General features: G+C 37.8%; 4 protein-coding genes, 1 long non-coding RNA gene and 1 other non-coding gene across 6 annotated transcripts in view; 2 read left to right on the top strand and 4 right to left on the bottom strand.

The window, feature by feature from the left end:
- LOC143624110 (E2F transcription factor-like E2FF) overlaps positions 1-1042 on the top strand; it is a gene marked incomplete at its 5' end in the record, with an annotated part of 2204 nt that extends 1162 nt beyond the window's left edge. Inside the window, 2 exons of the mRNA XM_077094848.1 lie at positions 1-105; positions 713-1042. The exon at positions 1-105 is cut by the window's left edge and continues 202 nt beyond it. Coding sequence (XP_076950963.1) covers positions 1-105; positions 713-810 — 203 coding nt within the window. The remainder of the gene's footprint in view (positions 106-712) is intronic.
- A 32417-nt stretch (positions 1043-33459) lies between these two features.
- LOC143624111 (uncharacterized) lies at positions 33460-36651 on the bottom strand. The gene is made up of 3 exons (XM_077094849.1): positions 36513-36651; positions 34352-34766; positions 33460-34261 (listed from the first exon to the last, which is right to left on the bottom strand). The coding sequence occupies exons 1-3, from the start codon at positions 36649-36651 to the stop codon at positions 33460-33462; spliced, it is 1356 nt and encodes a 451-aa protein (XP_076950964.1).
- A 15982-nt stretch (positions 36652-52633) lies between these two features.
- LOC143624132 (small nucleolar RNA R71) lies at positions 52634-52740 on the top strand. The gene has a single exon (XR_013152042.1). It is a non-coding gene; the product is annotated as a small nucleolar RNA R71 (small nucleolar RNA).
- Positions 52741-58602: 5862 nt separating this feature from the next.
- On the bottom strand, positions 58603-58926 carry LOC143624112 (uncharacterized). Its single transcript, XM_077094850.1, has one exon. The coding sequence runs from the start codon at positions 58924-58926 to the stop codon at positions 58603-58605; it is 324 nt and encodes a 107-aa protein (XP_076950965.1).
- Positions 58927-81273: 22347 nt separating this feature from the next.
- On the bottom strand, positions 81274-82145 carry LOC143624124 (uncharacterized). Its single transcript, XR_013152041.1, has 3 exons — positions 82116-82145; positions 81845-81985; positions 81274-81504 (listed from the first exon to the last, which is right to left on the bottom strand). It is a non-coding gene; the product is annotated as an uncharacterized LOC143624124 (long non-coding RNA).
- Positions 82146-85187: 3042 nt separating this feature from the next.
- Positions 85188-99717, bottom strand: LOC143624113 (paired amphipathic helix protein Sin3-like 2). The gene is made up of 12 exons (XM_077094851.1): positions 99653-99717; positions 99128-99161; positions 98976-99091; positions 98723-98906; positions 98532-98630; positions 93869-94042; positions 93365-93565; positions 92917-92992; positions 92819-92848; positions 92508-92744; positions 85415-85467; positions 85188-85337 (listed from the first exon to the last, which is right to left on the bottom strand). The coding sequence occupies exons 1-12, from the start codon at positions 99715-99717 to the stop codon at positions 85206-85208; spliced, it is 1401 nt and encodes a 466-aa protein (XP_076950966.1). The 3' UTR covers positions 85188-85205.
- Between the last annotated feature and the right edge of the window lie 44462 nt (positions 99718-144179).

The following is a 144179-nucleotide window of genomic DNA, read 5'->3' on the forward strand; positions in this document are numbered from 1 at the left end:
CTGCCATCGTGCCAAAGGTAGGTACTTCGGGAAACAAAAAGTTAAAGCGGGCTCAGGACTGGGAGAATTTGGCTGATACTTATCGTCCTCAGTATTGTAATAAAGGTACATTGTTGAATTTTGCAAGGGTCAAAATGGGTCAGACGGGTTGTGCAACGGGTCAGTATTGGGCTCAAGCCAAACCAAAATTGAAAAATCGTTTTAGGGTTTTTGAAAACCTTTTGTTTTTTGGTTTTCACAATGGCTACGGTTCGGTTTCGGTTACTATTTGGGCGTGAAAACTTTGAGCTGAAAACGTGGCCAAAAATAAAGAATTGGGTTTGAAACTTTAGGACTACATTTTTTTTTGTTAGTTAATGATTGATTGATTTTACATGTTTGGACTTTACATCAGTTTTTTTCTTTTTCGCTTCAATTGGTTTGGTTCGGTTCGGTTTTTTCAGTTTTTGGTTTGCGTAATGGGTTCATTTCGGTTTCGGTTTACCATTTGGGCTTGAAAACTTTGGGCCAAAAAAGAAATGGCCCAAAATAATGAACTTGGGGTTTAAAACTTTGGTTTTCTAAATTTTTTTGTTAATTACTTATTGATTGATTATTACACATATGTATCTATAATTTTTGGGTTACACATCTAGCAAATCTTGCAAGCTTCATTGCTTTAATGGACATAGTGACATAAATTATAATGTATGTTTTTATGATAACATGACAGCTCTAACTGACCTTTTTGGGCACTATGAGGATGCATATAAATCATGGTATGTTGAAGCAGACGAGAAGAAAGTGGCGCATCGGTCTCCTGAATCTTGATCCGACTTCTAACAATAGCCTTTTTGGGCGTTGAAGAAGACGGAGACTTGTGGTTAGTGACTTCTTCGGGTGCATATACTCTTAATGCACCGGTTTATGTGTACTTTAGCTTGTTCCAATTACTATAATCTCTGGTATTGGGCGTTTTGGTTGGGGTTGTAAACGTATGATATTGAGACATTAAATGTTTGTTAAAATTTGGGCAAATGGTATTTTGGTCCAACCCAGCCTGAGTTGTACAAGTTATCACTTATCAGTTTTGACTCGTTACCAAGGCCGTTATTAATATCATATTCTCATGTGATCTTTCGGGCTGTTCTTTGTTTTGTGGGTCGGATCATAAAAGAGCTTCTTCTTCGGGCTTTTTTGGGTTAGAATAAAAAGTCAACCACAGACTGAATCAAAACTAGTGAAATCAACAGATGTGAATATATGGACTATGGTTTGGTTCTAAACAATTAAGTTTGCCCATGATTACCAACTGGCCTAACAATGATCATAAGCACCATGACCACCATAGGACCATACTATATAAGTTAAGGTGTTAACGGTGCTTAGGCCTGTACATGAACTGAACGTCTGAAACACCACGGCGGGGCTTGTTCTTGTTCGTTTGTTAAACTTCAATCGAGCAAGCAACAAACTCGAACACCTAAACTAATGCATTTTCTTGTCCATGCTCGTACTTTAAGAAATCGAACATGTTCGTGTTAGTTTATATTTATTCATTAATATTCTAAATAGACGTAAATGAACAAACAAAACAAGCAAATGAACGTGTTCATTTGTTTCTTAGTCGATTACTCTAGTCTTGGTTCTTAAATTTGATTGGGTTTATGGGTTGATTCATGATGTGGGCCTTTAGTATTACTAGTAACTATTTAGCCTTTAGTATTAATAGTAACTCAATCATATTATATTATAGAGTAAACTGCGGTTTCGTCTATATGGTTTGTTCAAATATACGGTTTAGTCAAATAGTTTCAAATATGTGATTTTCGTCATTGTGGTTTTATTTCACTTGCAATTAAACCCGACCTCACTAACCCCGTTAAGTCTGGTCGTTAAACCCATCAGTGTGCCCCTCACGTGAGGGCCAGTTTTGTCCTTTTTCTACCCAAATAAACCCCAAACCTAATTCACAAGCCCCCTCACGTGAGGGGCTGAGATTTATTAGAAAAAAAGACAAAATTGTCCCTCACGTGAGTGGCATGCTGATGAGTTTAACGATCAAAGTTAACGGGGTTAGTGTGGTCGGGTTTAATTGCAAGCAAAATGATATCACATGGACGAAAATCATAGATTTGAAACTATTATACTAAAACCGTAAATTTTGACAAACCACATGGACGAAAACTACAATTTACTTTATATTATACTTGGTATTAAAAGCTATGATTCTTGTCGTAATATTTTGATTATGCCATGTGGCGTAATGTGGTATTGCCATACCAGTATATTTTTTTTCTTGTTAATATTTTTAGTGCTTACAATATTATGTTTATGATAGCGACTAAATCCGTATTGGTTCGTCAAACGCACGTGTTTTTAACTTTGTTTGTTGTACGTTGTAACACACAACTTTTGCTTTTCTTTTTGTTGCTGTTGATGCCGAGCGAATTAGCTTTGGTTCGCCCCCGCAATGTGCGAGTCGTCTTTTTAAGTAGAGTTTGTTGTATTTAAAGATTGACGAGTTTATTTTTTTTGATTTAGCTCGGTGTTGTAACCTGAGACAGACCCAATTTGCGTCAGCCCTAACGCAACGTGTAGTTTTTGTTATTATATATATATATATATATATATATGTTAATTTGTTGTATTTGCCCGTTGACGAATTTTTTTTTGATATAGTTCCAGTGCTGTAAACCAATACCGACCTAATTCGCGTCAACTCACAACTGCAATGTTGCGAGCAATTATGTAATTACTCTATGATGTAATTACATAATTATTATACTTGTATATATAAGAACTCTACTTGATTCTTACAATTAACACATTAATTTCATTTGTAAGTTAATTTCCCATGTTATAAAAATGTTTCGTTTGAAGTCGAAATAGTTGATTTTTTAGATTGCGATTAAGTTACAAGCTTTACTCATAATCTCAAATGAACAATAAACAAGTCGAGATGAAACATAACTTGAACACAACACAAATTTAAATGTGTTCAACATGACATGACACGACACGAATAGCTATATGTGTTGTTTCGGGTTTAACAATTCAATCTGCTAACTCAACATGATTGACAACCCTAATCAAACTCCAATATAAGTAACTTTTGGCTCTTGGAGTAATTGGTCTTTAGAAGTCGTACTCAAACGTTGTCCGAATACTAACAAAGTTACATGACGAGCATTCTAGCAAAGATAGGCATGTGCTACCATCATTGCATCTAGTGTATCTATTGAAGTTTGGCATGTCAACCGCTATATGTCACTCTTGTCTATCGACAACGCAAGGCCAAACTCATCATACATTTATGAGTTGCCATTTTGTTTTAAGGGGCGGACCAAAGTCTAGACGTTGTGTTTACTAGATCCACATACGTTTGATAGTTGTATAATAGAGAATTATGTATTTATGACTTTGTCTTACTTAAGATTTATTATGATACAATTATTCGGTTTTCCAAAATTTTCATAAAATTTAGCTAAAACTCTTAGGGGGTGTTTGGTACAGAGAATGAAATTGTAGAGAAATAGAATAGAGAAATGGAATTGCAGAGAAAGGGAATTAGTCTGGAGAATGAGAATTGACTGTTCTGTTTGGTAGTACAGAGATTTCAGTAGAGAAATATAGCTGAGAATCATTTCTCTTGTTTGGTACATTGGAAATAAACAGAGAATTATATCAACTTTATCATTAGCACAAGTATTTTTTTCATAACAAATATTTATTAAAAAATAAAAAACATATAAAAAGATGCATAAATTCCAACCAAAATATGCATTTATCAAACCAATTCACATACAAAACATAGTTTTTAAGCAAAAAACATCAACTATAGTTAAAACCAATTCACATACAAAACATACTTCAACCATACACAACTATCCCATTGAACCATCGGTATACAACTCGACCATCTCAATTTTCTCTTCTATTGTCAACGCAAGAAAAGAACGTCCTAGATCCACATCTTTACCAATCAAATGAGCTGCTTTGAACCGTTTTTTCGTAGTGATACCTTATGACAAACTGAAATTTTTCTTCTTACTCGTTCAGACTCTCATCACGACTTGACTCAAATTTTCGGGACGAAAATTCTTTAACAAGGGAATGATGTGACAATCGTCAATTCCAGGTTAACTCCGTTAACTCAACTCCGTCAATTCAAACTTTAAGATCGTTGAATCTATAACGCACACTTCATTACATTTAAACTAGGGTTTAAATGACGCTTAACACTCACTACATGGGTAGTCTTTCGGGATTTGCACCGAAACGCAAACGAGTTGACGCAAACGATTGATAAATAAACGACAAACGTAAAAACAATAATTATATGATTATTATGTGTTAGGATTATGTGCTATGTGATAAAACTATGGTCATGTTAACTTATTGGGCAAGTATGATGGAATGTTCTAGAAAAACAACACTTGGAAAGAAGAGGGACTAGAGTGTAACTTGTATTATTATAAATACATCACTAATAAACAAACCCTAACTTATTATTAACCTACAACCCTAAATCGGCTCTCTCTCCCTCTCTTGATCCACGGCTGCCGTCCACCTTCATCACACACACACACATCAATCAAGAGATTAATCCAAGAACTAGGTGCTAGGAAGGTATACTTGATCATCTCTTACCTCCTTGTTGTGTAATTTTGATGTTTAATGGGTTGTATGTAAACCCTAACTCAGCCGATTATATGTATGTATGTGATCAATATGATAGTTGTTAGTTGGATAATAGATTGATAACTAGATTGATGTTGTTGCATGATTGATTGTTGTTCTTGATTTGAATTAAAACACAAACCCTAATCTTGTATGTATGGTGTGATTTATATGCATGGATAGTAGTTATGGTGTCTAGAGGGTTATATGGATGCATGATAGTTCATAGGTTGTGATTATGTTGAGTTTTGATGTGAACAGATTCTGGACAGAATGTATATACGATGTTTAACTGACTGTAACGAAGTGTAAACGTGAAAATTGATTGAGATTGTGGGTACTGCAGTAAACTAGGTTGAGTCTAGTTTCTATGAAGTATAAATTCTTAATTTTTGGATAAGTGGAAGTATACTTTTATGATTTTACAAAAACGTGATGCAAAGCTGAGCTGTTAGACCTGCTGTTAGGTTATATTGTAAATTCTATATCTCATGAACTACGAGGCCAATTGGGTTGGTTCCACTTCTGGAAGTTGACTCACTGAGTTAGGAACCAAACCCAAGTGGTCTTGCATTTATTGGATTTTTCGTTTACCGGGAATTGCAAATAACATTCTGTTGTGCATGAATCTGACTGATATGAGTTTACTGTAGTGTTTTGATCATTATGAGAAATCTATATGGAATAAAAATAATATAAAATATGTTCTGGAAACCTAAGACATGTATGTTTCAGTGGTGATTTTTGGTGAATTAATTGAGATGATATGATCGGTGAAATAGTACAATCTTTCAAGTAGAAATTCTGTCACAATGAAACTAGCTGCTGAGTTGTATAGGAATGCATGAAATATGATAGTTTTTATATAATTGTGGTATTTTGACCAAAATACCCTTGCGGGGAATAATTGCTAGTTGATTGCCATGAATTGACCAAATTGCCCTTATGGGGAATAATAGTTAGTTAGTCTTTGTTTGTTGACCAAAATGCCCTTACGGGAATAATTGCTTGTAAGTATGTTATTAATACATGACACGAAAGTAATTGCTCACTCGTGTATCGTATCACAATTGTACTTGTTTAAATCACACACGGTTCACAAACGAAACACGAAACATGATACGTGCATAGGTATTATGTGCCGAGTCTAGAGACTCGTTAAACGTTCCGATACTTAGAAAATCTCTTTGTTATTTTAGAACGCTAGAGAGTTTTCTACGACGCGCATCACTCGGTGATCTAATTTGGAATATTCTTCGCAAACAGTGAGTTCACTTACCCCGCTCTTTGAACTGTTTTCAAACGTTTTTCACTTGGGGGAGATAACATACTCCGATAAACACATTTTTGAGATAAACACATATTTAAGATTTTGTTATAAATTATATATATCACTTGTAGAGGCTAAGCGGCACGTAACCCTTGAAGTCCCACGCATCGAACCGGTTAATATTTGGAATAGCGAGTCACTGTTGAGTAGTACTACTGGGTTTGACAAACCCCACCCGACGCTAAGCTCAACTGGAGGTTGAGTGGGTGTAATTTTGGCTAACACTTACCATGGTCTGGGTTGACCTGGTGACGGGCACTTGATAAACAGTCAGCTTCGGTCTCGAACCACTTAGTAATACTTGTTGTATAGATTAGCTACCTATCGATATATAATTTGACATAACATTATCTGGTAACACTTAAACGCTGTAACGTGGTTACACACTTAAACGCTGTAACGTGGTTACACACTTAAACGCCGTAACGTGGTTACGCAAAACATTTAAACGCCGTAACGTGGTTACGCAAAACTTTTAAACGCCGTAACGTGGTTACGCAAAACACTTAACGAAAACGCTGAACTCAAACGCTAAACGATTTATCTTATATAACTTGTGAACTCACCAACCTCGTGTTGACCCCTTTTAGTATGTTATTCTCAGGTAGCCGAGGCGGGCGCGCGGTTTAGGAGCATGCATTAATGAAAACACTTTTATTCTGCAAACTTAATTTTAACAGTTACATTTGGTTTTAAGTCGTCCTGCGTGACGCAACTTTTGAATTAAGGTTTTACGCTTCCGCATTTACTTTCATTTAAACGTTTTTCTTTGGTTTGGTTATAACTAATGAATCCGATCCTGCCAGTTCACACCCTCTGACGGTAAAACTCCGTTAGTGGATTTTGAGGGTGTGACAGATTGGTATCAGAGCCATTGGTTATAGCGAACTAGAAACTGCATGCATACTAGACTATAACCGCGACGACCCATTAGTTATAATAATACGCACTGCATAGGTTTGTGTAGTCTTGTAATCTTATCTCTTACCTCTTTCGCTCATACGCGCGCATATACACGGCTTACCTGTAGAAATGTCGACGCCACCCTCATCATCATCCGATTCGATGACGCATGCTCACGGGAAGGAACCGCAGTTACCTACTGCCTCGCCACCCCGCGTAGTCCCGGAACTCGAAGCTCCTGCACCGAAGAGGTACCGCCTATCCGGAGGCTTGTATGACAACGACGTTAGCTGGGAATGGTACCCCAACATGATCAGACGTATGGTCTACCGTGAACAAGTTCCCCCATTGCCACACCCGAACCACCCTGCTTATCCCAACACCCTACCACCCATAACCGAACCTGTAGAGAGAGTTCTCGCAGCCGTTGTTTCATGTTTGGAGCGTGATGTGGGTTACATGCGCTACACGAGAGAGAACGTTTCCAGATTGTTAAAAGACGAAACCGAGACTAAGGAGGAGATTGCCCGCATGGCGGCGGCAATGAAGGATATGCAAGGGGCTAGTGATCAACAAACGAAGGTTATGATGAAGATGCAAGCCGAAATGATAGACTTGAAAGAGCAACTCCAAGAAGCAAGGACCCGAACCGAAATAGCGTTAGAGCGTTGCGATATCCTACAAATGCAGATTGCTCAGAACGCAGCCGACCCTGAGGCAGAGCCTGAGGCCGAGCCTGGGGCAGAGCCTGAAATAGAACCTGAAGAAGATCCCGAAGAGGAGCCTGAGGAGGATCCCGAGGAAGATCCCGAAGAGGAGCCGGAGGAGGAACCAGCTGAGGAGGAGGCACATTCAGAGGTGTCCTCAGATGACGACATCTAGTGAGGATGACACTTAGATGGAGGGGTTGTCTCCATCCGAACTATTATTTTTCTATAATTTTAAGGATTGATTGGAAATACTTTGTAGCGAATACAATGGTTTTAATCATGAATTTTTAATTAGACTAATAAGTGGCAGTGATGTGTCCGCGGATGGTGGATCCGCCGAGCAAGAGAATAGAGATGTACATTGATGGGTTAGCACCACAGATTCAGGGTATGGTGACGTCTTCCAGACCAGCCACGATCCAACAAGCGATCCGTTTGGCTCACAAACTGACGGATCAGGCTGTGACCCAGGGTGCGTTACCACCGAGGGGTTCGACTGTTAAAGCCCGTGACAACCCGAGTAATGACCACGCCAGCAACAGTAACGACAACAGCAACCCGAACAGCGGGAAGAGAAAGTTCGACAACACCAGATCTTCATCCTCGAACCTCCCACCGCAACAACACTACCGTAAACCCGAGTTCACTCGGAGTTTCAACACTCAGAATCACAACAACTCCAACAACAACGGTAGCGGGCAGGTTTCGAGCGGATATGCTGGGAAGTATCCAAAGTGCAACAGGTGCAACTATCATCATGTTGGCCAGTGTGACCGTGTCAAGTGTCAAAGATGCGGAAAGATAGGTCACCAAGCGAAAGAATGTAGAGGAGACCTTGCGGCAAAGGGTGCACCTAAGCAACCGATGACGACTAAGGGATGTTTTGAATGTGGACAGGAAGGTCATTTCCGGAAGGATTGCCCCAAGCTGAAACATAATGACAACAATGGGGGCAATGGAAGTGGCACTAACGGTGGAGGAAATGGCAAAGGAAGAGCGTTTGTGATTGGATCGGGTCAAGCCCGCAATGATCCGCATGTGGTGTCCGGTAAGTTCCCTGTAAACGATTATTTTGCTTCTATTTTGTTTGACACTGGAGCTGATAGGAGTTTTGTGTCGAAAGCCTTTAGCCAACTTTTAGACCTTACTCCAACCCCGTTAGACGCTAAGTTTCCTGTTGAATTAGCTAATGGTAAAACTGTAGTAACAACTCATATACTTGCGGGATGTAAGTTGAAACTGTCAGGTCATGTTTTTGACATCGACCTTATTCCTTTTACGCTTAGTAGTTTCGATGTCGTTGTCGGCATGGACTGGTTATCCGAGAACCGAGCGGAGATTATATGCCATGATAAAATAGTCCATATTACCACCCCTTCCGGCGAGATCATTTCGGTCCGAGGCGAGAGAAGCGGCATGACCAACAGCATCATCACCCTTATGAAAGCACAGAAGTATCTACGAAAGGGTCATCCGGCAATTTTGGCGCAGATTGTTGAGAAACCCGCGGAGGAGAAAACGAATTGAAGACATACCGGTTGTGCGAGACTTTCCGGAAGTTTTCCCGGAGGATTTGCCCGGACTCCCTCCTATTCGTCAAGTCGAATTCCAAATCGAGTTGACACCCGGTGCAGCACCCATAGCACGAGCCCCGTATCGGCTCGCACCGGCGGAACTTCAGGAGTTGTCCACCCAGTTGCAAGATTTGTTGGATAAAGGTTTTATCCGACCTAGCTCATCGCCATGGGGAGCCCCTGTCTTGTTTGTTCGAAAGAAAGACGGGACTTTTCGGATGTGCATCGACTACCGGGAGTTGAACAAGGTGACGGTCAAGAACCGTTATCCTTTACCCCGAATTGATGATTTATTTGACCAGCTTCAGGGATCGAGTTACTACTCGAAGATCGATCTACGATCCGGTTACCACCAGTTGAGAGTGCGCGAAGAAGATATTTCAAAGACGGCTTTCAGAACACGGTATGGTCACTACGAGTTCTCGGTTATGCCTTTTGGCCTAACCAACGCGCCAGCCGTATTTATGGATCTCATGAATCGAGTATGCAAGGCGTACCTCGACAAGTTCGTGATTGTTTTCATCGATGATATTCTTGTCTACTCCAAGAACGAGACTGACCACGAAGAGCACTTAAGGATAATTCTGGAACTACTGAAGAAGGAACAACTGTATGCTAAAGTCTCGAAATGTGAATTTTGGCTTCGCGAGGTTCACTTTTTAGGACATGTGATCAACGAGAATGGTATCCATGTCGATCCCGGTAAGGTAGAGGCCATCAAAAACTGGGAAGCACCTAAGACTCCGACTGAAGTGCGACAATTCCTAGGACTGGCCGGCTACTATCGGCGTTTCATCGAGGGATTTTCAAAGATTGCTCAACCCCTCACCGCTTTGACTCACAAGGGCACTAAGTACAACTGGGGTGACGCGCAAGAATCCGCTTTCCAACTATTGAAAACCAAGCTTTGTAGCGCCCCTATTTTAGCCCCCCCCGAGGGAACGGAAAACTTTGAGGTACACTGTGACGCATCTATACAAGGTCTCGGTTGTGTGCTGATGCAACTCGAGAAGGTTATAGCCTACGCCTCTAGACAACTACGGGTTCACGAGAAGAACTACACGACCCATGATTTGGAACTCGGAGCTGTGGTGTTTGCTCTTAAGATATGGAGGCATTACTTGTACGGTACCAAGTTTACCATTTACACCGACCACAAGAGTCTCCAACATATCTACGATCAGAAAGAGCTGAACATGCGACAGCGTCGTTGGGTCGAGCTGCTTAAAGATTATGATTGTGCCATCAAGTACCACCCTGGCAAGGCCAATGTGGTGGCCGACGCCCTCAGCAGAAAAGAAACAGAAAAACCCAGACGAGTAAGAGCATTGCAACTTACGATTCATGCCAGCTTACCCGATCAGATTCGCGATGCGCAACTGGAAGCTTTGAAAGATGAAAATCTTCCATCGGAACTCATGCGGGGCATGAACAAGCAACTTGAAACCAGATCGGACGGGGTCCGATATTTTGAGAACCGGATTTGGGTTCCACGATACGGCGAGTTGAGAACTCTAGTGATGGACGAAGCTCACAAGTCCCGATATTCTATCCACCCTGGCTCAGATAAAATGTATCATGATTTAAAGGCACTTTACTGGTGGCCGAACATGAAAGCCGACATTGCCACCTACGTGAGCAAATGCTTGACTTGTGCCAGAGTCAAGATTGAATACCAGAAACCATCTGGTCTACTGCAACAACCGGAACTCCCAATGTGGAAATGGGAGCACATCTCAATGGATTTTATTACGGGTTTGCCTAAGACACCGACGGGATGCGATACCATCTGGGTGATCGTTGACCGGTTGACTAAATCGGCACATTTCCTAGCGATTAAGGAAACGGACAAAATGGAAAGACTGACTCGAGTATACATGAAAGAAGTGGTGTCTAGACACGGAGTGCCTGTCTCGATCATTTCCGATCGAGATTCTCGTTTTACCTCACACTTTTGGAAGTCGCTGCAAAGCGCACTGGGCACACGTCTCGATATGAGTACAGCATACCATCCTCAGACGGATGGGCAAAGTGAACGGACTATTCAGACCCTGGAGGATATGTTGCGTGCATGCGTTTTAGATTTCGGAAAAAGTTGGGAACCCCACTTACCCTTGGTAGAGTTTTCGTATAATAACAGCTACCACGCAAGTATTAAGGCAGCGCCGTTTGAAGCGCTGTACGGACGGAAGTGTCGATCACCACTCTGCTGGGCAGAGGTGGGTGACAGCCAAATCACTGGTCCAGAACTGGTACTCGAAACCTCGGAAAAGATTGTTCAAATCCGAAATCGCATGGCAGCAGCACGGGATCGCCAAAAGAGTTACGCCGACAAGCGCCGAAAACCTCTCGAATTTAAAGTGAACGATCGGGTGTTACTCAAAGTCTCACCTTGGAAAGGTGTAGTTCGCTTTGGTAAGCGAAACAAACTCAACCCACGGTATGTTGGTCCGTACCGGATAACTGAGCGCATTGGTCCGGTGGCGTACCGACTGGACCTACCAACAGAACTCAGTGGCGTACACGATGTATTCCACGTATCAAATTTGAAGAAATGCCTATCTGATGAAACCCAAGTAGTCCCTTTGGAGGAACTGCAAGTTGATGAACAGTTACGGTTCATTGAGGAACCAGTCGAAGTTTTGGATTGGGAAACCAAAACACTCAAACACAGCAAAAATTCCAATCGTTAAGGTTCGTTGGAACTCGAGACGTGGACCGGAGTTCACGTGGGAACGCGAGGATCAAATGATGAAAAAGTATCCCCACCTTTTTGAAGGGCTAACCAAACACCGAAAACCGCGAAACCCGGCAAACCGTCAAACATCACCGGAGGTATGAATTAAATTTCGGGACGAAATTTCTTTTTACTAGGGGATGATATGACAAACTGAAATTTTTCTTCTTACTCGTTCAGACTCTCATCACGACTTGACTCAAATTTTCGGGACGAAAATTCTTTAACAAAGGAATGATGTGACAATCGTCAATTCCAGGTTAACTCCGTTAACTCAACTCCGTCAATTCAAACTTTAAGATCGTTGAATCTATAACGCACACTTCATTACATTTAAACTAGGGTTTAAATGACGCTTAACACTCACTACATGGGTAGTCTTTCGGGATTTGCACCGAAACGCAAACGAGTTGACGCAAACGATTGATAAATAAACGACAAACGTAAAAACAATAATTATATGATTATTATGTGTTAGGATTATGTGCTATGTGATAAAACTATGGTCATGTTAACTTATTGGGCAAGTATGATGGAATGTTCTAGAAAAACAACACTTGGAAAGAAGAGGGACTAGAGTGTAACTTGTATTATTATAAATACATCACTAATAAACAAACCCTAACTTATTATTAACCTACAACCCTAAATCGGCTCTCTCTCCCTCTCTTGATCCACGGCTGCCGTCCACCTTCATCACACACACACACATCAATCAAGAGATTAATCCAAGAACTAGGTGCTAGGAAGGTATACTTGATCATCTCTTACCTCCTTGTTGTGTAATTTTGATGTTTAATGGGTTGTATGTAAACCCTAACTCAGCCGATTATATGTATGTATGTGATCAATATGATAGTTGTTAGTTGGATAATAGATTGATAACTAGATTGATGTTGTTGCATGATTGATTGTTGTTCTTGATTTGAATTAAAACACAAACCCTAATCTTGTATGTATGGTGTGATTTATATGCATGGATAGTAGTTATGGTGTCTAGAGGGTTATATGGATGCATGATAGTTCATAGGTTGTGATTATGTTGAGTTTTGATGTGAACAGATTCTGGACAGAATGTATATACGATGTTTAACTGACTGTAACGAAGTGTAAACGTGAAAATTGATTGAGATTGTGGGTACTGCAGTAAACTAGGTTGAGTCTAGTTTCTATGAAGTATAAATTCGTAATTTTTGGATAAGTGGAAGTATACTTTTATGATTTTACAAAAACGTGATGCAAAGCTGAGCTGTTAGACCTGCTGTTAGGTTATATTGTAAATTCTATATCTCATGAACTACGAGGCCAATTGGGTTGGTTCCACTTCTGGAAGTTGACTCACTGAGTTAGGAACCAAACCCAAGTGGTCTTGCATTTATTGGATTTTTCGTTTACCGGGAATTGCAAATAACATTCTGTTGTGCATGAATCTGACTGATATGAGTTTACTGTAGTGTTTTGATCATTATGAGAAATCTATATGGAATAAAAATAATATAAAATATGTTCTGGAAACCTAAGACATGTATGTTTCAGTGGTGATTTTTGGTGAATTAATTGAGATGATATGATCGGTGAAATAGTACAATCTTTCAAGTAGAAATTCTGTCACAATGAAACTAGCTGCTGAGTTGTATAGGAATGCATGAAATATGATAGTTTTTATATAATTGTGGTATTTTGACCAAAATACCCTTGCGGGGAATAATTGCTAGTTGATTGCCATGAATTGACCAAATTGCCCTTATGGGGAATAATAGTTAGTTAGTCTTTGTTTGTTGACCAAAATGCCCTTACGGGAATAATTGCTTGTAAGTATGTTATTAATACATGACACGAAAGTAATTGCTCACTCGTGTATCGTATCACAATTGTACTTGTTTAAATCACACACGGTTCACAAACGAAACACGAAACATGATACGTGCATAGGTATTATGTGCCGAGTCTAGAGACTCGTTAAACGTTCCGATACTTAGAAAATCTCTTTGTTATTTTAGAACGCTAGAGAGTTTTCTACGACGCGCATCACTCGGTGATCTAATTTGGAATATTCTTCGCAAACAGTGAGTTCACTTACCCCGCTCTTTGAACTGTTTTCAAACGTTTTTCACTTGGGGGAGATAACATACTCCGATAAACGCATTTTTGAGATAAACACATATTTAAGATTTTGTTATAAATTATATATATCACTTGTAGAGGCTAAGCGGCACGTAACCCTTGAAGTCCCACGCATCGAACCGGTTAATATTTGGAATAGCGAGTCACTGTTGAGTAGTACTACTGGGTTTGACAAACCCCACCCGACGCTAAGCTCAACTGGAGGTTGAGTGGGTGTAATTTTGGCTAACACTTACCATGGTCTGGGTTGACCTGGTGACGGGCACTTGATAAACAGTCAGCTTCGGTCTCGAACCACTTAGTAATACTTGTTGTATAGATTAGCTACCTATCGATATATAATTTGACATAACATTATCTGGTAACACTTAAACGCTGTAACGTGGTTACACACTTAAACGCTGTAACGTGGTTACACACTTAAACGCCGTAACGTGGTTACGCAAAACATTTAAACGCCGTAACGTGGTTACGCAAAACTTTTAAACGCCGTAACGTGGTTACGCAAAACACTTAACGAAAACGCTGAACTCAAACGCTAAACGATTTATCTTATATAACTTGTGAACTCACCAACCTCGTGTTGACCCCTTTTAGTATGTTATTCTCAGGTAGCCGAGGCGGGCGCGCGGTTTAGGAGCATGCATTAATGAAAACACTTTTATTCTGCAAACTTAATTTTAACAGTTACATTTGGTTTTAAGTCGTCCTGCGTGACGCAACTTTTGAATTAAGGTTTTACGCTTCCGCATTTACTTTCATTTAAACGTTTTTCTTTGGTTTGGTTATAACTAATGAATCCGATCCTGCCAGTTCACACCCTCTGACGGTAAAACTCCGTTAGTGGATTTTGAGGGTGTGACATACCTGGTAAAGCTTTCAACTCATCACTAACCTTTTCATAGATTTCACGAGCCTCCATACCGTCTTTGCTAAGTTGTTCACCCACCATCTCCCCAAATCGAAGCAAAACTTCCTTGATATCTTTGCAAGACTCTCGATATATCATATCTGCATCCGTGCTTCTACCTCTTTTGCGCTTGCTTGTTACACTTCTTGTTTGTCCTTCAGATCTATCAACATTTGGAACGGCTTCATCAACAAAATCAAAGTTTTCAATATCAACAGGTGAGCTTTTTTGCGTCTCTTGAACAATATCTTCTTCTCCAAGGTCAACTGCTTTACTACCAGTAGCTCTATCCTTACCGAATATGGTACACAATTTGTCATAGAAAGGAAATGACTTGTCACGAAAATTCACAGCACCTTTGTGAGACTACAAGACAATTACAAATAAATTAGACTAAAATTTTAAAATCTAAAAAATATATTTTTTAGAATATACCTTCACGTATTCATTTCAAACACTATCATCGGCAATAATACAACATTTTTGTTCATCCCAACCAAACCCACTTGTATGCACCATATCATATACAATGCTAAAGTGTGTCTTCCATGTCTTCATCCTAGACTTTATATGTGGTTCTGCTTTGAAGCCAGAGTTAGGAAGACTTACATCTAGCAATTGTTGAACACCATTTAAATAACCTGGTTTGAATCCATTGTCAGCACCAACATACTTTCCGGATGCATGTATCTCCATTAATGCATCAATTAGCTTTGCATCTTCATCATTTGTCCAGGTATGCTTGCTCCGAGTAACTCCTGTAACGATTCCGGCAAATTCAGGTATACCCTAGCCGGAATATACTATTTACGTGTTATTCAATACTGAATATATGAATTATAATGTGTTTATACGAGTATATAAGATTCACAGTACGAATTATACTCGAATGAACAGTTAGTCGTATTAGAATTACGATTAACCGATGAACGGTTATTGAAACCCGAACGAATCGGGGATTACGTCATAGATGAAATATATGATTTTAGTAAGGTTTACGAAGTATTAAGGCTTCGGGATAAGTGAATTATAGCACAGAAAAAGGATTTCGATTTATTAGTACGTCGGTACGTTAAACGAAACCTTTAACATCAAACCAAGCAAGAGACGATCGATCAAGCCGAAAAAGATGCACAATGACCGACAATATGATGTGTTGAGTCAATAAATGTCATGGTTTAAGTTTTTAAAGTTTTTAAATCAGTTTTATATAAATTTTATTTTTAAGCCGAAAAACGACCGTTTTGGTCTCGTTTTGAGCGGAATTAAACGGTTAACCGAGAAACGAACTGAACCAGATTATCCACAACATTATCCGGATTACGCAATCCAAATGTGAGGCCATGGTTTGAGATGTGGGCCCCACCCCACACCACAACTAGGACCGATCGGTCCTTGTACACACACACACACATTACATTTTCTTTTTTCTAAATATCCAACTCCAAAATCCTCTCAACACTCATCTATCTTCATCCAAAATCTTTGATTTCTAACAAGATTCTCAAGGTATAAACATGATTTTAATGGTTGATTCTTAGTTTTGATTCCATAATCTTTAGAAAATGAGGTTTCAAATGAAAAATGGGTGAAAACCCGAGATGAAACCGATTCTTGGAGGATCAAGTGATGTATACAAGTTATACAAAGGATATTGGTCCAAGAAAGTAGTTAAAAGAGTCAAAAACGAATTTTTACGGTCAAAATCTTTGTTTTGATGATTTAATCGAAACCATGAAAGAAATGGCTTGATTGTGGGTATAAATTGCTTGGTGTGGTGTTGTTGTGCTTGTAAGTGTTGTATCTAGTGGCTAGCAAAGGCTAGAAACCAAGATCTTTGCGATCTAACGCTAGAAAACACAAAGTAGTTCGGTTTTCGTATGATTTAGTTATTTTGGACAGATTGTGATAGACCTAGAGTTGGGTCACGAAATTTCACAGAGATGATCTACACATGAAAATATGAGAACTGTGAATTTTTGGTAATTTTTGGATAAAGGATGAATATTTGGTGAATTTAATGCTCGGTTTTGGCCAAAAATGGTGAAAAATAGCTAAACATCATGAAAAATTCTGGAAAATTTAAGATAAGCTTTTTATAACATACAAAAGTCACACACAAAATTTCAGATTCATTGGAGAAGTCTAAGTAGGCTTTTCGGTAAAACGAGTTCTAGGGATTTCTAGCTCGGTTTTGGTAAAAATGGCAGGAAAAATGAGTTTTTGGTTCTGGAAAAATTACAGGAAACTATGTGGGTGACAGGGGTCATACCAGAAAAATTTGGGATTTTTCGAAGGTCGTTTGGTATTTTCGACATATTTGGTGTTTAAATGACGTTTAAAAATGGTTAAATAAATTTTAGATATAAAAATTAATTCTGGAAAAATTTTATAAAATTCCTTACTGTCAAAATATGGTTTGTACAAAATTTCAAGGTCCGAGACTAAACGGATATTTATTTGTGCTAAATGGAACTTAAAAACAAGCTTTTAAAGCTTAAAACGAGTAAACCGGCGAAGCTCGCCTAAGCGAGCTGACTGGTGTTTGAAAACCTTAAAAATGGATGATTTTTATGAAACTAAGTTAATCAAGTAAAAATAAATCATCCGAAAATAATTCGGATGATTTGGGTAATTTTACCCGACTTAACCGTTTCCGGTGTATTAAAGGCGGAAACGGGCCCCGCGGCCAAACGGGGTGTCTAACCGAGCTCTAATTTCACTACTTTAATGAAAATATCAATAACAACTATTTTCAGGTCGTGTGTGGTCAAACTCATTTTTTTTGAAAACATAAAGACGGATAACCGTGCTAGGCACGCAAAACGGGAAAACAAACTAACGGTAGTTTTGACTAAAGAACTCTAAGTGATATCACAATCTAAGTCCTGAGAAGTGTATCGGGGTTAACATGGTCCCCGGATCGTGTACGGTACTGGGTTAACAGTGTCCCCGGACGTACCGGTTAACACGAATTTAAGTTATATTGATAGAAATTGTGTAGTAACGATTTGGGGATCGTATTACAGATCTGTACCAGTAGCCGTGCACCGTAGTACATCTTGCTCACTAGAAGGTGAGTTTTCACGAGCCCCTTTTTACTGAACTGTTTTAAATATTTTCCCGGGGCGGAAAGCATGTTTCTATCAAAGTGTTTAAGTACATGCTAATCGCATGGAAACGAATGTATTTATATAATGTTTATTGTACGGAAATCGTACGGTAATGTATTAAGATGGTAATTAACTGAGTTGCTAATATTGTTATGCCCGAAACAGTGTTCTGGGGTAACCGAGTTCCCAGAGGTTATTAAATGTGTTTATGGGGTAACAGAGTTCCCAGAGGTTATTAAATATGTTTCTGGGGTAACAGAGTTCCCAGAGGTTATTGGAAGTATTCTGGGGTAACAGAGTTCTCGGAGGTTAATCGATATGTTTTTGGGGTTAATAGAGTTTTCACTTGTGAACTCAGTATAATTACATCACTTATTCTTGATTTTTATAATGAATTGTCATGGTTTATTTAAATTAGTGAAACTCACCAACTATTCGTAGTTGACCCGTTTTCTTTACATGCTTTCTAGGTACACTCAAATTGGAATGAGTGATATGTGTTCGATGCTGTGTGCTATTGTGTGGAAGTCTAGAGATCTATAATTTGCATTTAATATGTTAATGTATTATCGGTAACACTTATGTGATAACGCTTAGATGGTTATGAAACTCAGAACAATGTGATACGTTTAAATTAATGTAGTGGTGTTTTCTTTATAAACAATGCTGTTGATATCAGATGTGTCTGTTGCATCCCGTGTACGTTTCCGCTGCGGTTACGGGGTTTTACAGAACTTGGTATCAGAGCCATTGGTTATAAAGAATTAGGATGTCTTTAAAAGATACCTAAAATATAACCAGTAGCTCAAGTATTATAGGATCTGAATATCAACTAATAATTTATTGTGACGAGATCGGGATGAACTTGGATGGACAAGTGGGTTATTATGGTCCGGAACATAATAACAGACTTGTCTGCACGAGGGAATTCAGGGAAAGTCACGGGGGACTTTAATAGGTAAAATTGGCAACATACGTGCAAATATGTGATAATATTGTTATGTGGTCAAGTTGTATAAGTAAGTGTATATTAATTTGATTATGATTTACACTATGGAAAGAACTATATGTTTGTTAACTTGTGTGCAGGTAAAATGTCAAGAACTCCTAGTTTGTCGATTGAGGAGGACCCGGAGGAGGTCAGCTCCGGGGACTCTGGGAGCCCACTCGTAGCATCTAGCACCGAGCCTTCTGAGACTAGCCTTAGGAGTGCTAGCTTGTCCTCCCCTGCTAGGGTTACCAGGTCTCCCACCCCACCTGCACCTCAGGTCACCCTCACCCCTCCCAGACCCGGTCCCCGCCTCACGGCGCGGATCAGTGTCCCGTATGTTTCACCTACCTCTACCCCACCCAGATCCACTTACCACAGAGGCGAGTCCTCCCGCCCCCAGCCCGGGCCTGTGCCGCCACCTGTGTGGGGTACCCCCAGGCCAGTGAGGGATGAGCATCCCTCCACCGAGGCGGCGTGGCTCCGGGTGCTCACCGAGCGGATGAATGAGCACACCACCGCCTTGACGGTGGGTATTCAGAGGAGGAACCTCTTGGTGGATTGCATACTGGACAGCCAGCATGCGATCGCGCAGCTGAGGAGGGAGGACGCCTACTCCCTGGGGTTGATTGACCGGATGGAAACACGGATCCGGGGTTTAATGGCAGTGATTGTGGGGATGGCGGCGGTGTTGGTGTGGTTGGTATACCACCGTGTTTAGATCAGGTTAGGGTGGTGATAGTCAGGGACCGCTTTTTGATACTCTGTGTAAGCAGTTAGTGGTGATGCTAACATAGAGTGAATCTTGGGTAGTTATAATACAACCACTGGCCCTTAGGGTGGGTCTCTTTTGGGCATAACAGTATAGATACTTTTGGGTATCATTCAAGCACTGACCCGTTGCGGGTTATGTCGAGATGATGCCGACATAGGCCCTACGTATGAAAACTTAACTAATGTAATAGTGACAGGAAAGTAATATGAACGGATGTTTGTGTAATATGTACTAAAGTTTATTAATGAATGGAATGTTTGTTGTGTTTTATGATTGGAACTTGTATTGATTATATATATTTTCTTGATGTTGTGTAGAATGGCACCAAAACGTTCAGCCCAATTGTCGGAAGTGGACGTGAGCCGTTTGATTGCTCGACAGTTGGAGGCGGCGATACCGGATATGGTATCGCGCATCGCCGCCAGTATTAACAATTCGACCAATCCAACCCCTCCGAGCAATCAAACGACCACCAATAATGACGGGGAACGAAATACTGCTCCTCCGCAGAATGATAACACGATTCCGAGTAATGACGCACTGCCTAGGGTGGTCGTTACTGACAGTAATGGCCTTATACCTACGGTAGAGACGAACCGTACTGAACCGATTCGTGCATCCAGGGGATGTTCGATCAAGGACTTTATGTTGTGCAAACCTCTAGAGTTTAGCGGGTCTGAGGGACCAAATGGATTAGTTAAATGGATCGAGAAAATAGAATCCGTGGTGAATATCAGCAACTGCCCCGAGGATTGTGTTGTTAAGTATGCTGCCTGCACATTCACGGACCATGCCTTGACATGGTGGAACACGATAGTGCAGACCCGGGGCCAGGCGGCGACAAACCGCATGACCTGGTCAGAGCTCAAGGCTCTTGTACTGGAACATTTCTGCCCGAAAAACGAATTGCAAAAATTAGAAAATGAATTGTGGAACCTGGAAATGCAGGGGGCAGACCATTTGGGTTATACGAACCGGTTTAATGAGTTGTCGCGATTGGTACCATGGTTGGTCACCCCAGAGTCGAAGAGGGTGGAGCGTTATATTTGGGGGCTAACTCCAGTGGTAAGGAGTATAGTCAATTCTGGGGGACACCAGACGTATGAGGGTGCGGGTGACGCAAGCTGGTATCGTCACGTATGATTTCGTAAGAAGCTGGTCACTGAAGGTGGCAGGAGAGTCCGCTGGGGGGAAGCGGAGTTCACATGACCATAGGACCCAGGAAAAGCAGCAAAGTAAACGTGCTAGGCCCACTGCCCAGAACTACGCCATGACTAGTTCGGGCGGAAGGCAGGAACCGCAGACAAGGATGTTTTCCAGGTGTGGGAAATGCGGTTACCAACATGGTGGCGAGTGCAGGGTGGTAGTGTGCCATCGGTGTGGCAGGGAAGGGCACTACGCACCGAGATGTAGGACAAACCTGAACAACCTGAACCGTCAACCACAACCTATCCGTGCGCAGCCATTTAAGACCCAACCAGCCCGACAGCAGAACCCGCAAGGAAACCAAATGGTGACCACCAGCCGTGCTTGCTATGAATGCGGCAGCACGGATCACTTCAAAAGACACTGTCCGAAACTGAACCAGGGAGGAAACGGGAGGCAACCCTCGGGTCAGGCATCGTCGTCCAATCCGGCGCGAGGCCGAGCATTCGTGATGGGGGCGAACGAGGCACGCCAGGACCCCAGCGTAGTGACAGGTACATTCCTCGTCTCTGATCATTACGCTTCTGTATTATTTGATACAGGTGCCGATAGAAGTTTTGTCTCCGTTAGATTCCTTTCGATAGCAAACCTTCCTATTGGTGAAACCATAGAACCTTACACCGTAGAAGTCGTTAACGGTAAAACCATGATAGTTAATCAGATAGTTCGGAATTGCCCTTTTATTCTGAACGAACAATTCTTTCTGATTGACTTGTTACCGGTAGAATTGGGTAGTTTTGACGTGATAGTGGGAATGGATTGGTTAGCACGTAAAAGGGTAGAAATAAACTGTGAAAAGAAAATCGTCAAGATCCAGGTGTCGGATGACGAGGAGGTATTAGTGCAAGGAGAAAAATCCGGCACCATGATACCATTTATATCCCACCTCAAGGTGTTAAAATATATACGTCAGGGATGTGTGGCGTATCTAGCGAGCCTGACGGCCACTGATTCTGAGGAAAAACGGGTGGACGATATTCCCGTGGTACGCGAATTTCCACAAGTTTTCCCAGAGGAACTTCCTGGATTACCGCCAACCCGACAGGTCGAATTCAGAATCGATCTGTTACCTCAAGCTGGCCTTGTTGCTAAGGCACCTTACCGACTTGCACCATCTGAGATGCAAGAATTATCCAACCAGTTGCAAGAATTGTTGGATAAAGGATTTATTCGTCCTAGTTATTCCCCGTGGGGTGCACCGGTACTATTCGTGAAAAAGAAGGACGGGAGCCTTAGAATGTGCATTGATTACAGGGAGTTGAACAAGTTGACAATCAAAAATAGGTATCCTCTCCCCCGAATCGATGATCTGTTCGACCAACTACAGGTGCGAGCTACTTCTCAAAAATAGATCTTAGATCGGGATACCATCAGGTTAGAATCCAGGAGGAGGATATCCCAAAAACCGCATTCCGGACTCGCTACGGCCATTACGAGTTCTTAGTTATGCCTTTCGGGCTAACAAATGCGCCAGCAGTATTCATGGATCTCAAGAATCGAGTCTGTAAACCCTACCTCGATAAATTCGTCATCGTGTTTATTGACGATATTTTGATTTACTCGAAGAGTAAAGAAGAGCACGAGCAACACTTGAGATTAATTTTAGAACTTCTAAATCAGGAGAAGTTGTATGCAAAATTCTCCAAGTGTAACTTCTGGTTACAAGAAGTGCAATTCCTTGGTCACGTCATAAACCATCAAGGAATACACGTTGATCCAAGTAAGGTTGAAGCAGTTAAGAGTTGGCAAGCGCCTAAATCGCCAAAGGAAATCCGCCAATTCTTGGGCTTAGCTGGATACTATCGTCGATTTATAGAGAACTTTTCCAGCATCGCCCAACCTTTAACCCTTTTGACTCAAAAGGATCGAAAGTATGATTGGGGAGAAGAACAGGAAACGGCGTTTCAAACGCTAAAACAAAGATTGTGCCAAGCGCCAATCTTAAGTCTCCCCGACGGAGACGATGGTTTTGTCGTGTATTGTGACGCATCCCGTAGAGGATTGGGATATGTGTTGATGCAGAATAATAAAGTCATAGCCTAATTGCTTCTCGACAGTTAAAAATACACGAGAAAAATTACACTACTCATGACTTAGAACTGGGAGCAGTTATCTTCGCACTTAAAATCTGGAGACATTATCTCTACGGTACAAAGTGCACCATCTTCACCGATCATAAAAGTTTGCAACACATATTCGATCAGAAAGAACTGAATATGAGACAACGAAGATGGGTCGAATTATTAAGCGACTATGACTGTGACATCCGTTATCACCCCGGCAAGGCTAACGTCGTAGCCGATGCCTTGAGTAGGAAGGATCGGGTTAAGCCATTGCGAGTGCGAGCGCTGGGGATGATAGTCCAGTCGAACCTTTCGGATTTGATTCGAGTCGCTCAACGCGAGGCGTTGGAAGAGGAACACTTGGAAAAAGAGGGACTTTTCGGTAACGAGAAGAATTTCGAACAGCGCAAGGACGAAATTCTCTACTTCAAAAATCGGATTTGGATCCCGACCCTCCATGACCTTCGTGAATTGATCATGAACGAAGCGCATAAATCGAAATATTCCATACATCCGGGTTCGGATAAGATGTACAAGGATGTGAAGGAGTTCTACTGGTGGCCGGGTATGAAAAAGGATATAGCCACATACGTCGGCAAGTGTACGACGTGTGCGAGGGTTAAGGCGGAGCACCAGAAACCTTCGGGAATGTTACAACAACCGGAAATTCCTGAATGGAAGTGGGAGCAGATCACGATGGATTTTGTGACACATCTCCCCAAGACGTCCCGAGGACATGATGCAATTTGGGTAGTCGTGGATCGATTAACCAAATCGGCACATTTTATTCCGATTAGAAATAATTATAACACTGAGAGACTTGAGCAGATTTATATAAATGAAATTGTGTCTCGTCATGGGATACCCATCTCGATCATCTCCGATCGGAATAGCCATTTCACCTCCAAACTTTGGCAAGCTGTCCAAGAAGCGCTGGGAACGCGTATTGATCTAAGCACAGCTTACCACCCTCAGACCGACGGTTAGTCTGAGAGGACCATCCAAACCCTGGAGGATTTGCTTCGTGCATGCGTACTGGATTTTAAAGGAAATTGGGATCAACATCTCCCGCTCGTTGAATTTTCCTATAATAACAGTTATCATAGCAGTATAAAGGCAGCGCCTTACGAAGCATTGTATGGTCAGAAATGCCGATCACCACTCTACTGGACTGAAGTGGGCGACACACAGGTTATTAGATCAGATCTGGTCCAGGAAATGACCAGCAAAATCCTTGAAATTAAAAACAATCTGAAGGCCGCGCGGGATCGGCAGAAGAGTTATGCCGATAACCGTAGAAAACCGTTATCATTCGAGAAAGGTGATAAAGTGTATTTGAAAGTATCACCGTGGAAGGGTGTGGTTAGATTTGGCAAGGCGGGGAAGTTAGCCCCTAGATACATTGGACCATTCGACATTATTGCAAAAATCGGTCCTATAGCATACCGATTAGAACTGCCTGATGAACTGAGTGCAGTTCACAACGTGTTCCACGTGTCGAACTTGAAAAGGTGTCTGTCGGATGAGACATCGGTGTTACCTTTAGAGGGTGTTCAAATAAATGATAAGCTCAACACTGTAGAGGAGCCCATAGAAATAGTAGACGGAAAAACCAAGCAACTTAGACACAATAAGATCTCGTTGGTCAAAGTTAGATGGAATTCGCAACGAGGCCCAGAATATACATGGGAACGAAAGGACGAATTTCGGAAGAAATACCCCCACCTATTTCCTCAAAAGGAAGTAGTTGACGCGTAAAATTTCGAGGACGAAATTTTTATAACGGGGGGAGAATGTAACGATTCCGGCAAATTCAGGTATACCCTAGCCGGAATATACTATTTACGTGTTATTCAATACTGAATATATGAATTATAATGTGTTTATACGAGTATATAAGATTCACAGTACGAATTATACTCGAATGAACAGTTAGTCGTATTAGAATTACGATTAACCGATGAACGGTTATTGAAACCCGAACGAATCGGGGATTACTTCATAGATGAAATATATGATGTTTAGTAAGGTTTACGAAGTATTAAGGCATCGGGATAAGTGAATTATAGCACAGAAAAAGGATTTCGATTTATTAGTACGTCGGTACGTTAAACGAAACCTTTAACATCAAACCAAGCAAGAGACGATCGATCAAGCCGAAAAAGATGCACAATGACCGACAATATGATGTGTTGAGTCAATAAATGTCATGGTTTAAGTTTTTAAAGTTTTTAAATCAGTTTTATATAAATTTTATTTTTAAGCCGAAAAACGACCGTTTTGGTCTCGTTTTGAGCGGAATTAAACGGTTAACCGAGAAACGAACTGAACCAGATTATCCACAACATTATCCGGATTACGCAATCCAAATGTGAGGCCATGGTTTGAGATGTGGGCCCCACCCCACACCACAACTAGGACCGATCGGTCCTTGTACACACACACACACATTACATTTTCTTTTTTCTAAATATCCAACTCCAAAATCCTCTCAACACTCATCTATCTTCATCCAAAATCTTTGATTTATAACAAGATTCTCAAGGTATAAACATGATTTTAATGGTTGATTCTTAGTTTTGATTCCATAATCTTTAGAAAATGAGGTTTCAAATGAAAAATGGGTGAAAACCCGAGATGAAACCGATTCTTGGAGGATCAAGTGATGTATACAAGTTATACAAAGGATCTTGGTCCAAGAAAGTAGTTAAAAGAGTCAAAAACGAATTTTTACGGTCAAAATCTTTGTTTTGATGTTTTAATCGAAACCATGAAAGAAATGGCTTGATTGTGGGTATAACTTGCTTGGTGTGGTGTTGTTGTGCTTGTAAGTGTTGTATCTAGTGGCTAGCAAAGGCTAGAAACCAAGATCTTTGCGATCTAACGCTAGAAAACACAAAGTAGTTCGGTTTTCGTATGATTTAGTTATTTTGGACAGATTGTGATAGACCTAGAGTTGGGTCACGAAATTTCACAGAGATGATCTACACATGAAAATATGAGATCTGTGAATTTTTGGTAATTTTTGGATAAAGGATGAATATTTGGTGAATTTAATGCTCGGTTTTGGCCAAAAATGGTGAAAAATAGCTAAACATCATGAAAAACTCTGGAAAATTTAAGATAAGCTTTTTATAACATATAAAAGTCACACACAAAATTTCAGGTTCATTGGAGAAGTCTAAGTAGGCTTTTCGGTAAAACGAGTTCTAGGGATTTCTAGCTCGGTTTTGGTAAAAATGTCAGGAAAAATGGTTTTTGGTTCTGGAAAAATTACAGGAAACTATGTGGGTGACAGGGGTCATACCAGAAAAATTTGGGATTTTTCGAAGGTCGTTTGGTATTTTCGACATATTTGGTGTTTAAATGACGTTTAAAAATGGTTAAATAAATTTTAGATATAAAAATTAATTCTGGAAAAATTTTATAAAATTCCTTACTGTCAAAATATGGTTTGTACAAAATTTCAAGGTCCGAGACTAAACGGATATTTATTTGTGCTAAATGGAACTTAAAAACAAGCTTTTAAAGCTTAAAACGAGTAAACCGGCGAAGCTCGCCTAAGCGAGCTGACTGGTGTTTGAAAACCTTAAAAATGGATGATTTTTATGAAACTAAGTTAATCAAGTAAAAATAAATCATCCGAAAATAATTCGGATGATTTGGGTAATTTTACCCGACTTAACCGTTTCCGGTGTATTAAAGGCGGAAACGGGCCCCGCGGCCAAACGGGGTGTCTAACCGAGCTCTAATTTCACTACTTTAATGAAAATATCAATAACAACTATTTTCAGGTCGTGTGTGGTCAAACTCATTTTTTTTGAAAACATAAAGACGGATAACCGTGCTAGGCACGCAAAACGGGAAAAACAAACTAACGGTAGTTTTGACTAAAGAACTCTAAGTGATATCACAATCTAAGTCCTGAGAAGTGTATCGGGGTTAACATGGTCCCCGGATCGTGTACGGTACTGGGTTAACAGTGTCCCCGGACGTACCGGTTAACACGAATTTAAGTTATATTGATAGAAATTGTGTAGTAACGATTTGGGGATCGTATTACAGATCTGTACCAGTAGCCGTGCACCGTAGTACATCTTGCTCACTAGAAGGTGAGTTTTCACGAGCCCCTTTTTACTGAACTGTTTTAAATATTTTCCCGGGGCGGAAAGCATGTTTCTATCAAAGTGTTTAAGTACATGCTAATCGCATGGAAACGAATGTATTTATATAATGTTTATTGTACGGAAATCGTACGGTAATGTATTAAGATGGTAATTAACTGAGTTGCTAATATTGTAATGTCCGAAACAGTGTTCTGGGTAACCGAGTTCCCAGAGGTTATTAAATGTGTTCTGGGGTAACCGAGTTCCCAGAGGTTATTAAATGTGTTTCTGTGGTAACAGAGTTCCTAGAGGTTATTAAATGTGTTTCTGGGGTAACAGAGTTCCCAGAGGTTATTGGAAGTATTCTGGGGTAACAGAGTTCCCGGAGGTTAATCGATATGTTTTTGGGGTTAATAGAGTTTTCACTTGTGAACTCAGTATAATTACATCACTTATTCTTGATTTTTATAATGAATTGTCATGGTTTATTTAAATTAGTGAAACTCACCAACTATTCGTAGTTGACCCGTTTTCTTTACATGCTTTCTAGGTACACTCAAATTGGAATGAGTGATATGTGTTCGATGCTGTGTGCTATTGTGTGGAAGTCTAGAGATCTATAATTTGCATTAAATATGTTAATGTATTATCGGTAACACTTATGTGATAACGCTTAGATGGTTATGAAACTCAGAACAATGTAATACGTTTAAATTAATGTAGTGGTGTTTTCTTTATAAACAATGCTGTTGATATCAGATGTGTCTGTTGCATCCCGTGTACGTTTCCGCTGCGGTTACGGGGTGTTACAACTCCTCTCACTATATTTGAATCTGCCATGTCTACGTACAAATGCATAATTATACAATTAAAAATCATAATTCATGTAACTACAAATACAAATATAACAAGAAACATTAATAAGAAACAAATAAAGCGCATAAATAAACATTAATAAGAAACATCCTTGGTTCTACAAATAAAAAATACATAATTGTCAAACATAATTAAGAAACATTGTTGGCACGCTGCGCACGCATCGCAGTCCAACTATTAAACATTTCATTAGCAAGAAGGTCTCTACGATCGGTCCGTTCTTGTGAGGGCTCGATCATAGAAATAACATTGTCATGGTCATTTGCAGGTTGTGTGTGATTTACTGGGATTTCATTATCAAGAGGGTCTTCACTCATTGTTGTTCGTATGAAATTGTGCAATAAACAACAAGCAATGATGATACGTGGCATGGACTCTATGGGATGATATGAGTTATCACGCAAAATAGCCCATCTATCTTTAATCATTCCGAAACATCTTTCTATAACATTCCTGGCCGATGAATGTCTCATATTAAAGAACTCCTTAGCATTCGTAGGAGGACGAGACCAATCGTTAAGATGATAACGTTGACCTCGATATGGAGTTAAAAATCCTTCACCATTTGTATAACCGGCATCACAAAGGTAGTATGTTCCTACAATTAACCATAAACTCTATGTTAATTATCATACTTAAATCTATGTATATTCTTTGAAAATTGTCTATCACATACCCGGAGTTATTTTAAGACCATTGGGTCTACTGATTGCATCACGCAAAACTCTACTATCAGCTGCAGAACCCTCCCATCCAGCTAAGACATACGTAAATAAAAGGTCTCTCGTACATACTCCGAGTACGTTAATACAAATCTGCCATTTTCTTGTCCTATAAGGTTTTCTATCAATAGCAGGGACTTTAACTTTAATGTATGTTCCATCTAATGCTCCTAAGCAACCCTGAGTTAAAAGAAAACATTACTTACTAATTTATGTTAGCAAAAAATATCTTTAATAAAAAATGTGTTTGACTAACCTTAAACCATTTCCATCTTTCATCAGTTTCATTATCTGGCACTGGCACAGGTGACTTGTAGAGTTCTTTGTGTAATCGACATATAGCATTTAAGACTAACTTGAAATACCGACTTAAAGTTTCCCCGGACCGATGAAATCTGTTGACTAGTATCCTATTCTTTGCATTATGAGCAAGGGTATGTAAAAACATAGCAACTTGCTCATCGACTAGCATGTTTTTACTATTCTTTAGTCCCCCTCTAGTTTCTAGCATATCACAAAGTGTTGTAAATGCATGTATATTCATTCTTATGTTAACAACACTCGTAACATCACTTTCATAAACCATCCTCACCATGTTTTCACGTCTATTATGGTAACTCATTAAATATTTTGTACGTAAAGTCATTGACTCAATCGACCGACGCAAATGATAAGTACACAACATCCACCAACGAATCGTAACATAAATGACATAAAATGCACCTATGGCAACTATTCTTTGTCTGGAAGGTGATCTTGCCATCTACACATAAAAATATAAGAAAATTCAAGAAAAGCAAATAACTCCAAAATATAATCCAAATATTAGCAACAAAGTGATCATAAAAGCAAGAAAAATGATTACAGGCTACTTTATTCACTGACTTGCTGAATGTTGTTTAATTGCCAATGTTTACATCAATATATATGTTATTTTGGATGAAATTGAACATCCAAGTTTCCATGTGAGTTACAAGTCAATGTTATACAAGATCCCTAAGGTTTCCATGTGAGTTACAAGTCAATTTCTAGATAAAAATGGTGTAAAAAGTGATGATTTGTTGATATGTAGAAATCTGAGTTTTTTGGTCAGATTTGAGTTTGTAAATATAGATTTATTTATCAACAAAATAATTGAAATAAATTATGAAAATATTTTCACAGAAACTTCAACATCTCTAGGTGTTTATATATTTTTCTCAAATTTTTAAAGTATGCATAAGGTTTTCAACTAAAATGCTAATTATCAAAGGTATCTAAAACTTACTGTTCAGAGTTTGTAAATGTCAAAATTTCTCAAAAATTGACTACTCAGGATCTGCATACAAGGCCAATTGGGAAATATTCTAGAAACTTAAAATGTTCATTAGAAAGAGGAATGAAGTCTAAAACTTCAAAAACAAGAGAGTTATGCTCTTTAGAATTGGACCTAAAATCTGTCAGTCAAAAACAGATTTGACCTTCGGTTTTATTTTTCACGTTTGGGTAATCAAAACTTCTCTAAAAATTACGAAACCAGTGGGGTTTGAAACTAGACTCTTTGAACTTAATGTTAGACTCAAGAAACGATCAATTTGCATCTGTTATGATCAAAATATTGTTTGAACAAAACAGCATTACAGATTTCATCATCAACAGCATTCAAGCAACTCATGTAAACATTCAATTTATCGGTTCCAACATTCAACCTAGCATCTAAATATCATTCTAACATAAAATTACTGATTCAAACTCATCAATTTCATACCATATAATGTTCAATTCCCAACCTAGACAACAAAGATTTCATCAAGAGTCGAATTAAACATAAACCATTGAAATCTAACATATCTAAATCGATTACCAACAACATACAAACATCCCACGATAACAATCGACATCAGCAGCTGAGTTTGGATCGAGGTTTAGGTCTGGTCGAGCATAAGAAAGTCGAAAAAATGAAAGTTTCATACCTAGGATCGTTGGAATCGAAGCAAGGATCGCGAATACGAACTCGGTTCTTGGATTGGAGATGATTTGTGGGTGATTAGAGGCTGCAAGTCGATCGAACAGCAGGGAGAGGCGTGAGTTTGCTGCTGTAGATCGAACAGCAGGGAAAGGCGTGAGATAGTGAGGCTGAGAAATGAAACCCTAGAAATCCAATTCTCCGCTTTTTTTAGAGAAACAAAATCAGAGAAATGGAAATGGTTTATTTCCATTTCTCACCTCTTTCTTTCATAAACAAACAAGAGAATTCTTTCCAATTCCATTTCTCACCCCTCAATTCCCTCTACCAAACACCCCCTTATTCCTAAAATTTGTTATCATTCTAAAAAACCTTTTATACCTCAATCCCCGTATTTATCTGTATTCATTTAAATACAACTATTTTCTATTCTTTTTTCTATTACATTTTCTCTTTCTTTAACTCAAAATCACTCAAAAAAATAGTTTTTTCCACCCAATTCTTCATTTTCATCCATATAAGTTTTAGTTGAAATTCACAATTCACTCAAATTTGTTCTTTTTTCAAAAACGTTACACATCTTGTTCTCATATCTACCCATATACACCCATATAAAGTAACTAAATTCATTTTATTACTTTTTTCTTTCACTTACATCAATTCACAAAACAATATCAAGAAAAAATATATGAACGAATACTATGTATGGGATCAAGAAGTGAGCCCATAAAGTATATCCGTCAGTGGCAGATCTAGACTCGAAACCGAGCCGTAGCGCTAAAAAAAAAAATTTCCATATTTAATACAAATTTAACGAAACAAATAAAAACAACACGACAACAAATAAATTTAAACTAACCGGGTTAACGAACCAACAGTGGCGGATCTAGGTTGGGCTGTAAATATCTCCTCTTCGGGTATTGATAGCTTGAAACCGAGCCATTACATCTTCTCCATTTACTTTATCAAACGTTTCTCTTTCGACCGCACAAACTAAAGCATTTTTCAAATACTCATTACCCATTCGATTGCGCAAATCCGTCTTGATAAGCTTCATTTTAGAGAAATATCTTTCAACGGTTGCAGTTGCAACCGGTAAAACCAATGCTAGCTTCAATATTCGATAAACCAATGGAAAAGTTGTCTCTTTTCCGATTTCCGCTATTACACGAGCAAGATCACCAATTCCACCCAGTTTTGCAAATTTATCATCTTCCTTTAAAGTGTAATAAAAGGTCGTAAGATCACCCGGAATACACCCTCTTTCTTCGTTAGTAAAATCATTCAGATACATCTATGAAAAAACCACTATCTTAGATGTGTCAAACTTGGAAAACGAATCACAAGGATTTAAACCCGACATATTTTCTAACAAACTAGTTGAGTTCTTCGTTAGTAAAATCATTCAGATACATCTATGAAAAAACCACTATCTTAGATGTGTCAAACTTGGAAAACGAATCACAAGGATTTAAACCCGACATATTTTCTAACAAACTAGTTGAGACCTCACTAAATCTATCTCGAAGTTCTTGAATTTGCTTATCCAAGACCGTGTTAAAAACTTCAATATTAAATTGTTGTCGATTAGTAATGAGGTGTGGAGCTGGCGGGCGACGGTGGTGTGGACTGGAGTCGGCGGTGGTGTGGATTGGAGGTGTGGAGCTAGAGCCGTGGAGGTTGGCGTAGGGCTGTGCGCTGCTATCTCTGCTACTGTATCATTATTAATTTTTGTTTGGGTTAATGGTTGGGTTGGGTTAAGTGGTGAAAGGTGGTTTGGTTGGGTTAGGTTAATGGGTTTTTTTGTTTGGACTTTGACTTTTGATTGGGTTTAAAACATATATTTGGTTGGACTTAAAATTTTAGCGTAACGTTTTTTTTCCAGTCGTAACGAAACATGAAAATTGGCCAAATTATATTTTTTTTACACTACCTGTAAAAAGTTGAGCCGTAGCGGGGGCTACCCCTAGCATGTATGTATGTTCGCCCCTTATATCCATATTTTGGGAATGAGATGTCTTGCCAAATTTGATTAAAAGCTTGAGATAAGTTTGTGAATGCTCTATGAAATTATTTGTGAATGCAGGGAATAATTTTTGAATGCTCTATGAAATTAATGGTAGTCCGTAAATATGAGGAATGGGTATCGACTATTGAGTGTTGGTCCAGGCGGATCAAACAATCATATCAAACTAACTTATCAAACAAACAAACAATCGATATTGGGGTGACAACCCTCGACTCTTTTCATATAATCAAACGAACATACCAAACGAACTTTATGAACTTATCAAACGAACATGGAGATGAGACACCTAGACTCTCTCTCTTAACTCTCTCTCAACTCTCACCTTATAAAACTAATAATCTAGACCCTATATATAGACCTACCAAACTTCTTATCCAAGACAAACCTAACTTCCCCTCCAAGGCAAACCTTTCCTAAACCTATTATAATTCAAATACCTAAATTAAAACATAATTAAATAAACCCTCAACTTTATTACTAATTCAAGATTAATCCTTCATTCACCCCCTTAATCTTGAATTATTCATCTTCTTACTTTTATTTCTTCTTTTCAACTGACTATAGCATACTTGCTTCACCGATTCTTCAAACTTAGCGTTCGTTCCTTCAGTGCTTAACTTTGAAGCCATGTTGCTATTTCCTTTCTCAACTCGCTTCTTCTCATCAACTCGTTCTTGACCAATACTTTAACGAACTCCAAACAAATCATTTGGGATCATTCCAAACCGAATTTCCTTCACTTTCATAATCGGTTTCACATCATAACTTTCTTTCTTTTCAACTTCAAAGTTTGAATTACAACATACCTGAAGCTTGATGTTGTACGTCTTATTCAGATTTCTCTGAACCTTCATCAACAATCTCTTTTTCTGATCATATAGCCTCAATATCCCATTGGCTATTTCAATCTTACATCCTTCTTCATCCAACTTTCCCAAACTAAGAAGATTGGTCTTCAACTTAGGTATATAGAAAACATCACAAAACGTTTTCTTTTCACCAGTCTTACCTACCACAGTCACATTACCTTTACCTTTGATTTCGATCTCAGATCCATCACCAAACTTCACTTGACCCGAAATTCCTTCATCCAAAGTAGTAAAAAACTCTTTCTTTCCTAACATATGATGACTTGCACCATTGTCTAAGTACCACGTACCTTCATTCTTTTCATCCTTTTCAAACACACCAGGGATAACCCTTTCTTCATTCAAACTTACTTTCTTTATTGAACCAACTGCCATGAACAAAGAAGGATCAACATCATCTTCTTTCTTTGTCAAATTCACTTCATCATTCCCTTTGCTTGGTTCTTTACATTCATTCGAGTAGTGCCCAATGTTATCACAGTTGTAGCACGTTACATACTTCCTTCTATCTTCCCATTCTTCATGGTTCCTTTTCTGGTATTCAGCCCATTCATCATTCTTACGTTCACTATTCCATCTTGGATTCCCTCTTCCCCCTCCGTTGTATCTTCCACGGCCTCTACCATGTCCTCAGTAGTTTTCAACTTTCTTTTCGGTTTGGGTGAACATGAGCTGACTTTGGGATGAACTTCCATTCATATTCTTGAACTTGTTTCTTTCTTCATATGCCTTCAAACGTCCAACGACATCTTCAAATGCCATTGTTTCGATGTCTGCGAGTAGCTCCATCGAAGAAACAACGGGTAAATATTTATCCGACATAGAGTTCAAGAATTTTCTTACTAAAACCTCTTCTTCAAGTACCGCTCTCAAGCTCTTGTACTTTGATTTTACTCCACCCAACTTTGCTGCATAATCATCAATACTTTCTGTTTCCCCATCTTCAATGCATCTAACTCGGTTCTTAGCATTTAAACACGAGCTTTCTGAGTTTTTTCTGCACCAAGATAACGAATACTTGGCCATCTGAAGCATCACATCTTTAGGTAGGGTTTGGAAGATAATTCCTAAAGCCATGAACTTCTTTCTTTCTTCAATATCAGTCCCCTTTTCCTTATCAATCTCTGATGTGTTGAATAACACACTTATATTTCCTTACAATTTTATAATGTTTTAATGATTTAATATCAAATTTATGTAAGTTTAGGGGGTTAAGTGCAATGTTTTACAAAGTTGAAATGTTTTGTGTAGGTTATGGAAAGATGTGGAAAAAAAGGCAAGAAAAAGAGAACTTGGAGGGTTTAAGTGTCAAAGTTTCAAAGTTTAATCAAGGCCCGACCCAAGCCCACATCTTAAAAGCCTTATATTGTATTATATTATGATAATAACAAGTATAACCAGCCATTAATATCATCATAATCCCGAAATACACAGCCAAGAACCCTAAACCCTAATTCTGCGATCGGAAGTCAGCCGCCGGCCGAAAAAAGAAAGAAAAAAGGGAAGCTGTTGGCGGCTGGTGGTCTTGGATGGCTGGAGAAGGAAGAGGAGTCTTGGGGCAGCAGCTAGGGGCTTCAAACAATCACAAATCTCAGCCATAAACCTTGAGTATACATCTTTAAACTTTAATTATTGTTCAAGAACCCTAACTCTATTGATTTGGTCTTTTGATTTGAATTGTTTTGCAATTGTTTGATAGTTTGTCTTGTTATTGATTGAGTTTGGATCTTGAATGAGTTTTATAATGTTTATGATGATGTTTATGGTGTTTTTCTTGAGTATGCATGGCTGTCCAAAATCAATGAGTGGCTAAACTTGTTTGTTCTACCTAGGATAGATGATTGTTGAATGGTTTTGACTTGTTTAATGGATTGTTAATGTTCAAGACTTAAATTATTGATGTAAAGTTTAACTAAACCATAAATTAGATTGTGTGTGATGGCTGTGTTTTATTTGTTATTACTTATAATCCTCTTGCATTAGTTAATTGAATCGGTTTTGATTAATTGATTGCTTGTTAAGCTCTTTACTTGGTGTTTTGGGTTTATTTGCGGGAAGTACAACCGTAGGGATAAGTGGGTAATATATCATCTAAAATCAGTTAAAATACACCTTCTTTGAGACCGAGAGGTGATAAGAAGTAATATTTTCTCGTTGCTTTTACTTGTTAGAATTAAGACCGCGCGAGAGCGGTTTTTTGTCTTGTCAAGTTTGAGTGTTTATGTGCAATTAGTTGGTTTAATTTGGGTTGAGTTAAATTGTTCCTCTATCCTTGGTTGCGTAGTATTCATTTCTATTAGGCTAGTGTGTCGGTGAGACCGAGAGGTGAGTCGTCATTTGAACACGTTAATAATTGTTTTTCCGGTTTGTTCTTTAAAATCAACTAAAATAAGTTAGAGATTGTTAGAGAGACTAAGAGGTAATTTGACTTTCTTAAAACAAGTTTTGGTTGTGTCATCTTTTATAACCGGTGTCTTAAATATTTTCAATCCATTGTCTTGTTATTTCTGTCAACATGATTCATTCCTAGGTAGATGTTTTTACATATTGAATTTAAATCAAAGTTTTCTAAAAGTGTTTTGTCAAACGTTTTCGTTTAGTTAAAATTTAAGTAGTTAAATAAAATCTTAAAAATTAAATAAATATTATTTTGGTAAGTCTTGGTTAGAGTTTTCTTAATCATAAACGTTTTCACGTGTCTTTGAGTTCGACATCCGGACTTCCTTGATGCTATACTATTTATGATCGGTATACTTGCCGGTTTTGTGTGGTTTCTATAGGATTTTCGTTTTTTATAAATTTAAAGCTTAATTGTGATTCGTTCTTTATTTATATTATACATTTTCACACATCAATCTCATCATGCAAACCATTCGCACCCAAAATAATTTTCAACATAACCGACCATGATGCGTATTTGGTCGACGTTAACTTCGGTGCTTGCAAAACAAAACCACCTATCGATTCTTTCATTGTTCTCAAACTTCCCGCTTCTTTATCATTGGCCATGTCACAAATTTAATGTGATCGACGACGATTCAAACGGTTCTGGTTATTTTTCTTGTTCCAACTTTGAACAACAAGAATAATATACATGCTGACCTAAGATTTTTTAGAAAAAAAACCTCAGTTGATAAAACTTACGAACACAAAAAAATATCTCCAAGTCTTGATTTGTTTCCTTTAGTTGCAAGTCACGACAAGCATTACAAAACAATAATTCTTTTTAGCCACAAATTAATAGCCAGGCGCACTAATATTGAATCCGAAATAATACGAAACTTTCCGTGAATATGAGCCGTAGCTCAGATACCAACTGTTGGCCCAGGCGGATCAAACAATTATATCAAACTAACTTATCAAACATACAAACACGCGATATTGGGATGACAACCCTCGACTCTTTTCATATAATCAAACGAACATACCAAACGAACTTTACGAACTTATCAAACGTACATGGAGATGAGACACCTTGACTCTCTCTCAACTCTCACCTTATAAAACTAAAAATCTAGACCCTATATATAAAACTTCTTATCCAAGACAAACCTAACTTCCTCTCTAAGGAAAACCTTTCCTAAACCTATTAATTCAAATAACTAAATTAAAAAATAATTAAATAAACCCTCAACTTTATTACTAATTCAAGATTAATCCTTCATTGAGTTCATAAACTTGATCCCTATCCTAGAGAAATGAGCTATAGTGTTAAATTTGACTACAACCTTGAAGCTTTTCTTATTAAGCTTCCCCTTGGCTGTAGCCTCGATCGCACCTCCCTCCCCTATTCTGGGAGGTGCTCATTCCCTCCGGGAGTATTCCACCCAGGCCTAAAAAGAGAAAGCAAGAAAAATAATAGGAAACTCACAATTGCATAAGAGATCATAGAAACTTTATCTGCATGCATCGAGAGAAAACTTGACCCTATTTTAGAGAAATAGATTGTAGTGTTAAAACTTGATCTCTATTCCATTAATAGGTTAATTTTGAATCAATCAACATTAATTGTGTTTGGTTCACCAGAATAACACATCTAAATCGGTCAACAAATCTCTTACATATTAAGCTTCAAAATGATGTTGAACGATATTCGTTCATTCATGTATGTTCATAACCCTCAGTCTTCTACTTACGCACCACCTCCTCCACCACTAATCACCACCACAATGTTGTACTCAGCACCTACTCGCTAAATTCCACTTAACCATTAACACCTCTTATTGATTCAACACTTACTTACTGGTATAGAGGTTGTCAAACAAAAAATCTTAAAGAAAGTTATATTATGAAAGAATAGTCGGTATAAAGAATGTGACATGAATGCTCTTCAATATATCTCATAGCTAAGATTAAATGAAATAAATGTTGTATCTTAATTGTTTATAACCTAATAATTGTATTTATTTTAGTACTAGTTTAAAAATGATATAAAGATGTAACGTAGCAATGTTTTTACCATCATCACATTCACACCATCCCTTTCCACCTTACCCGGTAGAGCCAAGCAGGATATGGGTCGGACATAGTAGGTTGAATCTTTACCATGACTAACCTAAGACCAAACTAGCTAAGTGTATCCTGGTATTAACTTTGGATATGAATTCGGCTTTGGTCCTTAGATAATTGTGATACAATTTGTGTTCAAATTAATAATAATACCCCCTTTATATTAATATATATTGTATTCGAAGAGACCGGGAGGTGGTTGGGTTTTGGGGAGCCATAATATTATTAGGTAAGATGAGACCAGGAGGTGATCCAAACCTTTAACAATTGAGCTTCATATGTCATTAGAGTTCCAGGGTGTCATTGGTGAAGCTGGGAGGCGATCTAGCGTACTTTAGTAGTCTTTAGTGTCATATTTTTAAGATATTGTTTTTCAACAAAGTCAAGTTCGTTAACTTTTAATTTAACTATTAGGATTCCATTACCTAGGTAGTCGTTTCTCGCATATTAGTAAAACCCGATTTTTTTATAAAGCTTTATTTCTAGTTAATTTTTAATTAGTTAAGTATTATTAGTTTAAGTAATATAAAAAATATAGAAATCAAAAGAAAAGTCTAGGTTAGTAATCTTTTAGGTTTAATAATTAGAGTTTACCCATAGTGTCATAGGTTCGATATCCGTTCTTACTTGCTAGCTACATTGCGACTGGTACACTTGCCGATTGTGTGTGGTGTTTTTAGGTGAATTCGGTAAAACTTGGTTTTTAATATTATATACGTTTTTCACACATCAATGGAGGTTTCTCATGCACTTGACCCGAATTCACGGGTGTGGGTCTCACCAAACCCAAATAATTCTTAAACGTGTTATAACATCTCGTTAAATTAAAAATTAATCTCACATAATATTTGATATGAAAATCATATAAAATAGGGATATACTAAAAGTAAATATATTTATTTTAAAATATACTATTTATAATTAAGAAATAAGTTTATAATAAAAACAATAAGTGGGCCATAAGTATCATCAAACTTATATAGCTTTTAAACGAAGTTATAACATCTCATTCATTTGTGAAACCCCTTCATTATCAATATCTAAGTATATTATTAAATTCCTTACAATAAATAAAATTAAAATCCAAAAAATATATAATAATATTAGAAACGAATAATCTAAAACAAAGGTAGTTTGTAAATATAGGGCATGAACAATGGCATGGTGTTATTAAAGGTTGGCATTAATATGACAAGCAAACAATAAAGAAGCAAAGAGATATTCATCCGCCTGAGACTTGTTTGATGACGGCATGTTGTAGGGCTTTCTCGTTATCTAGATTATCCAACCTCTCACTCTTACACCACCACCAACCATTACCATACTCTCACTCTCACCCGCCAGTCCGTCCTCTTCCACCGTCGTTCTCCACCATCACCAGAAGACGTGATGCTGTCGTCGTCAGCTGCATCATCTCCTCCGGCGATGAGTTCGTGTCCACTCGGAGGTCATCGGTGATGGCGAATATGTTGAAGAAGATTGAGGCGTTGGGTTATCTCGAAAGGAATCCATGAAGAAGACTATTTCCACGATGTTAGGTCTGCTTCCCTCCGATCACTTCTCCGTTATCAAAACGTCCCTTGGATCGCTTACTCTCATCCTCCTTAATCACAGGGTGGGTAATTCATTCATATTAATTCATTCAATGCTTCTTATTCAGGTATACTTTGTGGAACGCAGAGTATAGATTCATGTTGATGAGGAACTTCGATATTTCTCCTTCCAGGAGGCTAAATTATTTTTCTGCTGAGGATAACCAAACAATTACTAGAGGACAAAAGTGAATGTTTGTGTGATAGTCTCATCATGGAGAGATTAACGTTTCAAATTTGTTTCACTGATTTGGATCCTGAACCTCTCAGTTACATCCAACAATTGGAATTAGAGTTATCTTCTGCCAACAAGGTGAGACACTCATGAATGATTAATAGTTACCCATGGCTGTTGTTATCTTCAAATTGTATGTTCATGAGTCTGCATCTTTTTAACCTTACACCTAAAAACATATATAGTTCAGACAAATTTTCTCAGGAACTAATGCTAGGAAGCAGGAAAATATGAAAATACAAAACACAAAAGAAACTGAACACGATCTTTTGAAATACTTGCGATCATTGGATCCTGACATGGTAATTAACCACCCAAATATCATGATTTTCATCACAATTATGCTTTTTTAGTTAATCATTTCTTAAACTATAGGTGAATGAACTATCTAGACCATCTTCTTCAGAGGTTGAGGAAGTTATACGGGAACTTGTACAGTGCACATCTAGAAGATTCTTCAAAGAAGATCCTACCTCTGATTCAACCGTAGATTCAGACATTAGAACCTGAAGAAACACTAAGTCTAACCTGGTAAGGTTAAACCTAATATCTTACCCAGGGGTAAGTTTATAGATAAGACTGGACTTATAAGCTCAGCTCACTATTTTACCTAGTGTACGATTACGAATGATGATGAGTTCTGGCAAATAATACACCTGCAAACCGAACATCGTGAGCTCGTTACGAGAAGGAGAATAGGGGGGCCTTCTCATTAGGGCTGTTCAAAACCGGATATCTGAACTTTTCGGAGAGTGAAATTCACTATCCGAATCCGAATACGATACTTCAGATATCCGAAGTTCGGATATCCGAAAAAGAATTTAAAAAAAAATTCAAGTTTCCATACATCATCCCAAGAATTCAAGTCTTCAGATCAAACATACAACAGCCAAATAACAAATTTCTAAATCCAACAAACCAAACATTAAACAACCAAATAACACATAATTCATTGTTCAAAATAAAGTAAAACATAACACCGGGGCGGTGGCTGACTGAGACGATGGTTGGGACGGCGACAGTGGCTGATTGGAAGATGGCGGATGGCGACGGCTTGTGTTATATGATGGCTGCGACGGTGGACCTGTGGTGTTGGACCTGCTGGTGCCGCCGTGACTGTGTGAGAGAAAGAGGCGGTGTGACTCTGCTGGCGACGATGGACGGTGGTGACTCTTCTTGTGTTATGACCAGCGAGGGTGACCGGTGGCGGTGTGACTGCATAAGAGAAAAAGGCGTTGCTGCAGCGCTACTTATGTTATGACTTGTGTAATTTAGGGTTTTGTTATAATATATAATATAAAATAAAATTAAAAAATATTAAGATTAAAATACCGGATAATTCGGATATCCGAAAAATCTGAAAACTGCTATCCGAATCCGAATTTTTGGATATCTGGGATTCGGATATTCGAATTTTCGGATATCTGAAAATTCGGATGGTTCGGATACGGATAGTTGGATAATTCGGATACGGATTCGGATTCGGATAGTTTTGAACACCCCTACTTCTCGTAACCACCCTCCGGCGTGAGAATCAGTATGGTAAGTGATTGGAGTATATTTAGAGAGTTAGAGAATATGGAATCAGATCCTTTTACCGTTAGACATCATCTTGTATTTATAGCCGAAGAGGGGAGAAGGGTTGGGCCACCTAACCCGCTCAATATAAGCTTTTATTCTCATGGTTGAGCATGGCGACTTATCCTGATTGGCTGGACAGTCTGGCCAATGATTTTCTTTCTTTTTGTGCAAGTACTGCATTGGCCCATTCCTATTGGTCCATCGTGCAGCCATATAATTACCAAGTACTATGCAGTGGTAAATCACCACGTGCCCTACCAATGGTGGTACTTCCGCTGTGCTTTGTTACTTCTCATTGTTATGAGATAGTTTTCCAAGATGGCATGTGGCACCTCGTGAAAGATATTCTTTCCGCGGGTTATTCCTTTTGACTTGTTACCTGTATGGTGTGTTTGGTACCTTACCCCCACAAGTCCTCCAGTCCATTGTTGCTTCCGCGATTCCTTCCGCGGGTGGAATATTGGACTTATTCTTCTTTTGCTTTAGGCGGTTAACCAAGTGGGTACTTATGGGAGTAATAACTGGCTGTCTTGTCTATGTCTAACTATGATGATGTCACTGTGCGTATTAGACTGCTGCTCATTTACTCTAGGTGAGTATAAATGTCTTTGCATGCCGGGGCATTGAATTCTCCGTGTTCTGCGATTCATGGCTGCTTTATATCGGTCGCCTCCGAATCGGATCTCCAGCTGTCCAACTACCTCATTTACTTCTTTGGGTATAAATGGGCGATGGGCGTCATTCTTTTGCATTCTATTTTTGGTTGCTTCCTTTCTTTTTTCATTTTCCTTCTTTATGCAATTTGACTATCTTGACTGGTGTGTTGCCTGGTCCAAAATTATTGAGTGTACTCCTCGGGTCTCCCTTGGTGAGTTGTCGTGGTGTTTTCGGACCAGGCTTCATCCTCGTCAAGTGTCTTTGCTTAAGTTTTCTATATGAAAGTTTGGTATTTTCAATACTTCTACCAGCTTATTGTTCCGCGGTGTATTGAGAAGTTTTGGGTTAAAAATCTGTTTTACCCATGTAATTTTTTAGTTATATCTTTCCGCGATGGTTCCTTCGCTGGTCTATTGTTGTGTAGCATTAAATTTGTTCTGAAAAGTAACTAAGTGATAACCGGATCTTTTGATGCAGATAAGATTTTACAGCAAATAGGCCTGACTAGGCAGACGTCAGATGACGCTTATGTCAGTCACGTCTTTTCAACTGTGCGCGCGTGTTGTACACGCGCCCACTTGTTCGGGATTCATTAATTTCCCGCGTGACGTGTCGCATCCTTATTGGTCCTCCTGCTTTCTGGAAATTTTCACTTTAACTTAATCGCCACCGGCAATTAGTAGGCTGATTGCTCTTTTTTCCTATCATTCTTCTCATATTTCTTATCTCTTTCCACATTTCTCTCATATTTCCTTCTACTTTCTATACTTTAATGGCCTCTTCATCGGCTGGTAAGACATCCGGCAAAGGAAAGGCTAAGAAGAAAACTGGTGGATCTTCTATTCGTGATGTCGTCATTAAGTGGCGTCGATCTAATTATGAGAATATTATCTCGTCGTACCACATTTATCCGGCCTGGGAACCGGAATTCCCGCCTAGGGGTAGCACTGCCTTGGATGCTCCTCCGGGCAAGCTTACTCTGTATTCTGAGTTCTTTGGCCATTGGAATTTCCGTCTTCCCATTACCAAGTTTGTTCGTGATATTTTGTTACATTATGATTTTCACATTACCCAGGTTCATCCACTAGGTATGATGCGTTTGTCACTTTGAGTTTTGTTGCTGTAGTAATCTTATTACACCTTTTGTTGACAAGGTTTTGCTGTTTTACAAGATGTATACCAAAGGTGGTTGGTATGATTTCCTTCTTCGGGACAAGGAGGTGACTTTCATCGGAGATGCTCCGCGGAGCCTCCACGAGTGGATGTAGAGGTTCTTTTTTATTAGCACCAGTGCCATCCTATCCCGATGAACTATCGTGATCCGTCTGTTCCCATTGAAGATGAGCCTCCACACAATTTTCAAGACCAGGATTGGTACAAGACTCTTACCATGCAGGAGACTCCTCTTTGTTACATTCAAGAGTATGCTTTGGTTGCTGCTGGGATGAGTAGGATCTGGTCTCGGCCCCATAAGACTCCTATCTATGGTCGAGATGGCCTATGTAAGTGTTCTTTTACCTTCTGCTTGTTATTCTTTTCCGCTGACTTTCTTTCTGTTTGTTGTATGCAACTATGTGTCATATCTTCAAATCTCTCTTTGATGATGGACCTGGAATCATGACCCGTCGTGATTTGTTGAAGGGGGAACCCCCCATTCTTGATGAAACCCGCAAGAATTTTATGTTTCTGCTAGTTGGTGATGAGGGTGCTGGTGAGCCAATTCTTAATCCTCGACTATAATTTCTATGGCCGCGGATGGTGTGCAAATGATCCTATCGACTAGTGAGGAGTCTAAGGATTCATTGCGCCCTTCTCCTGACCCTCATACTTTTCTTTTGGCAAGTCCCGTGGCGCAGGATATTGTTGATCTCAGCAGTTCTCCTGGCAAAAAGACCCGTAAAAAGAAGAAGCGTCGAGAGAGTCCTATTGTTAATCCTGTTCATGTTGAATCTGCTCATGTCGAGTCTGTGAATGTTGACTCCGTGAATGTTGAGTCCGTGATGCCTGTTGATGTGCGAAAATATATATAAATTAAACACAAATCGCAACTAAGCTTTAAAAAACCAAACAACCTATCATAGTTCACACAAATGGCAAGTGTACCGGTCGCGTATAGCAAAGATCAGGAAAGTCCGGATATCGAACTCGAAGACACGTGAGAACGGCGCAGATTATAAACCATGATCCAAGTCCTACCTAATAATAATTAAATAATTTTAGTATTTTTTTATTTTATTTTAATTAATTTAACTAACTTACTTAACTTAACGAAACTAACGAGAAAACTTAACGGGACTAATGGAACTCTCAAATATGATGAAGGGGAACCACCTAGGTAAGGTATCTTAATGACTATCAACGACGCTCGGGTGACAACGAACACATAAAACGGGGTTCTAAAGATTATATAACTAGACAATTATAAGGGAAAATAGGTCCCTACGGCCAGTTTTACTAAAGACCCCTAAAAACGTCTAGAAAGAAGTATAAAGCACGGTTGATTTTCTAAGTACCCTAATGATTTATTACTTGGTCCGTATCAAAATCATAAATTCCGTTAAGGCTCGTAATCCTAACAAACCTAGGGAATGAGGGGTAATTCAATATTAAAGATTAAATAACTTGGCTTACAAATTAGCCTAATCAACGGCTAGAAAACCAAACGAGGTCTCGCAACGACTAACTAAATCGACTAGACCAAAGAGATAAACCAACTCCTAATTTCTTAGTCCAACTAAAAGGAGATGAACTATTGAGATAAACAAATCTAACCAATCAAAGCCTATGGTGACGTCTACCACAAACAACCAAAAACACAAAGTAATTAGTCTAATATGCAATCCTAAACCAAACACGAAACTAATTCATGTAAAGATAAAATCACATGGGGCTTAAGTAATATAATATTGAACAACTCAATAGCAATTATAGAATAAAATCATAATAATATGAACTTGACAATAGAAAATCAATTATATGTTCGTTAGTCAACCCAAAATAATCGTCAACACATCGTCAATCAACCAAACCTAGGTAGTTCTAAAAGTTTAGCTACTCATATTCAATGACGAACAATAAAATAATAATATGCAAATCATGTTTTCAATCTCTGGAAATAATAAAAATATAAACCTGAAACAATAATAATACTCCAAACCGGATCTTGTTTCGTTTCTTGCGTCTCAATCGAAAACAACCGCCACTCAAAAATAAATAATAATAATAATAATGCCTTGAAATTTTATGATCCCTACTTAGAATCAAATAAATATTCTGCCACTAAAACCTTTTTGTGGCTAGTCTTCCAATTAGAAAAAACCAACGTCAACCCCAATAATGAAAGAGTATATATGCTCTTCAAAAAAAATCCGCTGCTAAGAAAATAATAATAACCTTGGCCTAAAAAATCTTATTCTTACTCCAATCCCTGTCGCCTTCTAGGGTTTTTTTTTTATTTTTTTTAATATATAACAAGACAGGAAAGGTTTTCCACTTTTGGGCTTGGGTCGGGCTTTAACCTGGTTCTTCAAAAATTAATCATAAAGCCCCTTTAAGTCTTGAGAAGCACGGTTATTTTTCTCTTTAAAACCCGCAACCTACGAAAGATATATAACTTTGTAAGATCATGTGAAAACAAGTTAAACTCATAAAATATCAGATATAAAAACGACGAAAACAATGATAAATGGTGCGAAAAATAAATGTGTTTTACAACACATCAAACATCCCCAAACTTAAGACTTTTTGTTCCTGAAAAAGGAATCTACACAAGATCATAACCAAGTGAAAACAACAAACTCCCAGATTATTTAATTATATTAAAACCATAGAAACATCTCGACAGATTGACCATGATTGCCGGTATATTTGTCCACTTTAAACCCATCCACTAACAAATCAAGCCCCCCTATTGTATTAAGCGTTTTAAGTACAAAAGATACGGCTACACCTACCCCATCTCAGACAAAGAGAGTTAGAAGAACTAGAGTCGAAGCAAACTGGTTCGACAAATCACCATAAGACAAGGACTCGTTGATGGTACTAATTAGATGCACTCGGTGAAATTTTATGGATGAATGGTCCTGTGGAGGTCGTACGAGCTATTCTTAAATATTATCGGACTTTGTCCTATAAATTCCTAATTTGATATTTATTTATTAAGAACCTTCGAGCCCCGACAGTGTATCCTCAGAGTCACTATCCCCTTGGTAAAACGTAAACTCTAAGTCCCGTCTAGTATGTGCATCTTTGGTCTCTTTTACTAACTTTGAGAATGCTTCTTTGGCATTTTACAATACATAACTTTCTCACAATCATTTGCTTTCTGGAACAACTTTTCATAATACACTTTCAAAACATACTTATTTTTTTTTCTTTTGTTTTTTTCTTTTTTTATATCACCCAAAAGTATATAACTATTTCTAAGCTTGTAAAAAGATGGACATGTGGTGGTGTGATGGTTTGAACGCATCTAAGTCTTACCATCTCAAAGTTTTTAGATTATGGTAATCCTCCCTAAGCATCGAAATTCGGTTTCACCGTTTTTCAAATTATTAGATATATAAAATTTTCAAAAGAGGACTATCAAAGCTAATTGGGCCTACCGACACATCCCAAATTAGATATGCAAACCATCTCTTCTTTTATTATTATTATTATTATTATTATTATTATTATTATTATTATTATTATTATATATTTCAAGATTTCCGAGAGCTTGCTAACACAACGGTAATAATATCATTTCCTGCTTAACGTAGAAGAAAAACAAATTTCAAGGAACATTTTTTTTAAACATTTTCCTTTTAAAAACTTTTTTTATTATTTTATTATTTTTTTCAAATTCAGTCGCCCCAGTCGCTTTCAGTTTTCGAGTCAATGGCTATCCCGTATGTCTACAGGTAGATAACGGGACCAAACATATACTAGTATATGTCCCTCGAACTTAAGTAGCCGACATAATTTTCAGCGAAAAAGTGCAAAAAAGTTATTATTAAAATTTAATTTTATTTTTTTATATATTTTTTTCTACAACTAAGTAAAATAAACCCCCATCCCCACACTTAGAACGAAATCGTACTCGATGAGAACAAGGAAAAGAAATAAAATAAAATAAATTTAAAATTAAAATTTTAAAGAATAAAACAGAGGACGGGTTACTTCCCTGGTTTATATGCAGAATCTTCACTAGTTGTGTATCAATCGAACGATCGTATAGCATTTTATTCGCGGCCACAACCTCGGGAGAACCAGTTCCAAAACTTTATCAGAGCTATCATGCGCATAATAATACCTGCAATAACTCAAACTCGCTCGCATGTAGTGGCACACACAACTAAAACAAAGATAAGTAATAAACATATTTTTGTATTTTTATGATTTTTTTTTTAAATTTTTTTTTGGTTTTGTTGGTTTTATTTATTTATTTATTTTTGTTAATAAATGAAAAGACAAACAGAATACCCTCAAAATCAGCTGCTCGTATGGAGATTGGGTATAAGCGGCTTCAATTGGGAGGATCCTTAGAAACAAAAATAAAAATAGATAAACAAAAAACTCGGGCTGCCTCCCGAGAGCGCCTGGTTTAACGGGTCCTCAGCCTGACCCCTATCTCACGTCTAACCCAAATATGCTGTAAGGCGCAAAACCTCACCTTCTTCCATGCTCGCATTCTCACCAATGTTGTGCTTCAGAAGGTGACCGTTAACTTTGAAACTCCCATTCTTTTCTTCAACTTCTATCGCTCCATACGGGAAGACTTCCTTAAATGTGTATGGTCCATACCATCGGGACTTAAGCTTTCCTAGAAATAATTTGAGTCGGGAATTAAACAAGAGTACGGTGTCCCCACACTTGAATTGTTTATCACCTCTCAACTTCCTATCATGCAGCTCTTTAGTCTTCAGCTTATAATTGAACGAGTGTGCATAGGCATGATCGCGGAGTTCCTCTAACTCATGTATCTGACGGAAACGGTGAACTCCAGCAGTCGAAAGATCAAGGTTAACTGTTTGCAGCGCCCAAGAAGCACGGTGTTCCAACTCAAAAGGCAAATGGCAGGCTTTCCCATAAATTATCCGAAACGGTGTGGAACCGGTCGGAGTTTTGTAAATTGTACGGAAAGCCCACAAAGCATCATCTAATTTGTCGGACCAATCCTTTCGGTTTAGCCCAACCGTCTTCTCAAGAATGCGTTTGATACCCCGGTTACTCACTTCCACCAGTCCACTAGTTTGTGGGTGGTTGGCAGTCGCAAGCCGATGGGTGACCCCTAGAGTTGCAACGCCATCTCCATCTGCGCATTGCAGAAGTGAGTACCTTGATCGCTGATCAAGGCTTTTGGTACACCAAAACGAGAGAAAAGATTTTTCAGAAATCTCACTACAATTCGGGCGTCATTAGTGGGCAAGGCTCTGGCCTCGACCCACTTAGAGACGTAATGAACTGCCACAAGTATGTACTTGTTCCTTCTAGACGACGAGAACATGCCCATAAAATCAATACCCCAAATGTTAAAAACCTCGTAAACCTGAATAGCATTCTGGGGCATCTCATTTTGGAATGAGATGTTACCAACACGCTGGCATCAGTCACAGCTTTTAACAAACACATGAGCATATTTGAAAATTGAAGGCCAATAGAATCCTAAATCGAAGACCTTCTTAGCAGTAAGAACAGCACCATGGTGACCTCTTGTCGGTCCCTCATGAGAGTGGCTCAAAATCCGCCACCCCTCTTAAACATCCACACATCTCCTCACCAGCTGATCAACACCTATACGAAAAAGATACGGGTCGTACCAGATGTAGAACTTTATGTCAGCAAAGAATTTCTTCTTTTGCTGGTGAGACATCCTCTTAGGGAGGGAACCATCGACGAGGAAGTTTGCGATATCGGCAACCACATGTAGCCGTCATCCTAGGCTTTGACAAACATGAGATTCTCTATCGGGAAATGGTCATTGATGTTGACCCCAGAATCTCCAATCTTGGTTCTCTCAAGACGTGATAAGTGGTCGGCAGCTACATTCTCGGCCCCCTTTTTATCACGGATTTCGATATCAAACTCTTGAAGCAGTAGGAACCATCGGATAAGACGAGGCTTAGCTTCCTGCTTGCTGAAAAGATAACGAATGGTAGCATGATCCGTGTAGATGACAGTTTTGGACAGAACAAGATATGACCTAAACTTATTAAATGCAAAGACCACAGCTAAAAGCTCTTTCTCGGTGGTGGTGTAATTCTCTTGAGCACTGTTTAGGGTCCGGCTAGCATAGTAGATCGGGTGGAAGTGCTTTTCCTTCCGCTGTCCAAGCACTGCTCCTACAGCATAGTCGCCCGCGTCGCACATCAATTCGAATGGCAAAGACCAGTCGGGAGCAATCGTGATCGGGGCATTAACGAGTTTGTCTTTTAGAAGATCAAACGCCTCAAAGCACTGTTCAGAAAAGACAAAGGGAGCGTCTTTCTCTAGTAGCTTGGTCACCGGTCTCGCAATTTTCGAGAAATCTTTAATGAAACGACGATACAAACCTGCATGACCTAGTAAGCTACGGATGTATCTCACAGAAGTGGGCGGGGGAAGACTAGAAACAGTTTCAATTTTAGCTCGATCGACCTTGATCCCCGCACTCGAGATCCTATGTCCTAGAACAATACCCTCGTGTACCATGAAGTGACACTTCTCCCAGTTGAGGACTAGGTTGGTGTCGACACAACGAGCCATCATCCTCTCAAGGTTGGAGAGACAATGATCGAAAGAATTCCCGTAGACAGAAAAATCATCCATGAAGACCTCCATGGAATCCTCAATCATGTCGTGAAAGATCTCCACCATACATCGCTGGAAAGTGGCTGGAGCGTTACAGAGTCCAAAGGGCTTGCGTTTATAGGCAAACGTGCCGTAGGGGCAGGTGAATGTGGTTTTCTCCTAATCATCAGGAGAGATTGGGATTTGGAAATACCCGGAGAAACCATCCAGAATACAGTAGTACTGCTGACCGGCCAAACACTCAAGCATCTGCTCAATGAAGGGTAGAGGAAAGTGATCTTTCCTAGTGGCGTCGTTCAGTCTGTGGTAGTCGATGTAGACTCTCCAACCAGTCACAGTCCTAGTGGGAATCAGCTCGGTCCGTTCATTGGTGACGACAGTCATGCCACCCTTATTCGGAACCACTTGGACCGGACTCACCCAGGCGCTATCAGAGATGGGAAAAATGATTCCCGCATCAAGAAGTTTAATGATTTCTTTCTTAATGACCTCTTGCATTTTCGGATTAAGCCTCCGTTGAGGCTGAATGACGGATTTGAAATTATCCTCCATGAGGATCTTTTGAGTGCAGAACGAGGGATTAATCCCTTTGATGTTGATAATCTTCCATGCTATCGCCTCCTTATGCGCTTTCAGCACCTTCAACAACTTCAACTTCTCGACCTCCGTCAAGGCAGACGCGATGATGAAGGGTAGCTTCCTCTCCTCATCCAGAAATGCATACTCTAGATGATCGGGTAGATCCTTAAGTTCTAAGGAAGGAGGAGGGCTCTCAATAGAGGGTCGGTCCCTCGGATCGTCTCGCACGATCTCAACAGCTGACTCTGAATCTAGGGGTGGTGACACGGTGTCATCGATCAATGGTTGAGTGGTCATGGCAACCATCTTGACCTCTGAAATCTCCCTATCGAGGATCTGTGGGTCCAAGGTAGGTACTCCACAGATGTCAGTGAAAAATTCCTGCGCATGTGATACGATGGTGTCAATTAAATACAAGGAGTCGTCCGCCGACTTGGGGTGCTTGAGTGACTATATTACATCAAAGGTGGCGCTATCATCCCCAACTTTCAGAATCAATTTGCCCTCACGGACGTCGATCAACGCCTGTGCGGTGGCAAGGAATGGTCGGCCTAAAATGAGCGGGACACTATCATCCTCATTCATATCCAGAATGAAAAAGTCCACCGGGAAGATGAATTTGTCTATACGAACAAGCATGTTCTCAACCACCCCTCGCGGGTATTTCACAGAACGATCAGCAAGTTTGATACTCATTTGGGTTGGCATAGGTTCGCCAAGAACCAACTTACTGAACACAGAATACGGCAAGAGATTGATGTTGGCCCCATGGTCGGTAAAAGCATGTCAAACCGTTTCGTCACCTAAGATGCAGGGAATGGTAAAACTCCCAGGATCGGCCATCTTTTCAAGCAACTTGCTCTGTAACACTGCAGAGCACCCAACGCTCAACGGAATAGAAGAGACCTCAGCTAGCTTCTCCTTATTGGAAAGAATATCCTTAAGGTATTTGGCATATTTGGGCATCTGAGTGAGTGCCTCAAGGAAAGGAATGTTCAGGTGAAGCTGCTTGAGATTTTGAGGAACTTGGAGTTTTGCTCATCGTCTCTGTCAGATCGGAGTCTCCCACGATAAGGCAATTTAGGTTTGTAGACTCAGAGAGGTGGGTTAGATGATGATGAAGGTTTATCGGTCGGCTTCGTACTCGCCGGAATAGTCTGCTGGTGTGCCTCGGTCGGAGTAGGCTCCATCTGGATCTCCTCGTCCACCTGCTCCCCATCATCGACCGCAGTTGTGACAACTCTCGAAGGACCAGCTTCTCTTTCTCTTCTAGCACCGCTCCTAGTAGTCACTAATTTGGCGAACCCTCTCGGATTTTTCTCGGTATTACTCGGTAGTAAACCTGGTGCTCTCTCGGATAACTGGCTGGAAATCTCTCCGACGTGACGCTCAAGATTAGCTAGAGAAGTGGCTTGTTTCTTCAACATAGCATCGTGTTTCGCAAATTTCGCCTCATTTGTCACTCGGTTCCTCTCATCTCGCTTCAGTAGCTCAACCATCATCTCCTCCAGTGAGGCTTTCTTCTCCTCTATCTCCACTTGTTCCGAACTTTCCTGACTTGAACTCCCTTGACCGAATAGATTCTCTCGACGCTGGTTTTGGTATTGGGCTTGGTAGCCACTGGCTTGTCCCCCTCGATAGTTATTCTGATTTTTCCAGCCAGTGTTCTCGCCGAAGGCGGGGTTTTGATATCTCAAGGGGTTGTTCACGAAGTCAACCTCCTCCTGATTGCTATCCGGCATAACAGGACAGTCAATGGTGTCGTGACCACCTCGGCAAACCACACTTTGCGACGCTCTTAACGGTAAGATCTCTAACGAGTTTGTTTAAAACATCAATTTGCGCCTGCATGCTAGTGCTCGAATCGACCTGAAGTACTCATCTCGATGACGTGGAATAATTTCTACCCCTGTGCCCCTCGTAGCTCGCTGCTAGATCATCAAAAAGGACGACACACTCATTGGGATCTTTGTTCTTGAGGAGGTTCCTGTTAGCTGTCTGGTTCAACATCTCTCTCACGTGTTGTGTGGCTCCATTATAGAATTTCTCGTTGAGCATCCATTTATCTAAACCATGATGAGGACAACTAAGAAGGAGGTCCTTGAATCATTCCCAAACTTCCCCGAAAGACTCGTCGGACCTCATGCGGAAAGAACAAATCTCCTCACGGAGTCAAGCGGATTTAGATGGCGGAAAGAATTTGGTCATGAATTTTTCTTGAAGGCTCTCCCAAGTGGTGATGGATCCAGCTGGTAGTGACTTCAGCCATTTGTAGGCTTTTCCGGCAAGTAAGAAGGGAAAGAGACGGAGATAGATGGCTTCATCGTTCATGTTGCTGATATTGAAAGTTTCACAAATTTGAACAAACATGTCGATTTGGTTTGAAGGATCTTCGCTCTCTAGCCCTTGGAATTGGAGTGCGGTTTTGATGAGTTTCATGACGTGGGCAGGAATGGACAAGTTGCCAGCGGCGGTAGCGTTCGGTAAAGTGATGCTTGAATGAGGATTCGTTGTCGACCTACCATAGTCAGCTACTACTCTCCTAGGCGGTTGGTCACCCATGTTCCTATCCCTAGAAGTTGCGGTAGAAACAGAAGAAGAAGAAAAATCAGAACATGTCGGTGAAACAGAATGCTCTCTCGTGGGCACGACTTTCTCGGTATTGTCAAACGTTTCAAGCTTCGGCGGTCCTTGTGAGCGGGTATGACGCATACGACTAAAAAGAAAAACTAAATTTATCTAGGCTAAAATTAAACTAAAAAGAAATCAAAACAAATAAGCAAGTAAAAAGAAAACAGGTAAGTCCCCAAACTCGGGTCGTTCTCTAATCGACTCAAACCATGTCCCCGGCAACGACGCCAAAATCTTGATGTGCGAAAATATATATATAAATTTAACACAAATCGCAACTATGCTTTAAAAATCAAACAACCTATCCTAGTTCACACAAACGGCAAGTGTACCGGTCACGTATAGCAAAGATTAGAAAAGTCCATATATCGAACTCGAAGACACGCGAGAACGGATCAGATTATAAACCCTAATCCAAGTCCTACCTAATAATATTTAAATGATTTTATTATTTTTTTTATTTTAATTAATTTAACTAACTTACATAACTTAACGAAACTAATGAGAAAACTTAACGGGACTAATGGAACTCTCAAATATGATGAAGGGGAACCACCTAGGTAAGGTATCTTAACGAGTATCAACGACGCTCGGGTGATAACGAACACATAAAACCAGGTTCTAAATATTATCTAACTAAACAATTATAAGGGAAAATAGGTCCCTACGGTCAGTTTTACTAAAGACCCCTAAAAACGTCTAGAAAGAAGAATAAAGCACGATTGATTTTCTAAGTACCGTAGTGATTTATTACTTGGTCCGTATCAAAACCACAAATTCCGCTATGGCTCGTAATCCTAACAAACCTAGGGAATTAGGGGTAATTAAAAATTAAAGATTAAATAACTTGGCTTACAAACTAACCTAATCAACGGCTAGAAACCGAACGAGGTCTCGCAACGACTAACTAAATCGACTAGACCAAAGAGATAAATCAACTCCTAATGTCTTGGTCCAACTAAAAGGAGATGAACTATTGAGATAAACAACTCTAACCAATCAAACCCTATGGTGACGTCTACCACAAACAACCAAAAACACCAAGTAATTAGTCTAACATGCAATCCTAAACCAAACACGAAACTAATTCATGTAAAGATAAAATCACATGGGTTTTAAGTAATATAATATTGAACAACTCAATAGAAATCATAGAATAAATCATAATAATATGAACTTGACAATAGAAAATCAATTATATGTTCGTGAGTCAACCCAAAATAATCGTCAACACATCATCAATCAACCAAACCTAGGTAGTTCTAAAAAGTTTAGCTACTCATATTCAATGACGAACAATAAAATAATAATAATATGCAAATCATGTTTTCAATCTCTGAAAATAATAAAAATATAAACCTGGAACAATAATAATACTCCAAACCGGATCTTGTTTCGTTTCTTGCGTCTCAATCGAAAACAACTGCCACTCGAAAATAAATAATAATAACAATAATGCCTTTAACTTTTATGATCCCTCCTTAGAATCAAATAAATATACAGCCACAAAAAAACCTTTTTGTGGCTAGTCTTCCAATTAGAAAAAACCAACGCCAAACTCAATAATGAAAGAATATATATGCTTTTAAAAAAAATCCCACCTAAGAAAATAATAATCACCTTGGCCTAAAAAAATCTTATTCCTCCTACAATCCCTGTCGCCTTCTAGGGTTTTTTTTTTTATTTTTATTTTGTTTAATATATAATAAGACATGTAAGGTTTTCCACTTTTGGGCTTGGGTCGGGCTTTAACCTGATTCTTCAAAAATTAATCATAAAGCCCAGTTTTGAGAAACCCGGTTCTTTTTCTCTTTAAAACCCGCAACCTACGAAATATATATAATTTTGTAAGATCATGTCAAAACAAGTTAAACTCATTAAATATTAGATATAAAAACGACTAAAACAATGATAAATAGTGCGAAAAATAAGTGTGTTTTACAACACACACCTGTCACGGAACTGATGCTTCTCAGAGCTCGCTTAACATGGATCTTCTTTCTCCTGTCAGGAAGAAGGCAAAGCTTAGTGAGAAGCTCGCGTATCAATCCGCTTCCTTTGCAGGTTAGACTCTTCATCTCTTCTGCTCGTCTAGAATTCTGTTTCTGACTTTGTTTTTTTGTAGGTTCCGTGTAAATTACTGTTGGTGGGTCATCTGGTGGACCCGTAAACATCATCAGTCAACCTTCTCCGCCTCCTGCTGTTGAGGAGGGTCCTCTCCAAATGCCTTCTCGGTCTCCTTCGCCTCTGAGGGAGGCGGAAACTGAAGAAGGAGAGAGAGAGACATTGTACAAGGACTTGAGGTAGTGGAAGTCCGCCTACTCCTCCGCACTCGACTTTTCAAGATATTTCCGCTACTTGGGTTGATCATGTTGTTAGTTATGTCGGTGCCGGTGGGAGTAGGCTTGGTCCTTGTGGTGGTGGAGGTGGAGGACATAGTGGCGATAGTGGTGACGGAGGCGAGGGCCCTTTCTTTGGTCCTCCTCCTCGTGATGATGTTGGTCTTTATGTAACTTTTTGGGGGCTTATCCCACGCTCTCGATTTCAGGATCTTGGAGTCTGCTAAGATTTTCTCAATCATTGCTTCCCTTCTACGGAGGTCGAATATCAACATGGTCGTGCTCGAGGTAATTTGTATGATGACTATATCCGCGGGACCGCCTGTTCTCTATCTGCGACTCATGAAATCATGCATGAGTAGGAAGGATGGTTGGGAAGCACTGAATGTTGACCGCGAGAGGTTGTTGCAAGAAGCTGAAGATGATCGCCATGAAGCGCGAACTACTGAGTGGAACTTGGCCATAGCTCGTCAAGAATTGGCCGCTGTTCAGGCCGCGCATGGTGAAGCTATGAAACGCTGGGAGGAGTCTTGTCAGTGTGAGAACGTTCGACTGCAAGGTGTCCGGGATAAGCTCCAGAAGGTGGAGTTTGGGCTTGAGGTGTCTAATAATGCTCTTGCCATGCTAAGGGAGCAGGCGGAAACTCATGTAGCCATTGTTAAAAACAAAGACACCCTTATTGCTAATCTTACCCACTCTTTGGCTGTTCGTGACGGTGTTATTCAAGACAAGGATGAGGAGTTGGCTCGTATGCGAGCAGAATTGGACGAATTGAAGGTGGTGGTGGCCTCTAAGGATGCACAGTTGGAGACTTGGCCAAGGGGAATGCAGTTCTCCAAGCAGTTAGGGACGACCAAGCGGATCAGATCCGCATGAGTAACTGACTTTGTCCGTGAGGTATGTTGTTTGTTTATTCCAACACTTTTTTTTATTAAACTCTTATGTTCATCACTTTGTTGTTGTCTTTCAGATCGTTGACCTGATTAAGTCCGGTTTCCAGGAGGCTCGTGATCTTGCTGCTGCTGATCGCCCGTTGACCGACTTCCCGCTATATGAGATCGATTGTGACCAGCGATATAACGATCTGCAGGTGAGGTATGAAAATTTATCCTTTGGTGTGGTCGGGGCTGTCGCCAAGTTAGCTGAATAACCTGATGGGTTTATTCGGCTTAAAGCTGCATTTACTGGACTTGGCGGTCCTTCTGGTAGTGTCCACGTTGATGGCGATGACAGTGGTTATGACGACGATGGTGATGGTGAAGAGCATGAAGAAGAAGAGGAGGCGGTAGACTATGACTGAGTTCGTAGTGTTAGTTTGTTTTATTTTGATGTAATCTTTTGGTGGTTGGGTGCGGACTCTGATGTTCCGCTGACCTTTTTTTGTTTGTGTATTGTATAACTGTTTAGGACCTGTTGGATGCGGACTAAGATTTTCCGATTATCCCCCTTTTTTTGTTTATCTTTAGTATGCGGATCATCTGTTCCGCTTTTGTTAATAATATGATCCGTTTGGTTTATTCTGTCAGAAATTTTCATGTTTGCTTTTGTGTTACGCTATTGCTGTCAGACGTCATAAGAATATGCTTGAAAAGTTAAATAATGAAAATTTATTTTATTAACTTGAAACAGAAGTGACCCTTGGCCCGTTTAGTACATGATCTTTGTTTTCAAAGGTAACATTTCCGCAGCTGTGGTGCGTTCCATGTCCTTCGGATTGGTGACCGTCTATCTTTTCTAGGGAGTATGCCCCTTTGCCCAATATCTGAGAAATCACGTAAGGGCCTTCCCTCTTTGGTGCCAACTTCCCTCGTGGTTATGCGTTGGATGCTTCCCTGTCGCGGAACATGCATTCACCGACTTTGAACATGCTTGTCTTTACCTTGCTGTTGTAATATTTTTCTAGTTGGCGTTAGTATTTTTCTAATTTGATTGCTGCAAGTTCTCTTCTTTCTTCAAACAGGTCTAAATTCAAGCGCAATTAAAAGACTCATTATCTTTCTCGGCCAGGAGTACCCTAGCGGAGGGGAGTCCTATTTCCGCCGGTATCATTGCTTCTGTTCCATAAGTGAGAGTGAATGGTGTTTCGTCGTGGCTTCGTCTCTTCAGCGTTCTATATGCCCACAATACATGTGGTAACTCGTCTACCCAGCAAACTCTTTTCATTCTCAATCTTGATTTTATCCATTCTAGAATGGTACGGATGGCTCTTTCCACTTGGCCATTGCCCTGCAGATGTGCTACCGATGTGAATACTTGTTTAACTTGAAGTTCCGCTAGCCATTCTTGAAGGGTCTTATCCGCAAATTGGGTGTCGTTATCGCTGACTATCGGCTGAGGTAGTCCGAAGCGACTTATTACAAATTCCCATATGAATTTCTTGACGATGGTGGAGCTGATCGATGCTAAGGGTTTTGCTTCGACCCACTTTGTGAAATAATCGATTGATATATAAGGAATTTTACCCTTCCGGGCGCTTCAGGGAATGGGCCCATTATGTCGATGGCCCACTTCTGGAATGGCCACACGGAGGAGACTGGAATCAGGTCATTCTTAGGTTTGAGGATATTCGGCGCGTGCCGCTGGCATGAGTCACACTTCGGCAGCTATTTCACAGCATCAGTATGCATGCCTGGCCAGCAATAGTCGACATTTGTGATTTTTTCCATGAACATCTTGGGCCCCGCGTGCAACCCACATATCCCTTCATGGATTTGTGTTATCACTCAAAGTCTACGCAGCATACTAGTGGTCCTAAAAATGTTTTCCTATATAGGATTCCTTCTTTCATTTGATACAACAGTGCTTTGTGTCGTATATTGTAAGCCTCCGCCTTTTGCTATAGCAAGAGACCTTCCGCGAGGTATGCCTTGATGGGAGTCATCCATGATTCTTCAGGAATCTGCATGATGTAGACTTGTCTTGGCGGAACTGATGGTTTTGCCAATGTTTCTACTCTGACTTCTTTCCAGGTGTTTGAAGCTGGTTGCCGCTAGTTTGCTTAGCTCGTCAGCTGACTTGTTTTCACTTATCTTAATGTGTTTCACTTTACAGGACTTAAATTTACGGATCATCTGTTTAGCACTTTAGCTTGCTCCAAGTATGACGCCATGACTTCATCTTTGGCTTCAAAGGAACCGTTAACCTGGCTGGCAATGAGCATCGAATCAACGTGTGCTTCGACATGTTGTGCTCCAAATTTGTCAGCTATGCGTAGCCCAGCCAAGAATGCTTCATACTCCGCCTTGTTGTTTGTGCTTTTAATATCCAGACGGATAGAATATGTGAACTCTTGCTTGCGTGGGCTTACTAACTTCAATCCGGCCATTGACCCGTCATCGTTAGATGCTCCATCAGTGAATAACGACCATTCCTCGCCTTCTTCGATGATCATAGTCGGTTTTTTTTCTGTTCAGCATTCAACTTCTTTCTCGAAAGGTACTTCCACGATGAAGTCAGCTAGAACTTGTCCTTTTATTGCTGGTCTGGGCTTGTACTGGAGGGTATGTTTTCCTAGTTCAGTGACCCATTTTGTCAATTGTCCTGATAGTTATGCTTTCCAGAGCACATTTGAATTTTGTAATTCGTCAACACACAGATTGGGTGGCCATAAAAATATCTGCGGAGGCGCCTTTACGCGTATACCAGTGCTAAAACCAGTTTTTCCATGATGGAGTATATTTTTTTCGCGTCTGTGAGAGTCCTACTGACGTAGTAGATAGGTGTTTGAATCTGTTCGCGATCTACTAGCAGCACTGCTCCTACCACTTTGGATGTTGCGGATAAGTACATAATTAGCTCTTCTCTTTTTCGAGGCGCCGTCAGTGTTGGTAATTCAATAAAAAATTTATTTACTTCTTGGAAAGCTTGTTCTGCTACTGGTGTCCACTGGAACTTTGACTTTTTTAGGCCGTTCCGCAACACAAACACGAATGGGAATGACTTGGTGGCATGATTTTCTAGGATTATGTTCATCGCTACCAGTCTCACGTTTAGGGTTTGTACCTCTTTTAGTGACTTTGGAGAGGGTATGCGGAAGATTGCTTTCACTTTCTCCGGATTGGATTTGAATCCGCTTTTTGTAACGATCACCCTGAGGAACTTGCCTTCTTCCATCCCGAACGAGCACTTTCTAGGGTTTAGTTTCATACTAATCTTCCGCAGCCTTTGGAAAGTGTCTTCGTTATTTTGTAGCATTTGATCTTCTTGCAAGCTTTTAATGACCAGATCATCCATATATTCTTCCAGGTTGTTCCCAATCTATTCCCTGAATTGCTTATCCATCAGGCGTTGGATGTGCCTTTGTCTGTACAGAAAGCTGTCTTATCCTGAACTCTTTCCGCCATGTAGATTTGATGGTATCTTTTGTATGCGTCCAGGAAACATTTGAATCGGTAAGGGGTTACTAAGTCCACTTTCAAGTCTATCTCAGGCAGTGGGTATCAATCTTTGGGGCATGCTTTGTTCAGATCCTTGTAATTGATGCACATCTGCCATGCTCCTTTGCTTTTTGGTACCGATGTACATAAATTTATACATCTTTTTAACATCAAATAATCTCTAAAAAATGCAACTTCTAACAAATAACATAGCACAGAAGGCTACTTATCATAATAAAATACAATTTCAGGTAAACCCAAGCCCCAAACGAAGAAACAAGTGAAAACAAGAAGAAAAACGGAAGAAAACACAAGAAAAGCAAGAAACACGCCCCCATGCCTCAATAAACACGCCCCCATGCTTTTGGACACAAGAAAAGACAAAAACCTACAAGAAATGACAAATACTGAGAATAAAAGCACGGGATTGTGCCTCTTGACCACGGGTCCGTGGTCACCCTCAACAAAAAGACAAAACAATTACAGCACATGTCAATAAAAGCACGGGGGCGTGCCTACCTAAGCACGGGGCCGTGCTTCAACCACAGACTGCCTATAAATAGTAGCTCATGTTGCATTGATCAAGTGTGCCTTGAAGAGAGTTTTATACGGTTTTCACTTATAAAAACACCCACTAACACTCATATTGATGATCTTCTGAGGAGTTTGAAGGCTTGGAGGTTACCATCATCATCCATCTTCATCAACATCATCATAATCCATCATCATCATTAAGAAGGGAGATTTATCCACATTTGGTTAGATTGTTATAGCTTAATAATGTGTTTGTTATCATCATCTCTTTTCATGTTCATAACAATGCTCATTATGAGCTAAACTCCATTTACCATCTAAATCTATGAAGAAGCTTTGTTTTACTTGATGATTATATTAAACATGTGATTTAGTTTAGTAAAACACATGGTTATCTTGCAATTATCTTTTGATGAGAAATGTTTCACCATCTTAATTCAACAATTCACAGTTGGTGGTTGTCAATTATATTGACAATCGTTCATGATCGATTCATGTTCTCGAAAGATAGAAATACTTTGATAATTTATCGAAACATGGATCCCTATATTGTACTTAGAAATGATGAGATATAAGTTATGATCTATTTCTCTAGTTTTGGTAATTATGAAATAACATCGTTAACACGATTGCCCTATATCATGCTAGTTAAAGAAATCAAATGTTAACGGAATGTGCAATTATAACCTACTTAAATCAACCAAAAGTTGAATATCTAATCCCGTTACATTTTACCAACACCACACACACGCATCAAGTTTTTGGCGCCGTTGCCGGGGACATTGTACGTTTCTAAGAACGATCCAAGTTTTAATTTAATCATTGTTTATAATTGTATAAATTTTTAATTTTTATTTTATTTACTTTTTACTAACTATTAAACTATATAATTTTACGGCTAGCCTAATTTTAACCTTTATTTACCTAACATTTTCCTTAGCTTAATTAATTTAGACCTTAGTTTAGTTTAGGATAGCTTAGCCTAACTCGTAGTTTAACTTTAGCCTAATCTTTAGTTTAAATAGTTTAAATTATGATTTAACCCCATGTATGTCCTCTACATTCGGACCTGAGCTTTTTTCTCCAATTTCTGAACCGGGACGACTCTTTCATCGATGAACGCGTAAGTGGACTGCAAAAACCGTCGAAACAATCAAAGACGAGTCGGTAGACGCCACCACATCAGGAGAAAATCAACCCGAAGAAATGATGGCGGCCCAAAACAAGGGGCCGAACATGAGCCAATATGCCAAGCCAACTCTCGAAGGCTACGGCAATGGAGTGGCTCCACCCGATATCACCGAACATTTCGAAATCAAATGAAGCACCATTCATATGGTGGAAAATTCAGTTCAATTTGATGGTCTCCTCGACGAAGACCCTCATTCTCATATATCTCGATTCTTACGAATATGCGGAACATTTAAAATCCAAAACTGTTTAGAAGATCAGATCAAACTCAAACTCTTTCCTTTCTCTCTAAGTGGTCAAGCCTTAGAATGGACAGAATCTCTTACCTCTGGCTCCATCACCACTTGGGACCAGATGGTTGAACAGTTTCTCCTCAAATACCTTCCGCCTGATAAAACTGCCAAATACCAAGCTAACATTACCGGATTTTGTACCGATGATGATGAATCGTTACACGCAGCATGGGAGATACAAAAGTCTTCTGAGACGATTCCCACATCACGGAATAAGTGTATGGTTACAGGTACAGACTTTCTTTGACGCACAATCCAGCCAAAACAAACAGGCCATCGACCAAATCTCCGGTGGAGACCTGGGATCGAAATCATCTAACAAAGCATTTGAAGTCCTGGAAAAGGCAGCAAAGAAAAGTTCCGCCTACAACCCACCAAGATCTACACCAACCCACAAAGGAATACACCACGTCGATTCCAACACTCAAGCCGAACTATCGAAAACCAAGATCACCTGTGACACTTGTGGAGGAAGTCATAAGACAAATGACTGTAAACAAGTCATCATGGCTATGGAGGAAGTCGATTTCATCACCCTTCAGAACAACGCTTTCAGCAATAACTACAATCCAGGATGGAGAAACCACCCGAATTTCAGCTAGAAAGACACCCGGATTCGAAAAAAGACCGATGAATCAACCCTTCCAAAAAAACCCAAATTCCAAGATCAAAGTTCCAGTATCCATAAGAATCCAAGCTACTCAAAAATCGAATAAATGTTAATCCAAATCATGACCAAGACAAATGAAGCAGAAAAGAAGGCCGACTCAAGAGCTGTTGATAGCAGCGGAGTATTGTTAAAACATGAAGCCGACCTAAAAAGTCAACAAGCATCATTACAGAATCTGGAAACTCAGATCGGACAAATTTCCCAACAATTATCTAAAAGACCATGTAAGGCCCCGTCACCGGTAACCCTACTTTCGTGTTGGATTTACTCGTAAATGCAGTTCTAAATATCAGAGTTAATTAAAACATTCACGGAATTTAAAAACTTTCATAAAACATTTCATAACAAAACACGTCTTGTCTTAAAACATCATTTTGTCTTTCAAAATAAACGAAACATTAAACTTAAACGTCTTGAGTCTTTCGATGCCAGCCTCTTATTCAGTGCCACGTGTCTCCTCAAGCGAGCTGCCTCATCCTACTCACCTGTGTGCATACTAAAAGTCAGCTACGCTGAGTGAGTTCTAGTTAATCATACACTATACAATACACATAAACTTATATTCTTTCATTCATTCTTTCATTCATACTTTCATGCTTTCATTCATACCTTCATTCATACTTTCATTCATACTTTCATACTTTCATACTTTCATTCATATTTTCTTTACATACATAATCCTACGTTTTAAAGAGCCTTTCGCCCTATAACCTCACAGATATTATAAGGGTCTGGTCCCTAACATCACAGATATTATAAGGGTCTGGTCCCTAACATCACAAATATTATAAGGGTCTGGTCCCTAACATCACAGATATTATAAAGGTCTGGTCCCTAACATCACAGATATTATAAGGGTCTGGTCCCTCTTTCCTCGAATATTAGTATGGTTCGGTTCCCTAGTTCTCGAATATTAGTAGGGTTCGATTCCCTCTTCGTTACCATACAACCATACATCATACCTCGAGTATTATTAGGGCTCGGTACCCTTTTCGTAACCATACAACCATCACTTCCTTCTTTTATTAACTTTATTACGTTCATACACATAAGCATACATATCATACTTACCTTATACATAGCGTTACAACCTGACAATACGTGCAATATCCGAAGATCGTTCACGTACCATCAAGCAATCATTCATACATATCACATCATTCACATAAGGCATACACTTATCTCTTAGGATAAGCGTATTAACAAACATATCGAGTATGCACACAGCCCCGAAAGCATAACACATAAATGGGGCTAGAACTCACCTGAACACGGTTACGTTCACCGTTAATCGTAATCCCTTTCTTAAGTTGTGAACGGCTGACTGTATAACAAGTATACGTATCAATTAACTATCACTTCTCATATTGCATTTCTATCTTTATATGACCCACAACGAACGGGGGTCCGGGGGCAGCGCCCCTGGCAGCGGGGTCTAGGGGCGGCAGCCCCTAGCAGGGTCCAAGGGGCAGAGCCCCTGGCTGGGGTCGAGCTGCCAGGTCAGCTTGGAAAAATTTTATTTACATTAACTGTCTTAACACATTTTCCATTAGGTTTTTAATTTATTTTCTAAGCGAACTTAACTTTAGGCGAAGTTAAACCTTAAGCGAACTTAGCTTTAAGCGAAGTTAAACCTTAAGCGAACTTAGCTTTAGGCGAAGTTATCAGTTAGGCGAACTTGGCCGTAAGCGAAGTTATCAATTAGGCGAACTTGGCCTCAGGCGAAGTTACCAGTTAGACGAACTTGGCCGTAAGCGAAGTTATCAATTAGGCGAACTTGGCCTCAGGCGAAGTTACCAGTTAGGCGAACTTGGCCGTAAGCGAAGTTATCAATTAGGCGAACTTGGCCTCAGGCGAAGTTATCGCTTTGAAGGCGAAGTTATCGCTTTGAAGGCGAAGTTGCCCAGTTCAGCCGCTGTTTGGTTCCTATCAAGCATTTTTGGCGATTTTAACACCCTTGTTATGGTTCAACATCATCCACTACGTTCCCCAACCGTTTTCGGTCGTTTATATACCCCGTGTATACTATAAAGCTTGGATCTTTAAACTTTAAAGATCAAGAACATACCTTTTTGTGCTCGTTTGGATCTCGTTTATCTTGTTTAATCACAACTAATCGCTCACTCTCTCTCGGATCACGCTCGTTCCTCTCCCTCGGCCGCCGGCGGTGTGTGTGGTGTGGGTGTGTTTTGGAGTGTTAGAGAATAAGATGGAATGAGTGATGTTTTAGGGTTTAGGGGATATTTATATCCCTTAAGCCCATGGACCTAAGGCCCATTCTCATTTAACCCATCTCAATTAATCTAAGTCCATGATCCGCTCCTTACTCGATATTAAATAATCAATAACGCGAAATCACTAAACATAACTTTCTTTATTCAACCTTAAAATTTTATGATGTTACAGACCACCCGGCACTCTTCCAAGCAACACAATCACCAATCCGAATGCAACAGCTAACGTTGTTACACTCAAAAGCGGTACAACCACTACCTCACCAACTTTAGAACCAGTTACAAAAAAGGAGTCCCCTGATAAAACGAAGGAAAGACTGATCCAAACGGGCACCGTACAACCCATGGTGCCAGTCCGAACTTATATTCCACCTATTCCATACCCTAGACGGCTGAAGCAGGAACGATTGGAAGATCAGTACGGGAAGTTTTTAGAACTCTTCAAACAACTCCACATCAACATCCCTTTTATTGAAGCCATCGCTCAAATTCCAAAATATGCCAAGTTTCTCAAAGAAGTACTAATAAACAAGAGGAAGATGGAGGAGCTATCACATGTCATCCTGAGTGAAGAATGTTCAGCAGTCCTCCAAAACAAGCTGCCAACAAAAATGACCGATCCAGGGAGCTTTACTATCCCTTGTCTCATAGGAAATTTATCTGTTAGCAATGCCCTGACTGACCTAGGAGCTAGTATTAACCTAATGCCATATGCGGTCTTTACAAAACTAGGGATAGGAGAACCAAATCCCACCCACATGAGCATTCAGTTAACTGACCGATCTATTAAAGACCCTCGGGGCATTGTTGAAAACATGCTTGTCAAAATTGACAAGTTTGTTTTCCCAGTAGATTTTGTAATTCTAGACATGGAGGAAGACAAAAGTGTACCTCTGATTTTAGGAAGACCCTTCTTAGCCAATGCAAAGGCTATTATTGATGTTTGCACCGGCAAACTAACTCTCAGGGTTAATGACGAGTAAATCACTTTTGATATAGGAAAATCTATGCAATATCTGTAACATCACGATGAAACCTTATATTGTGTCGACATCATCGACTCTATCGTGAGTTGCTATATGCGAGATTCCTCCCTCACTAACCCACTAGATACACAAATCTTAACCGGCATAGACACCAAACTCATTTTAGAAAACAAAAATCTCAATACTAATGACAACAATCAAGAAACATCAGAAGTAATATATGAGATAACTGAAATTAATGAAAAGTCAAAAACATCAATTTAAAAACCACCAGCCTTAGATTTAAAAGAACTTCCAAACCATCTCGAATATGCCTTCCTCGAAAAAGACTCTCAACCCCAGTAATTACTTCATCTCACATTTCTAAAGAGGAGAAAGACGAACTTCTTAAGGTTCTTAAAAACCATAAGAAGGCCATCGCATGGAAGATCATGGATATCAAGGGCATCAGTCCTTCCTTTTATACTCACAAAATTCTCATGGAGGAAGAATACAAGCCCGTGGTCCAACATCAAAGACGTCTCATCCCAACATGCAAGAAGTGGTGAAGAAATAAGTAATCAAACTCCTTCATGCCGGATTGATCTACCCAATCTTAGATTCACCGAGGGGTTAGTCCAGTTCAAATAGTACCCCAAGAAGGGAGGAATGACAGTTGTAATGAACGAGAAGGACGAGCTGATACCAATGAGGACCATCACAGGCTGGCGGGTTTGCATTGACTACCAGAAACTGAATGACGCCACAAGAAAAGATCATTTTCCACTTCCTTTCATCGATCAAATGCTTGAACGTTTATCTGGAAATATGTTCTACTGTTTTCTTGATGGATTCTCCGGATACTTCAAATCCCAATTGCTCCTGAAGATCAGGAGAAAACCACCTTTACATGCCCGTATGGAACCTTCGCCAACCGAAGAATGCCATTTGGATTATGTAATGCTCCAACCACCTTCCAACGTTGCCTGGTGGCCATTTTTCATGAAATGATCGAACACTCTATGGAAGTTTTCATGGAAGACTTCTCAGTCTTTGGGGACTCCTTCGATCATTATTTAAAAAACCTAGATAAGATGTTGACTAGGTGTGAGGAAGTAAATCTAGTGCTCAACTGGGAGAAATGTCACTTTATGGTTAAAGAAGGCATCGTTCTCGGCCACAAGATTTCTCAAGAAGGACTAGAAGTTGATAGGGCAAAAATAAAAACCATCTCTAAACTTCCACCACCAACTTCAGTCAAAGCCATTAGAAGTTTTCTAGGTCACGCAGGATTCTATCGACGTTTCATAAAAGACTTCTCCAAAATTGCTAGACCTATGACCAAACTTCTGGAGAAAAAGACGCACCCTTCGTCTTCTCTGAAGAATGTGTTGAATCATTCAACATATTAAAAGATAAGCTTGTTAACGCACCAATCATGACTACACCCGATTGGACCCTTCCATTCGAAATCATGCGCGATGCAATCGACTTTGCAGTTGGAGCCATACTCGGACAACGCAAAGAGAAACATTTTCACCCAATTTACTATGCCAGTAAAACTCTTAACAATGCACAAGAAAATTACACCACAACAGAAAAAGAGTTACTAGTAGTAGTCTTTGCCTTTGAAAATTTAGATCCTACCTAATTCTTTCCAAAACCATAGTTTACACTGACCATGCCGCCATATGTTACCTCTTCAACAAGCAAGATGCAAAACCCGAACTTATCCGATGGATTCTACTACTACAAGAATTTGTCATAGAAGTTAAGGACAAGAAATGAGTAGAGAATGTAGCCGCAGACCATCTCTCACACTTAAATTGCCCAGCTTCAGAAGAACATCAAAAGGAAATTATCAATGAAAATTTTCCACATGAAGTTCTCATGCATATCCAAGCAGTCATGCAGGAGAAAGACCAAAGTCCTTGGTTTGCCTACTTCGCAAACTATCTAGCTTGTAGAATCCTAAGAAAAGGGCTAACTCATCAATATCGGAAAAAATTCTTTTCCGACCTTAAGTTCTACTTATGGGAAGATCCTTACTTATTTAGGATAGGTGCCGATCAGGTTGTTCGTAGGTGTGTAGCAGGAAAGGAAGCCTTAGATATTCTCAAACACTGCCATGAAGGCCCAACTGGAGGACACCACAGTACCGCCACTACTGTCAGAAAAGTGTTTGATGCTGGATTTTTCTGGCCCACCATATACAAAGACACACATGATTTTATCCAAGCATGCGATGCTTGTCAAAGAGCCGGAAACATCTCAGCCAAAAATGAGATGGCTCAAAAAGGCATTCAGATTTGTGAAGTCTTTGATGTATGGGGAATAGACTTCATGGTCCCATTTCCTAACTCTTTCAGAAACAAATACATCCTCGTAACAGTTGACTACGTATCTAAATGGGTAGAAGCACAAGCTCTCCCCATTAATGACACTCGAGTAGTTGTACGATTTCTGAAAAGGTTATTCTCACGATTCGGTACTCCAAAACCCTGATCAGCGACAGAGGTACTCACTTCTACAATGCTTCAATGGACAAAGTCTTAGCACGATATGGAGTTCACCACCGATTGGCAACACCATATCACCCTTAGACCAGTGGACAAAGTCTCGAATCGAGGAATTAAAAGGATTTTAGAAAGAACCATAGGAATGAATCGCAAGAATTTGGTAGAAAAATTAGATGACGCTTTGTGGGCCCTTAGGACAGCCTACAAAACCCCCATAGGAACAACACCCTTCAAACTTGTTTATGGGAAAGCATGTCATCTACCAGTAGAACTAAAACACAAAGCTTACTAGGCTCTTAGAGCTGTGAACTTTGATCTAATATCCGTCGGTAAAAACCGGGAAGATCAAATTCACGAGCTAGAAGAACTAAGAGCATTGGCATATGAAAATTCATGGTCTTACAAAGAAAAGACAAAACGTTTACATGATGCCCATATAAAGGAAACAAAAAATTTCAAGTTGGCGATCGTGTACTATTATATAACACACGTTTACGTCTTTTCCTAGGAAAATTGAAATCTCGTTGGACAGGTCCACACATAGTTGAATCAGTTTTTGACAATGGGACAGTTGAGATTTCAAATTCTGACGGCCACAAGTTCAAAGTTAATGGGCCTCGATTAAAACCATACATCGATGGACTATTCGAGACCGTCTCAGAGGTACTACTCCTCCACCAGAACTGCTGAACAATATGGAAGTAAGGTCTGGCCAAGACCTTCATAAACTAGGCCTTGTAATTACAAAAAAATAATAATAATAAATAAATAAGTATAATAAACACGGGGCGTGCCTAAGAAAGCACGGTACCGTGCCACAATATGCGGGCCGGAATCTTCGCTGCAAAAATCTCAGTCAGACTGGTTTGTAACAGAATTGTCAGAACCACAACACGGGGCTGTGATTCTAAAAGCACGAGGCCGTGCCGGGTATCTGGTTGGCTATAAAAGGCACCTCTTGCCAATGCATTCCATGCACCAACCAAAACCAAAACCAAAACATTCTTCTCTGAAAATTCGACATGCATACTGAAATGAGTGAAGCAATTCCAGTTCCTCGACAACCGAGAAACGATGCCCAACATGTTTCCAAAACCGAGTTTCTCTTGAAACTTCAAGAACTCGTCAAGGAACTCACCTAAATGAATCTGCTCGCAGAAATGCGTCTCGTTCAACTCACTGAATCAATGGAAAATATGAAAATGGAGCTTCAAGACATTAACGAGCAACTCTAGTTCCAAGTTCTCGGTTTCACGTACTTTCCACCACCAGGACCATTCGGCGGAGGAGAACCCTTCGGAGAAATCTAAGAAACTTAATTTTCTGTTTTCAAGTGTAACAAGTGCACTAGGCACATCGTGTTAGGAATTTCGGGCTTAAACCGATTATTTTCTTGTTTCTAGGAAAACCGAGCTTATCCAGTATTTGTTTTAGGACCTTTAATTTTAATGAAAAGTAATTTTTAGGATGATCAAACTCTAAATTAACATACTAAAAATCATTCTAAAAGTTCCGGCTCTCGCGTTTGGCTGAAAAATAAAAGAAAAATTTTAGTGACAAAAAGCATGGGTCGTGCTTCTTGAAGCACGGGACCGTGGTCACCTTAAAATCTTCAGCATGATACACGCTAACTCCATACAATTCTCTGAATCAGAAACATTTATTCCCCTCGCAGCACGGGGCCGTGCTTTCAAAAGCACGGGGCCGTGGTAGACTTTCCAGTCTCTATATAATGCATGCAAAAACTCACTATTCCATTCACACCAAACATAAATTACTGAAATGGAAAGCAATAAAGTTAAATGGAGGCAAGAAACATGATTCTTCCTCAAATCTTGAGAAAGAGGTCATGAGGCTACAATGCATCATGAGGGACCAAGTCGAAAGCAACATCAAAACCGAAGCTCGGTTAATCGAGTTAATCAACAAAGTCGAACTACTGCGGTTCGAAAACTTCCATGTTGTGGATAGCCACAACAAGGATGTAGCCTTCAAGCTCAACTATCTTAACCGGGAGATCGCAAAGCTTGACAAAAAGCTTTCCGAGCTCGTGCTCTTGGAAGCTAAACGAGCTCCACCAAACATCCAAGACCTGTTCGAAAATGGTGGTCGTTGAAGTTCCGACTTTGTCTTGTTAAGAAGTTGCTTTTGCTAGTATTAAGTTTCGTGATTTGGGATTGTTGTATTTTTCTTTCTTTCTATGTTTAACTATGTTTTATGTTTTAACGAAATCTAGGACTTTTAATTACTATCTTGATTCTAACCCTCAAAGAAAAACAGTTAAAAACGAACCAGCTCAACAAATAAACAGAATAAACAAAAGAAATTGTCTGCCTCGTGCAGCACAGGCCGTCCTTTTAAAAGCACGAGGCCGTGCTTTTGAGTCCACAACAGTTAAGAGTTATTAACCAATAAAATAACTTTTTCACCCACTTAACCCTAAAAACAAATCCGTTCATCACCACAAACCGCCGACCATTCACCAATTTCACAAATCTTCAAACAACTCTTTAAATTCCAACATAAGGTATGTTAATTTAACAGAACTATTGTTCAATTTCATCTCTCTAGGTCTAGATTAACCCGAAAATCTCACCAATTGACTGAATCGGGTTTAAACCCAAAAATTAGATGGGTTATTTGTTTAGATTTAAGATAATGAATTGATAGATAGGTTTTACACTAAGATTGGTTGGAAGAAATCATTCGAGTTCGGATCTTGGGTAAAATATATAACAAATGAAAACCCAATTGAAACAACCGGGTAGAAACGCATGTTCGAATTTGATGAATTTGAAATTAGGATTAAAAACACGAACCGTGCTTTAAACAACAAGAATCGTGGTCACCTTTTGGTCAACATAAAGTGAAAATTAGAAGAAAACTAATGAACAGTAGCAGCACGGGTCGTGCTTTAAAAAAAAGGCGCCGTGGTTTTCTTCCTGTTCCAGCATATTAATAATTTTTTATACATTTTGACTAATTTGAACATAAATTGCAGATGGCCGAATATGGGGATGACATTCATGCATTTCTGGTCTTTCCCAGGTGCGATACAAGGAATAGAGGAGCCCAAACCAGATTAACCTACCTCAACCGACGGTTTCCGAAAGCAAACTTTTATGCCTGCAGGGACACATTAAGACAAGTCAACCAATGGAACTGATACAAAACCCTTGTTAGAGGACCGTGGAAGCGAGTTTTTGTTCAAACAGGAGAAGCTGTAACGGAACTGACAAAGGAATTCTTGGCTTCTTTCTTTATAAAGACCAAGAATCTGGATATGTGGGACGAAGAAGTCGTTGAGTTCAGGTGTGGGGGTGAATGACACACAACTTCTTTAACTCAACTTGGGATTGATCTGGGAATATACACGGCCGAGGAAACAGACGAAGAAATTTGGTTCAGAGCAGGAACAACTTCCGCAGATGAAGATGGTGATGATGATGCTGAAGCTGGAAACATAAGGATGGAACCATGGGAGCAACTAAGCTACGGGACCGAAAACTACAATGCAAGCGTTTCAAAGATCACGACACTACGTGACCCGCTTATGAGATACATTCACCGCCTGCTCAGCCACACTGCCACTGCTAGATGTCACAGTGAGGGGGTTGTTAATTTAAGGGATCTCTGGGCACTGTATTGCATGAAGAATGGCATCCCGTGCAGCATTACTTATTTATTCTGCAAGCTGTTCACGACAAATGGGAATGCCATAGGGAACACACCGATTTTTGGTGGAGCATGGATCTATAACCACTATGGAGCTTATGATGTAGACAGAGAAGGGACCCGAAGCCCAGATCCGATTTCTCTTAGCCTTAATTTTTGTAACAACATGCAGATGGTTCAGCGGATTGGTCAAAACCCGGATGTGTGGAGATTTTGTGATGCTTATAACCAGGTGACCTTGAGGACCCGACAGATATGTTACTCCAGGACGTGCCCGAGAATAGAGGAGTATCACCACCTAGACAGAGCCGTCGCCGTACCTACCATCAGCGAGGCGGCCCATCTTTATCAGGGGCCGGCCCCAGCTCATCACACGATAGCCGATACTTATTCGAGGACCTATACGGTCTCATCGATCAATTCTCAGCTAACACTACCGCCTCATTTGACAGGATCACATGACAGATTGCTGCCTCTGACGCACAACGGACGGCAGAATATGAAGAAACGAGGCGAGAAATTGAGCGTTTGGGTTATCGCATGGACAGGCAGTAAGGACCATTTGACCCGAACACGGGTAACTGATGAGCAGCGAGAACGGTAGGTCAGGGCATGGGCATGGATGGGTTGGTATTACTTTCGTGACATTATTATTATTTTTATTATTATTATTATTTTTGTTTGAACAATTTACTTTCTGTCTTTTGGTTGTTTGGTTTGGTTGGATACTTTTATGGCCGTGTGTGCCAAGACATTACAGTTAGGTACTTACTTAGCCTGTTTGGGCAAGGGATGGATGATTCCATACCCAACTTTCAGAAATTATGCTTGGTTGTTTGTGGTTGTTTGCAGTTTTATTATATATAGGTACAAAACAGGAAAACGAACGATAAACAGGGGACGCTCTGTCGAAATTTCGTTAACCTGTAGGGAAGTACCTCTCCATTTTCACCCACCATACTTAATTAGAATTTTTATCTTTTAATGAATCTTTTCACATTGAGGATAATGTGAGATTCAAGTATGGGGAGGGAAATTACTTGACCAATTGCTTGCTCAAATAATTATAAAAAATAATTATAAAAATTCTCTAACCATCGAAATTTTTTGTAGCAAACAAAGACCATTTTTAACAAAACCTAAAGAAAAATCCAAGAAAATTTTTTGCAAATAACCAACTACTAATCTATTATAATCAAAGAAAAGTGAAAAAGTAAAAAGAAGTTTTGTAATACTGAGAAGAAATTTATGCAGAATATGGCGTTTATACCCAATTCCTCCGTTACTGTGAGATAAACCTCATGCCATATAAATATTTTTTTTGGAAGCCTTGAGTGAGTCATATGTTTCGTGTGATTTAGAACTTGTCGCAATTAATCATTTCAAGACGGCACGAAGCGTTGTATAAGGAAGAAGGTAATATTGTTACAATCATCTCAAACCATTCTCCAAATTACAAAACCCAAAAACTGTAAACTAAAACCTTAGACCAAAACCTTACCGCTTTATCCATCTCACCGGTAAAATACAACACTGGTCTTTTACCGGCAGACCCTACTGGAAATACATTCTTTCGATTTCAATATCCTTTGCTGCATACATTTAGCAAAACCTAAGTTGCCTCCATAACTTAGGGAGAGAATTTTTCTCTTTAGCAATGAGGTGAGGAGAAATGGCGCCAAGACGAACAAAGGCCACCATTTTGTGGAGTTTCCAAAAGCGCAATAAAAAAAAGAGCAAAGAGATACGAACGATGCTTAGGTTGCGAAAACTGGTGTCACGAAGGAAGATGTTGAAAAAGTCAAACTCAGTGTCAGCATGAATATACCGAACTAATGAGGGTGGGGGCTATTAGGCTTAAAGCCGAACGATCCATTAGAGTTGGAAGTTATGTTCCAAACAGGATTGAGGAAGAACTTATTCACATCCTCGACAAAACTGGTCTTGACGATCTGACCTTAAAAGAGTCACTAGGTTTGTTTAATATATATATATATATATATATATATATATATATATATATATATATATATATATATATATATCGGGAGAAGAAAGGAGCTAACCGTTGAAGACATCTTAAGACTCCCGACGATCAACAGAAGTTGTATTTACCATCCTCATTAACCTAAACCCTTGAACCACCACAAAAATACCAAATCCCTACTCACACAAAACCAACCCATATTACCTTCTGATCTTTGCAACACTTCAAAAAGGTGGAGATTTGAACTTGCTACAAGCTTATTTATCAAAGGTCACATTTTGGCTAAGAGTGTTCATATACATACATCACATGTATGATCAGATATAAAACCGAGTGTGAGTGAACATTGTGAGAACATGACGTTTTGCATAAACGAAAAGCTCATAGAAACAAATCACCTTTTTACATATCACTACATATATTCCTATGATTTAAGGTTGGATATTTTGTTCCCATTTTTTTGGAACTCTTTTGGGGATGTTTAAGCTATGGTCCTAACTTGCTATTTTTAGAGAATATTTATAAGTAGCTTGCTTGAGGACAAGCAAGGTTCAAGTGTGGGGATGTTTGATGTACATAAATTTATACATCTTTTTAACATCAAATAATCTCTAAAAACTGCAACTTCTATCAAATAACATAGCACAGAAGGCTACTTATCATAATAAAATACAATTTTAGGTAAACCCAAGCCCCAAATGAAGAAAAAAGTGAAAAGACGAAGAAAAACGGAAGAAAACACACGAAAATCAAGAAACACGCCCCCCCATGCCTCAAGAAACACGCCCCCATGCTTTTGGACACAAGAAAAAACAAAAATCTACAAAAAAAGACAGATACTGAGAACAAAAGCACGGGACCGTGCCTCTTGACCACAGGGCTGTGGTCACCCTCAACAAAAAGAAAACAATTATAGCACATGTCAATAAAAGCACGGGGGTGTGTCTACCTAAGCACGGGGCCGTGCTTCATCCACAGACTGCCTATAAATAGTAGCTCATGTTGCATTGTTCAAGTGTGCCTTGAAGAGAGTTTTATACGGTTTTCACTTATAAAAACACCCACAAGCACTCATATTGAAGATCTTCTAAGGAGTTTGAAGGCTTGGTGGTTACCATCATCATCCATCATCATCTACATCATCATAAACCATCATCATCATTAAGAAGGGAGATTCATCCACATTTGGTTAGATTGTTCTAGCTTAATCATGTGTTTATTATCATATCTTTTAATGTTCATAACAATGCTCATTATGAGCTAAACTCCATTCACCATCTAAAATCTATGAAGAAGCTTTGTTTTACTTGATAATTATATTAAACATGTGATTTAGTTTAGTAAAACACATGGTTATCTTGCAATTATCTTTTGATGAGAAATGTTTCACCATCTTAATTCAATAATTCAAAGTTGGTGGTTGTCAATTATATTGACAATCGTTCATGATCGATTCATGTTCTTGAAAGATAGAAATACTTTGATAATTTATCGAAAAATAGATCCTTATATTATTCTTAGAAATGATGAGATATAAGTTATGATCTATTTCTCTAGTTTTGGTAATTATGAAATAACATCGTTAACACGATTGCTTAGGTTATCATGCTAGTTAAAGAAATCAAATGTTAACGGAATGTGCAATTATAACCTACTTAAATCAACCAAGGGGAGGTTGTGTGACTAAACTATAACCACCCAAAGTTATTAGAATTGGTATTTGAGAAATCAAATTCAATCCTAATCTTTCTACTTCACTAAACTACTTGCCAACTCAAATTGACATTCTCATGGTAGCATGACATTAGGAAAGGGTTAACTTTAAAATGCGCATGCTGCTTTCTTTTATGTCATAGGATATGCTCACATAGAAATGAGGGGCTATTCTATCATATATTCTTATGGCAAGTTTATCACATGTTTGTTTAATAATCATCAAGGAACAATGGAATGGTTTCTTGATCTTAGATGGTAACCTTCGTATAATTGAACTACTTGTTTAGAATCTCTCATCTCGGTCACCTATATATTATATATAAGTATTTATATTTTATAAAAAGTTCAAAAATCAACCCCAATATGATTAAAACCTCCGATTAAAGTAAAACGATGATTCATTGTTAGAAACATTTGTGTCCACGGATCAATACTTGGTTCTTACCAATACTACCCTACATATACGATAGGTACACTTGCTTATTTTGTGTGTGTTTAGTTTTAGTAGAAATCACATTTATAAATTTAAAACACGATCTTGTGCAAAAGCTAAATATCTAATCCCGTTACATTTTACCAACACCGCACGCACGCATCAGGTACCATCACCGGGTTTGCGACCCATGCCTGGTACCGTATTTCCCTTATGATGCATGATTTCAACAATTCGCTCACATGATCGTTCTTTGCTTTGGTCTACTCCGGATCCATCTTTCGCCGTTTTTGAACCGTTGGTGTGAGGTCTGGGTTAACCTTTAAGGCATGTTCCACTATCCGCGTGGAACACATACCATCTCAGCGGACTACCATGCGAACACATCCACATTTCTCAATAACAGCTGCTTCAGGTGAGAGATTATGCTGCTTGATAAGGTTGGTCCGATGGTGATGGATTGATCTGAGAACTTGGCATTGAGCATCCATTTTTCAGGCTCTTTGTTGTTCGCTGTCATATGCACCATTTGGGGTTTTAACCCTTAGAACTGCTCCTACCGCTTTGGCTTATGCGGATAAGTACATAATTAGCTCATCATTTTTCCGCGGCACCATCAGTGTTGGTAACTCGATCAAAAGTTTCTTTACTTCTTGGAAAGCTTGTTCTGCTACTGGTGTCTACTGGAACTGTGACTTTTTTAGGCCGTTCTTTAACACAGACACGAATGGGAATGACTTGGTGGCATGATTTGCTAGGATTCTGTTCATCGCTACCAGTCTCCCGTTTAGGGTTTGTACCTCTTTTATTGACTTCGGAGAGGGTATACGGGAGATTGCTGCACTTTCTCAGGATTGGCTTTGAATCCGCTTTTTGTGACGATCACCCTAAGGAACTTGCCTTCTTCCATCCCGAACGAGCACTTGCTAGGGTTTAGTTTCATACTAATCTTCCGCAGCCTTTGGAAAGTGTCTTCGTTATCTCGCAACATTTGATCTTCTTGCAAGCTTTTAATGACCATATCATCCATATATACTTCCAGGTTGTTCCCAATCTGTTCCCCGAACTGCTTATCCATCAGGCATTGGTAAGTAGCTCCCGCCTTTTTAATTTAAATGGGATCATTAAATAACAGAATGTGCCTTTGTCTCTACGGAAAGCTGTCTTATCCCGATCTCTTTCCGCCATGCGGATTTGATGGTAGCCTTTATATGCGTCCAGGAAACATTTGAATTGGTATGGGGCTACTAAGTCCACTTTCAAGTCTATCTCAGGCAGTGGGTAGCAATCTTGGGGGCATGCTTTGTTAAGATCTTTTTAATTGATGCACATCCGCCATGCTCCTTTGCTTTTTGGTACCATCATCGGGTTTGCGACCCATGTCTGGTACCATATCTCCCTTATGATGCATGATTTCAATAATTCGCTCACCTGATCGTTCTTTTTTTTGGTCTTCTCCCGACCCATCTTTCGTCGTTTTTGAACCACTAGTGTGAACGCTGGGTTAACCTTTAGGGCGTGTTCCGCTATCCCGTGCGGAACACCTACCATGTCAGCGGACTGCCATGCGAACACATCCACATTTCTCAGTAATAGCTACTTCAGGTGAGAGATTATGCTGCTTGTTAAGGTTGGTCCGATGGTGATGGATTGATCTGTAAACTTGGCATTGAGCATCCATTTTTTAGGCTCTTTGTTGTTCGCTATCCTCTGCACCTTTTGGGGTTTTAACCCTTCCACGACCAGACAATCTTTGTTTAGTCTTACCAGTGCGATCCGTGTTGGTGTTGGGACGCCCATTATGCCATGCGCGGTGGATGGAATTGCATTGAAATCTCCGATCGTCTCTCTTCCCAAGATCACATCATGCTTGGACTTTACTGGTAGTACTAGAAATTCCTCTTCGATTCTCGAATGCTTTCCATCGCTTAGTGTTACTGGGAACTTTAGTTCTCCCAGCGGATGGGTTATTTCATTCGAGAATCCTAAGATGGGTCGTTGACCGGCTCTAGCCTTGTCTTGTCTTACACATCTAGCTGATCGAAACATTGTTGGTACATGATATTTGGAGTGCTTCCTTGGTCAATAAAGACGTAGGTGCTTCGGTAATGTCCTACCAGTGCGGTGATAATTAGTGATTGTTTCAGGCATGTTCCTCCTTTGATCCGCGGGATGATAACCGGCTCTTCTTTCCAGGCTTCACTACTAGGTGTTTGCCTTTTCTCACTCTTGTTTCGTCCGCTTGTATCATGTGCATGCTCAGATTATCTATCTGTTTTCTTGGGGGGGGGGGGCATCATCTCTAGTTGGGCCTTGGTTTCTGGCGTGCTTCCAAGCCTCTACGACCAGGTGTTCGAGTTTCCCAGATTTCACCGCATTTTCGATTCCGTTGTTCATATTTGTGCAATCATCTGTATTGTGACCGATATATTCATTACATTTATCTAAATTCTTTCTCTTGAAGATCGGCTTAGGTGTTCGGAAGTCGACATTCTCCTTCGCCAAGATCTGTGACAGAGTTTTCGCTAGTGGGATCCATTCTTTGTTCTTGTATCCCCGGCTTCTATCGTTTTGCTTTTCTCCTATCAACAGTCGAGGAGCTGGTAATTTAGCTGACGTTTTGGTCGAGGGTTGGATTATAGACCATATTGACTGTCATTCCTATTTGCTATTATTGAATGCTTTTGATTCATTTCTGTTGTCAGCTCTGGGATATCCTCGCCCACATAAGGATTTTTCAGTGTCGCTCATGAGTTCGCTCCACGATTTTGGCATGCCATCTCTCCCTGACAGACACCGGATAAGGTCATCGCTCCGCACTCCTTGACGGAATGTAAGTCCCCCTCGGGCGTTGCCGATCGATACGAGATCCGCACGAGGTCTAGCAGTGCGGAATCCTCCTAGACTCGTTTAATGGTGTAGAAGACGAAGAACACAATTACACACAAACACATACACGAACAAACACACGAATGGGATAAACACATATGCAGATCTTTTATATCATAACCAAACCATGTTACAAAACGAACAAAAACAAAGACACGGCCGACCCGAGGTGAGCTCTACCTCGGGCCGTCCCACACAACTCTGCCTCTCTGTTTCTCTCTAGCTACTTGAACTGAACACACAATACTCTAATTTTCTGGATACTCAAACCTAAACAAGACACATATATATATAGACAAAACAACTTCGCAGGCTTGGGCTTGGGCCAGTAGGTGAAGTTGTTACAACTTCGCCTATGGCGAAGTTGTTATAACTTCGCCTATGGTGAAGTTGTTCTAACTTCGTACTTCGTTTCCGCTGATCAGAATTGCATAGCGACGGTCACAAAATGCACCAACAGACTCCCCTTTGACCGTTGCTCTCAATTCTAACAAACACAAAAGATCATCTGTTACAAAACATGCACCAACACGGAAACCAGCCCTCATCATGTCCTCGCTCACCCCCTTCAATTTTGAGGCCTTCCGTGTTGAACCGCGTGATAAAATCCTCGATGGATTCGTTGTCTCAGCGAAACACGGTCAGTATTTCAGTGGGATCGTGGGTGTGCCTATGCTGTTGACTGAAATGTAGGGAGAATTTAGCTACCAGATCTTCGAAGCTCAAGATTTGGCCTTCTAGTAGCCTCTCGAACCATTCTCTGGCCACACCATGAAGTGTGAGGGCGAACATATGACACCATACAGGCAATGTCCACCCAGCCACCCCTCCGGCTGATATGAAACTTTGTAGGTGATCATTTAAGTCGGTCATTCCATCGTACTTCCCTACCGCGGAAGGTAGCTTTGAGTTAGAAGGCATCAGAGCCTCTGCTATTTTATGTACGAACTTCGATCTTTCTGCAATAGCTTTTGGACTATAGGGTTTTGAGGAATCCACATCCGCGTCAGGAGAATAGTTCATATGTTTTTTCCATCGCGTTTGGTCTCTTGGTCCGGGGATTTCCCCATTGCTTCCACTTTTGGGTTCCAGGCTTTTCCCGCGTGCGTTTCTTGACTTAGCCACTCAACTTAAGTTAGGTGACCTTTCTTGGTTCCTGCCTTGAATCTTTGTTGGTCTTTGTGGCTTTCAAGTCTTTCGCATTCGCGGCGGCGAGGGTGTCTCTCATCATCAGATGATTCCGCGTCATCTCTCAAAAAGACAATGGCTCGCGGGGTATTCCCTTTGCAGTTTTCTCGCTTGTTGTTCCACATTCCTTTCGTATTCTCTACTAACTCTTTCTAGTTCCCTCTTTATCCACATCACCGGTTCTTCTTCCTCGTTATCTGTTGCGAGTGGGCTTTTCTAACCTTTCATCGTGTGCTTCCGCGAAGTGGAAACGACGTGTCTTGATGAGGGTGTTCTACTTATATATATTTCTTCTCTCTGTCTCAAACATCCTTCCGGGGCCCATCTAAGTTGGGTCCTGCACGGTTGGATGACTGAGGTGTCAACGGTGGAGGTCCGCGTGAACTCATGTCGTTTGATTTTTAACCTTTCAGTTCTATCCGATACGGATGGCGCCAATGAAGAAACACTAAGTCTAACCTGGTAATGTTAAACCTAATATCTCACCCAAGGGTAGGTTTATATCTAAGACTAGACTTGTAAGCTGAGCTCACTATTTTTACCTATTATTTGATTATGAATGATGATGAGTTCTGACAGGCAATACACCTACAAAAGGGAACACCGTGAACTCGTTACGAGAAGGGGAATAGGGGGGCCTTCTCGTAACCACCCTCTGGCGTGAGAATCAGTATGGTAAGTGATCGGAATATATTTAAAGAGTTAGATAATATGGAATCAGATCCTTTTACCATTAGATCTCATCATATATTTATAGCCGAAGAGGGTAGAAGGGTTGGGCCAGCTGTCCTAGCTCAATGGAAGCTTCTATTCTCATGGTTGAGCATGTCGGCTTATCCTGATTGGCTGGACAGTCTGGCCAATGATGTTCTTTCTTTTTGTGCAAGTACTGCGTTGGCCCATTCCTATTAGTCCATAGTGCACCCATATAATTACCAGGTACTACGCAGTGGCACCTCACCATGTGCCCTACCTATGGTGGTACTTCTGCTAGAATTTTGATGCGGGGGGGGGGGGGGGGGGAGGCAGTTGATGTGAATGTAACGAAAAAGAAACTTATGACAAATTAGAGTTAATCGAAACCAAAAAATAAATGCAGCCAGTTATATAAAGCTATTATGACCATATAGCTACACAAAAATATTGTTTCAAACTTTACAAAAGACAAGTGGTAATTTTTATTGCGTCTTTTCCTTCAAAATTTTCTTCTTTGATGTACCTTGTACGCAGCTTCAAAAGGGTTTTACATGCCTTAAGTGCCTTGGAACTTTCTCAAATTCCTATAATTGCTTCCACATCCTGCAAAATGGAAGAACATTGCTTGAGAATTTGTATCTGTCAAAACAGATTGATTCATGTAGTTATATGTCAGCATTCTTAGTACAAAACGAAGTCAAAGAATGCATATTTCAATTAAAGTTAGTTACTCTATAGAAATATGTAGTCAAGTAGCGGGTTTGATGTTAAAAAGTCACTGTATACATTAGACCCCTTCAATATATAGTAAAACGAAAATTATTTGACCCGTATCACCTAAGTTGACTTTTTAAGATATGGATGGAGCAAAGTTGCCAACCGCAGCATAAATGTCTTTATAACATGAATAAGTGAGAAAACACACTCATTTCACAAATATTACCTTGAATATGTGGCAAAACATAAATGGCCTGCCCCCGTGGGCTGTGGTCCATCTCATACTTGAATGCTGACATAACATTTTCTTCAATATGCTCTAAAATAGACTTTTTCTGGAATTCTTTGAGGTGGTGATGTGATAAAACTGACAAAGAATTACAATAAAAATAATGGGTGAATATTCACAAACAAATTTACTTTTTTAAGTCTTTCGCAATCTAAAGCATGTTCTACTGTTTCACACAATATCAATATTAACATGAACTAAAACTTACCTATCGACGTTTATGCAATAGCAAAATCCACGTTTTTAATGAACCAATCATCTCCTTCTATTTGACACCAAAATTCTATAAAGCAAACAACACATGTCATTTATATAGTTAGATTTCATTGTTTAAATATTATCTCATTTCACATTATAGTTTCTTTAATATCAAAAGATCACGCAGTGATAATAATACAAAAAAATTGGTATATGGGAAAGGAGGTAAACCTGATCTTTAATCAATGTTTTTGCTCAAACCCCTCACACCTAAAGGATTGAATATGTGACCAATTAAAACTTGAATTCACATATGCGTCCGCTTCAGTCAGATTTGAGCCATAGGTGTGACAGCATCATAAGACAGTTTTGACGGGTGAGAAGTGGCTGCAGAGGTTACAACAGAGGCGACACGAACTTTATCCTCAAGCACCATACAGAAATCACTATCTATTAAAAACAACTGAAATAAAAAAAGAAAGTCAGGTGTAGAACCACTTATTTATTCAGTTATTCTTCATAAAGTTGTAACTTATACTGAACAGGATTAGAATGAATTATAATACAACTTTAATCTCTGAAAATTATGAAATATTTAAACATATATGAAAAATAGTTAAAAAACAGATACTATGCAGAATGTATGGCCTTCAAAATGACCGGCCTGTAAACAAAATTACACAATATAAAATAAGCTAAATTAAATGGTTTAAGACCAAATTGTTGCACCACAATCATTATGCTTGGTCAATCCAAACAACCCATTTCCAAAATCGTACTTGGCTACCTGGAAATTAATAATGAGTAAGTTAGCCTTTTTCCAAACAACAATTTTCAATTACATTACATAAACCCCTAACTGAACCAACTAGTCTGCAAATTTGAATGATAAACATGAAAACTGTTTCAAAGAAAAATAAAAGTACATAGATAATAATGTATCTCAACTGAAGCTTTAAAACCGAGCATGTTACCAATTGAGAAACCCTAAATCAACGGGGATGGGAATGCACTACAACGATTGAGAAGGTACCAAGGTCTCCATCGATGGATTAGAGATCAGTGGTCGCGTGGTGTGAGGCTGTGAAACATTGATTGTGTAGGAGTGGGTTTTGTGTGTGTAATCGTCAAGAAAGAATAAAGAGGTTATGAGAAACAACACACTAGGCGCTTTAACACTCACCATGAAACAGAATACAGTTACAAAGTTAAATGCACAAAGTACAACCCTATAAGCGTAACAAAGTTTGCAAATGTTATATATATAATAAGAAAGTTTTTATTTCATATTTAACAATGGAAATGCAAGAAAAATACATAGGAAATGAAAATACAACACTCTTAGTTTAAGGCTTCTTTTTTATTTCATAATTGATAATACATAAACTTAGAACACTCGGCTTCTTTTATTACAATACCTTTTTCATCCTCTATCTTGCTTCTTTTATAAGTCCTTTTGAACACTCTTTGTTTAACTTAGAACACTCATTTAAGGCTTTTCTATTATAATGCCTTTTTTCATCCTCTATCTTCCTTCTTTTATAGGTCCTTTTGAATAGACTTTATGTTTTCATCTTCTTTCTTGTTTCCACGTGTGAATGACTCTTTGAAACTTGCCCTTGTCAGATCGTTAAACTTTGATGTTAAAAACTTCTCATGGAAACTTTTGGCTTTACTCCACTTTGTTTCACATTCATAATGATATGGAAATTCCAACTTTTGGATTTATATGATCCATGCAAACTCATTTATCTTTTTGTCGATTAAAGCAGATGATTTTAAAAAATCATAGTAAATATAAAATAACCCTCTTTTAGAGAATCAATACGTATATTATCTTATCCTTTTGTTTAGAAGAAGTTGGGCTCTAATTTTGAAAATATTTTTAAAAAATTGCCATCAAAATAGTGTTTGGTTGGTTATTTATGAAACTGGAATTGTAAAATATTCCTCAAGATTCCATCAAAGCTTTTCTATGAAATGTTAAATCATGTAATCCAGGCGATGATGAAATTAAATGAACTCATGCAATGGTGATGAAATGAATGCAATCCAAGTAGCCATACGATGAAATCGAGCATTTGCGATGCGAAGTTGCGAATGATGTCCAGGTGATGAAGGGGCTGTGTGTGGCGGGGGAATATAAAAGGGTAATTTTGTAAATATATTTACGTAACATTCAAATTCCTTTCATTATTTAACAAACCAAACACGAGATAAGTTTATGTTAGAACTATTCCAATTTCCTCAAATTCTAATTCTTTTCTAGCATTCCAATTCCATTACAAACATTATGTGAACCAAACGACCCCTTAAAGTCAAATTCAAAAACACAGTCACACATAAAACAATCCAAAAATTATCGTCATTAAAATACGCACCCTTTCACAAATTCAAAAACACAACAATCCGAAGAATCATTGTCATCAGCATATAAAGAACAATGAACCTAAAAATCCTAAACCCTAACAAATAGTCGGAAGAAGAAACACATACTAGATAAGAAAAGCAAAACTTAGCCCTAAAATCATCATGATCTTTGAATTAGATTTTGATGTGATTCAAAGCAACAAATTCTCCACATAATTGGCTATAACCACAATAAACTCTAAAAAACATCCTTCTATTGCATATTGTAATGTTACAAACACTTAATAACTTTGTGTTTTAAAAAAAAACAACATATTGACACAATTAAAACATGAGCAAACACAACACCTATCTCTATTTACACATTTGGTTTCTATATAAACTTCACACGCGTGTTCACATTGCCTTTATCCAATTTCTCTCTTAACCACCAACAAACCATACCATCAGTCAGGTACCAGCACTTATTATTCTAAGACTATATTTCTACAAAAATTAAAAAGAGTAAAAAGAATGAGAATAACCTTCCAATTAGCAGTTTTTTTGTAACAACTGAATATGGTTTTTAAAAAAATAAATTCTCATTTTTACACAAATCGACCTTTAACGTTAAAGTAGGTGTAACGAATGTTTACTATTCACGCTGTAATGTAAACGCTTGTTACACCTATCGTATGTGTGTGTGCATGTATGCACATATATATGTACCTGGACGTTTATGTAGATAACCCTAAACTTTGGCTGTCAATAAGAATCTGTGAAATTGCTCGACTTTTGCTTGATTATGGGATGATGGTGGTGGTGGCTTACTTTTTCTTCTTGCACGAAAAAAGTAGTCTTCTGTACCAAGAACATAAGATATCTGCTGACACTCGAATAATCAGATATCAGATATATTATTATAAAAGAAACTAATAAAAAATATTGAAAAACTATTGCCTTTGATGAGCTACAAGACATCTTATACTCCAATCCGTTGACCACATGAGCACCTTCCATAATTATATTAGTTTATTAGACTTTAATTCTGGAAACCCTAGTAGTTAAATTCATATTTATGTTGGTTGATTATGTCTAATACTTCAGTTTAAGAATGCGTATTTTATATAAAATTTCTAGTTTACTATCCTTACATTTGAATTTTTTCATATTTTTATTAGTTTATATTCTAGAAACCCTAGTAATTTTTTTTTTTTTGTCAAAAATTGGGTTCCAATATGTCGAAGCACGAGATGAATCTGACCTGATCCATGACGATGTTTCCACGGATTTCGAGATGAACGAACCACGTCTTGATCTTCTTCTCCGGCTGGTTGGGATCTGCAATGACTTTTTGGGGGTGTGGAGGTGACCGCTAAGAAATCTCCAGGATCTCTTGTTCACAGACACAAAAATATGGTGGTGGCTCTTATTGAGAATGACCAACCCCTAATAAGGAGGTGGAGACCTCCTTATATAGGGAGCCTCATGGCCACCATCATGGTACCCTAATGGGCCTAGCCCAGTTAGGGTTACCTCCACAAAACCCCCTCAGCCCAATAACATTGTATTAGTCCATATAATAAAATAAGCCAAACATAATAAATTTAGGGTCGTAAAACCGGGTTTAGTACCATACCCCTACAAGCCCCCCCAAGTCCAGCGTTGCTCCTGGGCGCGCAAGCGTTTAGGTGGAGCGTTGGACTTTATGAGGTGTGTTAGGGCGTGAGGCGGTTTTTCCCTTTTTTTCGGCCTTATCTTTATTGTCTTTGAGTTTTGGGAGGTTTTCTTCATGATGGTGACGTGTTGTGGTTTTTATGATAATGATGGTGCACTAGCATGAATAAGATATAGCACGCCGAATAATAAAAGCCTGTGCGCGAGGCGACTTACGAGCTATGAGAATAATAAAGCTTGCGCGCGAAGCGACTTATGAGCTATGAGAATAATTAAAGCTTGCGCGCGAGGCTACTTACGAGCTATAAGAATAATAAAGCTTGCGCGCGTGAGGCGACTTACGAGCTGTAAAAATAATGAAGCCTGCGCGCGAGGCGACTTATGGATCTATGAGAATAATGAAGCCTACGCGCGTGGCGTCTTACGAGCTATAAGAATAATAAAAGCTTGCGCGCGAGGCGTCTTACGAGCTATAAGAATAATAAAAGCTTGCGCGCGAGGCGTCTTACGAGCTATATGAACAATAAAGCTTGTGCGCGTGAGGCGACTTACGAGCTGTAAAAATAATGAAGCCTACGCGCGAGGCGACTTACGGATCTATGAGAATAATGAAGCCTGCGCGCGTGGCGTCTTACGAGCTATAAGAATAATAAAAGCTTGCGCGAGGCGTCTTACGAGCTATAAGAATAATAAAAGCTTGCGCGCGAGGCGTCTTACGAGCTATATGAATAATAAAGCTTGCGCGCGTGAGGCGACTTACGAGCTGTAAAAATAATGAAGCCTGCGCGCGAGGCGACTTACGGATCTATGAGAATAATGAAGCCTGCGCGCGTGGCGTCTTACGAGCTATAAGAATAATAAAAGCTTGCGCGCGAGGCGTCTTACGAGCTATAAGAATAATAAAAGCTTGCGCGCGAGGTGACTTACGAGCTATAAAATGATGATAATGACTGGCCCACAAGGGCCTCCTCCGCGCAGGATGAATATCCCGGCCTGTTTTCAAAATAATAATGGAGGCACAAATGGCCAGATAATAATAATGATGTCATAGGTGTTTGTGCGGCTCGTAGCCGAACCTGCAAAAACATGTCAACTAAAAGTGGGTGTATTGCATGGTTCCCATCCTCGGGCAAATTATGAGGTGTGCCCAACCTTTAAGCTTGGCGCGTGGCCTATGGGTTTATGAGGATTCTCAACCTTTAAGTTTGGCGCGCAGCCATATAAGATATTATGAGGATTCCCAACCTTTAAGTATGGCGCGTAGCCATATGGGATATTATGAGGATTCCCAACCTTTAAGTATGGCGCGTAGCCATATGGGATATTATGAGGATTCCCAACCTTTAAGTATGGCGCGTAGCCATATGGGATATTATGAGTATTCCCAACCTTTAAGTATGGCGCGTAGCCATATGAGATATTATGAGGATTCCCAACCTTTAAGTATGGCGCGTAGCCATATGGGATATTATGAGGATTCCCAACCTTTAAGTATGGCGCGTAGCCATATGGGATATTATGAGGATTCCCAACCTTTAAGTATGGCGCGTAGCCATATGGGATATTATGAGGATTCCCAACCTTTAAGTATGGCGCGTAGCCATGTGAGTACAATCATGGTTGTTCTTATCCTGATTTGGATTAGACTGTTCATTTGTTATGTCGCTTACGCGCGGCCTGCGCAATGTCTCCTTTATTCTCACGCGCAGATGTGGTGCGTGAGCGTGCATGATGCGTGAGCATCTAATATGCATGAGCATACGTGAAGCCCAATAACATATGTGATGCGTGAGCATATGAGATGCGTGAGCATGTGATATGCGTGAGCATACGTGATGCGTGAGCATACGTGATGCGTGAGCATATGTGGTATGCGTGAGCATACGTGATACGCGTGAGCATGCGTGATGCGTGAGCATGTGATATGCGCCACGAGCATAGGTTTTGGCTGTCTTCATGAGCATGTGATATGCGTGAGCTGTGGCGTAGAGTAATCGCCGGGAGCGCGCATGCGATCAGCTGTGGCGTAGAGTAATCGCGGGGAGCGCGCATGCGACCCGCTGTGGCGTAGAGTGATCGCCGGGAGCGCGCATGCGATCCGCTGTGGCGTAGAGTAATCGCGGGGAGCGCGCATGCGACCCGCTGTGGCGTAGAGTGATCGCCGGGAGCGCGCATGCGACCCGCTGTGACGTAGAGTGATCGCCGGGAGCGCGCATGCGACCCGCTGTGACGTAGAGTGATCGCCGGGAGCGCGCATGCAATTCGCTGTGGCGTAGAGTGATCGCCGGGGGCGCGCATGCGACCCGCTGTGGCGTAGAGTGATCGCCGGGGGCGCGCATGCGACCCGCTGTGGCGTAGAGTGATCGCGGGACCGCGTATGCTACCCGCTGTGGCGTAGAGTGATCGCCGGGGGCACGCATGCGACCCGCTGTGGCGTAGAGTGATCGCCGGGAGCGCGCATGCGGCCCGCTGTGGCGTGTAGTGATCGCCGGGTGCGCGCATGCGACCCGCTGTGGCGTAGAGTGATCGCCGGGGGCGCGCATGCGACCCGCTGTGGCGTAGAGTGATCGCCGGGGGCGCGCATGCGACCCGCTGTGGCGTAGAGTGATCGCCGGGGGCGCGCATGCGACCCGCTGTGGCGTAGAGTGATCGCCGGGAGCGCGCATGCGGCCCGCTGTGGCGTGTAGTGATCGCCGGGTGCGCGCATGCGACCCGCTGTGGCGTAGAGTGATCTCCGGGAGCGCGCATGCGACCCGCTGTGGCGTAGAGTGATCGCCGGGAGCGCGCATGCGGAATCCGAAGTTGATCCACAGGGAGCGATTTTGATCCGCGGTGGCGCGCACGATCTAGAGATTTTGAATATCCACATCAGGTAGGTTTTTCTGTAAAACCAACAGATCTAATAGGATTTATAGATCTATGAATATGAAGTGTGACTGTTGCTCAAACGAACCCAGATCTGAAAAAATCATAACTAGATTTGGTATATTTCACTTAGAAAAAACACAGATCTAAGGGTTTTCCCCAAAAGTTCGGTGGTATTTCTTCCTGTGTATTTCCAGATCTGGAAGTATTTTTTAGATCTACGGATTTTTGGATTTCCATAGAACATATCTGAAAGAAGAAACCGTAGACCCGAGATATTGATGAACAGATCGGAGGGCCGAGACGAGAAGCGAAGCGTGGTTCATTGTCGTCCCACGGATGGCGCCAATGTCGAAGCACGAGATGAATCTGACCTGATCCATGACGATGTTTCCACGGATTTCGAGATGAACGAACCACGTCTTGATCTTCTTCTCCGGCTGGTTGGGATCTGCAATGACTTTTTGGGGGTGTGGAGGTGACCGCTAAGAAATCTCCAGGATCTCTTGTTCACAGACACAAAAATATGGTGGTGGCTCTTATTGAGAATGACCAACCCCTAATAAGGAGGTGGAGACCTCCTTATATAGGGAGCCTCATGGCCACCATCATGGTACCCTAATGGGCCTAGCCCAGTTAGGGTTACCTCCACAAAACCCCCTCAGCCCAATAACATTGTATTAGTCCATATAATAAAATAAGCCAAACATAATAAATTTAGGGTCGTAAAACCGGGTTTAGTACCATACCCCTGCACAATATGTAGAAACATAGATATTACATCAATATAGCAGGTAGGCGGGCAACAAGCTGCGCCGCCACCCCTTTCTGAATTGCAAACCCTAACCTGCTAAAGACATACCCCTGCCCCTTTGGAGTCGACACATTGCTATGCACAACCTGTTGGACCCTGGTTAGAAAACGGATAGCTTCCGGTGCCAAGGAGCCAAATGTATCAAAAGCCAGAGGGACAAAAACATATTGGTTCTCTTCGCAGGCTTTAGCATGTTTCTCCACCTTCTTCGTTTCAGCCCTTTTCATTGCTTGCCCAGCTACAAACCCATTATCCCTCAAACCAGCTAAGGGAGATACCCCTGTGAGGTCAACACAAGCGTGTTTTCCCCCGGCCCAACCAAAGACGAGCAAATCTGCCGGTCGTAGAGTGGATCTCCCTTCCGTGGGGTCTGTAAGGAAGTTTACGGGGGCTTCCTTTTTAGCTGATATCCCAGCTCGCCTTAAGATGTCCCAAAGAACGTCCCGCACCCAATCATGTCGGTATTTGAACCCAGGCATCTCCTTGCAATGAACCGCATGCTCTCCGAATTTATCCAGGCAGGCCTTACGGCAGATCGGACATGTTTCGTCTTCTGGGTACATTGGGACCATCAAACGGTACTTAAGAATGGCCCTATACTCGACCGCAGACATGCTTTGGCCCAAGCTATCAATCGGGATAACGGTCAGAAAATCTTGGGCATGGGGACCTTGTAAGCATTCAAAAACCGCCTTCTGTCGGGGGGACAATCCAAAAACTTCTCCCAGGCTCTGAGCGATTTTTCCAAAAAGGCATTCGCCAAAGTTTTTTGAGGCTTTGGTGGGGCGGTGTCCATATTAGAGAAACCGCCAATGTCAAAGTCTGGGAGAGCGCCATTTAGGCGTTCCAGGGCCTGCACGTAGTCTGGGTCCAGGTCAACAACTCCGCTATTCCTTAAGATGTGATTCTGTAGCTTCCAAGACTGAGCCCTCGACGCTACAAAAGCGTAAACCCCAACATCATGAGCCGAAAGAAGGCCTAAACCCCCTAAGCGCATCGGTAAAGATGCAAGTCGCCACTGAAGATCACCAAAGAACGGGCCTCCACATACAACTATGTCTTCGATGGCTTCTCGTAGCCCCTCATCAAAACAGGATACCGCATCATCCATCATTTGGGGGTGGCATGTTCGTAACCCAAAAATCAACTTAGCAACCCCCATGCAAGACCTAAGCAGGAGGAGTTCGCTCTGGGGATCCCTAAGGCAAGGTAAGAGTTTCATAAGATCAACCGCACGAGATGTTCTCCGCCTCGCCAACTCCTTAATAAAGTAGGGATCTCGACTAGCAGCCCCTCCAAGGAGCTTTACCCCTCTCTCTGGTCTACCAATCCCACTAGGAAAGAGCCCATATTTGACTTTCACCCCATTACACGCTGGCCGAAAAACCTCGGTTTTCTTAATATTAAGTTGCAGCCCCAATGACGGCCCTTCCGAGTTGATAATGTCTAGGGCTTTAGCGGCTTCGTTGGCACCACCAATAATAGTCCCATCATCCAAGTACCAAGCATGAAATGGGAGGTTACAGTCATTTTGTACCCGGAGAACAAGAGGGTGTAATGCTAAGGCAAAGAGGAGGGGCCCAAGGGGGTCTCCCTGCTGAACCCCAGTAGTAGCCCCTATACAGTCATCATCAACGTACAACCTAGCCGGCTGGGCATAAAGGAACTGGACCCATAGATAGATAGACGGGCAATGATGATGAACCTCTCGGAGAAGGGCTGTGCGGTCGACCATATTGAAGGCGTTGGAGAAGTCCACGGTAAGCATAGCTAAAGAGCCTTCCGCGTGAAAGGAGTTAAGAAACCGGTTCGCGCTGTGAAGCACCGCCTTTGCCCCATTAGGGGTCCCCACCCCAAACTGAAAGTCCCCTAAATACTGAGTCATTTCCTTCCCAACCATCTTCATAGCCACTTTAGAAACCAACCTACGCTAGATAGCCCCCACAGCAATGGGCCGAATTCCATTATCCGGCTTTAATAAAGGGGTAAGGGGGGCCGAAGCAATAAACTCAGCAAGCACCTTGAGGCACAGACCCCCTAGCCATAAGTTGACGACTTCAGTGATGGCTTAGAGCAGACCCATGGAAGTCACTGATCCCTCACCACTAAGAACGTCCAACAAGTGTTGCGCCCGCATCCCGTCTCTCCCGCATGAGGTCCCTTTAGGAAATGATCGGATACATCTAAGCACACAGTCCCCATCCACAGAGAGAGTAGGCAGGACGACAGAGCTAGAAGGCAAGGACGGAGGCGGCACCACTGGGTGTTTATCAATGAGGGCTTTCATGGTTGAATCTCCGAGAGGGGCAACCCCACTTGAGCATAATACCTTGACTGCAGCTGTGAAATGACCATCCCTGACTTTCCTAAGACATTGTTTAATATTAAGGCTGTTTTCAGAACCCTAGTGATTAAATTCATATTTTATTTTCTGTGATTATGTCTAATGCTTGAGTTTGAGAATGTTTATTTTTACTTATCAAATTAATATATGTTGGTTTGTGTCCATTTGTTCATTTGTGTTCGTTCGTGTACGTTTATGTTCATTGTGATTTACGAAATTCACAAACGAACACGAAATAAATCATTTCCTTAATGACCAACACGGAAAAGAAAGTCCGTTCGGATTTTGTTCAAGAACCGTTTGTTTGTCCGATAAACGCTTAACAAGCGAACATGAACAAGGTCTCATTTAGGTTTGTTCACAGCATCTGGACTTGTTTTGACTCGGTAAGAGGCTCACGTCATCAGGAAGAAGCCTGTAACTGGGAGTGCACCGCTGGCAGTTAGAAAGATCAAGTTCTTGTATAGATTTCCCCCAATATTTCTCTTTGTTCATATCTTCTTTAGATCCATAAATTTCACGTCTATGCTTTCGTTCTTTTTCCTCTGTTTTAGTTGACTTTGACCCATGCCCTTCTGTCCACAAAGCTTCTGTCATGCATAGTAGAATTAATATAAAAATTTAAAGGCAAACAAATGCAGAGTAAACAAGAAACAAAACATACTTTTTTTCATCACATCTAAAAGGAATCCATCTGTAAAGAAGATGTGTTAGTGATAATTTTTTTTATATAAGAAACCATAGATGTTGTCAGAAAGTCACCCATATTTTCACAACGCTCCATAAATGCACTGAATTGTTCCATAAGATCTGGGTGCCTTCCAAGTAAATCAGAAACCTAAAACAAAAAAAGTTCAAAACGATGAAAAGAAACATCCACAAATAGGCCTGTAAACAAACTGAACGTTCAGTGAACTGTTCGGCGGAAGTCCGTTTAAATAATAACAAACATGAACACATGTCTCGTTCGTCCATTTATGTTCGTTAGTTTACGTTTCTTTAAGTTTGCTCGTTCATGTATTCATTCATTGCTAGGTACGTTACAACTTTGTCTAGTTTTATTAAATTAAAAAAATCACTCATTACAATTTAGTCTAGTTTTATTATGTTTATACGGCGACATAATAACATTCACGTTTACTTCTAATTTGTGTTTGCTCAGTTATCGTTTATATTCGTTCATCTATGTTCAGGAACCGTTCATTTATACCATTGACAAGATATGAACAAACAAACAAGATGAATCGTTCATCCGTGTTGATTTTCGTTTTTCTAAACGGTGATCGATACCAGAATCTTTGAAATCCTGATCACGAGTTCTTCTATCTCTGCTCTCTTTTTTCCTCTTAATCATTGTTTTATCATCATACATTTCAAGACCTTCAACACTTGGGTCCCGCCGCCCTCGTTGCTAATAGCATGTAGTTAATTAGTCCCTCGAATCAAACGTTAAAAAAAGGGTACAAAATCGCATGGAAACTTTCAAGACGAACTGATTTAGAGTAACTTAACCCATTTTCATACACCAAAAATAAGTCAACGTGGCCAAAGCTCCCAATCCCACGTCATCAGTTTGACCAAATACCAGGTCACAATACCTTAAACCATAAGTTTAAAAGCTTGAGGTTTCTTTTTTAAAAGATTCTGAAACCTGGTTACCCTTTTATGAAATTTACATAATAAGAAACAGTGAAACTAACAATAAACTATTTACTTTATCTATTTGTGTATGTCTATGCAGGCCCATAGCCGAACTCCTTTCATCATAACAGTTATAAGTTTGCCTTAGAAATGAAGAATGATGTGCAGATGCAGCAGCAGAAGCATCCGGCAAAAACCTTGTGAACTCATTAAGAAGATCAGGATGATCATAAAAAAGACTGGCAACCTGCATAGATTCATCCGCGTAAGATACAATTATAGCATCATATGCAATTATACATGATATGATTTTCTTATACAAAAACTTAGGGGGTGTTTGGTACAGAGAATGGAATTGTAGAGAAATAGAATAGAGAAATGGAATTGCAGAGAAAGGGAATTGGTCTGGAGAATGAGAATTGACTGTTCTGTTTGGTAGTACCGAGATTTCAGTAGAGAAATATAGCTGAGAATCATTTCTCTTGTTTGGTACATAGGAAATAAACAGAGAATTATATCAACTTTATCATTAGCACAAATATTTTTTTCATAACAAATATTTATTAAAAAATAAAAAACATATAAAAAGATGCATAAATTCCAACCAAAATATGCATTGATCAAACCAATTCACATACAAAACATAGTTTTTAAGCAAAAAACATCAACCATAGTTAAAACCAATTCACATACAAAACATACTTCAACCATACACAACTATCCCATTGAACCATCGGTATACAACTCGACCATCTCAATTTTCTCTTCTATTGTCAACGCAAGAAAAGAACGTCCTAGATCCACATCTTTACCAATCAAATGAGATGCTTTGAACCGTTTTTTCGTAGTGATACCTGGTAAAGCTTTCAACTCATCACTAACCTTTTCATAGATTTCACGAGCCTCCATACCTTCTTTGCTAAGTTGTTCACCCACCATCTCCCCAAATCGAAGCAAAACTTCCTTGATATCTTTGCAAGACTCTCGATATATCTCATCTGCATCCGTGCTTCTACCTCTTTTGCGCTTGCTTGTTACACTTCCTGTTTGTCCTTCAGATCTATCAACATTTGGAACGGCTTCATCAACAAAATCAAAGTCTTCAATATCAACAGGTGAGCTTTTTGCGTCTCTTGAACAACATCTTCTTCTCCAAGGTCAACTTCTTTACTACCAGTAGCTCTATCCTTACCGAATATGGTACACAATTTGTCATAGAAAGGAAATGACTTGTCACGAAAATTCACAGCACCTTTGTGAGACTACAAGACAATTACAAATAAATTAGACTAAAATTTTAAAATCTAAAAAATATATTTTTTAGAATATACCTTCACGTATTCATTCCAAACACTATCATCGGCAATAATACAACATTTTTGTTCATCCCAACCAAACCAACTTGTATGCACCATATCATATACAATGCTAAAGTGTGTCTTCCATGTCTTCATCCTAGACTTTATATGTGGTTCTGCTTTGAGGCCAGAGTTAGGAAGACTTACATCTAGCAATTGTTGAACACCATTTAAATAACCTGGTTTGAATCCATTGTCAGCACCAGCATACTTTCTGGATGCATGTATCTCCATTAATGCATCAATTAGCTTTGCATCTTCATCATTTGTCCAAGTATGCTTGCTCCGAGTAACTCCTCTCACTATATTTGAATCTGCCATGTCTACGTACAAATGCATAATTATACAATTAAAAATCAAAATTCATGTAACTACAAATACAAATATAACAAGAAACATTAATAAGAAACAAATAAAGTGCATAAATAAACATTAATAAGAAACATCCTTGGTTCTACAAATAAAAAATACATAATTGTCAAACATAATTAAGAAACATTGTTGGCACGCTGCGCACGCATCGCAGTCCAACTATTAAACATTTCATTAGCAAGAAGGTCTCTACGATCGGTCCGTTCTTGTGAGGGCTCGATCATAGAAATAACATTGTCATGGTCATTTGCAGGTTGTGTGTGATTTACTGGGATTTCGTTATCAAGAGGGTCTTCATTCATTGTTGTTCGTATGAAATTGTGCAATAAACAACAAGCAATGATGATACGTGGCATGGACTCTATGGGATGATATGAGTTATCACGCAAAATAGCCCATCTATCTTTAATCATTCCGAAACATCTTTCTATAACATTCCTGGCCGATGAATGTCTCATATTAAAGAACTCCTTAGCATTCGTAGGAGGACGAGACCAATCATTAAGATGATAACGCTGACCTCGATATGGAGTTAAAAATCCTTCACCATTTGTATAAACGGCATCACAAAGGTAGTATCTTCCTACAATTAACCATAAACTCTATGTTAATTATCATACTTAAATCTATGTATATTCTTTGAAAATTGTCTATCAAATACCCGAAGTTATTTTAAGACCATTGGGTCTACTGATTGCATCACGCAAAACTCTACTATCAGCTGCAGAACCCTCCCATCCCGCTAAGACATACGTAAATAAAAGGTCTCTCGTACATACTCCGAGTACGTTAATACAAATCTGCCCTTTTCTTGTCCTATAAGGTTTTCTATCAATAGCAGGGACTTTAACTTTAATGTATGTTCCATCTAATGCTCCTAAGCAACCCTGAGTTAAAAGAAAACATTACTTACTAATTTATGTTAGCAAAAAATATCTTTAATAAAAAATGTGTTTGACTAACCTTAAACCATTTCCATCTTTCATCAGTTTCATTATCTGGCACTGGCACGGGTGACTTGTAGAGTTCTTTGTGTAATCGACATATAGCATTTAAGACTAACTTGAAATACCGACTTACAGTTTCCCCGGACCGATGAAATCTGTTGACTAGTATCCTATTCTTTGCATTATGAGCAAGGGTATGTAAAAACATAGCAACTTGCTCATCGACTAGCATGTTTTTACTATTCTTTAGTCCCCCTCTAGTTTCTAGCATATCACAAAGTGTTGTAAATGCATGTATATTCATTCTTATGTTAACAACACTCGTAACATCACTTTCATAAACCATCCTCACCATGTTTTCACGCCTATTATGGTAACTCATTAAATATTTTGTACGTAAAGTCATTGACTCAATCGACCGACGCAAATGATAAGTACACAACATCCACCAACGAATCGTAACATAAATGACATAAAATGCACCTATGGCAACTATTCTTTGTCTGGAAGGTGATCTTGCCATCTACACATAAAAATATAAGAAAATTCAAGAAAAGCAAATAACTCCAAAATATACTCCAAATATTAGCAACAAAGTGATCATGAAAGCAAGAAAAATGATTACAGGCTACTTTATTCACTGACTTGCTGAATGTTGTTTAATTGCCAATGTTTACATCAATATATATGTTATTTTGGATGAAATTGAACATCCAAGTTTCCATGTGAGTTACAAGTCAATGTTATACAAGATCCCTAAGGTTTCCATGTGAGTTACAAGTCAATTTCTAGATAAAAATGGTGTAAAAAGTGATGATTTGTTGATATGTAGAAATCTGAGTTTTTTGGTCAGATTTGAATTTGTAAATATAGATTTATTTATCAACAAAACAATTGAAATAAATTATGAAAATATTTTCACAGAAACTTCAACATCTCTAGGTGTTTATATATTTTTCTCAAATTTTTAAAGTATGCATAAGGTTTTCAACTAAAATGCTAATTATCAAAGGTATCTAAAACTTACTGTTCAGAGTTTGTAAATGTCAAAATTTCTCAAAAATTGACTACTCAGGATTTGCATACAAGGCCAATTGGAAAATATTCTAGACACTTAAAATGTTCATTAGAAAGAGGAATGAAGTCTAAAACTTCAAAACAAGAGAGTTATGCTCTTTAGAAGTGGACCTAAAATCTGTCAGTCAAAAACAGATTTGACCTTCGGTTTTATTTTTCACGTTTGGGTAATCAAAACTTCTCTAAAAATTACGAAACCAGTGGGGTTTGAAACTAGACTCTTTGAACTTAATGTTAGACTCAAGAAACGATCAATTTGCATCTGTTATGATCAAAATATTGTTTGAACAAAACAGCATTACAGATTTCATCAGCAACAGCATTCAAGCAACTCGTGTAAACAATCAATTTATCGGTTCCAACATTCAACCTAGCATCTAAATATCATTCTATCATAAAATTCATGATTCAAACTCATCAATTTCATACCATATAATGTTCAATTCCCAACCTAGACATCAAAGATTTCATCAAGAGTCGAATTAAACATAAACCATTGAAATCTAACATATCTAAATCGATTACCAACAACATACAAACATCCCATGATAACAATCGACATCAGCAGCTGAGTTTGGATCGAGGTTTAGGTCTGGTCGAGCATAAGAGAGTCGAAAAAATGAAAGTTTCATACCTAGGATCGTTGGAATCGAAGCAAGGATCGCGAATACGAACTCGGTTCTTGGATTGGAGATGATTTGTGGGTGATTAGAGGCTGCAAGTCGATCGAACAGCAGGGAGAGGCGTGAGTTTGCTGCTGTAGATCGAACAGCAGGGAGAGGCGTGAGAGAGTGAGGCTGAGAAATGAAACCCTAGAAATCCAATTCTCCGCTTTTTTTAGAGAAACAAAATCAGAGAAATGGAAATGGTTTATTTCCATTTCTCACCTCTTTCTTTCATAAACAAACAAGAGAATTCTTTCCAATTCCATTTCTCACCCCTCAATTCCCTCTACCAAACACCCCCTTATAGAACACATTACCTCTTGGTAGACTTCATTGATACCCTTGTGTTCCTTCCTATACATATTCAAGATGTCTAAAAATGATTTGTAAACACGATCATCATTTTGAAAACGCTTCTGCACCAGAAGAGGGATCCAAAGGATGAATAAGTTATAAATATATAAAAGAAATTTTTTTCATCGTTTACAAATAAGGATACCGGTTTCACCTTTATTTTGTTTACAAAGCTTATAGCTTCATCAAACTCGACAGCTTTTTTGGGTGGAGGCTCATCATCCTCAATAACAGTAATTTCATAGCCTTTGGGTAAGAAAGTATTGAACCCAAAAATAAGATTATTGTGCCCTTTAAACAAACTTTTCACTCTTGCTATCACTCCAGTAGTATCAATCCTGCATAAGGTGAGTTATGAAATGAGTTAAGTATTAGAAATTGATTGAATTTGACTAAAACGTTTGTACCTTTGAGCTTTAAAGTCTTTCATAGCATCAAGAAACATGTCATACTTTTCTCTTTGGTCTTGGAACATGTCCTTAACTTCCTTTAAGTATGTCAAAGCATCACTTGTCGTGAGTTTCTGAGCACTACTAGGACCTGCCGCCACTTCACCAACTCCTCTTCCGCCAGGGACTTGGAACGGGCCATACCTTCAAGATGACGAGGGATAAAAACATCGACTCTTTGACCAAGAAACACAAGACATTCAAACATGTTTTCATAGGAAAATGCTAGTAAGGTGTGTTAGGAAGTGTAGTTAAGGTGATGATAGTTATTTGATTCGGTTTGATCTAAAACTAGTGTTAGGGCCGGTAAACTGATATAATTCTGATTATTTTGACATCAGAATCACATAATCAGCTAAGGAGTAGTTGCAAATGAATATAGTAAATAATATATTGAAAACACAGATCCAAACACTCACGCATTCATTATGCATTTGGTTAATAAGATTTCGTACCAATCCTCCAAATGATTAATTAATCAACCTAATTAAAAAGAATAATTAAGAAGTCAAATTGAGAGAGAATTAGTTAGGACCAAATAGACAGACACCTATAGCTGCTGCTGCTGCATGAAAACAAGACAAATAAAAAAGCATAAAATCATACAACACAATAACCTAATTATTAAGACATACGATTCTCCAGGCGAAGAAGGACGCTTGATTTGAGAATTATTATTATCATCCCGTAATCGTTTCATATCTGCAGGAAGAAGCAATAGACGAATTGATAAATTAAACATGGAATAATAATAATAATAATAATAATAATAATAATAATAATAATAATAATAATAATAAAGAAGGAATGAATGAATGATGAGGGTAACCTGTGAAGTATGTAAGCCTCCCTCACGGAGGGAAATTGGGGAAGATCTAAATTAACAATTGAGGAGGAGAATTCTCGTATGTATAATAAGTACAACACAAAAACAAAGAATGTATCTGCGTCTTCTTCTAATCAATTTTAAATTTACATTTTCCATTTCTTATTTATAATTTCTTCACAGGCATCTAACTATACTATTAGGCTTTAAGTCTATATCCCCCTTTCTATTGGTTGATTTTCATATTTTCCATGTATACCAGTGTCTTCTCTAATTTTCAAGTTAATAAAATAAATCAATAATATATTAAAATAAGATTTATCAATGCTATTAAAGTATTATCTTTCCTCTTTCATTTAATCTCTAATTTTTCATTTTGAATATTCTAATTAATGTAATATTTTAAAAGCGTAGCTATAGTTTCAAAAACCAAATATTCAAAATTTCATTTTGAATATTTTATTATTTTTGGTTGATTTCATTCATCACATTTTTTATTTTTATAATATAATATATAATATATAATTTAGATAATTATTTGATATTTCATCAATAGAAGATATTACGGATTTAATATAGAGATTACAGATAATATATATATAATATAAAGAGATTACCGATTTAAAATATTAAAATTTTGTTAAAGTATTATATTTATTTAAATTTACCAAATTCATAAAGTTGTAAAGGTTTGTACCATTCATGTTAAATTTAGGAAAGGATGACCGCAATTGATTAAGGAAATGGGTTAATTACGGAATTTGTAAATTTGAATTAATTATTATATATTCTTTGAATGTAATTAATTTGTAAATTTTGAATTAATTATTGTACAAATTTTGGTGTAAATTTGAATGTAAATTTTAATTAATTAACAATCATTAAGTTTTACTATAATTAATTCATTTGACCCATTGACCCACTGACTTAATTACGATCATTAATTATGTTTTAACAATTATAATACAAATCTATTAACTTATTATTGTTTAACAATAACAACTGAGTTACAAATCCATTGTTGACCCATTGACTTATTATTGTAAACATTGACTTATAATTATGATTTACTAATTAACAATTGAGTTACATATATATAACAAAATTAGTAACTTTTATTTTCACACCTTATATGAATTACATTACATAATATATGGTGTTATAATTAATGATTAATTATATTATTGTAAATAATATAATTAGTAACTTATATTTTTACATTATGTAGCATTGCATTTTAGGAAATTAGGCATTTTAGAAAATTCAAAAATTTGGAAATATATTATTTGTATTTCTAATCTAATTATGTAACATTGCATTTTAGAAAATTCAAAATTTTCTAATCCATTAATTACGGTTTCCCTTTTATTCGTTCTTACTATAACTTTTTTGAAAATTCCTAAATTTATGATTCTAATCAATTACCTGTATACCTTTCTTATAGAATTTAGTCTACCCTAATTCATTTTGTATAAATACATACATTTGAGAGGCTAATTCTTACACTATCAAAACCTCTTTAGTAAAAACGATTAGCTTTGTGCCAAGGTTTTTACTTTTTGTTGTTTATATATCTTCCATTTTCATCTTTCGTTTTTCTGCTTAAAAGTGTTTTTACTTTTTTGTTGTTTATATAACAACATTAAATTTTAGTAATTCAAATTTTGAAAATCCATATTTTTTGTCCATGATTTAAGCTAATTGAAATTTCCTAATTTTATGTTTTTAATTAATTCCGTATATACATTCCTTCTTTATTCAAATCTCTCATAATTCAATCCTTTACTATGAACTTTATATAAATACTTCACTTTCACACAACAATTCTTACACTATCACACCAAATATAGCTTAAACGAATTTTTTTTGTTTCTAAGGTTTATATTTTTTGTTGTTTATATCATTCATTTTGTTTTTTAAATTTTTTGGTTAAAAGTGTTATTGTTCAGCAATTAATGTTTTTTTTATTTTAAAATTTTCACCAATAGGAAGATGGAGCCAGCAAACATCACCATGTTGAATCAATTGGATGTTCTTAGCAGTGACTATATCCTCAAGGTGCGTATTCTTAAACTTTGGCGTCTCAAAGATAATTCAAAGCCCGGAGAAGATTGGTTCATCGAAATGATTGTGCAAGATGAAATGGTAGTGTTACACATTCATTAATTTTAGTATATTTTTCAAACAATTTTGTACTAATGTTAATAATAATGTTTCAGGGTAAGATAATTCAAGCATTTGTAAGAAAGTCATGCATCCCCAAGCATGATGTGTGGCTTGGTGAGAATCTTAGGAATTTTTTAATCTTAGGATTTTTTTGGATGAGAAAGAAGATTTCATGGATTGAGTATTACTTGATAAGATGTATTTTTTTATTTTTTAATATTCATGTATATTTCTTTTTTAATATTGGTGTATATTTCTTTTCACAATCTATGTAAGTTAAATGATTATATTATATTCCTGAAATGAATTTTAATTGATTATTCTATAATACATTTAAGTTAGATTATAATGTGCATTAAATTACCTATAGTAGCATAATCATTACTCTATTGTTTTTATCAATGTCCAATTAAGTCACAAATATTCTGTCCAATTTAAAACATCATTATACTTTCCAATATTATATTAATTTACATTTTTAGATTTATACACATTTAATATGGTATTATAGAAACCGATTATTACTCATCTATACTTAGTTTACAAAAATTTATTATTATATCTTAGTATGAAAATGTACAATTTAAAAAATATATATTTATCTTAGTCTAAGGATCCCATTATTACAATTATATAGTTTAACTTTTCATATTTGTTAAAAAAAACCGAATTTGAATAACTTAAATAGCTTAAATTCAAACTAAATCCATTTTAATGGAATATTTGTAACAGAATACATTACAATGTTTTTTATGCATTCATATTATTTACTTGACATATATGGTTCACAACATTATTATTATTCAATATTAATATATATTTTTCTGCATTATTATTCGTTTAAGTTTTATTCAATATTAATATAGACTATTTTCTCAAACTTTAATATGATAACCAAGTCTCTATAATTTCTATAAATATAGATCACAGTTTTTCAAAAATGATATTTTCAAAACTTTCTATAATACACATCACCAACATATTAATATTATTAAATGTTAATCAATAATATTTATCAAAATATGCATCTAAATTAATGATACTTTAAATTTTAAAATTAAAGTATTATTTTTATAAAACTATCTAATGATATGAATTTTAGCAAATAATAAACAAGTTAATTATTTATTATATATTAACTTAATACATAATCCATAATTAAACATTTTCTTAAATTTAATTTTATGTATGAGATTTTTAAATAAATGACTTCTGACATTTCCATAATTCACAAATTAGATTCTTTTATTAATGCTACGTAATATTGTTTCAAAAAGAACTCACACGGTTTTTAAACTATATGAAATTACATCAGTTTGGGAATACTATGTGTTGAAAGGAATATTTACTCATCTTGGTCGACTATGATTTTGAAAGAGCAACGTGTTTTAATATTGATAATTTGCTAATGATGTGTTGTTTCTGGACTGTTTGGAACAGAGGTTTAGCAACGAAATGGTATTAGTAATATTATAAATGTTATCATATTATATTTTTGATAGATTAAAATATTTTCTTATTTTTTGTTACTTGAATGGTTGAAATGCCCGAATTAAACCAGATTAGCAATGGTGATATCAAATCCTAAGACACAATCAATGCAATATTAGAATCTTTTAATTTGTATGTTTAATATATGTGATATGGGACTGTTACTTTTTAACTTCTCTTATGTTATGAAGGAGATGATATAATTTGGTAAGAATAGTGCTACTTATATGAAAATTGTTGAGACAAACTTTGTTAACAAATCTAAAGAGGAACATCGAGGATATTTATGACAGTGTTGACGGTGCAGTTTCAAAATTAGTTACTAAGTCTAAGATAAAAGATGTTATAGGTGATGTTGGGATGTAAGGCCCCGTTACCGGTGCCTCACATTTTTGGACGTTGGATTTACTCATAAACATAGTTCTAATATCAGAGTTATTTAAAACATTCGCGGGAACGTTAACTTCGATCATTCGTTACAAAACATTTAATCATTTCCTTAAAACCATAACATAAAACATCGTATTCAAAACATCATTTCTTCCATCTTCAGATGCCAGCCGTTCGATCCATGCCATGTGCCATTCTCATGCCAGCTCAATAAACATATATACCTGCGTGCATACTAAAAGTCAGCTACGGTGAGTGAGTTCTAGTTAATCAGGCAACATACAATACATTCACATACTTACTTATACACGTATCCGAAGATACATATTATATCTAAACCTATTCATCGTTCTTCCATACACATTCTTTCATTCTTCCATACACACGCAACTAACCTTACATTATAAAGAGCATTTCGCCCTACATACCTTAGATATAATTAGGGTCCGGTCACCCTCCATCCTCGGATATTATTAGGGTCCGGTCACCCTCCATTCTCGGATATTATTAGGGTCCGGTCACCATCCATCCTCGGATATTATTAGGGTCCGATCACCCTCCATCCTCGGATATTATTAGGGTCCGGTCTCCCTCCATCCTAGGATATTATTAGGGTCTGGTCACCCTCCATTCTCGGATATTATTAGGGTCCGGTCACCCTCCATCCTCGGATATTATTAGGGTCCGGTCACCCTCCATCCTCGGATATTATTAGGGTCCGGTCACCCTCCATCCTCGGATACTATAGGGTCCGGTCACTCTCCATCCTCGAATATTATTAGGGTCCGGTCTCCCTCCATCCTCGGATATTATTAGGGTCCGGTCACCCTCCATCCTCGGATATTATTAGGGTCCGGTCTCCCTTTGTTTCGTACTACTATAACATACCTGTCCTTTACGTACTTTCCTTGACAATACGTGCGATCTCCGAAGAGCGTTCACGTACCAGCAACATATCATACTTACATCATACTTAATCATTCATACATCATATATATTCATACATACAACATTCATACATCATATATATCAATCATATCATTAACTACCACCTGACGGTCCATGCAATATCCGAAGATCGTTCATGCACCGTTAAGCAATCATCATACATAATTCATATAGGGCATACACTTAACACTTAAGGTAAGTGTATTAACTATCACATCGAGTATGCACACAGCCCCGAAAACATAACAAGGAAGTGGGGCTAGAAACTCACCTGGATCCTGTTACGCTCGCCGTTAATGGTTAATCTCTTCTTTAACTGTGCCCGGCTAACTGTTAAATATATACATATTAATTAACCGTATAATTGTTTAAGTTAGTATTTTAATTAACCAACACACTTTCTAAGTTGGGCTCATTTGTTTAACTTATATAGATGGTCCAACTAGTTAACTCAGGCCACTGTTCATTTTGGCTTGTGGACCTAGTTGGGCCAGGCCCACAACATAACACCAACTGGCCGAGAACTCCAAGGCAGAGAACTCAACCGAGATCTCGTGACCGAAAACTCTTAAGGTGGCTGAAAATTCTTGGTGACCGAGAACTTAGGTCACCGAGAACTCTTGTTGACCGAGAACTCTCGTTGACCGGGTTCTCGCGTTGACCGAGAACTCAAGGTGGATGTTCAGGTCATCGAGAACCCTTGTTTGCTGCTTTCAGCTCCTATTTAACTATCTTAAAATCCATTCTAAGCTCACATAACGGTTAACGGTCCAAAATTACGTTTCTAATCGCTTATTTCCCATTCTCCTTAACCGTTTACATCCGTTATCAACTCATTATCAAGATTTAACCCGTTTCTAGCATAAAGCTTGAACATTTATGGCTAAAACGTTCAAAACTAGAACTTGGGTTTATTTAAACGAGCCGTTCATAACCATGAGTTCGTTAAGTCCATTTTAATCTTCAAGTTGGCAACTTTATGGTATAGCTATACTCGATTTACTATCCTACTAAGTTTCATGCAAAACCGACTTCGTTTATCCGTCCTTTTCACAAACCGAACACTACTCGTTTTACCCGACACGAACCAACTAATCCGTTTATTATCAAGTTCATTACTTAATCAATAATCATGACCCGATCTATCATCCTACCAATTTTCATGTAAATCAATTCATGAAAAGTAAGCCTTTTTAAGAAAAACGTACCTTTGAGGTTTTTGTATCAAATCACTCGAGATGCTCAAAACCATATCAAACGAACTCCGATTTGAGTGATTAAAGCAGCCACGGAACCGTCTCGTCTCGATCTACAAACCCATCAGCTCACCTTCGCCGGAAACCACTGCTACAGTCGTCGGAACAGCTGAACAGTCGTCGAAATCTTCACTTTTGAGCTACTGTGGTTTCACTGATAAAAATCGGACTTCCCAACCTCTGATTGAAGATATTTTCGGTGGAAAACTCAATATATATGTCAGGAATACTCGGTTAAAACTTGAGACCGATCCGACCGCTAGAACTCTGGGAATCTTTGTGTCTTTGTGGGTGTTTTTCTCAAAAACGGGATTTGGGTTAAGTGTGTGTTTTGATGGTGTGGGCTATGGTGTGGAGATGTATGTAAATGGAAAGGATTAGGGTTTTAAAGGGTATTTATACTCCCTTAAGCCCATGAAACTTAGACCCATCTTTCCTTTTTGGTCTATAATTAATTCCATCTAATTAGCCTACTTATCCTTCCATCTTTATTATTTTATTTCTCTACTAACTTAAGTAAACTTTTCCATCTTGAATATATATTGTATTAACTATTTATTCTTAGAAATTTCGGGATGTTACAAGTCTACCCTCCTTATAAGAGGTTTTGTCCTCGAAACCTGCTTAGTCCTTGTAGAATGAATACTTCATGCATTCGCATTCTTTCTTGAACCGGCTTAGCTTTCTAACTTACCGGTTTATCCTTGTCCCACATTCATCGAGTGTTAATTAGTTTTAGCTTTCTGAGTAGCTTGTTCATGAAGTCCTTGATGATACGTTTCCTTATTCAGACTTTGCTAGTGCATATCACTTCCACAAGTATGTTCTCCTTCCTTGTCCTTTAAATTAGCACTGAATAACCATTCCGTCCAATTACAACCTGCAGCAAATATACTGCTTTGCAATACGTTCAAAACATATTAATTCCAAAAAAGAAACCTTTCCAGTTTCTCCTTAAGGGTTACTTCTTAAAATCCCTTTGTCTATTCCCTGAGAGAGAACCACTTCTTGCAATTCTTGAGCGCATCCATTGCATAACTTGTCGGAGGACTCCTTAAGTCACCACTTATACCTTCTTTCATTCTCAACTCTGCATCAACATGTAAGGTTCATGAGTTATAGCTGTCCAAGGTAGCTTGATCATGAAGTCCATGTTGATACCTCTCCCTCTTTCTTGACTAATCAAGCCTTACGTTGTCTTATGAATCCATTGTTGTTTGCCGTTGCATATCAGGCTGGTTGACCTATCGTAACTAATTACCTTAACCGACTTCCTTTCCGGTATGTCTTGACCTTCTTTTATAATACCATTCTATCCTCTTCGTTCCAGAGGACTCCCCTTCCATGATCACATGATTATCAATTACTCACTAATCGTTTGTGTCAAGACTCAATAAATCTAAACCATATATACGCTTTCGTTGCATGTCTTTCCACCTTTTGTCCTTGGTTTCTAGCATTCTCTTGCAATGTGACTTTCGGCTCCACATTCGTAACACTTGTGATTATTCTTATCCGTGTTGGCAAAGTATCATGTCTATCCACAACTGTCACATACCATGGACTCATTTTCATTTGAATTCTACTAAAGCGTTTCACTTCTATTAGTATATGCCTTCATTTTAACTGACATCTAGACTTATGGCCTTCATCTAGGATTTGGCCTCGAAGATATCCATGACGTGGAATCCTCAGGCGACCAAATCTGATCTTCACATCATAAGTATTATCTTTCAACTCTCGGTGTATCTAGAGAATTCATTTATTTTTCATCTTGCTCCCATCCTTTATAACTTTTAACTGTACCTCGTGGATCTTGCTAATGCAATCTGGAGTACTAACTAATTTATACTACTTAAATGTCATGATATCTTTTCCACATTCTGGCCGTCAGCAACCATATTAGCCTCACCAGGATAATACTTGATTCCACAATCATAATCCTTTATCATCCTCACTCATCTTCTTGCCTCGTATTCCGTTCCTTCTGCTTCTTATGACATGTGTCAATGGTACACCTTGAAAACTTAGCATACAATTACTCTTTCTTCAGCGTTTCCAACACTTCTCTCAAGTGTTCAGCATGGTCGGAATTATCCCTTGAATAATCAAAACTATCGTCTGTGAAGGCAATGACATATTTGTCCTAATATAGGATGGCATGCCCTATTCATCATAACCATAAATGCTGCTTCAGCATTCGTCTATCCAAACGATATCACGAGAAACTCATAATATTCATATCACGTCTGAAATGTTGTCTTAGGGATGTCTGCCTCTTTCACTTTCAACTGATGATAGCCTGCTCTGAGGTTTATTTGCGAGGACCAACTCGCACCTTGCATTTGATTAAACAAATTATCCATTTATGGCAACATCTATTCTTCACAGTAAGCTTGTTCAACTCGTAGAAATCTATACACATTCTCATACTTCCATATTTTTCCTTCATGAACATCGTTGGTACACCACGTAGGGGAATACTCGGCATAGAACACCTTCGTCGAGGTGTTCTTATAGTCGGGACATTAACTCTTTCATCTTGGACGGCAACATACAGTAAGGTGCTTTCGCGACGGGCTGTGCTCCTGGTATTAACTCTATATGGAATTATACCTTTCGTTCCAGTGGCAACCCCGTAAGGTCCTATGGGAATACTTCTGGTTAGTCACACACTACAGGAATATCTTTCATTTTTTTTGTCGGCCGTAGCTTTGACAACATACGCCAGGTAGGCACTGCATCCTCGCCTTAACAAAGCTTCAGCTTCTATCATCAGAATGAAGTTAAGCCTTGAACTTTCCTTATTACCATAAACCCGTCACTGTACCTCCATCCAATGACATAAACCTAATCAACTTACTCTTACATGCTATAAGATCTTTAAACTTAAACGTCAAATCCATTCCCAAACGACATCGAACTCTCTTAAGGTCAATCATAAAGAGTAGCAAGGAACTCACGTCCCTCTAGTTCTACCTTACAATCCTTAACCATTCTCATAGTTTAACGAAAGTATCGCTAGTGGTCTCTTTCATAAAGTCTCAGGTGCACAACTACATTCTTCTTAACGTCTTCTTTCATATTCGCTACACTACGTAGCCTCATCCTTTCATTGCTTTTCAATTAGGATGCCTTGACATTCACCCGTCCTTCTCGATCCTCTCTGCTTTATCATCATTTGCTTCGTTACTCACGATCCCATCAATTTCCCTTATGGAGTTAACTATTGCAGACATACTACATGTCTTGACTCATTCTAGTTGGCTTATCTCCGTTTCTTTCATGTTGCTTCCACTTGGACTTCCCAATCCGGGCTGCCTTTGATGCTTCAGCGAACATTGTCGGCATTGTAGTGCGAAACAGTTAAGCAACTCCCTTGGTGAGCATGACTACAAGCTCCAAACGTGATCCTTCTTCATTACTTTCTAAAGTCGAAGTGCCACTGGTTTTGTATATCACCTTATCACACATTCTTCAAAAAGGTGTCTGGTTGGCGCGTGTCTTACCACAACGTCCAGTACGACCTCCTCGTGCTTGTTCCTTTGTATCAGTCATCTATCTTATCTCTAAGGAAACACAAACGTTATCACTCTAGGAATTATTTAGCACATGATTTGTAAGGTAAGTAGTTAATGACAGTGGCCAAGTGTAATTAACTCTTTACATTACTCCTCAGGTTCTACATATTTCCCTTTGTGATTTCACTTGTGATAGTTTCTACTTCACACACAAGCATAACATAGATATAACCTACATTCTTATCCCTAGCAATTAAGCTAGCATACACACACTCTTTCTTTAGCAATTAAGCTAACATTCAAATATTCTTTCTATAGCAATTAAGCTAACTTCCTTACACATTATTACATTATACATGAAATTAATCATATACTTTACCTTTACTGAGCTTACTTGAGTGACACATGGCTATCTTGAACTGACATCTTCTTTGTATTATTACTTAAATCCCTTTCTCGGTTCGAGTCTAAGCATTTAGGATGCTTAAATTTCTCGAACTTTGCTCTGATACCAACTTGTAAGGCCCCGTTACCGGTGCCTCACATTTGGACGTTGTATTTACTCATAAACATAGTTCTAATATCAGAGTTATTTAAAACATTCGCGGAAACGTTAACTTCGATCATTCGTTACAAAACATTTAATCACTTCCTTAAAACCATAACATAAAACATCGTACTCAAAACATCATTTCTTCTATCTTCAGATGCCAGCCGTTCAATCCATGCCATATGCCATTCTCATGCCAGCTCAATAAACATATATACCTGCGTGCATACTAAAAGTCAGCTACACTGAGTGAGTTCTAGTTAATCAGGTAACATACAATACATTCACATACTTACTTATATACGTATCCGAAGATACATATTATACACTTAACCTATTCATCGTTCTTCCATACACATACTTTCATTCTTTCGTACTTTCTTTCTTTAACATACACAATACACACACAACTAACCTTACATTATAAAGAGCATTTCGCCCTACATACCTTAGATATAATTAGGGTCCGGTCACCCTCCATCCTCGGATATTATTAGGGTCCGGTCACCCTCCATTCTCGGATATTATTAGGGTCCGGTCACCCTCCATCCTCGGATATTATTAGGGTCCGATCACCCTCCATCCTCGGATATTATTAGGGTCCGGTCTCCCTCCATCCTAGGATATTATTAGGGTCTGGTCACCCTCCATCCTCGGATATTATTAGGGTCCGGTCACCCTCCATCCTCGGATATTATTAGGGTCCTGTCACCCTCCATCCTCAGATATTATTAGGGTCCGGTCACCCTCCATCCTCGGATATTATTAGGGTCCGGTCTCCCTCCATCCTCGGATATTATAAGGGTCCGGTCACCCTCCATCCTCGGATATTATTAGGGTCCGGTCACCCTCCATCCTCAGATATTATTAGGGTCCGGTCACCCTCCATCCTTGGATATTATTATGGTCCGGTCACCCTCCATCCTCGGATATTATTAGGGTCCGGTCACCCTCCATCCTCGGATATTATTAGGGTCCGGTCTCCCTCCATCCTCGGATATTATTAGGGTCCGGTCTCTCTCCATCCTCGGATATTATAAGGGTTCGGTCACCCTACATCCTCGGATATTATTAGGGTCTGGTCACCCTCCATCCTCGGATATTATTAGGGTCCGGTCACCCTCCATCCTCGGATATTATTAGGGTCCGGTCACCCTCCATCCTCGGATATTATTAGGGTCCGGTCACCCTCCATCCTCGGATACTATAAGGGTCCGGTCACTCTCCATCCACGAATATTATTAGGGTCCGGTCTCCCTCCATCCTCGGATATTATTAGGGTCCGGTCACCCTCCATCCTCGGATATTATTAAGGTCCGGTCTCCCTTTGTTTCGTACTACTATAACATACCTGTCATTTACGTACTTTCCTTGACAATACGTGCAATCTCCGAAGAGCGTTCACGTACCAGCAACATATCATACTTACATCATACTTAATCATTCATACATCATATATATTCATACATACAACATTCATACATCATATATATCAATCATATCATTAACTACCACCTGACGGTCCATGCAATATCCGAAGATCGTTCATGCACCGTTAAGCAATCATCATACATAATTCATATAGGGCATACACACTTAACACTTAAGGTAAGTGTATTAACTATCACATCGAGTATGCACACAGCCCCGAAAACATAACAAGGAAGTGGGGCTAGAAACTCACCTGGATCCTGTTACGCTCGCCGTTAATGGTTAATCCCTTCTTTAACTGTGCCCGGCTAACTGTTAAATATATACATATTAATTAACCGTATAATTGTTTAAGTTGGTATTTTAATTAACCAACACACTTTCTAAGTTGGGCTCATTTGTTTAACTTATATAAATGGTCCAACTAGTTAACTCAGGCCACTGTTCATTTTGGCTTGTGGGCCTAGTTGGGCTAGGCCCACAACATAACACCAACTGGCCGAGAACTCCAAGGCAGAGAACTCAGCCGAGATCTCATGACCGAAAACTCTTAAGGTGGCTGAAAATTCTTGGTGACCGAGAACTTAGGTCACCGAGAACTCTTGTTGACCGAGAACTCTCGTTGACCGGGTTCTCGCGTTGACCGAGAACTCAAGGTGGATGTTCAGGTCATCGAGAACCCTTGTTTGCTGCTTTCAGCTCCTATTTAACTATCTTAAAATCCATTCTAAGCTCACATAACAGTTAACGGTCCAAAATTACGTTTCTAATCGCTTATTTCCCATTCTCCTTAACCGTTTACATCCGTTATCAACTCATTATCAAGATTTAACCCGTTTCTAGCATAAAGCTTGAACCTTTATGGCTAAAACTTTCAAAACTAGAACTTGGGTTTATTTAAACGAGCCGTTCATAACCATGAGTTCGTTAAGTCCATTTTAATCTTCAAGTTGGCAACTTTATGGTATAGCTATACTCGATTTACTATCCTACTAAGTTTCATGCAAAACCGACTTCGTTTATCCGTCCTTTTCACAAACCGAACACTACTCGTTTTACCCGACACGAACCAACTAATCCGTTTATTATCAAGTTCATTACTTTATCAATAATCATGACCCGATCTATCATCCTACCAATTTTCATGTAAATCAATTCATGAAAAGTAAGCCTTTTTAAGAAAAACGTACCTTTGAGGTTTTTGTATCAAATCACTCGAGATGCTCAAAACCATATCAAACGAACTCCGATTTGAGTGATTAAAGCAGCCACGGAACCGTCTCGTCTCGATCTACAAACCCATCAGCTCACCTTCGCCGGAAACCACTGCTACAGTCGCCGGAACAGCTGAACAGTCGTCGAAATCTTCACTTTTGAGCTACTGTGGTTTCACTGATAAAAATCGGACTTCCCAACCTCTGATTGAAGATATTTTCGGTGGAAAACTTAATATATATGTCAGGAATACTCGGTTAAAACTTGAGACCGATCCGACCGCTAGAACTCTGGGAATCTTTGTGTCTTTGTGGGTGTTTTTCTCAAAAACGGGATTTGGGTTAAGTGTGTGTTTTGATGGTGTGGGCTATGGTGTGGAGATGTATGTAAATGGAAAGGATTAGGGTTTTAAAGGGTATTTATACTCCCTTAAGCCCATGAACCTTAGACCCATCTTTCCTTTTTGGTCTATAATTAATTCCATCTAATTAGCCTACTTATCCTAACATCTTTATTATTTTATTTCTCTACTAACTTAAGTAAACTTTTCCATCTTGAATATATATTGTATTAACTATTTATTCTTAGAAATTTTGGGATGTTACATGGGATCGAAAGTAAATCTTATGAATCATTTTATATGTTATTATTATGACATATATGTTTATTTAAACTTTTGTAATTGTTTATAACATATGAATCTATTTTGTTTATAATATATTAATTATATTAGTGTTTTACTTTTAATTTCAAATGATGCAATTACCATTTAACTAATATTTATGATATAATACCTTATAATTTGAATTTATAGCAGCCAAGCAAGTCCAAGAGACTCACAATACAAAGTTGATCATTCATTTCAAATTTCATATTGTTTGATGGAGATGAAGGTTGTGGGTTATAGTTTACTTTTAACTGGTAGTTTGGTACCGTATTGTTCTTTTGTATTATTATATTATAAATATGTTTTGGTATATTGTTAGTTCAAATACTAGCTAGATTATTATGGATTTGGAACTATGACCCGTGTTTGAAAAAATTAAGTATATTTTTTACAAGTTCTTATGTTATTATTTTTATATTTTCAACCGTGTGTAACACGGAATCTATAGAGATATCAATAAAAACGATTATATCAATAATAAGAGTTTCCTTAAATATACTAAACTTTCATTTGTTCGTTTTATATCAATAATAATCATATTACTAAATTTATCGTTATATTAAATAAAATTACTTAAATTATGTTACACTTTTAAATTTTCTGGTATTAATTAATTCTTAAAATTTCTATTTTCATCACTACTAAATTAGCATGTACAGAATATGACGAAAAGTTTAATCTCCTGAGTAGATACCATTGTCTAAATGGGTAAAAAAATATAGCTACAAAGGAAACGGGAAATGTATACACATTGAAAGAAACATAAAAGTTAAAGAGCACAATCTATTAAAACAATATTATATTATTATTATATGTATTTAATAATTATTTAACATAATTTATCCACAAATAAGTTATAAAAAACTAGATGTGAAAGCTTTGGCTAATTTCCTGGATGATATATATTAGGAATTAGCTATATGTCAACTACACTTGAATGAGAATTAATATGTTACTGAATATTGATTAAGATTTTATTTTAAAGATCAATTAATTATAGTATTATGAAAGACTAAATTTAGGTATTTGATTGTGATATTGTTACCTACAACACTTTTAAAGTGAATATATCATTGCTTTTATAACTTGCAAGATTCATACATTATGCATTTAAAGAATCAAATATGTATATTATCTACTAGGTTATTGACCCGTGGGCGCCACGGGTGGAAACATATAAATCGTGTAACATCCACCGGTAATATGAAAGTGGAAAATATAATTTCATACATACTTGTGGAGACAAGAAGATGATATACAATTGTTAATAAAGTCGGTAACAAAATAAAAACTTTATTAAACATAACTTTCAAACGAGAAAATAACATGCATTTTACAATCATTAGATAGATTAATGAGAATTTCATAAATTACAAAATAGTTCCTTATAACGACATTTGTAGTTTTATTTGTAATTTTTCCTTCCTTGTCTAATATAAGCATTTTAACACCGTATCTACTCTTCACTCGTGATAAAGCAACATATAGTTGACCATATGTTTAAGTTTTAACAAAACTAAATTTCTATTTTCATCACCACCAAATTAGCATGTTCGAAATATGACGAAAAGTTTAATCTCCCGAGTAGATGCAATTTGTGTAAATGGGTAAAACAATACATCTACAGAGCACAATTTATTAAAACAATATTAGATTATTATTATTATTATTATTATTATTATTATTATTATTATTATTATTATTATTATGTATTCAATAACTATTTAACATAACTTATCCACAAAGGAGTTATAAAAAATGGATGAGAAATTTTGCCTAATTTCTTAAATGATATATATTAGGAATTATCTATATGCCAACTATACTTGAATAAAAATTAATATATTGATTAAGACTTTATTTTGAAGATCAATTAATTAATTATAGTATTATGAAAGACTAAATTTAGGTTTTAAATTGTCATAACAGTTTGTTTTGTAAAATAAATTTAAAATATACTTATAAAAAGAAATGTCTTAGATATTGTTTATCTTTTAACATTGATATGCAACAAATATTTAAATTGATGTGTAAATAAATACGGGTACTATCTTAGAGTAATAAACATTACGGTTGTTGATGTGTAACAAATGTCTTAAATAAAGTTCATCTTTTGAATCAACATTGAGATAGAAGTTTTGTTGAATCAAAATTGTAAAATTGTTTTGTTTATTAGAGACTAATTTCTTTGTTTGCTTATTATTGTACTCATAATATAAGTTATAAAATATTTTAATTTTTCATTTATCTTTGTTAATCTTTGTATGTTTTTGTATTTGATTCAAATAAACTATGATGTCTTATAATTCATATAAAATTATCATTTACTTATAAATACAACATTTGCATTTCATTATTTATAAATACAACAACGCCATTATAGATATACCAGATGATCTTTTGATTTTTGATTCATCCGATCCTATTTCTGATCTGATTGATTTTGTATATCCAGCATTATAGAAAATTTTAATGATATTTCATATTTTCAAGAAATTTAAATGAGGTTGTCCAAGATATTAATGACAAATTTTTGTTTTTGTTTCCCGAAGAAGAAGTTAAATATCTCAGTTTTGATAGTATAGACAAGTCTGATAGTGTTAGTCCTGGTTTCGATCTAGCATTACACTCACCGGATTTTCTAAATGGTTTAAAGATGTCTGGTATGCCTCATCATAGATTGGTTCTAAAAGTTGGTGTGCCAATAATGTTACTAAGGAATATTGATAAGAAGAACGGTTTATGCAACGGAACCAGATTACAAGTAATTAACTCGGGGATGCGTTTTATCGAAGTAAATGTTATTTTCAGGTACTAACATTGAGTTTCGTACTTATATAACTCGTAGTGGTCTAACTCCTTCAGATAAGAAACTGTCATTCATATTGAAACGAAGACAGTTTCCTGTTGCGGATTGTTTTGCAATGACCATTAATAAAAGTCAAGGCCAATCACTAGCAAGAGTTGGCATATACCTACGATTACCGGTGTCTACACAAGTACACATGGTCAACTATATGCGGTTTTATCAATAGTGAAGAGCAGAGACGGTGTTAATATGTTTATATTAGACAAGGAAGGCAAAGTTACAAATAAAACTACAAATGTGGTTTATAAGGAACTATTTACTAATTTATAATTGTAAAATGGATGTTATTTTAGTTGAATGTTATGTTTTTACATGATTTATATATTAGTTGATGCTAGAAACGTGTGGATGTTACATGATTTATATTTTTCCACACGTGGCGCCCACGGGTCAATAACCTAGTGTACGTATATTTGTATGTTCTTCGGGTGTTTATTAATGGGTAATTTTGATAACCTTGGAGCTGCGGTTGGTCTAAGTATCTTTATCGGGCTTTTTCTTTTTTTACTTTCGTTTTAGTAAATACGAGAGGTTAACCCAAATGGACCAAATAAAAGATTGGTTGGTTTGGTTTGTGTATACATCTCAAATGGATCAAATAAAAGCTTTTAATCGAAAGGGGAATGAGTCAAATGGGTTAAAAGCGTCGAAAATTTTATTCAAAGGTTTAATTTTATATATCTGATTATGGTAATTAGTTAATTACTTACACACCATTCCGTCCTACATAACGTTGGTCCATGATTATTAATATATCTTTTATTATTCGTGGCACTGTTTTAGCATTTGATAATGCAACTAAATAAACACTTCAGTTCCCTTTAACTAGAAGCTTAAATATGTAAGATGCTTGGATGACCATGTAAAACAGATTATCATTACGGGTGTACACGAAATCATAATGGGCAATGCATGAGAATCCTAGTAAATATTATCGCTCACGCAGATGTTCATATTAGTCTAAATTCATAAGTTTGCTAATCGAGAATTGGTCTCCAACTAAAAGGAATGTTCGTTAGGGTAATGGTGACGACGCCCTACAATAGCTTAATCTATCATTGTTTACTTGAAATTTTATTTCACTCCAGTTATCATGGACGCCCAAAATTTGGGGCACCATCATCAACATAACTTGCCACGTAATTCTTTGTTTTTCAAGTCTCTATACCCAAGCCGATGTCGAAAATCATTTGTGGCGTATTATTATGCTCTGAAGTAATAGTAAATAATTTTTCTCTTATAACATTTGCCTCCATTATTTCCAATGTGTGTTTCCTATTGTAGCACATGTCAATTAGTGACTCCACTACCTCACTCCATTTGACGAGTATGAAAGATTTATAGTAATCTTACTCTAAAATTAACTAACTCGACTTCTATGTGGCCAACATGTTGTATGACACGGTACAAGAGAAAATTTCTCATTACGCTTGCAAATGGAATCTCATCATTCAAAGTAAAACTTTTCACACACACTTCCTGGTAGCTTTATAACTGCAGGAGCTATTCGGGCAAGCGCAATCCCTACCAACGTCTTCGGTATAGCTTTGTAATATGCCTAACGACTCGAATGTACATTGCCTTTGTTGGAGCTTTTTACCAAGTGGTGAAATGTCTACATACAACAATGTTGTTTCCATCGGCCTACCCATTACATTTATATCAACACTTATTAAACACCATTACGTTTACATCAACACTTATTAAACACCTTCCTAGCACTATTGTTACTCAATGTTTCTTATGGTTATGGTTATCACTTCAACATTTTCTAATCACCAGATTAAAAGATATTAATCACTCTGAAAATATTTCGATTAACAACCATCGACCAGTTGTTTCGTGTAATATTCTTACTTTTCAAATCTGAAACCCGACTCGTTTATTTTAATTTTTTTCTTTCTTTTGCCTCATTTATTCTATGTCATCTGTTTGAAAGTCTAGATAATAATAATAATAATAATAATAATAATAATAATAATAATAATAATAATAACAATAACAATAACAATAACAATAACAATAATAATCATAAAAATAGTAAGAGCGTTTAGATATAAAAGACTCCAAAATTCTTTTAAACTGATTTGTAACCGTTATGTCGTGTCGTATTATTTCTTTTTAACTATTTCTACCCTCTAGCTATATTATTTACAAATTTATGAAGATTAAAACAATAATATTAAAAATTATATTTAAACCCTATCAAATTCCATATCCATCATACTCCTTGTTATTATTTCTTTAATCTTAATTAATTATATTAATATTAACTAGGAACTTTTGTCAATGTATTCCAAGGACTCTATCTTATCTTCTTACCGTCGTCTCATCATATATTTCCACTCGTTAGGGTGAGTTTACACACCCCTTTTTCCATCTTTTTTATTTTGGGGGTAGCATATATACCATATTCAAGTTTACTTATGTTTTATTCCCACATCTATTCAAAACACAATTCAATATATGTTTATGTGTGATTATTGCATGCTCTATGATAATGCTTTATGTGCTTAATTGTTTATTTTATCTTTAGTGGTTGGTATCTCATCCTTATCTATCCTCATCTAGTATGATCATACATTTACCCAAGTACTTTGATTTCGTATCAATAAGAACGGGTCCACATCTATTCAGTTTTTTACATTTTCATAAGAATTGTAATACTCATCATTTACATATGAATTGTGGTTTTTATCTATATATGTATCTCAACTAAAACTTATATATTCTCACCACATTCGTGTTGACAAGCTCTATTTTTATACATGCTACAGGTACAAATAATTTACATTGATCAAGATTGAAGATATTAGTTTTTACCTTAGGATATATATTCAAACAATAAATATGATGTAATTGTTTTGATTATTTTAATTGTGTACTTGTTTTGATATTAATGAATTAAATAATTATTGTCACTTTAATTAGTGTCTTTTGAGCTACTGTCCAATCATACGTTACGCCCCAACATGTTCCGCCTTTGGTCGGGGTGTGACAGATTGGTATCAGAGCCGAAGGCTATAAGATGGGTGGTTAGATATAACGACCTAGTAGCATGCTTAGGGTTCCTATACGTGATATGCCTTTACGTGTTTGCACCATGAATTATATTATTGATTGCAGTAGCTTAAATACTATTTAATGACTTAATTCTTGTACACAAAAGCACACACTTAATCCGAGGCTATGCCTCACTCTCAAAATTGTTTTCAAACTTAAAAAAAATGGGAAATTCCTTAAGAAATCCGAGGCTATGCTCAACCGTTACTCAATCACCCTCAACTATGAGAGCTTGCTACAATTGTGGAGACCCTAACCATTATCGCAATGCATTCCTAAGACTCGCACACATGAACCAAATTCAACCCTACCCAACCCAAACCGCGCAATATCAAGCTTACCAAGCCCAAGTAAATCAACTTCAACCAATCCAAGCTCAACCCATCCAAGAAATTCAAGCACAACCTATTCAACCAATTCAAGTTAACCAAACCCCAATCAAACAACCAACCACAAGTAACCAAGCTACTTAAGGACAAGTGTGTTACATCAACGGTTCCCAAGTCTAAGCCTAACCCTTTATGAAGACATGCTACGCAAAAGACGTTTCTTTTATTTAGTTCTTTTCATTTAAATCTAATGTATTGACTTCATTAAATCTCCAGTTTTGTTATAAATGAGAACTATGGTTATTTATAACGGTGTTCAATCACTCATTCCTATTTTGTCGATTAGTGCACTATTTATTATTACTCAATTTATTATCATGATATAAGTGGTCTATGACCGGTCATTTACCGGGACTATGTGCATGGTGATGTGCATAGTTATCTAATAATACCGTATTTGTATCATAAACTACCTATGACCGATTTCCTATAAACGTGTTGGAAATTGGAACTATGAACATGTTGTACATAGTTAACTAATAGGAGTCACATGTACAAATTTTATTTCGATATCTTAATACATGACTACTCAAACCCTCCAAACTCACCACATTCTCATAGTACTCTTACCTCATCTTGTCGATTTTATAATCTTGATTTCAACCCTCAACTATTATTATATTTATAAATCATGTGATTTGTTTGTTGTGTATACCGAATATTGCGTGAATTTTGTCGTCGTCACAAGTATTTTCTTTACATTGTATGTGTAAGTTACTTATATAATTTTCCTCTATCTATTTATTTCATTTTGTTGTTATCACTTTCGATGGTTAACTTCAACAATTTCGTTATTTTTATTTTATTTTATTTATTTATTATTATTATTCTTAAGATTATTTACTAGTTATTTATGCTTATTAAATTTCCCATATTTATATATATGTTCATTGCTCTCAATCAAATGATTCTATTTAAATACAAAAAAATGGAGTTTTATTTTACCCATGTTTTCAAACCGCACAACGAGACGAACCATGTGCATTATGCGACGATCTAGATAATTATGAGTGCACGCATAATTATCGAAATCCTCGCATGGAACTTATGGTGAATACGGTTGTGTGTCATAACTCGGAACCCAGGGTGATTTTGGTTAACGGTGCAAATATCGATGTGATATGGGCATGGTGGATACGCCGCTGGTACATCCTATATATAAGTGTCATTATCATGCCTTCCGTTTGTAGCGTTATTTGGGTCACCTGAAGAACTGTGTTATTATATATATATATATATATATATATATATATATATATATATATATATATATATATATATATATCTTTACTTTATATAAAGAGTGAGTGAAGGACCTCTTAAATTTTAAGAGGTCCAATCACTTATGCACAATATACAATACACAATGCATAAATTTATAAGATTTTAGGGGTAATATGGACTTTTCAATCCCTTCTACGGTTAACACACAATTATTGATTTAAAAATATTTACAAATATAGTCCTTTAACTTTAATCACATTTTGTTAATATATATAATATTTTCACATTTACCCGTTATTCTAATTAACTACCCCTACGACTTTTAAACGGCCATAACTTTTTCCACGTTAATATTTTTTTTTAAAAATACTTCATAAAATTGAGCATTTTATACTCTTTAATTTAAGTATGATATTGCTATATTTTTTTAATTTTAAAAACTTAACGTGTTATGTGATTACCAGTAAGGACCGGGAAACGGGCCCCGTCGAGTGCGTTCGGGTCATGGGTCAAAAATGGTTATGAACAAAACACATGATATATAAAAATTAAATTTGGTTCAGGTCTGGTTGAGACCGGTTACGCGTGTACCGACACCGGATTGCACATGTAAAACTGTTGCGTGAAACGTGTACTGACAGCGGATACACGCTCGATGTCGCGTTACACACACACTATTGTTGGGTTACACGCATGTCGATGTGAGGTTAGATGTGTACTAATACCGGTTAAGCGTTTAATGTTGTGTTTACATGCATACCCGCAACATCGCAGGGACACCCGGTATAAAATACAAGAGAGATAGGAAAAAGTAAGAGTGTTGCTTTTAATAGTTTTACTACTTATAAATCACATAGTATAAGCTTAAATATAGGTAAAATGATCGTTGTGACATTAAATATCACGTGTCTTTCCATTTTATTTAAATTAGTTACACGTATCGACTTATTTTATTTAAATCACATAGTATAACCGACTTACCGTTGCGATGCACGTATTTTTGTTGACGTTTTGATAATTTTGCTCAATATCGACTTATCAATTATAATATACAAGTTTACTATGAATCAATGTACAAGTTTTGATGATTATGTAAAACACTTAATGCATACGCTATAAATAAATATGTTTCATTCAATCTAGCGGTTAGGCTTCATCAATTTTTTTCCCCTCAAACCACCTTTCTTTGACCATATGATCATAATTTTCATTTTTTAAGTTGATCTTAAACTGTTAGTGCACGGTTTTGCGTCTCGAGTCTTTGTATTTATCTTTAACGTATTTGTCGTTTTGATTAATGTAATAAAATATTAAGTTACATTGTAGTTCGTTAATGTATTAGACTAGTTCGTTAAGGATGTTTAGCGAACTAGACTTAAGTTAGTTTCCTCCTGATTCGTTAAGGATGTTTAACGAATCAGGAGATGATTCGTTAAAGTTATTTATGTTTATGAATGTAACGAAGTAGTGTCTAGTTCGCTAGGGAATGTTAGCGAACTAGACCTATCTTCTATATATAGTGAACTCTGTTCACAAAGTAATTTAAGTTTTGAGAGTTAATTAACGAAGTTCTGTCAAAATCTCTCTCGATCTTCATCTTAATATTATACACACATACACATACTAATACTAATAATATATATACTATAACATATAATCAAACGTAACTATGAGCTAGATCCGTATATAGGATTAACCGTATTCACATAGATCTTAGATCTGGTTATTGATTAAGGATTGATCTAGGAACAAACAAGTGGTATCAAAGCTTTCGGTGCTCTTGATTACGCTTGATTTGACTGATTATAGATATTATTAAGTTGTTTTTGGTTTAAGTTGGAATACAGTTTTAATTTGCTTCTATTTGTGCTTGAATTGGTTGAATTATCGAATATTTGGATTAGGTTGGTGATTGTTAAGGTATTGGTAAGGTTCGGATAATTGGAATTGGATATTGGTTGAGTTTTGGATCGTTTTGGTTTGAATCTGAGTTTGCCGAAAAACAGAGAGTGGTTTTTGGTCAATTGGTTATGATCGTGTATGAATTGGGTTACGAGAATTGTTGATTTGGATTTGTGATTGTTTCGCGAGTTGTTTGGTAGTTTATTTGTGCAATTTGGTTACAAATTGAGGTAATATTACGAATTTGAGTTTCTGGGTTTGATTTTCATCGTTTCCAGAAAATCTGGAAATCTTCCTTGAAGATTTGAAGATATGAATATTCATGACTGATTCGTTAATTTCAGCATTAATTCGTTATCCAGTCAATTTAATTCGTTAACAAATTTCGTTTATTTGCTATGAGTCATAGTTGATTCGTTTAATCAATTCGCTAGTCTATCTGATTCGTGTCCAACAGATTCGTGTGACACGTGGTTACCTTGGGATTGGTGTTATAAAAACCTTTGCCACGTGGCATTAGGTGTTAGAGTTTGTTACAAACGGTTGTAACAACCTGATTCGCTATAGGTTGATTCGCTATCAACTGTAGCTTGTTCATTATCTAATTCGCTAAAGATTTCTTAGTAATTCATTCTTTAGTTCGCTAAGCTTGCACTTCGTGATTGGATTAGTCAATTCGTTAGTTTGGCTGATTCGTTGACCATCTGTTTCGTTGTCTGACTGATTCGTTAGCCTTCTAATTCATTTAATCATCAGATTTGTTACTTAATTCAAATCTGATTCGTTAAGATTTGATTCGTTGATTACTGTTCACAGTTCGCTATAACTGTTCACAGTTCGTTACACTATTTACAGATTCGTTAAATAATTTTAATTTTAATCCTTAAAGTTTCAAACTTTTACAAAAATAGCTGGTATGTATGCACTAGCTTCTCAAAACATGTTGATGCAACAAATGTTTCAACTTAATACCGAGATAGGTTCACATTCGAAATGTCTAAGGTTGATGAAATTTAGCGATTTTGCTAAATGGGAACCCCGTTTTCATGCTCATTTGGGTTCTGTTCACCCTGACTGCTCTTATTGCCTAGATGAGGTATATATGGCACCAATGACTGGTGATGACACTACTGGTTTCACCCCAAAAGCTATTTCTCAATATTCACAAGAGAAAAGAAAGCATTAGAGATCAAGATAAAGGCTTATTCTACTCTTACTTGAAAGCAACAAAGTCTTTGTTGAGAATGTTGACAAAGTGATTATCGAAGACGTGTTTGAACCTGAGGTAATACACAAGAATAAGAACATCCCAAGTTCTAATCATATTCTTTGCGAGCCTCAATAATTTGAGGAAGGTGTGTATGGTTCATTCAAGTCTCAAGTGAAAAAGGAAGAAACTGTGGAACCCAAACCAATGAAGGCAAAGAAGTCAGATAAACCAAAGATTTCTGATGAGGACTTAATGCGTTTTATTAATCCTCCTAGTTCTAAGCCATCATCTGTTAGAGTTTTCAAGTTGAAAGGAACTGACACAGTGTTTACTGAGAAAGACATTCCAATTAGTATCATTAAACCAGAACTGATTGAGAGTGTATTTCATAATGAAACGTCACATGTTCAAGAACTTGAACGTCTGTATGCTAAAGCAAAAACATCAGCTTCTTCTGATCCATTGACTAAAGCCAAGCAAGTTTTAACACATGCTAAAAAGATTAAATTTGTAACGTCAACTGGAACAGATACTCTGAAAAGTTTTTCAAATAGCTCTAACTTAGATTTTTACTTGAAAAAGAAATCTGAGTTATCTGATGAGTTTGCTAAGAGCATGACTAAAAATGTGAGCCATCATCAATCTTTTGCATCAGTTGCTCCAACTAATTCTAAACATCATCGTGTGGACATGCGAAGCTGTTTTCTTTGCGGTCAGCATGGTCATGTAGTGAGAAATTGTAGTCAGAAGAGCTATCAGAATCTTCATCCGTTTATCAAAGACCATTCCAAACCGGTTCCTTTGGTAAAAGAGATTCTGAAACGACCTGTGTCGTATGCTGATGATACTCATATTATGTTTTCTAATGTGAATCCTCGAAAGGTGATTCATGTTAATGAGACTCATGGTCAAGTAAAACCCAAGTTTATTCCAACTGCACCGTTATGCAAGAATGAAAATTCAAATGTGGTTCAAGCAGCTTACTTAAGACGAAAGTCTAAGAAGCCGGTAACTTATTCACAAGTGGCTGAACACCAGTTGAATTATGCTAAGTTTAAAATTTCTCAAGAAAACCAAAAGGTGCCCAAGACTGAGGCCTGGGCTGCCTTTTTGAACTAATCACTTTCTTTTGTGTGTAGGGTACATCCAAGACCATTTCTGGTGAAAACTGGATTATGGATAGTGGATGTTCTCGTCATATTACTGGAAATCTCAACCTATTGACCAACGTAAGAAACATTCAAGGAGGTTATGTAGCTTTTGCAATTCTGAGGGTATGATCACACAAGAAGGTGAAGTTTCGAATGGGAATATTACTTTTGAGAAAGTTAACTACTATGATAAGGTAGATCATAACTTATTGAGTGTGTCGCAGATTTGCGATAAAAAGTACACTACGATATTTACTGACAAAGAATGTCTTATCTTGAAACCAGGTTATGTGATTCCCGAGGACTAGTTGTCATGCGATCACCACGATCGAATGATATTTATGTCTTAAATATGAGCTCTAAAGTATCCACATCGATCGAAACATGTTTTGTCTCGAAAGCAACCGAGAAAGATTCGATTCTATGGCATCGTAGAATGGGTCACATACATGTTCGAAAGATGAATTGTTTAATGGCTAATGATTTAGTGGAGGGTGTCTCATTGAAGAATTTTGAATTGTCGGATCACTGCATTGCATGCAAAAAGGGCAAGCAGAAGAAGAAGTCACATCCTTCTAAGTTATTAAATTCCATTAATACTCCTCTTGAACAACTTCATATGGATTTGTTTGGTCCTGTGAATCGTGCGAGTATTTCTGGGGATTGGTATTGTCTTGTGGTGACTGATGATTATTCAAGATACTCATGGGTGTTATTTATGAGTTCGAAAGATCAAACACTGGTTTTGGAACAAAACCTTATCACCAAGATCGAATCACTATACAAACAAAAGGTGAGGAGAATCCGAAGTGATAAGGGTACTGAATTTAAAAACATCGTATTAGATTTCTTTTGTGTTCAAAAAGGAATTCATCAAGAATATAGTGCACCTTCTGTACCTCAACAAAATGGTGTTGCTGAACGAAAGAATAGAACCTTGATTGAAGCTGCACAAACTATGCTCGCTGATTCTAAGCTTCCCGTCCAATTCTGGAATGAGGCGGTGAATACAGCTTGCTATACGCTTAATCGGGTTCTAACTGTTAAACGACTCAAGAAGACAATTTATGAGTTGTTGAATAATCGGAAGCCTAACTTAAAGTACCTGGAACCTTTTGGGTGTCCGTGTACAATGTTGAAGAAGGATGCGGGTAAATTTGAAGAAAAAGCTATCGAAGGGTATTTCTTGGGATATGCATCTCCAAAGAAAAGGGTATTTAACTTCATGTCTGGTTGTGTTGAGGAATGGTACCATGTGGACTGTCAAAAGTACACAACTCCTTCTCAAGGGAAAGGTCCCGACTGGATGTTTGACTATGATAGTTTATTTAATTCATTTACTCCATTGACTGAACACATAGACGAAGATCTGGTTCGAGCGTACTTTGAAGATCATTTGGCCATTCCAAGATTTTCAAGTTCTAATGATGTTGAAGCTCCACGTATAGCTCCAACTGAGGAACCTCCTGTTGCTTCTCCAGCTGCCTTTGATAATGTATCTACTTCTTCTGATGTTGAGCAAGTTAATGATCAAGTTATTGAACATGATAGTGATGTTCCATCTCCTGAGCTTGGTGAACATTACACTAATTTATTTGATAATGTTGTTGTTCCTGAGAATCCTACTCTTCGGATTCATGGTTATCATCCACAGGAAAACATCATTGGAGAACTTGATGTGGGCGTTCGTACACGTCATCAAGTTGCTTCGTCAAGTGATAATAATGTATTGTGTGCATATGCTGATTTACATTCATCGGGAATTGTAAATCTTGCGAAATTCACTTGCTTTCTATCTCAAGTTGAGCCAACGACGGCTCGTAAGACACTTGAAGATCCTTCTTGGGTAGAAGCTATGCAAGAAGAATTACTGCAATTTGCACGTTTGGGTGTTTGGGACTTAATCGACAAGCCTGCTAGAGTCAAGAAAGCTATTCCGACTAAGTGGGTATTTAAATGTAAGAAAGAGGGTGATTGTCAGAAACAAAGCACGTCTAGTGGTGCAAGGTTTACATCAGCAAGAGGGTGTTGATTACACAGAAGTATATGCTCCAGTTGCAAGATTAGAGTCGATTCGAATCTTTCTGGCATACGCTGCTTATAAGAATATCAAGGTCTATCAAATGGATGTTAAAAGTGCTTTTCTCAATGGTGAACTACACGAGGAAGTGTTTGTTCTATAGCCTCCTAGTTTTGAAGATCCTGATTGTCCAGACCGAGTTTACCGATTAAACAAGGCCCTGTATGGTCTACATCAAGCCCCGAGAGCTTGGTATGGCACGCTCGCCGACCATCTGACTGATAACGGCTTCAAACGAGGGACTGTCGACTGCACTTTATTTCATAAAACTGTTGGTGACGATCTTCTCCTAGTTCAGATCTATGTCGACGACATTATCTTTGGGTCTACAAAGGAAACGTTGTGTAAGGAGTTCAAGAAGTCCATGCAAACGAAGTTCGAAATAAGGTCGATGGGAGAGATGAATTTGTGTTTAGGGTTGCAAGTTCACCTGTCTGCTACCGGAATCTTTAATCATCAGACAAAGTATGTGAACGATGTCTTGAGCCGATTCAAGATATATGCCGGAAAAATTCCTTCTACTCCTCTCCCCGTGGGTCACAATTTATCATCTGATGAATCAGAGGATACCGTTGATCCTACCCTCTATCGTGCCATGATCGGTTCTTTAATGTATCTAACGGCTTCTCGCCCGACATTATGTTTGCTGTTTGTCTTTGTGCTAGGTTTCAAGCAAGTCCCCAAGTGACTCACCTAGCTGCGGTTAAGAGAATACTTCAGTATTTGAGGGGAAATTCAGACATCGGGTTGTGTTTAGTGTCGGATTTACTCATAAACACAGTTCTACAAATCAGAGTTCATTAAAAATTTCGCGGAAACATTAACTGAAATCATTTGTTACAAACATAAAATCTTTTCATTAAAACCAACTTAAAACATCACATTTTAAACACCATTTCTTCCGTCTTCAGATGCCAGCCGTTCAACCCATGCCATGTGTCATCCTCATGCCATCTCGATAAACATGTATACCTGCGTGCATACTAAAATTCTGCTACGCTAAGTGAGTTCTAGTTAATCAGGCGACATACAATACATACACATATCATACATACATACATACATACATACATACATACATATCCGAAGATACATATCCATACTTAACCAATTACCCTACTACCATACATACATACATATCTACAATCACAATCCTCAGTCTACCGAGAGTACGTTCATAGTCCGCCGTCTATACCTGTACTCAAGGTCGTGAACATGTAAAAGGTCCGCAGTCCTTACCTATGTTCACCGATTATGGTCGTGCAAGGTCCGCAGTCCTTCCCTATACCATCCTATATTAACAACACGTACAAGGTCCTCAGTCCTTCCCTATGTTGCAACCTAACCATAGCACGTACGAAGTCCGCAGTCCTCCCCTATGCTACCACAACACAAATACAGCACGTGTAAGGTCCACAGTCCTTTCCTATGCTGCCACAACACAAATATAGCACGTATAAGGTCCACAGTCCTTTCCTGTGCTGACGCCTATCTTCAGTACGTATAAGGTCCGCAGTCCTTATCTACATTGACGTCTATACCTATAACACGTATAAGGCCCACTGTCCCTATCTACGTTTACATCTATCATCTATATCACGTATAAGGCCCACAGTCCTTAACTATGCCATCACCTGCCAAGTCCATGTCTAACGGGCGTTAGAGGGATTTGCCATCCTAACTCGCTACGTCGGACGTAGAACAACCATATTATTCCTGTACCTGCATACACATTTTTCACATATACAGTTTATAGCATAAGAACACTTTAGGCGTTCTGCACATCATTCTGTTAACAATCATACTCCTTGTCGGCACGTGCAATATCCGAAGATCGTTCACGCCCCGACAAGCATTCATTCATAACAATCATACATCATCCATATATAATATTTATATCTTTATTTATAACCTGACAGTACGCGCAATATCCGAAGATCGTTCGCGTACCGACAAGCAATCATTCATATCTATCACATATATCACATATGGCATACACTTATCACTTAGGATAAATGTATTAACAAACACATCGAGTATGCACACAGCCCCGAAAACATAACAAGGAAGTGGGGCTAGAAACTCACCTGATCTCAGCTACTTCTTCTGTTAACGGTTACTCCTTCTCGAGCTGTGCGCGTCTAACTGTTTAATAATTGAATATCAAATACTACTCTAGACACTCTCATTGCTACTTAATCAGTCTTACGCGTCTAAGCTGTTTTACTTCATTAAATCATTACCTGGTAAGTTAATCGTTACTCATTAACCTTTAAAGGTATCTTTCATAAATTGCCAAACTCCAAGGGCTGTTATGTAATTATATAATTCTTTTCTAAGTCCAGGGACCTTTATGTCTTTATATTAAACTCCTAGTTCGTTACTTTGCCCTTAACGAATTGGGTAAAGAATCATCCTCTGATTCGCTAAGCTCCCATAACGAACTAGCTAACGAATCACCCTCTGATTCGCTAAGCTCCCATAACGAACTAGCTAACGAATCACCCTCTGATTCGCTAATCTCCCATAACGAACTAGCTAACGAATCACCCTCTGATTCGCTAAGCTCCCATAACGAACTAGCTAACGAATCACCCTTTGATTCGCTAAGCTCCCATAATGAACTAGCTAAAGAATCACCCATAATGAATCACCCATAGTTCTTATCCAGACTTTGACTCAAGGGTCAAAGTCAAAATCGTCAAGAACAGCAAATAGTCAACAGATCTTAGATCTGCAATTAAACCTTCGTTTCTTAACCAAATATCACGATTTTGGTATCAACGGAATCGTCTGACCAGTGCCTACAAACCCCAACCATCAAATCGGCCTAACATCGATGTTTATGGGGTGCAATTTAGGCATATAGGTTACGGGTTCTTTTAGGTTAACAATTAACCTATCAAATGCTAATCAATTCCAGAAATATTTGTTGTTTTGGGTTCGTTTATAACAAACTAACACAGATCTATGATTTCCCAAATTAAACCGAACCTATACGAACGATTTCTAACTATAAACGTACCTTGAACGAGTCGACTACGAACACGGTTATGCCTTGATGTTGTTTTGGTCCGTCACGACGTTCCAGCACCAACAAGCTCGGGTGTTTGCCTTCGGATCTTGGTTCGGGTTATAAGATGGTGTTGTGTGTGTTTTCTAAGGTATAGGCTAGTGTGTAGATTAGGATAAAAATGGAAAGGATTAGGGTTTAAGGGGTATTTATACTCCCTTAAGCCCTTGGACCTAAGGCCCATCTTTCCCTTTTGGTCCATAACTAAGTCCATCTAAAAGCCTAATTATCCTATCATATTTTATTATTATTATTATTACTATCCGAACGAAAAATTGGGATGTTACATTGTGGTAACCCAAGGATGATACTTTTGATCTTACTGCTTATTCAGACTCGGACTATGGAGGTTGCAAGATCAACTTCAAATCAATTACTGCAGGATGTCAATTTTTAGGAAACCGGCTTGTTTCCTGGCAGTTTAAGAAGCAGACAACGGTCTCCACTTCAACCGCCGAAGCTGAGTATGTTGCAGCCTCGAGTTGCTGTTCCCAGGTTTTGTGGATACAACAACATCTTCGCGACTACGGTTTGAAGTTTCTTACTACTCCTATTTTGATTGATAATTCTGCTGCAATTTCTATCACAAAGAATCTCGTACAACATTTGAAAACAAAACATATCGAAATTCGATATCATTTTATACGGGATTGCTTTGAGAAGAAGTTGATTTACCTTGAGAAAGTACATACTGACTTTCAGAAAGCCGATCTATTTACCAAAGCTTTTGACAAAACGCGATTTCAATTTTTGCTTGGTTTAAATGGATTGAAGACCCTCGCTGATATCCTTAAACAAGGATGCCTATCTTTATTTTATGTTATTTCTTTTAAAATTTATTTTGGTTTTAGGGGGTGAAAATCTATAAGATACAAAAAGATTGTGCTTTTCGTTTGTATAGATAAAACCCAAAAACATTAAAAATTCTTAACATCCAAAAATATTGTGATTTCTTTTCTTTAATGTTTTTCCTTTAAAAAATTTTGAAAAACAAAAAAACATTTTAAAATTTGAAAATCCAAAAAGATTGTATTTTAGTTTGTACAAAAAAAATCCAAAAATCCAAAAAGACTGTGAAATTTATTTTGTATATAACAAAATTGAAAAAAAAAACTATTGTGTTTTTATTGTATGTATAGAGAAAAACCAAAAAAAATTTTTGCATGCGTCCACTAAAAATTATGTCAATTATCTACATTTGAAGGGCATGTACGTGTATATGTTTGGTCCTGACATTTACTTGTAAATGATCGGGTTAGCCATTCACCTGATAATGGAAAATAGTTGGGGCGTTCGTTATGCGTTTTAAGATTATTGTCTCGCTGAAAATTATGTCGGTTATTTAAGTTTGTGAAGCATGTTTTCTTGTCTTGGTCCTATTATTCACTTGTTGAATTGATAGAACAGTCATTTATTTATAGACTTAAGTTAACTAAGGCGATTAATTTTTTTTTTGTTTTATGCTCTTCAAAATTATTTTGAGTTTTTGAAGCAAAAAGAGAAAATGATAGTACATTGATTATCTTGACCCAAGTCCGGCAAGAAGTAAGCTTAAAAGACTGTGTGCTTAATTACATTGGTGCATTGGTAGGTCTTAAAACAAACAAGTAAAGTAAATTATGTGATATAATCATAAAGAAACGCCAAATTGAAAGGGGTGTTAGTCTCTAGAAAAGTCTCGGTGAAGATGGCAGAAATGTAATAACCTGTCATACTCAAGCCTTATACTTGTTTGATCAACCAAAAACAAAATAAAGCAAATAACAAGCTTTGAGGTTCTGGACACTGTGAGTCTTGATGCGGCTTAATCATCTGGGTATTCATATGCATGAATATTTCATTCGCTTTTAGAGCAAACCCAAAGTCATTAAACTTGATCACTGTTGTACTTCGTACAAATTTCCAAATTACTGACTCGATCAAAATCCACTTTTAGTCATACATTGTTCCTCCCTTGCGCGTGTCTTAATACCATTAAGAAACGGACCACAGGGAATACAATGTATGTAAGCCGAAAGATAGACTCGTGCATATTCACTCATAGTAACAGAAAATCAATGCATTGCTCATAAACTTCTATAAAAACAATTTTTGATCAACAATATAATGGTTTAAGACAAACTGGGGTGATATAGCAAAAATCAAATTAAGCTTGAAACGAGATTAGAGGCTGATAGTTTCTGATATTCTGTGCTCTAATTGAACCAATTAATCATATCAAAAAAAAACTTGAAAGTTTGTTATTAGATTTAAGTGGACAACAATACCAATGACCGACTTAACGCTAGTCATAATATCGTTGAAATATAAAACTGTGATGGAAGGGCAATTTGGTCAATATGATTCTCTGCTCAAACTCATCAAAAATACAAAAAATATGTTCTATTTTTGAAAAACATATAAAACACAAAAAGATTTTATATTTTTTGTTTCGGATTCTTTTCATTAAAATAAATTCTTTATGTATTACAAAATACCATGAATTTTTTTTTCATTTCGTTTTACATATTATTTAAATGTTTTAGCTATCGGTTTTAAAAAGTGAAACGGTTTTTAAAGTATTTGATTATCAGGATAAAGGTCCTCGGTAATTCTTTTAAAATTAATTTAAATTTATTAATTCTTTAATTTATATTATTTAATTCATTTAATTATTTATTTATTCATTTAAAATTAAACAATGTTTAATTCGTTAATTATGGATAACGAATTTGGATTTTGTTTTAACGAACTACTTTCTAGTTCGTTCTCTAATTTGCTTCCGCGCTCTATATCGAAATGAATTTTAATTCGTTATGCATATTTAACGAATCAAGACACGATTTGAATTTTAATTCGTTATGCCACGTATTCAAATAAGGTGAACGAATCAGATGATTCGTTATTTAAATCGATAACGAATTTGTTTGATTCTTACATAGGGTACATTGGGTAGCGTGTAACAGTATAAAAGACAGGTTAAACGAACCGTCCTTTACTATTCACCCTTCTTCCTTATACCTAAAGAAACCCTGTTCAAATTTTCTCTGATTTGTCGACCTTTGAAATTCGAACTTTTGAATACATTAGTGTGTTACTAAGGTATAGATGATCACTTCTATGAGATTTTCGTCAAAAATGTCACAGCATAGATAGGCTATTTAGACACTTTTGCTATAAGGGTTTTTACGAGGTTTAAAACTCTGTGTAATATAGACTATACTGTGTTAAAAATGCTCATTTTGTTATCATTGTGATCGGAATGTGATTCCGAGACACTTGGTGGACTTTAATCAAGGTTTGATTATTGTTTGCCAGGTCAATTAATTGTTTGTGTTTTCGGGGGTTTATACTCAATAACACTCCGATTAAACCTAACTTATTTCATGGTATTGAACTTCAATTTCAACTCCTTGTGCTTCGTATTGTGTTTCCAAGATCACTACGCCTGTTGTTTCGGTTATTCAATGATGCTTATGGATTATTTGATACTGGTTTCATATTGTGACTTTCAGTGTTCTTAATCGAATTTTGACTTTGACTATGAGAGTCAAAGATCAAGTCATTATTGACCATTCGTTATTTTTAGCGAATTGGAACTATTTAGTGTCCAATTCGTTAATAAGTCACACGAACTAGTTTAGCAAATAAGTTAATCAACGAATCAGATTTGAATTCGTTTAATCATAACGAACTGGATTCTAGTTCGTTCTTTTAAATAGTAATTCGCTAAGTCTATTTCGTTAACTTATTTACCTGATAGCAAATCAATTGATTCGTTACATATTTGTAACAAATCAGATTGATAATCATACGGATGACATTTCAATTTTAATTATTCAATTCAATTTACTAACCATTGTAATTAATAAATTATTCCAAAGGTCTGTATGCGTCGATACATCGATTAAACACAAAATTAAATACATCATCTATAATACGATACATTAATACGAAATCGATACATTAAATATAGATTTTACTTATAAATGCTAAATATATATTACATCTTCTCATTACTTATAACCGTTTATATTTATTTAGTGAAATGGCCGATCAAATGGATCAAGATCCACCCGTTGCTCCTCAAGAACAAGAACAACCTCAGGAACAAGAAGAAGTCCAATTGTTATCCTTTGACAAGAAGCACAACATTTGTGCTTATTTTGATTCAGACGTTGCTGATGAAGCTCTGTTTGGGGCTATATTAGCATTTCTACGTCGTTCGGTGATACATTATGCTATAACTGCCAAATCTAAGGTTTATCTGAGTATTATTAGGCAGTTCTGGGATACTGCTGAGTTCGTTGACACTGAGAATCACATTCGAGCAACAATCAATCGAACTCCTATAAATGTGGATGTTGATGTAATTAGGAAGGTGCTTCGGTTTGGGGATAATGATGATAATCCAAGTGAGTTTGATAAGAGGTTAATCAAGGGCCTATTTACGAGGGTATTTTATGGTAGAAATATTGACGATTCTATGTTTAACAAGAATGGACTGTGCCCACCTTACAAGTACCTTTTTCACATCCTGATTCATTGCATGGGTGGTCGTAAAGGTGGATTTGATGAGTGCCGTATAAGTTTTCAATCGGCTTTTGTGGCTCTTAATCTCAACAAGCCATTCAACTACTCGGAAATAGTTTTCGATCATATGTAAGAACAAGTATAGCAGACGTCTTAGAAGAAGAAGTTCTTGATGTATCCCCGATTTCTACAGTTGATAATTCAAGACTTTATTCCAGACTTGGTGATTGATCGAACGTTAGGGAACGATATCCTTGATCTAGAACACATGAAGGCTGACACGGTGCGTAGAATGACGATTTATCGTAAAGAGATGCCACAGGACAAACGTATGATTGGTCATATCATTAATCCTAATTATGTATGTCCTCCCGAGGATCTCTGGATCCATGATGACTCGGATTCCGAGTGTGAGGGAGGAGAAGGTGGGAACGATGGTGGTAACGATGGTGAGGATAATGATAATGATGGTGGAAATGGTGGTAATGGTGATGCAGCTCTTAGAGAGCAACAGGCTGCCGTTGAAGCTGCGTTGGCTGCTACCATTGCTGCTCAAGGTGAACGTAAACGTAAGGGTAAAGCACCAGTTTCTGAAGCTCTAGGAAAGAGACGTGTATCTACTGGAGCTGGTGTAATCATTGGTGTTCCACAGTCTCGTCTTGCAATTCCTCAACGCCCGGTAGTGCTAATTACTACTAGCACTCCGGAGATGACTTTGACGACGACGATGGTACCTCACGAGCATTTGGTTATGATTCCACAATCGACCTTTAACTGAAATACCATTGTCGTCTGCTACACTTTCTACCGTTCCTCCAACACCGTCAATGAGGCCTCCTCCACCTAGTGATCTCTCATTTATGAGAATTACAAGGCCTCAGGGACCAATCCAGCCTGTTCATCTGTCTTTGTATGCTATGCCACCAAACCGTCAGACAGACATGCTTTTGAATCTTCTTCATTTGTATGAAAACCAAATGTCTGCTGACCGTATGAATCAAGAATGATTGATGGAGAACCAGAAGAAGCTGCTCAGCTATGTTTCTTTCTGTAAAAAAGAAACAAAAGCCCTACATGAGATTGTTGAGTCTCAGGGGGTGAAACTTAAAGAACAAGAGGATCTGATCCTGCAATTGACTTGCAAAGATGATGCTTTAAAGAAGATCAAGAATGATGAGGAAGATCCTGATGAGTCTGGTGCTGGAGGTGAGACTAAACAAACTCAAGACCCAGCTTCTGGTGCGGGTACGAGTTCAATTGATGATTCGGGCAAGCAGATCATTGTTTATCATGACTATTCAGCTGCCAAACCAATTGAGATGATTGAGGCTGATACGGTTATATTTATGGATGATAAGGGGGTGATTAGAAGTATGGTGAATGCAGATGAGATCGATGTGGGGCAGTTTGTTGACAAGTCGCTGAAACGAGAGCAGATTGCGATCTTGCTTGGTCTAAATTAAGATGAGATGACCGTGTTAGAGACTGAGCCTGATGCTGAGGTAATCGATGATGACGAGATCTTGAATGATCCTACTGTGGAGATGAGGACAGATTTTATTTATGAGGATGAGGAAATTCAGGTTGGAAGAAGTTGGTTCTTAAGGTAAAACCGCCGAAGATGATGAAGCGTGTGCCGGTGAAGATGATGAACCAACACATGTGGTTATCTTTCAACTGATGGTACTATGACAACAAAACCGGCGAGGCCGTCATTGTGTTGGGAAAGGGGTTGAAGACTGAGCTGATAAAGATCATTGACCCAATGTGGTTGGTGAATTTAACCGAGACCGACAATGATGTGCTACACAAGAACAGGATTCTGTTTGAGCTCAATGAAGACTATGACCTGGCTATGCAATTCCAACGCGTTGTGCGTGTTTGTTATGAAAACGGGATTCATAGTTGCAGAGACTGGGCAGTCCAAGCGCTTCAAGTAATTTAAAGACAAAGAGCTCAAGACGAGGGGGTGTCTGTTAGTGCACGGTTTTGCGTCTCGGGTCTTTGTATTTATCTTTAACGTATTTGTCGTTTTGATTAATGTAATAAAATATTAAGTTACATTGTAGTTCCTTAGTGTATTAGACTAGTTCGCTAAGGATGTTTAGCGAACTAGACTTAAGTTAGTTTCCTCCCGATTCGTTAAGGATGTTTAACGAATCAGGAGATGATTCGTTAAAGTTATTTATGTTTATGAATGTAACGAAGTAGTGTCTAGTTCGCTAGGGAATGTTAGCGAACTAGACCTATCTTATATATATAGTGAACTCTGTTCACAAAGTAATTTAAGTTTTGAGAGTTAATTAACGAAGTTCTGTCAAAATCTCTCTCGATCTTCATCTTAATATTATACACACATACACATACTAATACTGATAATATATATACTATAACATATAATCAAACGTAACTATGAGCTAGATCCGTATTTAGGATTAACCGTATTCACACAGATCTTAGATCTGGTTATTGATTAAGGATTGATCTAGGAACAAACATAAATGATACCTTAAATGATCATTTTAAGGCTTGTTACTAGATTTAACTATGTATTTATGTGATAAGATTAAAACTTTGTCGTCGCCACAATATCGTGCGGGCTTATTGCTAGTATATATATATATATATATATATATATATAAAATCATTTATTTCTTAGACTCTTACTTTCTTTATGTTATGTTTTATTTAATTTCGGGACGAAATTTCCAAAAGTTGTGAATCCTGTAACATTCGTTACTTTTCAAATCCGAAACCCGACCCGTTTATTTTATTTTTTCCTTTCTTTTGCCTCATTTATTATTCGAACGCTCGTTACTAATTCCCGCCTTCGTTTTAGTTTATATATATTTTATTTATTTATTTATTGATAATAACTATGATTTCTATGCAATAATACCCCCTCTAACTAACTTATTACCACTTTTGAAGCCACACCTATAGACAAGGGACTATATTGCAAAATTTCCAAAACCTTTTTCCCTCTCTCCCTCTCTTCCCGTCATCACCATCGTCCTCCCCATCCCACTCATTACCATTTTTAAATCCGTCAAATCCGGCCTTAATCAAGAAAATCGACGTTACCAAATCAATCCTTGATCGTAAACGCATTCCACCAACACCCTAATTGTGGTAAATTGTTACCAATTGACAGCTAATCGCAACCTAATCAAGCCGCGGCCAAATCCTCTCTAAATCCTTATATATACTCGTCTAAAATTCAATTAAACTCTTACCCACGCTCCTCTCAGCATCGCGAATCCAAACCATATATCAATTGAAAGTTTTTGAGCCGTCTGCACCCCATTATTGATCGACTTTCAGCCGAGAACCCTAGGTGGTCGTTCTCATTCAATTCGTTATCTACTCTGGTAATTATCCCATGTTTCTGTGTCATTTTTAATCAACCAACAATAACCCTAAATCAAATGTAAACGATGGTGATCAAATAAACTGAATTCGGATTCTAGGGTTTATTATCTAATTTGGGGAAGAACAAGAGAACTGGCGGTGTTTAATAATTTGCAGTTGCACCTTTTAATCAACACCCTTGCTGGCTCAGATGGCCAACACTGTTTACACTAAACATGTGAACCGGCCTGGGCGCGGGTTCGAGCCCTCCCAGGCCCGGTTTGTTATTTTTGTTGTTTTTATTTTATTTAATTTCTCTAATCCTTTTTCTTGATAATACAACTCTAAATAAACACAATCTTGGTGAATCGAACCCCGAGTTTCGTGTTTTCTTGTCTTTTTGAAATTATGATTCATAATTAGTTTATATATATATATATATATATATATATAATATTATCTATGTCATTTGTTTAAAAGTCTAGATAATAATAATAATAATAATAATAATAATAATAATAATAATAATAAGAGCATTTAACTATAAAAGACTCCAAAATTCTTTTAAACTGATTTGTAACCGTTATGTCGTGTCGTATTGTTTCTTTTTAACTATTTCTACCCTCTAGCTATATTATTTACAAATTTATGAAGATTAAACCAATAATATTAAAAATTGTATTTAAACCCTATCAAATTCCATATCCGTTATACGCCTTGTTATTATTTCTTTAATCTTAATTAATTATATTAATATTAACTAGGAACCTTTGTCAACGTATTCAGAGGACTCTATCTTGTCTTCTTACCGTCGTCTCATCATTTATTTCCACTTGTTAAGGTGAGTTTACATACGCCTTTTTCCATCTTTTATATTTTGGGGGTAGCATGTATACCATATTCAAGTTTACTTATGTTTTATTCCCACATCTATTCAAAACACAATTCAATATATGTTTATGTGTGATTATTGCATGCTCTATGATAATGCTTTATGTGCTTAATTGTTTATTTTTTGTTTGGTGGTTGGTATCTCATCCTCATCTATCCTCATCTAGTATGATCATACATTTACCTAAGTACTTTGATTTCGTATCAATAAGAACGGGTCCACATCTATTTAGTTGTTTACATTTTCATAAGAATTGTAATATTCATCATTTACATATGAATTGTGGTTTTTATCTATATATGTATCTCAACTAAAACTTATGTATTCTCACCAACATTAGCGTTCACAAACTCTATTTTAATACATGCTACAAGTACAAATAATTTACATTGATCCAGATTAAAGATATTAGTTTTTGCCTTAGGATATATATTCAAACAATAAATATGATGTAATTGTTTTGATTATTATAATTGTGTACTTGTTTTGATATTAATGAATTAAATAATTATTGTCACTTTAATTAGTGTCTTTTGAGATACTGTCCAATCAACACGTTACGCCCCGGCATGTTCCGCCTTTGGTCGGGGTGTGCATTTCGTTCATCACGATAATAAGATGTACACACCGCATGGCGCCTTGATGGACGCTAGGTGGTCACACCTTATTTAGACAAGAACTAATTTCATCTCTCAGAAAGTATCAAGCACATTCAGATCAAGCTCTTCTTTCTTATCCTATGATGATCATTAGGTATAAGCTCTTATTCTCTAGCCCTGATCACTTTAAAATTGAGCCTCATGTGACACATAAAATTTGTAATCACCTAAATAAACAGATAGTCTTACTAAAGGTTTCAAATTAGAACGACTTAAGAAACTCTCTCTAAAATTTTCTGACTGAATCGTATGATCTTGTGCTAACAAATTGATATCCCGACACTTATGTCACGTAAACACCAAAGTCCACAAATTTTCTATAAAGTCCACGTGGTTTTAAAAAAAAAGTGATAATTCTGACAAATCGGTCACTGGCAACCAGTTACTTCATTTAAATTAATGGTAGAACCTTTCATTTATCATTAAAAAGATCGTTAAGTAGTCGTTCCTTAAAAAAACGATTACATTCTTGAATGCTTGTTCAATACTTATTTATCAAACTCATAAACTTTTGGGTATAAATTTCTCTCAAAATTTCCTTATTTACTTTTACTTTGATAATGCGTGGCAGTTGGTTCTAATCATCCTCAAAACTTACTAGTATTGTATATGACTTATAAACTCCTCTAAAATAAAGCCACATGTTTAAAGCTCACATTAAGCGCTATTATTCTTGCACTCACGTCACACTTAAATCCACACTCAAGTCGGATAACTTTATTTTTTAAAGATGCGCGTACTACATGGTTTTCCAAATTAAAAAAACCCTAAATCCTATTTGTTTAGTTCAAGACTATCACCTTTATGTAACTGGGTTGTTTTTTTTAAACATGAGTTTTCAAAGACGTCACACGAGTCTTACAAGACACTTATAATATACTACTTACAAGTTTAAAAAAAAACTTTTGGGTAAAAATTAATGAATTTCCATAATAAGTATGTTTATCAAAAACCTTGTTGACGTTTATATAGTTCTAGTAATACATATATACAATTTTTACATTTGAATTCCCCATGGACATTGTCACACCCCAACCTACGACGGAAATGTCGGGGTGTGAGTTGATTGCTCACAACTCTCAAGGTAATATCATGCAATAATTTAAATAGTGACAATATCTATTTAATTTAATTTCATTATTCAGATAAATCAAATACAAGTACATAATTCATATAAACAAAATAATTCAAAATCTAAATTTAACTAAGTCTTGATAATCTCTTCTCTAACATAGCAAATCCTAAGTTCTTAGCCAAATCTTGCAACTAAATCAAATGATAACCTGCATATGCGTTATAACACAATAATTTTTTCAACACTATGTTGGGTGAGTAAAACATCAGATAAGTAAATATATAATAATAAATAAAAGAGCAAACTGTGTCAAGTGAGATAAGCAATTTAACAAAATGAGCAAGTAAATATGTTGTCGGTAAGCCTGATACCAGATGAACTGGACGATGGCTAACACGACGGGCGTATGATCATACTAGTCTGAGAATATGTTGGACCTCTCCGAAATGTATTCAAGTAAAGCATATAAGCATATGACACATTATGCATAAATTGTTAAACACACATGATTAACAGTTGCATGTTTGAGTATTAAATAAAAGTAAAATATCAACGAACGCATATGTCCCAAAAACAGTATAAAATGAGTAAAAAGAGGAGAGTGAGATACTCACCTAATTAGATGAGCAAAGACAATGAAAATGATGGTGATAGAATATTAACCCTTCAGGATTCACCGACAAGGATTTCTAGTTAAATAATTTAATATTATGAGTTATTAAGTAATGAGATAGCACATATAATAGATTTGAGATTTTGTTGTGAATTGAATTATGTTTGGGATTGAATTTTCTATTGATTGAACGATTGTTTTCTATGGTTAATGTTATTGCGAAATCAATATTATTATTCATTATTTTATTTATAAGATTATTAGCTTTAATAAATAAAACATGAGATATAATACACTTATATAAATATTAAATAAATAATGCAATTATACTAATAAATATAACTTGTAATATATTAAATAATTTAATACAAACATTAAAGAAAAAGAATATATATATATATATATATATATATATATATATATATATATATACACTAGGTTATTGACCCGTGCGCGACACGGGTGGAAATATAGCGAACGTCAATTAAGCACACAGGTGTGTGTGTGTATTTGTGTGTTCTAATATTTTAATCAATTTAATAATAATTTGTGTAGGTGTGTTATCTAACTAAAAGTAATTACTGGTACTACACGAGGGGAAATATAAGAATCGTAAAACAAAGATATATATAAAAGTGCATATATGTAGTAAGATTATTTTTACTTTGTATATAACGTGGATGTGTAGTATAATATGATATTAGAAATACCTAATCATTTGATTTGTATAATTGAAGACTACTAATTTATGAAATATTGGAAATAGCACAGGGCAAAGCATACGTGTGCTCGTGTCACTTTCTCTTCTAGTAACAAAGATTGCAAAAAATGTTGTATCATGGTTGAAAACTACAAGATTATACTTATAAGCATCAATTTTTGCATCTTTCTATTCACTGGCACTATATATTAACAATTCAACTAAGCATGATAACATGAATATATGTTAAGTTTAAATAATCTTTAAAGCGTCCATACCAAATAAACAACCATGATCACATTAACACACCCTTAACATATCATATTAACCATCATAACATTGCTACAACTTAAACCAATACAAGTAACTTCCAAAAGTAACTATAATACCAAAAGATATACATTAACTTTGAAAAGCAGCATAACATAAACATGATAAAAAAACTTTACAAAATACAACATAGATCAAAAGCAAGCCTTGACTTTTGTTGATGGTCATTACAAAACAAACTACAATTGGAAAATTGACTTCTTTTGAACTTAAAAGGAAGTCGTCTCTAATATACCAAATTTTGTTTATTACTAATATATATAAAACATAACAAATCATGAAGTTTCATGCTACCATCTACAAAGTTATTAAGATTTTTTTTTTCTATTCAGCTTAAATTAGACAAGTTATCAAGATGGGCCAAACAACTCATTTTGAGGAAAACCTATATGACACTTTAATGAGATGACCCATTTTGACCCGAACTCATTTTTCACATCATCCATTTTGACCCGAATTCATTGTTCTCATAATACATTTTGAGTTGAACCAAATTCATAGTTTTTTAAAACCACCCGTTGACCGTTGTGACCTGAACCCATTTTACTTATAACCCATTTCGATTGTATCCAAACTGATAGTTTTTTGAAACAATAGTTTTTTGAAGCGATTGTTTTATTAAAGTAATATAAAAGTAAAAACTTAACATAAGTAGTAGAAAATTTACTTGTGTTTCATATTGGGTACAGCGATTCTCAAATTCTAGACCCCAACAATCAACCAAACCAGAAGCCTAACTTGGAGTAAGCAGTAAAGGCACCAGATACAAGGATAAATACAAGAAAAATAATTTAAAATTTTAGTGTTGTAACTTTATTGCAATAAAATAGAAGTAATAAGTTAATACCCACAATATAATAATAACTTTGAAACAAAATATGATCCATGAGTAAGACATCTAAAGGTGCACACTAAGAGCGGTTTGAAACCAAACCAAAGCGTCAATTTGTGAGAACTCCTCCATTGAAACCAAACTGATCTGGATTAGGTGTTTCTAGTGTTGGTAATTTTTAGATCGGACAAAATCATACTAATTAACAGAAAGTTCAATCTTGTTACCCGATTGAACGAAAAGGATCGAGTAATTCTATTTGATAATTGTGTTGCCTTTCTAGTATAGGAATAATGAATCTTTACATGCAAGCATTACCAAATTACAAAACCAGAAAATAAGAAACGAATGTTCCGGTCAGTTATAAACTCTTTATGTAGCTTTGAAACTCTGCTTTTGATTTCCTTAAACGGTGATACTATTATTCACACTAACATTCACAACACCTAGTTTATTGTATTGTTTATTAGGTACAACTTCACATACTGTCAATTTTGATTGATCCAACTTGGAACCCTACAGACCCAAACCAAACTGATTATATCATATCCTCAATAATCATAAGTATTAAATATATGAAAAAAATTATATAAAATCCAAACCAAAGGTGCCCCATGTGCAGCTCTCTAGGCCAAATAGTCACGCAACTTGAAGTACGTTGCATATTTGTTTGACCACTCGTTCAAATTTCCAAGAATGTGCTTAGATCCAACTAAATCTCCCCAAAACATAATTCTTCCGCAGCTCACCTTTTGAGAAATACAAATAAATATAAA

The sequence above is a fragment of the Bidens hawaiensis genome, unplaced genomic scaffold (assembly GCF_021521415.1).
Source record: "Bidens hawaiensis isolate Kalapana, Puna unplaced genomic scaffold, B.hawaiensis_p1.1 tig00003654_1, whole genome shotgun sequence".
Classification (NCBI taxonomy): domain Eukaryota; kingdom Viridiplantae; phylum Streptophyta; class Magnoliopsida; order Asterales; family Asteraceae; genus Bidens; species Bidens hawaiensis.

What these genes read in the sequence shown, in the direction of transcription:
- LOC143624113 (XM_077094851.1), bottom strand. Translation starts at nt 99,717, where the DNA reads ATGAAACGATTACGGGATGATAATAATAATTCTCAAATCAAGCGTCCT. An exon ending in CCTTCTTCGCCTGGAGAATC is followed by an intron (nt 99,162 to 99,652) that starts GTATGTCTTAAT and finishes GTCATCTTGAAG; the next exon opens with GTATGGCCCGTTCCAAGTCC. An exon ending in GTCCAGATGCTGTGAACAAA is followed by an intron (nt 85,468 to 92,507) that starts CCTAAATGAGAC and finishes TAATTATGGAAG; the next exon opens with GTGCTCATGTGGTCAACGGA.
- LOC143624112 (XM_077094850.1), bottom strand. Translation starts at nt 58,926, where the DNA reads ATGATCATCGAAGAAGGCGAGGAATGGTCGTTATTCACTGATGGAGCA.
- LOC143624111 (XM_077094849.1), bottom strand. Translation starts at nt 36,651, where the DNA reads ATGGCCAATGATAAAGAAGCGGGAAGTTTGAGAACAATGAAAGAATCG. An exon ending in AATTATTTTGGGTGCGAATG is followed by an intron (nt 34,767 to 36,512) that starts GTTTGCATGATG and finishes TCAACACATCAG; the next exon opens with AGATTGATAAGGAAAAGGGG. An exon ending in GCATATGAAGAAAGAAACAA is followed by an intron (nt 34,262 to 34,351) that starts GTTCAAGAATAT and finishes AGGACATGGTAG; the next exon opens with AGGCCGTGGAAGATACAACG.